At 41.4% G+C, this 144,179-nt stretch overlaps 4 protein-coding genes and 1 long non-coding RNA gene across 16 annotated transcripts in view; all 5 read right to left on the bottom strand.

The window, feature by feature from the left end:
* The window catches only part of myo5aa (myosin VAa), a 75,226-nt gene extending 47,012 nt beyond the window's left edge, over positions 1-28,214 (bottom strand). For 5 of the 9 annotated variants that reach the window (XM_037757625.1, XM_037757631.1, XM_037757639.1 and 2 more), the window contains exons 1-4: positions 27,879-28,213; positions 6,360-6,470; positions 2,833-3,004; positions 691-835 (exon numbers count right to left, since the gene is read on the bottom strand). In XM_037757625.1, coding sequence (XP_037613553.1) covers positions 691-835; positions 2,833-3,004; positions 6,360-6,470; positions 27,879-27,983 — 533 coding nt within the window. In that variant the 5' untranslated portion in view covers positions 27,984-28,213. Of the gene's footprint in view, positions 1-690; positions 836-2,832; positions 3,005-6,359; positions 6,471-27,878 lie in introns of all 9 variants that reach the window. The other 4 variants (XM_037757604.1, XM_037757619.1, XM_037757612.1 and 1 more) reach the window with 2 other exon arrangements.
* A 2,524-nt stretch (positions 28,215-30,738) lies between these two features.
* On the bottom strand, positions 30,739-36,719 carry arpp19a (cAMP-regulated phosphoprotein 19a). Its single transcript, XM_037757996.1, has 3 exons — positions 36,505-36,719; positions 33,744-33,866; positions 30,739-32,322 (listed from the first exon to the last, which is right to left on the bottom strand). The coding sequence occupies exons 1-3, from the start codon at positions 36,562-36,564 to the stop codon at positions 32,152-32,154; spliced, it is 354 nt and encodes a 117-aa protein (XP_037613924.1). The 5' UTR covers positions 36,565-36,719; the 3' UTR covers positions 30,739-32,151.
* A 3,375-nt stretch (positions 36,720-40,094) lies between these two features.
* On the bottom strand, positions 40,095-76,518 carry fam214a (family with sequence similarity 214 member A). The gene is made up of 12 exons (XM_037757696.1): positions 75,301-76,518; positions 51,963-52,147; positions 50,994-51,190; positions 50,616-50,741; positions 48,474-50,337; positions 46,812-46,937; positions 45,111-45,199; positions 42,985-43,075; positions 42,734-42,892; positions 42,502-42,570; positions 41,504-41,697; positions 40,095-41,399 (listed from the first exon to the last, which is right to left on the bottom strand). Exons 1-12 carry the CDS (start codon positions 75,329-75,331, stop codon positions 41,246-41,248), a joined length of 3,285 nt encoding a protein of 1,094 aa, XP_037613624.1. The 5' UTR covers positions 75,332-76,518; the 3' UTR covers positions 40,095-41,245.
* On the bottom strand, positions 68,317-70,755 carry LOC119481276. Its single transcript, XR_005205158.1, has 2 exons — positions 68,625-70,755; positions 68,317-68,433 (listed from the first exon to the last, which is right to left on the bottom strand). It is a non-coding gene; the product is annotated as an uncharacterized LOC119481276 (long non-coding RNA).
* An 8,099-nt stretch (positions 76,519-84,617) lies between the features above and the next one.
* Positions 84,618-96,923, bottom strand: onecut1 (one cut homeobox 1). Of its 4 annotated transcripts, none has more exons than XM_037757824.1 (3): positions 94,647-96,923; positions 89,848-89,913; positions 84,618-88,764 (listed from the first exon to the last, which is right to left on the bottom strand). In XM_037757824.1, the coding sequence occupies exons 1-3, from the start codon at positions 95,758-95,760 to the stop codon at positions 88,475-88,477; spliced, it is 1,470 nt and encodes a 489-aa protein (XP_037613752.1). In that variant the 5' UTR covers positions 95,761-96,923; the 3' UTR covers positions 84,618-88,474. The 4 variants fall into 4 exon arrangements, with proteins under 4 accessions (XP_037613752.1, XP_037613757.1, XP_037613776.1 ...); XM_037757829.1 differs by having other exon boundaries at positions 94,662-96,923; XM_037757848.1 differs by lacking the exon at positions 89,848-89,913 and having other exon boundaries at positions 94,662-96,921.
* Between the last annotated feature and the right edge of the window lie 47,256 nt (positions 96,924-144,179).

Here is a 144,179-nt window from a genome sequence, read left to right as displayed (position 1 = left end):
GTGGATTTCATACAGATTGTAAAATGTTACGGATAACTTTAAAAGCACTGAACGCCCTCGTCCTAAAACATATCATTGATTTACTGACTCATTATGTGCCTGTGCGTCTCCTTAGATCGGTGGATCGGGCTCTGCTGGTTGTTCCCAGGTTTCAGCTGGTAACAAAAGGTGACTGCACCTTTGCAGTTAAAGATCCCAGATTTGGAACAATCTGCCCACTGAGATTCGACAGGTCACTAACACTTAAGACTAGGATTATAATTAATTGTGCAGCCCTACACTGCATGTAAGGTCCTCACACGTGGAGTAGCACAACTGTATGCCAACTGTGCTACGTAATGCTGGACACACTGAGAGGGCTAGTGCTGACTACTGTCATCCTCAACTAAAACTGCCCTGCATTAGTGAAGGAAGGAGGGAGGGAGCTCTGAGTACTGATTCAACTTGGTGCTGTTAGTATACATGTGAATGTTAGTGTGTTGATGACATAAACTCCCAAAGGGAGGTCTCCAGGTTGGCTCCTGCAGAGAAAATCAGTATTAAAAGGGCAAGGAAGAGAGAGAGAGAGAGAGAGAGAGAGACTGTGAGACCACCATGAGCCTATTTCTGGCTCAGCTTTGACCTACAAACCCAGAAGAGAGAGGGAGGGCCGAGCAACACGGAGACTACTCAGGTAACACACACACAAACCTGGCCATCTGTTTGTAAGCCTCCTCTGCCACAGCGAAGATATGCGGGTCCATGTCTCCCATATTCTGACCGCTGTAGGCATTGATGATGTCTGACCCGTAGATTGGCAGCGACTCATACGGGTTGATGGCCACCAGAACGATTCCTACGACACAGAACACAGAGGAGAAGTGTGAGCTCACCTGCAGCTGAACTGGACCGCAGTAAACAGGTGACACATTGAGAGGCGTCTTTCCAAACAGTACATACTGTATATTGTTTATGATTCAAATTGAAGGTGTTGAAGCCCACGCTGTTCTGGAAGCGATATTTTCTCTTATTTTTGTTCAAATCCAGGATTTGTTCTTATTTTGTTAGTACCCATTGATCTCTGGTATTCACTAATGTTTGTTTTTGATTTTTGCTCTTCTCTTAGGTAAGAGAACATTTTACAGCTGGTCGAGAGCACTCTTAAGATAAGAAAAAAACATCTTGTTTTCACAGTCCACAGAGTGTTTGTCCAACGCAAGGAAACATAAGTTTTAAATTTAGAGAAGCTAAAATAAGGCATGAATATCATTAAATCTAATTTAGATTATTATATGTTTTAGAGTAATTATAATGATTGGATTATCAAATTTGTGGGATAAAGAAATACTCGTGGTCTATTGACTATAAAAACTAGTAACACCAGTACTCACGCTCTGGAAAATTGTATGTTTGATTGGTTTGAGTTTATTTAACAGTACCTCAATTTCACTACTACGGTCCTTGAATTTACCAATTTGGGATCAATAAAATCAATCAATCTATCTTTCTATTTCTTGGGCACGTGCCTGGTTATTTGCACACAGCACAACACATGCCCTTATATAGTGTTATCTGTTATGTGTTACCATTGATAATAATAAACAATCGGCCACCAGTCTTTAACTTATGATCAAATGAGATTCGTGATTCAGCACACCTGGGTAAGAGCAGATTTGGGTGGTTAAGACTGTTCGGTGCATCTGGACTTCTATTATTTTTTTTCTCTTAACAGAAAATTAAGAGAAAATATAAGAGACATTTAAGAGGATGTTGCTGCATGAAGCCCAATGTGTTACATTTTCCTAATTATATATTAGTAGCAAAAACAAATCTTTAAACTACAATGGCACTATGAGAGCGCAAACCTCCGCAAAGGTGCGTGACTTTAAAAACAGATCACAGCTCACAGCTGGCGGTACCGTAAGGTGGTCGGCTTATTATTTACACGGTGTGTTTCCGTGTAACGTATCGGCGGATGAATCCGGATCATGATCTGGTTCGCCACCAAAATCAAATGGATTGTTCATTGTGCTACACTCAACCCCTCCAAAAAATTTCATTCAAATCCATCGCGAACTTTTGGAGTAATCCTGTTCACAGACCAACAAACAAACCAACGCCGATGAAAACATAACCTCCTCCCGAGGCCTTCGGCCTTTGCGGCGGTAAATATAGCGCAAGTGGTGATTTGAGTGTTTCAAGAATGTGTAAGGGATAATGTACAGCGAGTCGATCATTGTTGTGAAAGAAACCCGACAGGGTGATGTTGCCCCCTGACACATAGCCCTGAAGGGGTTTCTTTCACAACAATGACCCCCTAGCTGTACATTATCCCGCTTATTACATGGCTACTTACTTAAGAAATCAATAATTTGACACAAAAACAGTCCTCCAGAGGACAGACCGTAGAACGCCGTGATTGACCAATCAGAATATTGTATTTAACAACGCTGTGTAATAAATATATTTATATATCAATACAATAGAGGTTATTTGAAGGTCACAGACATCAAGGCAGTGCTAAACCTATAAACTGTAAAAGCGTCTTCTTTGAAACATGATTCAGTTGATTAGCATGCCATAATAAGTGCAAAAAGATGAATGGGGTTTCTATTGTTTTCAGTGACTGAGCTATAAACACAATGGAAATCAATGACAATCTCATCTGTTTACTGTAGTGGAACATTTTAATTCTACAGATTGATTGTAAAATGTTTACATGTTGTTTGATCACACAGTTGTAGCAGACATGCACACCACATGGTCACCTCTTGACTCAGTGCTACATGACTATTTGTTTTTCTTTACATTACCATTCCTTCAATGTTTGAAAGCATGAATTGATTCACCTACCGCAGTAAGTGTAGATGAGCTTTGAGTCGATGAAGCGGACCTTAAGGTTGTGCAGCACGGCCGGCTCGTGGAGGTAGCTGAGTGCTGTGAGGTCATTCTCGCCCACCAGGATGTCGGGGTTTCGCAGGTAAGGCAGGTTCTTTGTCTTGGGGTCCAGTTTATGCTCAATGTTCTGAAGACGACCAGCAAAACAGGACAGTTATAACAGAGTGCCGTGTCGAGCAAAGCCCAGTACAACACTGGGAATTCATACATTTAAAACAAAAGATGGTGGATCAGTGCAAATCTGACTGTGACCTATGTTAAGATGCTATTATTCATTGTATATATTAAGAAAATACCCTTATCCATCCTCATCCTACTCGCGTAAAATGTAAAAACTTCAGTCCAAGGGCTGAGATTAAAACGTGTTTGAGGTGTCCAGGGGCCGTATTCATAAAGCTTCCTAGTACAAAGAGTTGATCTTTGTGACCAAATTCTAAGAAAAGAATTATGACGTTTTCTACGAATTATCCCCTTACAGTTAAGACTAGATCCTGGTAAAGATAAAAGTTATTCACAGAACATCTTAGCCCTTAAGAGAGCCCCTAAGGTGAAAAACTGTTTGGAGTTTTAAAATGCTTAAGAGTTTCTTAAGAAGATGGGAAAGTGGCAGAAAGACAAAAGGGTAGAGAGATATTATCCAAACGCTGAATGATTAATGAAAAGATGAAATACTAAAATTACCAGCATGGTGAATAAATGTAAGCAATTAATTACATTTTTACATGCACTATAAATTGTTCTATTCTAAAATAATGTATTTGAATATCTCTGCATACTGGGGTCCATAAACAGTCTTGAATTGCATAAATTGGGTATCACTTTAAAGCTGAGACTCTTGTGGATCCAATGAGCCCAACTGTATTCATGTGTGATGATGTTAGTCCCCATCGGAGCCATTTCATTGTAGTGAGACCATTTTTTAAAATTTGACCTCACTGTATAAAATGACCGTCTTGGAATTACATAAATTGGGTATCACTGCAAAGCTGAGACTGGATCCAATGAGTTAGTCCTCATAGTAGCCATTTCATATAGCGAGAAAATGACCTGAGGTGACCTCTAGGATAATCACAGCCTCATGAACTTTTACAACCACAAACTAGAGACCTAGAACATTCAGAGGATGGATGGCTTTCATAGCTAGATTAACAATAAGGGGGTTTCTGAGCAGTTTCCAGAACAGAAGCGCTCGCCATCCAATCACCAAAGAATGCAATTCTTGCAGAAATCTCCAAATGTCAAAAGTTTTTGATAACAAATCACAGCATGGCTTTTGCTATGGTGTTCCTCAAGGTCTTGGTGTCTTAATGTGGTATTTTGAAGGGATTATTGATCATTTTTATTCATTCTCGAATGGTAAGAAATGGTTACATTTCTCACCAAATCTGTGTAACAAATGATATCAACCCAAACATTGAGACATAATTGAGCATGGGAATGGTCATCATATACTTTGATCATAATGTTCCTTTTGATAGCCCTTATACACTTTCAACATTTATTTTAATTAGTTATTTTTTATTTCTGATTTATTACTAGAACAACTTGACACACAGTGCTGAGCTGCATCTCAAATTAATCTTCAGGTTCCCAACTTTCAGATGATGTACACCACTTCTATGTGACATCTACTGTTGACCTGCTATCTCCCCCTAAAGACCCCCTGTACCCCCCTAAAAAAGACAAACACAGGTCTATGTGAGTCCACTCCCACTAACAGTATTCATACAGTATTTCATGCACATGTTCTCAAAAATGTCATGAGACCGTCTACTGATTTGGCACAGCTCTGGAGCAAAACCGCCGATCGTCCAAAGCTGTATTGTATTAATCTTGTTTTCAGTTTGGTTCCCCCTCTCTCTGCGTGGAACCATTTTACATCTTTTTATATCCATATTAAATGGATCTCTTTCTTTTCCGATTCTTGTTTTATAAGTATGGTTGATTCTGTAACAGGAAGTCTTTTAGCCAACAACATCAGGAATTAATTAGATCATCAGATTGCTTGACTAATTGAGAGTGTTATTTTCATCATCTTCAACAGCAGCTATCTACCTAAACACAGAGAGCACTCAGAGAGAGCCTAAGGGGCCGTTCACAGGCAGCGTTTTTTGCACCCTCAAATCCATTGTTGTCAATGTAGAAGTGCAGAAGGCACGCTCAAACGCGAGAGGTAAGCCGCTGCGGCGCGCAAGTGTTCCCAAGCGCCTATTTTTTCAGGGCGCAATAGCTGCACACCAAAATAAAAAACAGTTTGGAACGCAGCAAAACGCATCGCATGTCATGTAACGAGGAACAATCAATCACTGCTGGCAGATATCTCGTCTTTCTTCCGTAAATATCAGTCTACGGTAAATATATGGAGGAGAAGTTAATCATTTTAGTGCAGAGCTACAGAGCTTTCTGTACCACGGACTATTTTTCTAGCTTTTTACCCTTCCCGTCTGAGGACGTCACAACATCCAGTTGAAAGGTCAGCCAAATTGACACAGAGAAAATGAGCAGTAAAGCTACTGTGAGGGATTTACGGTGATGGAAATTCATTTATCTTTGTTTTGACTTTGTTTAGTTTAGTCAGTGAGGCTTTTACCGCTAAATTACCGCAACTTCATCGTAATCACAGCGCACAGGTTTTGGTTGCTTAGTAACGCGACAGTAGCACAACCTCCGAAGCACCTTGGATAAAAGGATGAAAGCGGCATGGCTGGCGTTTTCCGTGCGTTTTTTTAGACGCTGTTATTTTATTAATTTAAATTATTTAGAAGTTTAATCTGCACATGGATCAGCAGCAAAATCCCTAACGACAGACATGGTGGCAGTAAAACGTGAATGCCTTCAAAGACATTATTTTTTGCGCTTAGCTTGAGCTATGTTGAAAACTGTTGCTGCTGTGGGCCAACTGAGAAATGTTATGTGATATTAAGCTACACAAATATCCTTGACTACTTTAAATTCCCTGATCTCCATTTGGCCTGGATTGGCACCAAAAATCTGTCACTTTTTCCTTGGCTCATGTCCTAATGTTCCACCCAATGTCACTGAAAAGTGTTTGACAAGCTGTGGAGACATTAAACAGTCTGCACCAGAAACATACAGTAACCAAGTTGATGGTGCTATCATCTATATATATATATATATGATTATATGATTAAATCATAAAGAGCAATATGGCAAATGGTCTTGCCAGTAACGGGCTTTCATTAACAGGAGTGTGCTGGAAGCTGTTTGTATTATTAAATGTACTGCTATACATTTAAAATGCTCCTTGGGGCATCATTTGCAAGCAGGTCTCATTTGTGGAAATTGCTAATGCTAAAACCAATAACCACTAATGAGACCGAGCACTTTGAAGTGTCTGTGAGGAAGAGAGAGAGACAGAGAGAGAGAGACAGAGAGGATGCAACAAAAAGAGCTGAGAGGAGAAAAAACGTGAAGAGGGAGAGACTGATTCCTCCCCACGCTACCCCTCCATTCATCCTCACCGCTCCATCCTCCAACGTGAGCTGCAGGGAGACGTCGCCATTTTTGTAGTCCTTGGTCAGCTCAGCAGACTTCCACACCTCCTCTGCATCGGGGATCCACACCCGAGCACACTGGGAGACAGGGGAAGAAAGAAAAGTTAGATAAAGACGTGTCATAGCATTTGAGGAATACAAATTAGGCCAAGAGCCAGGGTTGCAGACTGAAGACTTTGATGTCTTCATTAAATTTTGCCGCAGTATGATACAAAAGCGTTATCATATCTTTCAAAACCACCACATTTTTTAACTTAATTGACAAAATCGGAGGCGTCCCTGCATAGGGGTGTGGAAAATATCGTAAACATGAGTATATATTATGTTTTGTGATACTCTATTGATTCTCCAAAACACTGTTGACGATTTTTAATTGACCTCTAAAAATCTGATGGCCCACCGTCGGGACCGGCCGCTACTCGATATTTCGGAGGTTGAAGCGGGCTCAGTTTTAAAGCTTTATGATAATCACATGCAGTTTTGGGCAAAAACCAGACAGTTTTTTTGCAAGACTTGAAGTCTCACACTTGTCTTGGACTCGTGACTTGTTGCACTTGGACTTGTCTTGGTCTCGGCTATTGAGAACTGGTCAAGTTGTTCCCGGCTGCTGATTTGGGATCAGTTGTACAGAAAGTTGCCTGACTCTACCGACAAAGTGTTTCCCCTGTATGCATTCAACAGCAGCGCAGCGCCGCTGCTAAATGATTAGTGCCGCTGCTAAAAATATCCCCAAACGCAATTTGGGCCGCCCCTGGCAAAAAAGAAAAAGTAGTAGTTCAATGAGTGTGACGTGTGCAAGGAGAGGAAGAGGGAGTGAGACGGAGCCTAGATGAGAGATGTGACCAGATTATCATATATTATAAAAATGCAGCGCAGTGACGATACAGACGTTTCATACACCAGACGTACTGTATATAACACGGACCTGCTGATGCTCATTCAACCCACACTGGACCCGCTGATGTATGAGTCAGCCTCTGTTTGTCACTGTTAGTAGAGACTTCAGTCTGCAGTGGAGCTACTTCACTGAAAAACCTGAGAATTGAACACTTACATTCATGATCAAAGAATGCTTTTGTGTACACTTTTGTCCTCTCTCTCTCTCCTCACTGTTGTTGTACGTGATAGAGTCTGCATCATAAGGATTAATGGACTAATGCATATGATAATAAATAGATAAAAAACAATCGTCTTTCCCACTACAAATAGCCTACTTGTGTACTACACATATAGCCTGTATCCCAGGAAGAAATGGGAAAACACTGTAGTTTTAAGAGTTCAAACTTTATCAATTGACGGTTGTTGTAGGAGGTGCTGGTGCACACCAACGTCCATGCTATTTACATAAAGAATAATCTCAATAATTAAATTGAAAATGAATATTTAATGAAAATGAAAATGTCCCTGCTTGTGGACATATATATATATGTTGGGGTTGGTCCCATGGTAGAAACATCAGTAGCAAATATCGGATCATATTCAAGGTTTATTAATGAATCTTACGTTAGACTGTAATGGTCCTTAAACCTAAACTCTATGCATTGATTAGTTTGATGTTAGAAAATAGATCAATATTGTTTATAGATAAATTATTTCTGCCCATCCTAACTCCTTAATCACTACTGTATATTAGCATTGGAAAGACACTATTGGCTATTATGGTCTTGAACAGGACACAATTTGCTCTGGACTTGGTCTTGACTCTGACTCGACTGGACTTGGACTTGACTTGACTTAAAGTGGCAGTAGGCAGTATATTTTTTGGCATCATTAAGCAAAAATCCCATAATAGCCTTTCAGCATATTGTAATTCAAGTGTTCTGAGAGATAACTAGACTACTGCACCTCCTCATGGCTCTGTTTTCAGGCTTTAGAAAACCTAGCACGTGACGGGAGACTTTGACCAATCACAGGTCATTTCAGAGAGAGAGAGAGCGTTTCTATTGGCTGTGCTCCGGTCATGTGATCGGAACTTGGCGTTCCTTCACCAGATTTCACAATGGCGGCGGCGTCACAAACTTTCTCATTTTACAGCTAAACCGTGCACTACAAGATGATTCTGAAAACATTTGAGGCGAGAAATAGGCATTACAGTAACATAATATTGATTCATATTTGATCAGCGCTGCCTAGTTTGACCGTAGTCATAGTCATAGACGGCAGCTGAACAGCGGACCTCAGATCAGCTCTTACTGCTTGTTTTACTCCGGTATGTGAAATATTGCAGATGCCGTTGGGAGCACTGGAGGACACTGGAGTTTACTTGTACTTCCTTTCTAATAACCGTTAAACAGTGTGACCTCAGAGAAAACACAGATCTCTATGTTTTCACAGTCATAAGCTCATAGGTCGTAATGGTCAGTAAAGTTGTGGGAACAAACTGTTGAACAAATGGAGGTGGATAACCACTGAGGAATGCAGTTGTGGACTATTGTGTGGTCATACTGTAATTAAAAATTCACACACACACACACACACACACACACAGAGCACAGTTCACTATAAAACCGTTTCAGACTTACAGACTTGTGACTGGGGGCAATCAGCTGATCACAGACATGTGGAAAAACAGTGATGAACACTGGCAGTCACATGGCTGAGGAATCCAGCTCACAAAGGTACCCGCATACACACACACACACACGCACGCGCACAACCCTTACTTAATGGTGTAGGAGTTTGCTGGATGACTGTGCATTGATTGGAGAATTAAGAGAACCACTCTGTGACCTTAAAATCCCAGACAGATGAGGCCTGCATGTGCATGAATGTGTGTGTGTGTGTGTGCAGGCTGCTGGAGTGAAGTCATTCGTCAGTGGTCAAACAGCACAGAGGTTGTTATTCTTACGGTAAATCTGATATTACATAAGGGAGAAAGATGAGAGGAAATTAAGTTAAGAGGTTCAACATAACAGATTCTGGTGGGGTTTGTATTCCAGTAGCGAACGCTTTATACACTTAACCTGACATTTATGAGTTTAGTGTTACGCACGATCCGTCACCACTTGTAAATGAATCAATGACTTAAGAGTGAAAATGTAAATAAATAAATGAAAAAAACTAAATGAGAGCAGATTAAATATACTCCTAATGGTTTTGTCTTTGTTAAAGCATTAGTCAGGACAGAGTAGAAAGACTATCCACTAATCGCTGCGGGATTTAGACACCTTTAAAACCTTTAAGTGTTATAATCTCAACACGAAGGAGGATTTTCACTTTGCTGAGACTCATTCATTTCAAATACTAGTGAATTATGTTCACACACACACACACACACACACACACACACACAGTGAACTATTAATACAGGAGTATCTGAATAACACTTTCGATTTTGGGAGACTCTTATTGGAAGTCCAACATCGATTTCATGGCCTTCTTTAGGCTTCGTTACATGAACTGCTGACGGCAGTTTCAAAGAGAAAGACCTCATTGTAGAAAGCATGACGGAGAGAACGTGGTTATTCAGACTGCTGTTTCACTACCGATCATCTGAATCATGACATCATGGTCACACAAACCCTCGCCCTCCCTCTCTCCCCCTGTCTGTCTCTTCATATTAAGAAGAGTGGCGTGGTGAGATGGCAGCTACAGCCTCTCGAAGGAGTTTAATGAAAATAAGTATTTAGGGCGCTTTCACAAGGCAACATTTAGTCCCTTTTAATCAAACTCTGGTGCGGCCCAACCTCCGGTGTGGTTTGTTTGGGCGGTTGTGAACACAGTAATCGTACTCTGGTGCGGACCAAAACAACCAAGTGAACAAAAAAGCAGGCTGTGCCGGCGCTTGTTGAGATGGACACAGGTAAACAACAGGTAAACATGAGTGGGAGAAGACTGACCCACTGAGTTCAACATACCCAGGGTATCTTCTCGAGAACATACAGAATATGTTAAATGAAGTCCACAAAAATAGTGACGTTTATAAAGTTATTTGAGATAAACTGGAGGAGAAGGGATTTGTGCGCACAGTAGATCAGTGCCGAGTCAAAGCGAAAACACTTAGACAGCAATATATCAAACTCTGTGATTCCCTGCATGGAGGTGGCAGCTCTCGAGACGAAAAAGATGAATTCGCTCCTTCGTACACGCCCTTCCTTTGGTCCGCTTTAATTTGTGTAATGTGAAACCGAACCAGACTAAATAGAAAACGGACTACCCAAAGGGACTATGACTTGTGAAAGTGCCCTGAGTCGTGTTTTTCCACCACCACCACCAAGCCCCCAAGGTTGTCACAATTTGTTTTCCCCCTTTCTCTAATCCTTTTCCCTCTCCACCGCTGCAGGAAGATCAGACTGTGGATTACAGATCAGTGTGATTACAGCAGGTAGGGTGCTGTGTGGCTTAGGTTTGCCTTTGAATGACAGTTACAAAAGAATCAATGCAAGTCAGAGGTCAAAGTTACTAAAAACAACCCAACCAAAATCTGAAAACTGAAAAATAAATGAGGTTATAGGGAACTTCACGGGGAATAAGTGAATGATAAACAACATGCGACCATTTAAAGTGGGGAAGTGGCAATATGGCTGCAAGACGTGTGTGTGTGTGTGTGTGTTGTAATGCTGATGGTGTGAGAAATCAGACATTCTACATTTAAACTACAATTACCGGCTCACGGTTGCATGCCTCCGTCAACCCATCAAGTTGCAGTTTACATCCATGTCTGCCCAAAATGTCATCTCTACATCATTTTATCCTATTAGACATTTCTGTGGAATTGTCATAATTAGCATATGAATTCTTGAGTTATGGCCAAAAACACGTTTTGTGAGGTCACACTGACCTTTATAATCAGTTTATCCTTGAGTCCAGGTGGAGGTTTGTGCCAAATTTAAAGAAAGTCCCTCCAGGCGTTCCTGAGATATCGCGTTCACAAGAATGAGATGGACGGCCGGCGCAGAGTGACACACTAATGGTGACACTGTTTCTAAATCACCTTTTAACAATTCTTTGGCCTTTCTGTACTCCAATTTCTTAATTAATTATCAGCTGGCACATTAGTGATATGAATATATCTACGATAAACTAATACCAGCTGATGAAACGGACGGTACTGGCTTATTTATCTATCGGGCTCTACTGTGTGCATGTGGTTTTCAGAGAGATAAGAGAGAACTGTGTTGCTTGTGAGCTGTATATGCGCAGCCAAAGAAAGAAAAGAGAAATATGAAGTGAGACAGACAGAGATACAGAGTATGTCTAAATGTGTGTCTGCTGAATCAAACAGCAGCTAAAAAGGGAAGACTAACAACCAGCATGACCAAACCACACGTCACAACCTCACCTCTGTTCGACACAAACTCTCACAACTAACATACCCGTGAGGTGAAATATCCCTCCTAGTTAGAGACATCTTCTTTTCACACTTACGATGGATTAAATGACAACGACTGAATCAATCAACATTTAAATTCAAGACAATTTCTGTAATAAGCAGTTTCATTTGCCAATAAACAACCTGTGCAGTAATGCCGACTGTCTCATAAACACTGAACAGTTTATTTATATACCTTCTAGGTTCTGATATGTTGTTGGTACAACATCTGCCTGCCAAAACTGACAGCTGCTGTCATATTCATCTATAAAAGGAGCCAATTATGGTCACGTGTTCATCAAAATAATTTCCCAATGCACGTCTTTGTTTTCTTGAAACAAAGAATGAAAGAAAATTAACAAATTGCACATTTTGATACTGTTTCATTTTATTTTTTGTGGCTGTTCAAACCACCTCCAGGCCACGGTTAGTTTAGTCACTACAAACAGCCCTGCTGTGCAGCCAAACATTGTTCAGACCAGCAGATTGTTATTTCATAATGGTAGTGGGGTTCCCAAAGTTTCTAAAGATATGAAACTAAATTTTAGGAAAATGTACCTTAAAGCTGCTTAACCCTCTGAGACCCGCGTTCCCGACAGACGTCACTGTCTTTTGGAGGCTGTGGGAAGTTCAGTTTTAGAGCTAGAGTGAAGATCCAGATATCATATGAAACTACGATACCTGAGGAATCCATTGGTACCAGTCATGTCAGCTTGATAATATAATAGCTTGTCGGGAAGGAGGCCAAATAACGCTCCAAAGTAGGGCTTCATTTTGGCAAGGAAAAACTGGCATGGCCATTTTCAAAAGGGTCCCTTGACCTCTGACCTCAAGATATGTGAATGATGGGTTCTATATGTACCACGAGTCTCCCCTTTACAGACATGCACACTTAATATGATAATGATAATCACATGCAGTTTTGGGCAAAAACCATGCAGTTGCTTGCATGCAGTATAAATGTGTTATTTTCGCCGACACTAAAATGATGTGATGTGTGATGAATACTTCTGCATACTGGGGTCCCTAAACAGTTTTCGAATTACATAAATTGGGTTTCACTGCAAAGCTGAGACTGGATCCAATGAGTTAGTCCTCATAGTAGCCATTTCATATAGCGAGAAAATGACCTGTGGTGACCTCTAGGATAATCACAGCCTCATGAAACTTTACAGCCACAAACTAGAGACGTAGAGCATTCAGAGGATGGATGGCTTTCCTAGGTAGACTGACAATAAGGGGGTTTCTGAGCAGTTTCCAGCACAGAAGTGCTCACCATCCAATCGCCGAAAAATGCAATTCTTGCTGAAATCTCCAAATGTCAAAAGTTTTTGATACTAAATCACAGCATGGCTTTTTCTATGGTGTTCCTCAAGGTCTTGGTGTCTTAATGTGGTATTTTGGAGGGATTTTTTATCAATTTAAGAGTGGTAAAAAATTGTTAAATTTAGCACCAAATCTGTGTAACAAATGATATCAATCCTAACCCTAACCCTACTGCTGACCTGCTATCTCCCCTAAAGACTCCCTGTACCCCTCTAAAAAAGACAAAAAATGTGGGTCTCAGAGGGTTAAAGTGGAAACAAAGTGGATAAAACTGTCTTAAATTTACAATTATAGGACATATAGACATAACCTCTATGCCTGCCTCTCTCTATCACTCCTCCCATTCCACCATTTCGTTAGTGGTTTCACCTTTTTGGTCCCCACAGGAGACCGTCCCAGCTGCCAGCCTCCTAGCAACGGCAAGAGAGAGGAAGACAGACATAGAGAGATATAGAGAGAGAGAGAGGGAGGAGAGGAGGAGAGGAGGAGGGGGATAGATGCTAAAAATAGCAACAGCGAGTTTTGAGCAGCATCACACCTCACAGAGACATCACTGCGCTGCTGAGCACACTTCCTGATCCTCATAATCAACCGCACACGCCTGTTTCACACGTCAGTAGGTGTCAAACACGATTATCCTGAATTAGTTAACGTTGCCAGTCTGCACATTTATTTTCTTTCTCTTCCTCTTGGACCAAAACACAATCTTGTGGACGGGACAAAAAGACAGACAGACAGGCAATATAATACAGCTGCAGAGGCTATGAATCATATTTATAGACCAACAATGTCTCCTGGGTTTAGAAAACAGAGGAGAGATGAAGGATGAGACTCAACCACTCAACCACACACACACACACAGACAGATATTTGTTTCAAGGACATAATGCAACACAATGAAACACAAGCTGGAAGAGAGGAACGTCTGAAAGCTGGAGGAGAAAAATGTGATGAGTCAGAGAGTAGCATCTCCGTCTGCCTCACAGAGGGATGGATGATGGTCGGGCTGGTGAGTTATGGGCGGCAGGCGGAGAGGAGAGAGGGTGACGAAAAAGGATCAAAGACGTCAGAGCATCTGTGATGTCAGAAATCACATGACTAAAGTGTCTCTGCATTGAGCTTGCCCAACATATGCCGCATGCATGAGTGTACAGTGTACACACACTGTCTATGAACTCGAGCTGCTAAATTGCTTTTTGTAAATCTGAAATTTCCTGTTTCCTTTAGCTCAGGGCAACGGGTGTGAGGGTCACATGCTCTCTATATGTGATGAACATGTGTTGCTTTTAAATAGAAGGGTTCAGAAGAAGATGCATACAAACAATGCAGCACCTTGTTCTGCCATCTGCATCCAATCAGTAGCAGATGCTCTCATTTGAAATGAATGGTGATATATTCAATGTATTCAGTGTGATCCCGCCCCGAGCATACGTTTAATTGCTTTTTTTTTAACTCCAGGAAAAGGCAGTGAAGATCCAGACAAGTGACGTCTGATTTGGTTGTTATGCTGAATTAAAGACTTCTATGGTTGAGGGATTCACAAGAGACAGATTAAAGACAAAGAAATTGTCAAAATGTAAGCATCAGTGGCAGAGATATCCTGACTAGGCCTGTCATGATAACTACATTTGTTGGACGATATATCGTCTCATAAATAATTGGGATAAACAAAATTATTGTCATTTTAAGACCATTTTTATGCCACTGATATAATAATATAATTAGGGCTGTTCCAATAACCGCAATATTGCAATACAATGCTATTGACAAGCCAACCGCAGGATATGGCAACTAACTGCCACAACCGCTATGTTCACGTTTTTTCTTTTTAATTCTTTGCAATGGGAGCACCTCGTATTGACACTATGCTACAAACGGCAGCAGCGTGGCGAGGCGCTCAGCGTCTATTCTGCGCTGTGCTTGATGTTTTTTCTGGTTGCAGAGAGTAGAAAAATGTTCAACTTTGGATAAAACGCTGTGCTCATCACTGTCACTTTTTACCCAGCCGGGGTCAAATAAGACAAAGACCAACCGTCACATGTCCAGTGGAGGAGAAATTAACACACATTTTTACATTCTGGGGATATTCAGTATCATAGCAACCAGACGCAACGAAAAAAAAAAAAAAACGCTGCACCTCGTTGCCCTTCTGTAAAGCTTATTTATATAGCAACAATAAAGCTTATTTATATAGCGCTAATATCAGGATAAATAAAGCAATTTGCAAAAAAAAAAGAACTGCAGGGGAAATACCTTCATTGTGACAGCCTCAATATAATAGCATAATAATGCAAGTACACCCTTTCAAAGAGCGACTTTTAAGTCTTAAAAATATTCAGAGAGTGGAATTGGAATCAAAAAACATATTCTAAATAAATAAAAAAATACAAATAAAACCACAAAACCAAAACAATAAATAAAATGGACTCTCGGGCTCTATTAACAAAAATGAGCAATGCCCAAGTCTTATAATGGTGACCCTGCTGTTTATTCTGGCATCATGTTGACTAAAATGTTGGTGACATTGTTATGTAAACAAACATGCATGTAAACACAACAGGCAATATCGAGGTCAGCAAAAATGATCGAGGTCATCTCCATATATCGTACGATAAATTGATAAATCTTAATATGGGTCAAGCTACAAAAACACTGGATCCGGCATTTCCCACGATGCAACTTGATAAGTCTTTTGTAAGAGCTCAAATTTAGTGTGAAACAGTGATACGATGGTATAATATTCTCTGTCAAAAAGCAGAATAATAGAACAAATACTTGATACCACTCGAATTACAACAATGCTATCAGATATCAGTGTAGTATTCAAGTCATAGGGGATTCCCACAGACAGCTGGTGTGCTATTCACTAATTCAATACAATAAACATGCATCATATGCCAGAAGGAATAACAGGAAATGGCAGATAACCCGGGCCGATCCACCTACAGTAGATTACATGGCTTGAAATCATTAAAGAGATTCATGAGATGGAAAGACGTTCCTACTAAGATTAAGAGATGATTTATGCATTGCAAGATGGACAAAATGGATAATGTATTTGTTGGAATAAGGAACATGCATGGTTTTTTTTATACCTTCCTTTTACTGTCTGCTTTGACAATCATGGAAAATCATATGCAAAGTGCAGTAAAGACCCCCTGTTGTTGCTGTTCTGTAAAAAGAGATCTAATAAAATCTAATGGTAAAAAAAAAATGAAAAACACATGCATCCGATGGATCATACTGGTGCTGATCTACTGATCTAGCAACACCAGTGCTCTACGTACTGTGTTTTCTGACACATCAAGTATTTAATGAAACAATTTCTTTTATTTCAAATGATTAACTTCTACACTTTCCCTCGCTGTGGCTGCCAGAAGGTCAGTTCACAGCAGGGAAAAGGCTGCTCTTTAAGGTACAAAGCTGGGCTGATGCTAATCCTGGTTTAACTGAGACAAAGGATCAGGACCTGATTAGGCTAATTCAACACTAACAACGTTAATCTTATTTCAGTCAACTACACCGAGATTTCATTACATTCACATATGGCTACAGGTTGCCACTGTACTGCTAACACGATGACAAAAGCTTCTACCTGTCTTAATTCTTGTCCTGAGCCACTGATAGAAACATAATTATGGGATGTGTTCACATTAATAAAGACACGAGATTAAACCCATTCCATACAAAACTGTGTGCCACAACATTGTAATCTCTTATTATGAAGAAAGGTGACCAGGAAGGCTGTTTTCAATGTTTAAAATAGTAAATTTCTGCAGATGCTGTGAAAGTCTTATTCATTTCAGCTGTAAATCTAACCCCCCTTTACTCTTGATTCTACTGCAACACCACTGCCAGAGGAAAACTGAGGTCTGGAGGTCGCAGAGATCGGGGCATTGGGAGAGTGTGTGTATACAGTATATGTGCAAGTGTGTGTGTTGGTGGTGTAGGGCTGTAACCAAGGGGCGGGCGGGCGGGGCATCCATGACAAGTGTTCACAAATCTGCACAAAGTCAACAGCAGATTAGAGGAGGACTTCACCTTGCTAATACTGAGCTCTGAGCTCTCACTCTGGGATTGGAGTCACCCTGGCCTGCGTTGACTCCTCTGAACCCTCCGACGGCTTTCTCCTGCTCACACTCACACTGCCAGGCCCTAAATGAACACCTATCAGACGATATATTTGCTTCCTTTGAGTCTATGCGGAGGTAGAAGGAAGTTACCGCTTTTATTGTTGTTGTCTGAGTAACGTGATGGCCGGCCGTGGCGAGCAGAAACCAGCAGATACGACAGAGCAGAAAACGGTGGAGGATCCGCGTGGATACGACCCGCACACCCTCACATTTTAAACCCAACGTGGTAAACACTACAGATACAGTAAAGTATGGAAACACTTTGGGATTCACACATTGCCAGGAAAAGCAGATCTAGGCATCACGGCTAAAGCTGCATGCTAACTCTGTCATGGACAGGAAATGTTATGGTATTGTGGTACCGTGCGATCTAGCCAGCCGCAACTCGCATCTCCGTGGTCAAATCAGTCGATGCTACAACTGTCGAGCACCCATATACTGACATTTATGTTATATGCATTCAAACGGCCCCGTTAGAGCCGGCCATGGATGTATAAAGAGAACGGAGCTGATGGGAGAGCCTGCGATGGACTTGGCGAAGTTAGCGGAAGTATACATGTGACTACGTTCGGTTTTCAAAATAAGGTGTTAACAAAGGGAACTGTATATACAAAATACATATATGCAAATAAAATTGATTGGATTATATTCACCAGAAGTATAAAACATTACATGTCCCTTATAAATTAAAAATAAAATACTAAATAATGCCTGACAATGACTGATATATTTGACTTCAGGACATCTCTGACTACATACATGCTGAATATCAAACATTCTTACTGTCAATTTAGATATTTTCCAAAATAAAAGTCCCTAGAAGTGTATGATTCAACTTTTTCCCAAGGTCTAGTGTTAAAAAAGTTAGCAAAAATTGCAATAAATCGTAATATCAAATCACAATACTTGTAGAATCGCAATACATATCGAATCGGAACCCAAGTATCGTGTCAGTATCAAATCGGGAGATAGGCGTATCGTCCCAGCCCTATCATCCACATAGCTTTTCCTCAAATAAAATGACACTCCTCTGCTCTGTTGTGAACTGGTCTTAGTGAAATAATTCTTTTAACTTTATAGAAGACTGAGAGGAATTAAGTGAAGGACGCATAATCATAAGAGTGAATCAAGTGGAAATAAATTAATAAACCTGAAAACCTTTTACAACACGGTCTGGCAGAGACTGTTTCCTAGACAGCTGCAGTGGTATGTAAAAGGGGTGTTTTGCTCACATATTCTCAGTAAAGCCGTCAATGGAGTCCCAGACTGCTGCAGAGGCCTCGTCACATGATGCCACTCATGTGAGGATCTGCTGTTTTTCTGCTCAGCTGGGCAGACGCAGCATGAAGTAAAGATACAGAGACCTCAGTGCTGCTGGAGAGTTTGGTTGGAAACAAACTATGCTAGTTTCTCTACACCCGATGGTTTTCCCTTTCTAGGATCAACTAGCCTGCCAATGTCCAGAGATTGCCAAAGATCAGGGTCTCTTACTAAGACGCTGTGACGATGCTCAGCCTCTAATCTCATTAGTTTAGTCAGAGCTGACTCCTGGAGTAGAGCAGTTCACTTCTGTGCGTTATGTCAGGGTAGGAGAATCAGTGCACAGCTGCACTATTGTCTTATGTTTACACCAGATAACGGGCCTGAATAGTCAATCGATTGGCCGTTCGCTAAGCCCCGCCCCCCGCTGCTACTCCATCAAGCCGTCAGAGTTACCAGAGTACTCACACTGTCATTAAATACACTCCCTGTATAAATCTTATCTATTTTTTGGAAAAAAAGAAAAAATGATTTCAGAGTGAAGCAGGCAGAAGGGTCTACAATTTGAGTCTGATTATATATCCAGGATGTCATACAGCAAAAACAGATTCAAAAGATAAAGATAGAAGCTAAAGCCTACAGATCACAGTGTAAAAGACAGAAGACAATGAAAATTAGGAACAACACTGTTCCAGTAAAGCTGGGTAGGTCTTTATTCATCGTTACAGAAATTAAAAAGTAAATTCAGTATACCTTCAGTAGCTTGGTTTGCAGAGTGCTTACCCTAGTTAATGATGTGCTAACGCACCCTGCTAATGTTAACTCACAGGTTTTTACGTAGAAACGTAACGCTTTAGAAATGTATCTCTCCTTCTAACCTCTCCGGCTAACGAGTATCGCTATTACACAACATTTAACCATGACGAGCTCGAAATCGACAAAACCAGCCTGAAAATGATAATGATAATCTGAAACGATTGCATGAGAGTCTACATGGAGCAGAGCCGTATAGTTGTCGTACCTTGGTCGAGGCTGGCCGATGCTACGCTATGATTGGCCAGTCTGCGTTCGAGGGGCGGGACTTTGCGAAGGGAATTAGGAAAAGATATACAAACATTAAAATGAAGAATAAGCCATGCTAAGGTAAACAGCGCTTCGGAGAAACGTTTTTCTTGGTTCTCTACAAATGCCCTCCCCTTGCTGCTACGTACAACATGCTAGAGAAAACAGGTAACATGTGGGGAAATGATTTATAAGGCTATAACAGGACACTAACATGCTGCTCGTTTATCATTCAATAGGAGAACATATTGCTTCCCCATCTAGTCAACTGAGTTGTGTGCTGGACTGTAAACCGAGATATGCAGCCATGTATTTACAAAATCTGGGACAAACTACATCCAGTGTTTTTGATAGGAAACAAAGATTTTACTGCTATTCAGATACCAAAACACCGCTCAGGCTAAAATCAGATTTGTTGCTTCTCTATTATGAGTTATTACCGCCCTGCTGATTTCATTGACATAACTTTTTTTTACTACAGAAGAAGGGTGTGTCAGGACCGGGGCTCCGTGTTGCACATTAAAGAGGCCAAATTTACCAAATTCAAGACCAGAACTTACAGATATCAGATATCACTTATCAAAGAACCTAAAAGCCAAAAAGACAAAGTAGGTTCTCCTTCAACAGCTTCATTTGATTCCAAGTCAATCTTCTTAAACAATTTCACAAGATACATCTACTTACTCAATGAATGGAGAGATGGGATGAAAATTGAAAGCTTAAAAGAAGCATGAACTTACTTCTACAAACATATACTCCAACTCCCGGTTCATCTTGTCTATTTATCAAGTCTCTAGCTCATGCTGCGAGTCTGCTGGTTTTCTGGATGCCTCCAGCCGTTCATACCACAAGACCAGACGCTAGCTGATCGAGCACTGAGCTCCAGAGCTCACTGGTGGATGAAACCTTCCCAGTGTGTCTGCAGACACAAGCAACGTTCACCGTAGTCCCTTGCAATTGTGACAAATGATTGGTTATCCCTGATGTCTGTAGAACATCCTGGTTTCCTTTCTCGATCACGAGTTGGGAGGCAGACAAAACTCTCAGTGAGTAAACAGGACTTTACCACAAACATGGCTCCAAACAACAACTGTCTGAGTCTTGTTCCTATACGCTGGATTGAAAATATCCTCTTATTTTACAGGAGGTGAAGCACATTAATTCAATTAAACAACATTAATCCAAATTGTAGTTACTAAACCTATATGTGTCTGTGTTGTCTAACAATAACGCATTTCATTTATTTTACGATACCAGTCTGAAATTGATGTTGAAATAAGCTGCTAAAGGTTTGTTCCCCAAATCGTTACAAGAACTAATTGCCGCACCGTCACACTGAACAGTCAGAATCACTATTTTAGCGATAAACATGCAGCTCTCCTCTGTGAATCTGCCCTTGGCGTGTTTGTCTGTGTTGGACAGCACCGCGCCGACTACATGCCAGAGCATATACAACATGACTAGCGCAATTACTTTAACCAGGTTATCTCAGTAATCTAATGCACATGCTCTCAAATAGAGCTGGGGAGAGAAAAATAAACCACATTAGATCATGTAAAATTTCGCCACCTGATGCAGTTCAGGCAAGATATGGCACATAAAAGTGTAACTGACCTCTTCCATGACATATTTAGAACTACTATGCTATAATATGAAATGTATACAGATATATGAACATCTGTACCAAATTTCATGGCACTCCATCCAAAGGTTGTGAGAAACCACAAATGTGAACTGCATGGTGGCGCTAGAAGAAAGGTTAATAAAACACAAAAGTAGGATTCATCCTCTGGGCATCATGGATATCTGTACCCAGTTTCATGGCAAACCATCCAATAGTTGTTGAGATATTTCAGTCTGGACCAGGGCTGGGCAATATTTTTTCTTGGGGGGGGCCACATGAGAAACACAGATTGTTGCCAGGGGGCCAAACAAATCCTAGTCTTTGAATACAGCGACATGTTTGTTGCAAACTACGCACACAGCTTTACCGCCAACCTCCGTGAAGAAATACTTAGCAGTCCGTGACTTATTATAGACGCGCCACCTTAGTAGGTGACGTTACTTCAAACATCACTCACGTCAATTTACGTCAATGTCAAGTGTGACAGGAAGAAGCACACTCACGATACAAGAGCATTTCAGAATAAAAGCTATTTTCTTTACTGTTTTTTTTTTAGCTTCGTAAGTAGAATTGTGTGTTTTGTCTGAGACATCCCGGGCCAGGCAGAATCATCACGAGGGCCGGTTCCGGCCCGCGGGCCATTTAATGCCCAGGTCTGGTCTGGACCAAAGTGGTGGACAGACCGACCAATCAACTGACATGACATGGAGCCACGCTGCTATCAAACATTAGGGATAGGGATATAAATTTACACTAAAGCACAGAAAAACACTGTTGCCCTGCTCTCTATGGGCTCAAACAATCAAGCATGCTGTGCTTTTAGAAACACCCTAATAAGTGATGTAACAGCAGATTTTTTTTTCCTCTCCATCAGCTGCTCATGACAACACTCGCTCCCTCACATCACTGAGTACCGTGTGGCCCATATGTGCAACATGCTGCAAAGTTTCAACCACAGAAATACAATTAGGAGTAGAAGGGACATTCCCATTCAAATGTTTATGTGTACCGTTGCTTTGGTGCTGCTCTGATTACTAAAAAATTATCCGAACAGCGGGTTGTTGACCAGCGGCAGCACCAGATCTAACTTGACTTGACTCAAATGACCACTTGAGGCTGGCCCCCATGTAAAAATGCCCAATTTTACAGCAGAAATCAACATGTTTACAGCCTGCTACAAAAAACGCTTTTGGTTTTGATAACTAATTTCCCCGTTCATGACAACTGTACGGGGGTGAATCTTTATAATCTCACCTGTTTAACTTATATTGAGGCTTAAAGTTAGGCATAATCAGACCGTTGCCACTTTGAGTGACAGGTGGGTGCCATAACAGGTCGCTAGCTGCTAGCTGTCTGCTCTGCTGCGTCACCTGGACAGCCTCAGCTCCACCATCGATCCACCGCTTTGACCATTTTTGGATTAGCTTGAGTTAGGCTGTGTCGTCACTGCCAAGATGGCGGCGGCTCTGAGCTTCACAATGGCTCTTCAGAAACCTATGGAGCACCAACAATGTGATGCACTTTTCTTGTGATTCAGAGGTAGCAGAGGTCTATCTTTCCTTTGCTGCCAGAATTTCAAGTGTGGAACAGCTTACTGGCAGTTTAGCCTTTTGCCAGTTTGACAAATGAATAATGGCGCATGTGTACCGGTAGCATGTGTGTGTGTACGTGAATTGAAGAGGCAAAGACTAACTATGCAGTTTGTCACATGCTGTTTCATCACAGAGGTCTGTAGAGTGATGTGATCCTGAAAGCACCACACAGTGCAATGAATATACAGTACATACAGTGTATGAATGATTCCTGCTTTATGAAAAACTGTATATTATATTGTTTTCCTGATCTGTTAACCCAACAATCTTAATGTAATGAAGGTAATTCTTTTGCAATATAATCACTTCATTTAAAAGTGCCTGTATTGTAATACAGAATGATTACAGTAATGTACTTAACCTATAATTCCCACCCCTCCTCTCTCCATTGTCTCCTCAAGTAGCAGTACAGTAATAAAACAGCTTTTTCTGGCACTCTCTTTTAAATAACAGATCCAAATGCCTCAGTGCTCCATACAGTAAGTAGACTACCTCTTCTTGTGTTTCCTTGTCCTGATCCTTCCTTACCGTGCCTGATCAGTGGGCAACAAAAGAAAAACCATGATCTTGAACATGAAAACCCAGAAATGAGTTAGCATTTTAGCACTTTTGGTTCCCTCATCTGGAAGTCAATGAGCTTTTTGAATGGGTTTTTGGTTATATGCCTGAAATAAGGTCTATGGTTAACACAAGCTGAAGAGATTTTAACATTTTGTTCTACGATATAAAATACGTCAGTAAATATCCCACTCATGAATTTTGAAGCCCTTATGTATCCTAAAAAAGGCAGTTGCTAACAAGTGGCTAAATGAGACTACTAAACACCATCACGCCGACTCGTTCACCTTTACAGCCTCGTTGTGTATACTCGCGTTTATGCTACCGTTGTTTAGTTCATTTATAGACTAACGTTTAGCTTTTTACTTCTGGTGATTGCATTTACACTTGAAAAATCATAAAAGTGGTATTCAATTATGAAGATTATCTTGCTGAACAAAACATGCAAGTATCATAAACGTGTGTTTGCCACAGAGTTTATTTTCTGCAATAATCTAAAACCCAATGGAACAATCCCATTGGCTTTTTGTCGAGGGAACCAAGGCGATGCTAACTTCCTGGTTGGCCTACAAAAATACGTCATTCCTGAAGCACACTATGAGACTCATATAAATATACATACCGATCAGCCATAACATTAAGACCCCTGAGGTGAAGTGAATAACATTGATTATCTTGTTACAATCGCACCTGGCAGTGGATGGGATATATTAGGCAGCAAGTGAACATTTTGAACTTTATGTTGGAAGCAGAAAAAATGGGCAAGCGTTAAGGATGTGAGCGACTTTGACAAGGGACAAATTGTGATGGCTAGACGACTGGGTCAGAGCATCTCCAAAACTGCAGCTCTTGTGGGAGCCAATCCCAGCTAACATTGGACAGGTCGCCAGACTATCACAGGGCTGACACATAGAGACAGACAACCATTCAGGCTCACGTTCACACCTACGGTCAATTTAGAGTCAAGCCGAGTCTAGTAATTCTAAAAATAAAGTATCTGCATTTGTCGGGGTACAGCAAAACACTCCTTCTAATGCAGTATGTATTTTTGAAACCTTGGGCTGTGCATTGAATAGCCTTTCCATCTGTGAGTCATCTAATGGAGCACTGCCTCACTTTCATTTCCATGACAATATCCTCCTTCTCTTCCATCTCTGCTTTTTACACAGCACTGTTTCATTCACATTCATTATTTGATCCTGATTCGTTGCTGATGGAACAGACTGAATCAATCTAATTAAACAATGCAGATTTTTTTTATTGGCGATTAATGATTACAACTGTAGCTTCGTCCTTCTCCTCCAATCTACAAAATCTGCCCTCACCTCTGACTCACCTCTCTTTATACTGGCGGTCGGGTCAGACGGGAGCCAAACATAGATTGGAGCAGAATCTGATGCTATCTGTGTATTTATTTGTGTGTGTGTGTGTGTGTGTGTGTATGTGCGTGTGTGTGTGTGTGTGTGTGTGCGTGTATGTGTGTGTGGACACTTTGTGTGTGTGTGTGGGTGTGTCTGTGTCTGTGCGTGTGTGTTTGTGTATGTTAACCAAGCAGCTCAGACCCGCTCAATAAGCTTCTATAAGGCTGACTCATACGCACAAAGGGCAGAGTGTTTTCCACCCCTGTGTTGGAAAAGTAAATCACAGAGGGTTCGGACTTCTGAAACAGACGGGACCATTCAAAGCAGAAACTAACTTTGTGTTTCTCAGCCACACGGACATGTACATCCAAATTTGACCCTATTCCTTTACAATTAAAACCATTTAACACCCAACCAGATTATTATGGAATAACGCCAAATCCTGCTGGCAGAGGAAACTAATTGCCAAAATCTACTTGCATTTCATTGATGACTGGTTGTAATTTCTCACCTAAGTGCTATTTAGCCAAACCCAACCCATGAGAGTGAAAGCACAGAGTAGGCAGCAACCTTTAAATGTTTTGAATTTATAATGCAGACATCATACTGTATGTCAGACCGTCATTTTCTATGTGGTTTTCATTCATTTAAAGCCACCATGACCATTAGAAAGACACATTTTCTGTAGCAAAACTCTAACTTGTTTGCTGGGAGGATATCCTGAAAATTGAAAGGCATTTTGAAGGACACTGAATGACGTGTGACTAGGACATTTAATATAGAAAAAAAGCACGACCAACCTGCTAGCCTTGCACACAGCTATAAACAAACTTATTTTACCTATGCATGAACAGGTTGTACCCTAACCTAAAAAATTAGACCTTCCGCAACTTTCTGGGTTTCCTCTGTCAGTCTGAGGTCTGCTTTTAATGTGAAGATTGCGGGCCGTTTTTTCCGGGAAAATCCAACGGATGTGACGTCATGTATGCTCACGAGTGCCTTTCCTCTCTTCAGCTCTGCCACAGGGATAACAGTATGCAACCATAGCTAACGTTTGGTTAGAAATGGAGTCCGCTGCGGCAATAAACAACCAGCCCTCACCACAACTCAGACTCCAACACAAACTCCACAGAAGCAAAAGCGGACCCCAAGCTGGCAAAATTCCTATTGGACAGGTAAGCTAACATTACTGCCAAGCATGTGAAATATATAATGATATTGTGTTTTTAGCTGTCAGTCACGTTCAGTCTTGTGTGTGTCGCCTCACTGTTTTTGACCGATGCTCGTCTACATAGCACGAGCAACAGGACGCTGACTGTCGTTGACTTAAACCTGCAGTAGGCAATGTTTTTGGCGTCATTGGGCAAAAATTCCATAATAACCTTTCAGCATATTGTAATTCAAGTGTTCTGAGAGATAGCTGGACTACTGCACCTCATTATGGGCTCTGTTTTCAGGCTTTAAACAATCTAGCCCCTGACGGGAGACTTTGGCCAATCACAGGTCATTTCAGAGAGAGAGAGCATTCCTATTGGCTGTGCTCTGGCTGGTGGGCGATGCTTGGTATTTCTTCAACTGATCTCAACGTGGCTGCCGGGTCACAAACTTTCTCATTTTACAGCTAAACAGTACACTACAAGGCTCCAGCTCGGCTCTGATTGGTTGTTTTCCTCTGTTCTGTGAAATCTTACAGATTTCATCAGGAGCACCGGAGGACACTGGAGGACACAGAGACACATCATTTCGTCTCATGCACTACTGTCAGGATATAGTGACCGTTTTATAAAAATAACTTTTTTTAAAATCATATTTGCTCCAATCTCGCCTACCGCTGCTTTAATAGTTCGGTCTATAACATGTCAGAAAATATTGTTTTAAAAAAAAAAAAAAGCCAACAGTCCAAAACTGAAAAATACTGAATTTACTAATTAAGATGATTAAGAAAATCAGCAAATATTCACATTTAAGAAGCTGGAGCCGACTGGAAACAGTGAAGTATTGCTTTGCTTTGAAAAATGACGGTCAATTTTATGTCAATCAATTAATAGATTAATCGAACAGTTTCAGCACTAAATGAAACAAGATGCCTTTTTGTTTGCATCTCTCCTTAACGATCAGAGGTCAGTATCAGCCACAGAACAGCACCCCAAGGAGCCAACAGCAGGGAGATCATTTGCTGACACAAGAGTTCAAATCTGTGTCATCTGGTCCAAAGACTCCGTCCACTTTGTCTATAAGCTCCTCTAATATGCACTTAAGACAACAGAGGCGGGAAAACACTTCCATCAGCATGAAAGTAGAGCGGTGCAAATTACAAATACACTGCAGTGCTGCTGTTTAGTACAGATATAAAAAAGAATTTCAACAACAATCGTCATCACAAAACACTGTCACGTTTCCTCCTCACCACCACCTTCATCTTCTTATTCTTATTATTCAAGCTGAACACACCAGCTGTTATAGTGGTGGGGGGGGATGGGTGACTCATCTCCTTCTCCCTCACACACACACACACACACACACTTTATTGTACTGGTTTTCCAATCACAGAAAATACAGCAGCAGCACTTATGACCTTGTGAGTCCTCCTCCAGCAGCAGCAGCAGTAGTGTCATATTCTCTCCAGTGAGCATCCTGGGGCTGTATATAGTGAGGCTTTCAGGGCCTCTACTAGTCTCAACATCCGGGGATGCTAAAGGATGCTACACTGTCCGGATGCGGCGCTCATCGCAGCATCTTTAGTGGTACCCAAACCTGCAAGGACTCAGCTCACACCATCATGAGAACTGGGTCATAATAAACCTGAGACATAATAATAATAAAACAGCTAATATAAATGTGAATGCACAGGGTTGAACTAGTAAATATTATGGTTGAAAAACAATAAAAAAAAAACACCAGATCTGCCTCCATCATGGCTGGCACCGCCTTTGCATCATCCCATATAGCCTCCAGTGGGGGGATGATGTACAATATATATATAAAGGCCCCAGGAGGAGGAGGGTAAATATATAGTTTAGGTGATAAATGACACTAAAACATACATTAATAAAGCTGATTTTGCAGGATGCATGAAAAAGGACGACTGCATCTGTCTTTTTTTGTCAGCTGCACCCATTTCACTGACTAATACCTAGCTAATGTTATATTTAAAAGGTGCTGTCAGAGCAGCATGTTCTCTCTGTGGTTTAAAACATCCTGTTCAGCAGACATGCTCTCATGCAACTATATATACATATAGAAATGCACTTGTTTTTACCTTTGTATACAGCTCCGACGCTGCCATGGCGGTGTCTCTGTCCTCTCTCACGCTATGTCCTTTCGCTCCAGTCTGGGCTAAACCTCCGGCAGCATGAAGACTCATCGTTGTGTTTGTGTCTCATGTAGCGGAGGAGGAGGAGGAGGAGGAGGAAATCCTTTTGTTGTTGCTGCAGAGAGGAGCTCAACTCAAGGGTAAGATGTGTCTCTTATCGCCATGATAACCTGGAGGAGCATTGAGGCTGCTGAGGTTTCTGTAGCTCACTTTGCATTCTGGGTACAATGGATGAAATGATTCAGCCAAACAGTAGTGCTGCTGCTGCTGCTGCTGCTGCTGCTGCCGCGTGGAGCACTGCGCCTCCAGCTGGTCACCAGGTGAAAATACACCAACAAAAAATATTACTGCTTTATTTTTGTTCTTACGCCAAACAATGTAGTTCCTGAAAAAAAAAAAAATCATTTTTAATTTTTTTTAAGGGCTCCCAGAATCATCTTTACTAATCAATTTATATTTTTTCTAGGGGCAATATTTCAGTTTTAATAATAATAATAATAATAATAATTGTTATTGTTATTATTATTATTATTATAATAATAATTATTGTTTTTATTATTGTAATTATTATTATTATTATTATAATAATAATAATAATAATAATAATAATAATAATGAATGAATGACTTTATTTCGAACATAAAAAATAAATAAAAACAAATACAAAATAATAACAAACAAAACAAGAGTAATAGTGTTCCGAAAAGGAGTAGGTAGAAGTAAACCTTATATTTCCCTACCCCTTTCTCACTTCTCCTCTAATAACTCATATAAGATAAGATAAGATAAGATATTCCTTTATTAGTCCCACAGTGGGGGAATTTGCAGTGTACAGCAGCAAAGGGGATAGTGCAAAAAACAAGATGCATCAGCTAACACAGTAAAAAAAAGAGCTAAACAAAGTGAAACAAAATATGAACCATTTAAATAGAAGGAAGTATAAAAATAGGAGCAGTATATACAGTATTGGCAATAAACATATCATAGAATGATAATATAATATAATATATAAACTATCCCTATTTTTATGTTTTTTCCATTTTATTTTACATGTATGTACAATATGTGCACATGCTGGGATATCAGTATATAAGGAATTTACTTAAATTAAGTGTACTTAATTTATTATATTTGTAATTTGAAAAACTTTAAGCAAAAAAAGGAAAGCAATAATCAATGCATGACTCACAAAAAAAGTGGTATTTCTTGTGGCATGTAACAACTGAATGGGTAAAATTCAGGAACACCTTTCATACTGCTCCCTCTGATGGTCACGAGTTGAAAATACACCAACAAAAAACACGAGTTCTTTTATTCTTACGCCAAACAGGGTAGTTCCTAAAAAAAACAAAAAAATAAATACATTTCATTTTACTTTAGCAACATGGCTTCAATATGAATCGAATTATTTAATTGTAAATATACTGTGTTTTATCTGGCTGTCTTTCATGACTACAAACTCCACCCTCTCGTAAATAAATAAAATGATCGAACTGTAATTTGTGAGGGCCCTCAGCTGTGGACCCCCAGAATCATCTTTATCAATCAATTTCTATTTATTCTAGGGACATAATAATAATAATAATAATAATAATAAATCATTCATTCATTCATTAATATATGTACATGCTGGAATATCAGTATATAAGGAATTGATGTACTTAATGTATTATATATGTATGATGTGTCACTGATCCATTCTGTTAGAAGAGAAAGAAACATTAAACCAAAAAATAAGAATATAGAAAAAAGCATTCCCTTTAATTCAGCAAAGTTTTTGCAATAATAAATAAATAACTAAAAAAGAAGCAAAAGAAGCAATAATCAGTCCATGAATCACCAAAATGTTATTTCTTGTGGCAAGGTAACAACTGAATGGGTAAAATGCAGGAACACCTTGCAGTATAATGCAACAACAATGTGCTTGTAAAAGGATGCTTATGATCAAATTATAATCAATTATTATCAAAAGAGATTCAACAGTAATTTCCGACATTTTATTTTGTTGGTGCAACTATCGGGGTTTAGTTATAAAGGGAAAATATAAAACCTAAAGTTTAAACTCCTTTAGTCTTGTGTCATTGACTGTGGTGCTGGATCGCCTCTGACTGGAGTTCAGATGATTTTTGTGCCCCCTTTTGTTGACATCTATATTACTGATGGCCACAAAACTGCCTAATTTACCACATAATGAAACAAAAAATGAAAGTCTGACAAACTGTAAGGGAAAGTTTGTCCTAAAGCCAGTTTTCAAAACATGAGAAAAAAAGACAAAGATGAAGACAAACAGGCAGTTTTCTTCATCAAAGTAAATTTTGGACGTTAATATGATAAAACTGTTTTGTGGCCAAATGTGTGCATTGATTAAATAATTGAGAGCACCTTAATAGGGCTACAACAATTACAATTATTTTCATTGTTGATTAATCTGTTAATTATTTGCTTGATTAATCGATTAGTTGTTTGGTTTATAAAATGTCAGAAAATGTTGAAAAATGTTGATCAGTGTTTCCCAAAGCCCAAGATGACGTCCTCAAATGTCGTGTTTTGTCCACAACTCAAAGATATTCAGTTTACTGTCTTAGAGGAGTAAAGAAACCAGAAAATATTCACATTTAAGAAGCTGAAATCCGAATTTTTACATAGTTGTTTCTTAAAAAATGACTCAACCCGATTAATCGATTATCAAAATAGTTGGCGATTAATCTAATAGTTGACAACTAATTGATTAGTCATTGCAGCTCTACACCTTAAACATAAAATACGTCCTAAACATCAAAAAGTCCACATAACACACACACGGCAATTAAACATTTGTGCAAAACTATTTTATTTACAAAACAAAATGGCACAAAATGACAGCAGGGCAGCCATATACATGCACAGCTCAGACGGATGTTGTGCTAGCTTCGATTTACTGCGTCGCAGGTAAACTTCATCCAGTCAATAAAGACCCTGGAAAAGCACTATACAGGGCCAGGGACATTTTTAAGATAAAAACTACTTCAACTTATGAGTATAGAAGGGTTTTTCTCAAGTCTGAACACAATTCATGACATCATTTGTTCCCATTGCCAAGAGCTGCTCCCAGTACATGTTTTCCCATAAATTGAGTCTACTCACACAGCATACAGGACACAAAGACTGATCCCTACTGACAGAAATTTAGCTTTTAGGTCCCATGTACTCCTGTACCTCGTCTTCTAGCATGGTGATGTTCCATTCATGACAACTTGTAGCCAGGAATATTGACCTAAGGAGAAGACTGTCATCATCTGACTGAGATGGATGGCACACCACTAATACAGTGCAAACTTTCAATAACATAGCAGTTCAAACTGAAGCAACATCTCCTCCTCTTTCACTCCTCAAAGTTGTCTTGAATGCATTATCTACATGCCACCCAGTGCTGATACGCCGCACCTGAGCTTCCTGTGTAAATGTCTGTGTTCAGCGCACCTTGATGAATTAAAATAAAGCTCAGTGAGGTTTGCCTTTGGGAGCCCTGCGTCACACATGCAGTTCCATACCACACTCTGGCCTTCACTGTTTAGTACAGCTTCCTCCCATGATTCACAATCAAAAGTGTTAACAAAACTGAGCTTGGCCTCTGCTCTGGATTACTATATTCAGTAAATCGAAAGCATATTGACAGCATGATTTAGAATAAGGACATACAGTGAATGATACAAATCTGATGTAAAATGTTTCTAAAAGGCTGACATCTGCCCCTGTGCCACACAAAAGGAAATATATTTATATGTATATACACACACACACTTCCAAGCTAAGTGATCCTGATGTTCACACTAAAGCCCTCTAACCATACAAGACTCAGATTCAGTCAGTAAACACCGTGGTATCAGTCATTCTGAGGCGTTATAACCCGCTCATCACACTCACACTTGGACTTCCCGTCATTCAGTGTATCTTACATTAATGTAAAGAGAAAATAAAAAGTACCGAGGGAAAAACAACAAGGATAGGAGGCAGTAGAGGCAGGGCCAGATGGGGTGGAAACAGAAATAAACAGGATTTGAAGGTATCGACTAGCCAGTTCTCCGGGTGCTAGGTGTGGGTTCCTGTTGGGTGGGGAGAAGGCAGAGGAAGGGGAGAGATACTGTGAGGGGTGGGAGAGGAAATGTTACAGCTCTGAGACTTGAGCGGAGAAGGTTAGGGCTGGGAGGTTACTGCAGGGGCTGTCGAGGCTGTGTGTGCATCAGCCTGCCAGTTTACTGGCCACCAGGGAAGGTTTCCTCTGGGGCAGGTCCTGGGGGGTTGGGATGTGGTCCCCTGTGATCTCGGTCTTCTCTGGCGCAGCTGTCGGCAACTGCTTGTTCTTTATCTTGGCTTTAGCCATGTTGTAGTCGCCAGAGTCAAAGTACTTTTGCTGTGGAGAGACACAAGATTCAAATTTTAAAGTGTGATCTATGAAGAATGAACTGTTACATTGCATTGTATCAGTATGCAACATATACAGGTTTGCTGATTTTGATAGAATAAAAGTACTTATCTTAACTCCGTGTTTAAAGACTTACTCGCTTATTTTAAGTAGATGGTAAAGAGAGCAAATGCCACGAATTGTGATCTTTTTTAAGGGTACCTTGTGAAGTTTTTGACCACTGGTAGCGCTATGGAACAGCGTTATTATGAGTGGGTCCTCGTTTTGTCTGTATCGTACACGCACACGCATAAGCATGTTGGCGACGGGATGCATCATTTTCCCATTTTGTTCTGTGTTATTCTGCTGATTAACGGTTGGTGGAGGTAACTCACCAACAAATGTAGAAATGCACCAACAAAGACAGTGAAGAAGAAGACTGCTAGTCAGTAAACATGGATAACAACACTTTGCAAATGTTTTACAAGGGAGGCAATAGGGGTGTCACGATTTTGACCATCGAAATCAAAAGCAGTATCGACAATTCTCCCAGTATGTTTGCTGGTATTATTACTTGATAAATGAATTGTTGTTTGTCACAACGGTGCACTAATGTCCATGTTTAACCAACCATCATCAACCAGAATCACAATATTATATGTAAGGGATAATGTAAAGCAAGCCGGTCATTGTTTTGAAATAAACCCTGACAGGGCGATGCAACATGATTTATTTCACAAAAATGACCCGCTAGCTGTACATTATCCCGCTTATTACACAGCTACTTACTTAAGAAATCAATAATTTGATACAAAAATGGTCCGCCAGAGTCCGACATCAGAACTGCATCCATAGCAACGGTCTGTTATACATAGCAACGGTCTGCTATGAAGAAATAACAGACCGTAGTGTGCAGTGATTGACCAATCGGAATCAAGTATTCAACAAAGCCGTGTAATAACTCATGGTAAAATATATGGAGACACTGTTACTATACACCAATCTATATGAGTCGCATAGCTAGCAGAAACTAACACAGTCTAGGTAAACATCCCTGCAATAAATCCTACCTTCATGAAAGCTTTAATGTTCAGGCTTTGTTGAAACTGTTAAGAGGTGTTGATTCAATTTTATAGTCATTGTGGAGACTGCAGTTTGTGGTGTTTTTCTATTTTGTATTGTGTTACACTGAAGGGTATTTCATAAATTTGTATTGTTCTCATTGATGTAATTAGTATGCTGTAGAAAACTCCAGCAAGTGAACCTTGATTTAATATTAACTAGTCGAACAGCATTAGTTTAGGTACCATATAAACTAGCAACTGACTGAGTGCAAGTGCAACATTACTAACACAAATTAGCAGTGGTTGTAGAGACTATACCTGAGGGAACTCTGAATGTTCTGCAGACAAACACAAGAGATAACTCACCCCCTTCTGGAGGCGTTTGCGAAGCAGGTCAGAGCCCCCGGGTTTATTTGCTAGATTTGGGTATCTGGACTTCAGTTTAGCCTCCTCTGACTTCTCAGGACTGATCACCTTGTCCTGAACATCCTGAAAAAAAGCAGAAGCATTAGGCATCGAAATAATGGGGAAACATGTTGCTCAAAACCCACAGCAAGCACAACAACAGATTATACAATCAGCAGGTGCCTCCAGGCTCCAACTGAAATATTTGTCAGCTGATGGCATTGCGATATAGAGATAATCTGGCTCCATGTTAGACCTTTTGACTACTAACGTATACAAACGTTTACTAAAACATTTCTGGATAAGACCTATGGTTAACTGCCTATTTCTAACAAAGCCGGTTACGAGAAGCACAGAAGCAGTTAAATATTCACCTAATGTTAGCCTACCAAATAAACAAGATAAAAGGAAATACTGGCAAGCAGGGTCAGAAATTAACCTTTTTCCTCACCTGCCACTGTGGCAGGTCACTAAACATTTCTACCGGCCACTCATTTTTTTTGTCTGCCACTTCTGAAATATAAGTAGAAAGCTTTAAAATTGTAAACACTGAGTCAGTGGTACCAGACAGTAGAATTATTGAATATATCATGTAACCTTAATGCATGACTATATTTGGTAACACTTCATTTTACAGGTCTGCAAATTTCATGGTAATTAGGTGATAATTAGCAAGTAACCTATTTGACATTTCTTTGGTATTAGTGCCAAATTACCCAAATATTTACTTCCAAAACCAAAACTAATAGAAGGCACTTCTATTCAGCACAAATCTCACCATTGTGTGACTTATTGTCTACACAAATGTTTAAAGACATTTCAAAGAAGTTATTTGCTAATTATCATCTATTTACCAGCAGACATGGAAATAATGCATATCAATTCACTTTGTATTCTTTTCCTGGAAATGTATTAAATAAATGACAAGCTATTGGGAAATAGCGGAATATAATTATTAAATCATGTTTATAGTTAAGTTATTTTCAATACATTTTGAGGTAGACATAATTAGAAAATAAAAACAAGCTAAAAACAAAAGCTAGGATAGAAGCTAAAATATAGTATAACACACAAGAGTAAAAGCTCTAGTGCAGTATAAGATCATTATCTGGTTTAATAAAAGGCAACAGCAAACAGGAAAGTTTTAAGCTTTGATTTAAAAGAACTAGAGTTGGAGTTGGTCCTGCAGGTTTCTGGGAGCTTGTTCCAAATATTTGGTGCATAAAAACTGAATGCTGCTTCTGCATGTTTAGTTCTGACTCTGGGGACACTAAGCAGATGACCTGAGAGGTCTGGATGGTTCATAACATAACAGAAGACCAGAAATGTATTTTGGCCCCTAAACCATTTAGTGCTTTATAAACCAGCAGGATTATTTTTAAATCAATTCTCTGAGAGAGACAGGGAGCCAGTGTAGAGACCTCAGATAGATAGATAGATAGATAGATAGTAACTTTATTGATCCCGAGGGAAATTCAAGTTTCCAGCATCACAGTTCCATAGTGCAAAACATGTTAGTATAAAGGCTGTAAAGAAGTTAGTAGTGCAAAGTACAAAGAATAAAACAAATATACCAGATATAAAAATACAAGGAGATGAAGAAAACTGTTAAAACTGAATATATTGCAGGATAACAGCTGTGATACAGGACTATTAAAAAAAGTGAATATAGTGCAGAAGAGACTGTTAAAAGTGAGTATAGTACATTATTATTATCTAGTGTCTTATTTATCCCAAAGATTGTGGGGGAATTTGACTAAAGGATGTTGTGTGCTACTGTCGATGTCCTGGTTTCCTTTTCAAATAAACTTTTTTAAAAGGAATTTCCCTAAATTGAGAAATGTCATAAGTGATCTGGCTATAATCAGATATTCTTACCTGTATTTCATGGTCACAGGTCTTCAAAAATGTGTGACATTACCTCCTTTTCAGTCTCTCAAAAGTTATTATAATAATAATAATACATTAATTTATATAGATAGATAGATTCAAGTTTCCAGCATCACAGTTCCATAGTGCAAAACATAGTAAAAAGGCAGTAAAAAAGTTAGTAGTGCAAAGTACAACAAAATATACCAGATATAAAAATACAAGGAGATGAAGAAAACTGTTAAAACTGAATATAGTGCAGAATAACAGCTGTGATACAGGACTATTAAAAAATGAAAATAGTGCAGAAGAGACTGTTAAAAGTGAATATAGTGCAGAAGAGACTGTTAAAAGTGAATATAGTGCAGAAGAGACTGTTAAAACTGAATATAGTGCAGCAGGGTAACTCCAGTAGCTCAGTCTGAAGTGCACTGTGTGCATTATTATCTGTCCTGCAGACTGTCCTCCCTAGAGAGGTGATCCACTTTCTAAAGTGTTATAGAAGATAACGTGACTGTAACTAGGCTTGGAGCCAGAGAGCTAACTCACATGAGCAGCTGAGAGATAACTGTCTCACAGTGTGTCTGAATGTCATGACAGTTAGCTTGGCGAGTTAGCATTAAGCTAGCTCTGACATCCAACCATCCGAAACATCCATCCGCTCTGTTAGCGACAGAAACGGTAACGCGATGTCGTTATGATAGTTTGACACGTGACATAAGGGCTTAGCAGCTGTCTTCGGTTAATATGTCAACAATAAGACGAATAGAAGCTAACGGTAAGCTATAACCGTTAGCTACAGCTAACAAAGCTAACAGCTAGCTGAGGCTGCTAACACAGTCACCATAGTTACCTTGCTGTCGTCTACTGGTGTCTCCTCCGCAGTCTGTGTTTCCTCGTTATCCCCCGACATGTCTGTGTTGTGGTGATCTCAGAGATTGAGAGATTGCTCACTAGTTGAACCCACAGATCCCCTCTAACCTGCTCTATAACCCTGCTCTCTCTGCTCTATAACCCTGCTCTCTCTGCTCTCTCTGCTCTGACTCTACGGACCCATACGAGTTACTGATGTGTTGCTAAGAACGAGCCGGTTCAAAGAGCCGGCTCTTTTAAGTGAACGATAAGAGCCGGCTCCCGTCCGAGAGCCGTTTTTTTCTTTTTTTTTTTCTTTCTTCCTTTAAAGGGACTGTTTGTAAGATTCATAAATGCGTGTTAACAGCGACACCTGTGGCCGTTAAGTCAACGAAAGTCAGCGTCAGGCTCGCGCTTGTGCTCGCTCTAATGAACGAGCATCGCTCAAAACAGTGAGGCGACACACGTCAGCTAAAACCACAATATCCTTCTATATTTCACCTGCTTGGCAGTAATGTTAGCTGACCAGACGAAGGTCTCTCCATGAGTCAATGCTGGCTTTTCCTGCTCAGCCTCAGAGGCTGAGCAGGAAAAGCGGGTCGGTGCCGGGGCTGAGCAGGAAGAGAAACGTTGCCGTCTCCGACCGGTTGCCGCTGATAACGTTTCTCGCTGCGGAGCCCCGTCACTTCACAAGACACGGAAAACCTCTGTTAGTCTGGAGGAGCTGCAGCATTTATTTCTGCACAAACGTCCACTGTACATTCACTAGATATTCTCAGAGCTAAACTAACTCTTCTGTGGGTAGTGAGCGCGTGTTCACGTCTAGAGGTGGAGCGAGACAGCGAGAACGCGCGCTGTCTGAGTGAAGGCAGGCAGGCAGGCAGTGGAGGAGAGGCTCTCACATATGCGAGCGCGCATGTGTCCCGTCCTGGTACATTTATACGCTTAAAAAGTTACAAACAGTCCCTTTAATGGTACGTGTCCACAGGCTCCGTGCTTTCCACGCTCCCCATTCATTGTCTATGTAAGCAGCCGCGCAATGCATTCTGGTAGCATGGCGTCGCGATTCGAGAAACGGACCGTCACGACGCCCGCTCCTCATTTGCATAAAGTTGAGGGCTAGTCTACTTTATGCAAATTACGGGGCGTCCGACGCGCCTCGCCGCCTCTCGAAACTCCTGAGAAATCTTTTAAAATAAACGTCATCGATCCAAAATAAAGACAGATTTAGCAAACTGCGTGGCTTATTTCTCGCCTTAAATGTTTTCAGAAACACATTTCGGTGAACTATTTTCGTGAAATAAGAGAAGAAAGTTTCCAAACGAGCCTCCATACTGGTTCCAGTTTGAAAGCTGGGAGCAGTAGTCCACGGATGGAAAGCGTTCGTCCAATCAGGTGGGGACAGCCTTGTGTCTAGTGACATGCCCACCAGGAGTGCGGTGCGCGAATAGCAGACAAGATGAGTGACAGTTGGAAACGAAGCAGCATGTCAAAGTATGGTATTCTGGAAATTATAAGGTTTCGTATAATTAAATTTAATAGTTTAAGTGATATATATGCACAATCATAGGTCAAAACAGCGCTAAATTTTTGCTGAATTATAAAAGGCAGAAGTGGTAAAACGAAGAACCGTTTCGGGGCCGAAAGAGCCGGCTCTTCTTGATGAGCTGAGTCAAATGATCTGGCTCACTAAAAAGAGACGGAATTCCCATTACTAATTCGAGTCCTGCAGAGCGCGCACTCCCGCACAAAAATATACTACGTCATATGCGGGAGACACCATGCGCGTCCACGTGTTAGTGCACTCTCCTGCCGTGCACCCGCACATCGTGCTGGGGTCGGATTTACATTGATTGCGTAACATGCTGATCAGCTGTTAGAGCCATGTGCTGCTGTTGTAACACACAAATCCAGATTTCAGTCAAATAATCCTCAAATCTGGAGGAGGATGACTGATGTTGCACACACTGATGAACACAGTGTAGTTCACGTTGTGTGTTGCGTGTTAGCGGCTTCTAAAAACCCATCTCTATAGGCAAGCCTTTCTATAGGCCTCATCCACATGTGTGTTTATCTGTTTTTGTTTGACCTGTTTCTCATTGTTTCTGTGTTTCATATTGTAATTTTTCCTTGTTTTCATCATTGTATGATGTTTCATTTGTGTGTGAAGCACTTTGTAACGGTGCGTTTTAAAAGGTGCTATATAAATAAAACTTACTTACATTAGAGACTGAAATATGCCTGTTGCTCTGCTCACATCAGGGCAGGCTTTATAGCTCTTCTCTAACCACTAACTGTCGAGATTTTATGGCCCTCTGACCCTAAATTTGTGATTTTATATTTTATCATGTCTATCCCTGTTCTCTTCCCCAGTTCCTGTTTTTTTTTTATTTCCTAAGCCTAACTTTAGCCACTTTGACTAAAACCTTTTTGTTTCCTAATACTAATATTTGGCTTTTTTTTTTAGGCCCAGCCCTGTTCCCTAGCCCTTATCCTGACCAGTCACTTTTTGTGTCGTAATCCTAACTGTACCCTTTTTTTAGGTTTAGGGCGCCCACTGGCATTTATTTTATTTTATTTTATTGAGAGGTGCTCAGAAGGTTGCACCCCTAGGCGACCGCCTATATGGCCTATGCCTTAAGCCGGCCCTGGCTCACATTGTGCTAAATAACATAGCATACATTAAAACAAACACTTCCGGGTCATAAACACACCTACAGCCTGACTTTGTCACCATGCAAAAAAATAAATAAATGATGCATTGAACAAATGTGCAGGTGCATTTAAGGGTCCAGTGGCCGCCATATTAAATGACTACCACCTACTGTATTCGCAGCTTTGTGTGCCAAACTGACAGCAGCAGTACTCTCCTACTACTGTCAGCTGTTGATGGCTGTTTATAATCTCATGAGTGTGAAGTAGTGCTGGCATCAAGCTGCACCACCTGTGCTACACAGACTATTCATACCACTGAATATTAATAAAGTACTTTTAGGGGTGCAGTTGTCTAATAAGAGAATTTTCCCCCACATTTAGGTTTAATATTTTGGACAAACATGGTATTTATTGGTTTTCTTCTTTTGATCTTAAAATGTGTCAACTAAAAGCATGTGAAATTGTAAAAATACTGTATTTATACTCTAAAAATATTCTTATGTATCCATATGTTTACCAACATAACTCCCAAATGCCATGATAAATATGTTCAGTGTGGTGTAAGATGGGTTGCCTCAGTGTTTTTCCACTTATTGTGTTAATTATGGTAATAAAACCTAGACAGTGTTTTAACTTTTGCTTTTTAATTGAAATATCACCTGTAGATAATGAACCATTCTGGTCCTTCTCCAAAATCAACCCTGTTACCTATTTCGGTCCCTTATCACAATCTTCTTTGAGTTGATATGTTTTTATAATTAATTCCAATAACCCAAAGCTTTGCATCAGCCCTGTTGTATTTTTCATAATTTGCAGTTTATGACCAAATTTAAAGGAGCAGCAGAAATCAAATGTGTTTTATTCTTTTCATCCCAGCGTGTGACAGTATGGAGATGTGGTGGTAGGAAACACAAATAACAACACAAAGAGACAAAGCAGCTTTCAAGATTGCTTTAGAAGATATATAGATATATTTTTTTTCAGATTTGAATATTAATGTCAAAAATACATACTATGATATACAGTTTGCACTACATCATCTTAGCATGACAGACGTCACAAGTAGTAACTGAAATATTAATTTAAATATTAAATAAAATGATGGTAAGTAAACTGAAAGTGAATGTGTAAACACTAAACTAAGATTACTCTTTCTATTGCAACACTTCCAATAAAGTGGTTCTGTAACAGTACAAAAGTATTAGAATATTACTATTTTCTGTTTCATTTCCAGTTATAATGAGAAAAAAAAAATCCACAGTGCACTTTTGATGTTCTGCTGTGATGCTTTCAGTTGAAAGCTTGATTGCTTGTTCAACTTCTTTAGTGGTCCATGGTGTGTGTTTTTGTTTTTTTTTGGGGACGAGGGGATGGCGTTGCACCACAGTTCGCCACCCGCTTCCTCTTCCGTACGTGCTCCCTCTGCTCCAAGCTCATGAATCACAGGGTCAAAGCTGAGTTCACTTTCGGTTCAATCAATCTTATCTTCAAGGATTTAAAACAAAATATTTTACCAATAAAAGGGGCCTAGTATTGCGTTTATAACTAAATTAATTCCAATTGAACACGTATTCATCGTGTCGAGTACAGGTCCGATTAAGGTTTTGATTTGAGCAAACAGAGTGAAGTCGCCTAAACTCTGCTGAAATAATTTAAGGGGTCTAACTGCTTCTGTATACGATCACTGGTGTCTACTCTCCTGCCAGACGCTGGAGGGGATACAAACAACAGCAGGAAAAACAATGACCTATCATATCCGGTAAGGCCTTCGTAACCAGGAGAACACGATCTGAGACACACTATAACCGTAACCTTTGACCCAACCCTTTTGATCCAAGGTTGTGCACTTAACAAAGAACATCATTTCTGACGAGTCTCCCAGGCTCTTAGCCCCCCCTTTGTCAGTTCTGGTTGACAGAAGGGATGAAACATGCCAGGTGAGTCTTGTTGACTGCTGTCCTTAAATTGCTTCCTCTTTTAGAGCTGTTTATCCAGCCGTGGGCTGCGTGAGAGTCTATAGCTGGCATCAAGGTGTGATTGAAGCTTCGGTAGTCACCTGCCGGGTGGAGGAGGGAGGGAGTCCGGCCTCAGCAGCGTGGAGAGAACGCTGGGTCCATAGGGGAATCTATGGAGGACTGGAGCTCGTAGGCAGCTCCGCTGTCCACCTCCATGGACTTCCTGGAAAACAGCAGACGGATGTCCCTATGGAGGTAGATCTTCCCAGACTTAGAACTCTGGAACCTGGTCGGGATTGGAGAGGACGGGAGACGAAGGACAGAGAGGATGAATAAGGGAAGAGAAACATCCCCTCTACTGGATATATTCCAAATGACAAGCCGACTTACCTCAGATGAACGAGGTAGCGCAAGGTGCGTGTCTGGCCGTGGGGCTTCCTGCTGGTCTGATTGTTTGTGTCACGGCGGACGGGAACAGAGAAGGTCCTCTGGCGCAGGAAGGTCTGGTGTCCAGCTGGCATGGCTCGTAGGTCGTACATCACAACAAACATCTTCACCACTGTCTTGTTGGGATTGAATAAGGTCTGAAAGGTATAACCAGATAGCATGGCAGGATTTAGACTTCAGGTTTCAAACTTTTTGTGACCCGAGTTCATCGACTCCATGCTGTGAAAGATACATAAAGTAAGGAAGGAGGTTAAATAATGCTCCAAAGTTACGCTAAATTTTGGCGAGGAAAAACTGGCATGGCCATTTTCAAAGGGGTCCCTTGACCCCTGACCTCAAGATATGTGAATGAAAATGGGTTCTATGGGTACCCACGAGTCTCCTCTTTACAGACATGCCCACTTTATGATAATCACATGCAGTTTGGGGCAAGTCATAGTCAAGTCAGCACACTGACACACTGACAGCTGTTGTTGCCTGTTGGGTTTGAGTTTGCCATGTTATGATTTGAGCATATTTTTTACGCTAAATGCAGTACCTGTGAGGGTTTCTGGATAACATTTGTCATTGTTTTGTTAATTGTTTTCCAGTAATAAATACATATAATTACAAGAGTATTAAATACTTGACAAATCTCACTTTAAGGTACATTGTGAACAGAAAAAAACCCGATTAATTTGCGATTAACTATGGACAATCATGCAATTAATCGCAATTAAATATTTGAATCAATTGACAGCCCTAATAAGCAACATTAAATGAATAAAAATATGCCCTTGTTACATGATTCATTTTCCTCTATAACCACTAGGGGTCCCCTTTCCCTTTGTTACTTGGTGTAATTTGCTCTTTGTTCTCAGCCATGTGTGCACCATGATGCAGATATATAAATATAAATAAATATTCTTAGAACATTTCATTTGCGGGACAAAAACACTCACCACTTGAATGGTTCCTGATGGAGGTACGCGGTAGCCCCTTTTCCCCAGGGACTCCAGGTTTATCACACCCTGTAAAAAACACATGACAACCGCTGTGTCACTAATACACACCAGAGCTCACACACACACACACAGTATAAGGACAGTTGCAGATACAGCTTTTCAGCTCAAGGCTCAGTCAGACAGGCTGAAAACAGTATTATTGATTGACTAAAAAAAAACATCATCTCACCATATATGGTGAGGGAGCGTTGTCGTCGGATACACTGTAGAATGACACCTCCACAGGTAAGGTCAGGTGACTGGGGCAGAAGGACCCGCTGGCTCCAACCTCTGCTGTGAAACCCTCCACTAACCCTAAAGGCTCCAGGCGGTAGTTCAGCACACACTCCTAGGGGAAAGTTCAGTATTTGATTGACATTTAATACTTTGTTTGATTTGATAACTGTAATTGAATTACTGAGTGTGTTTGTGTGTTTATACCTCAAAGTTTCCCAGCAGACTGAGACTGGCAGGTGGAGCGCTGGCACTGAACAGCTGCTCATCGGTGTACCCCTCTACCTTTGGACACACCCTGAAGGGTTAAAACACACACACTCTTGATCAACTTGTTTTCATGGTGAGATGTATGAAATAGCATCTTAAGTAGGTTTACGTGACAAGCATTCCTGTGTCTGAATAGACCTGTGTCCAGGGTGAGAATTTCATTTGTGCGTAAACAAAAGTAACATCAGCCATGACCTCAAAATGTTTGTTACTCTGACATCTTAATTTCCTGAAGGAACCGGCAGGCATTGGAAACACAAATCTTTAGTCACATATTTCTTAATCAAGCAAATTTCCTAGAATAAAAAAAAGAAGAAAATAATAAATGGAAGCATGACAACGGCTTTTACCAGCCGCAGCCAGTGGCTAAAATGAACTTTACACCCTAAAGCCAATCTCTCTAAAAACATCTGCTTTTATCAATAGCAGCACTGAGCTACCACCCACATTTGCTGTGTGTAGGCAGTGCCATGAAGCTCTGTGTATATGAAGCCAACTCACTTCTGTCTGCCATTTTGAGAAGAATGTGTGTGATTCTAGATGCAGCCACAGTACAGCAGAGCTTCAGCAGGTGGCAGCGTGTCAGCAGAACGGGGGGCTGACCTAACTTTAGCACTCAGAACAACGCTCTTTTTGTCTGATCTCTCAACACAGACAATACTTCTAAAAACCTGTTGCTGATTCAAGGCTATGTCAGCGTGTTGGGGTTTAAATATGGTAGCTGTAGCAAACCTCCTCTCTAATATAGATCTCTTATACACTAGTCCTGTGACTTTGGATAGCTTGATTAATACTGGTGGTAAAAAAACAACAACAATAATAACAGTGCTTGAAGTGGAAAAAAACAAGTGCCAGTACTCCCCTTATTCACATGTTGGCGCGTGTATCGGCCGGTATCTTATTCCTAGTTATTCATTATTTCTTTAAACATGTTATACTGTGTCCGTCATAATCAGCTGTGGTTTTATTGCTATTATTACACTTGGGCTATGCATCTTCTATAGTAGGCCTATAATACTCATTATTGAAACATTATAGGGTTAAGGTGGTGTGTTTAGTGTTAATAGTTAAAGTGCTGTCCTGTGTTATTTGTAGCCTATAGTAGGGCATCATTCAGGTTTTAGGTGTAGTGTCCCAGTCAGGATGCTCAGGATGGATCAGCAGGATAAAGACACACATTCTGAATTTCAGTAGTGAATAAAAGATACTAGGAGATATTGGGTTTGGGGTCCTCCCACAAGAAAATTGACTTAAAACGATGCAATTTTACATCATTTTGGAGCACTATTATTACTAGTTAAATGATTATTTTATTATCTACACATATTATAGCCTTCGTCTGAACATTGAATTCTTCTGGAAATGTTTGACCTAAAATAGCAGATTCAGAAAACGTTTAAATAATGTTTCATTAATTATATTTGTTCACAAATAAAAAAAAAGATATGACTAACAGTGTACTAGTTGTTTTACAAAAAGGACGTGAACATTGTATTGATAAATTATAGCACCCCTCGTTCTCACCCCCCTCCCCCGAGCTCGTCCAGATGCTCCCTACATAGTTTTTATGTTCATATGGCTTATGAGGCGCGGCGCAAATACGCTGGCGATGCGCCGTTATGGATCGCCATTATAATGAATCTCCCAGAGAACCTGATATAGAGAGGGCAGAAAAGAGCACCGGCAGTTTGTGAGAAGTGTCACGGTATGCCAAGGAATAAAAATGAAGAAATGCTGGTACTGCGTACCGGGGAGTACCGGCCCACTTCGAGCACTGAATAATAATAATAATAATAATAATTCAAAACCAGTTTGCCTCGCTGGCACTTACACATAGTAACAGCTGAAATGTTGCATAGTGAGAAAAACAAGTTTTTAAAATGATGACGCAAAGTATGAGTAACTTGATCCAGATGGTACTATAATAAACAGATGATGTGGGAGTTGATTGTCCTTTAACTGTTACTAAGACTCCATTAAACCTGTGAAAGAATCCAAACTGACAAACTGAGTTGGAGTCCGGTAACTATAGTAACAAAGACCCCAAGTGAGAAAATGTGTACCTTTTCCCAGAGGCCCAAGGCAAACCCTTACAGCCAGCCAGAGAGGTGTCTAGATCAAAGTAGCCTGTTTGATTTTTCCTCTGAGGAACCTGCGGCAGACACACAAGACACGATTAACACAGAGACACTGTCATGGTATCCCATGTTAGAGCTTGGACAACAAGATATCTTATACAGTGGAAACCGCTTACAGAAATCACATTTGACCGGGTCAAATAGATCACTATAAGTGGATGATTATTATAACCGAATTTTTGCTGTTGTGCATCATTTCTAATGCAGATTACCATCTAATTGACATTTGTATATTTAGTGCATGAATACAAAGTAATGAAACAGGCTGTCTCACTATTTACTGGCTCGCTGCCAATTCTTCTGCCTTTTCCCTCACCGAGGGTGAGGCATTGACGTTTTTTGGCCGGCTCTGCGGCGCGAGCGTGCATGCAGAACGGCGCCCCTTTACCGGGGCTCCTCGTTCTCTCACTCAGTAGCGGCACGGAGGGAGACGGGCGCCAGCCTGCATGTGCTGCCAGTGCTGCATTGCCGAGGAGCTGGTCGGCGGAATTTCACTTTGGGGGCATTACGTCATGAGGCATTATCAACCCACAGGTGCGTTCCCCTGTGCGCATTTGTTTTACATTCAGAGAAAATTACTTCCCTTTTCCCGTCATGATATCAATGCGCACTCAGCATCAGCCTCAGGTATCCAGCCGGAGAGCGAGGCAAAGTATCAAGGGAGTAACGTAAAAAAACTTAACAAAAATTCAATTAACGTTAGTCTAACGTAGTTTTAATATGTTTTTCCAGATGTTTTCATGTATGAAAAGTCCCAAAATAGACACTGTACGCAGACTACTTGATTACTATAAGCAAATTATTTAAACAGCATTTGTATAGGAATGATTCTGTCCCAAGCTTTTTGATCCATATAAACGGCTGATCACTGTAACTGCGATCACTACAGGCGCTTTCCACTGTATATTGAAAATGTAGGGCACACAATTATACAACAGGTTTTGTCTATTGTAAAAGATTCAAAAGGCATCATAAAGATAAACTGATTTCAAAATGTTAAAGTATGACTACATTTTGTGCAATGTTCGTAATGATGTGTGTGTGTGTGTGTGTGTGTGAAAATAATTCAGCTGTTGTGAGACTGAGAGCATCTGTGTGTACATTTTAGTGGTTACATTTGAGAGCGATCAGATCAGAAGACAGGAAACTGTGATGATCTAGAAGTGTGGTAATCTGACTCGGTGAAACGACTCACTGTGTGGTCGATGTGGCACAGATGAGTCACGTGCCTCACGTGCCTCACCTGCCTATATGTGTGTGTGTGTGTGTGTGTGTGTGTGTGTGTGTGTGTGTTTTAGTGTGTACATTAACCTTGGCTAACAAGTCAGTGGCCCAACAGCAGCAGCAATAAAAACAGCTGCCAGATATTTCAAAGTCTCTTTACGACAAACATTCACAGGCTCTCTTTCTTACGTTGGTGAAAGCACTGTGAGTAATGCTTCAGATGGCGTGAAATAAAGGGTAGTGAGTGTGGTGTTATGGCAAACACAACCACATGGACAGTGACGACGACTGAGTCAGTAAGTGTTTGTGACTGTGAGAAAGTGTCCTCTTAACAAATGCACAAAGCAGAAACTGACAATGACTGTGAGTTTCACTGTGAAGACGGGTGCGTGTGTTTCTTACAGGGCTGGAGAGCAGAGGCAGGCCAGTACACGGGTGGAAGGCCTTGGTCGCTGTGGCGTCTAATGAGTGGCGATTCTGTTTCTTCCAGCTGTTGCAAGGGCGCAGCGGGGAGGGGCTTTGAGCTCGCTGGAGCGCAGAAATGGAGAGACAGTTAAGAGAGTTTGCAAGTAAACTGAAATAATCTGTATTTATTAAATCATGTTCTCATATATCATATGCTGTCTAGATTACCATACCAGTCCCATCTGGTCACAACAAAACACTCATTAAAACTGAGCAGTGTGTATAAATGAGGAGGTTCTGTCCAGTTTGACATGTTCAATTTGAAAAATGTGATGCCTGTATCGACCTATAATTTCTGAAATGAAGTGTGTAGATAATTCATTTATACCCTAGTTGGTAACACTTTATAATAACCATCATTTATAAATGGTAAATTGATAGTTAATTCAACTTAGTTAATAGTTATTTAACTAACATAATTTATGTTATTTTAACATTTTATTGTTGCATACATAACATTTTATATACAATATAAGTATTTGTTAAAGGTTAATAATTGGTTTTTAAACCATATATAAACATTATTTGGATGGCTATTATAAAGTTTCAACTGATGATTATAATACCTGGTTAATAAGTACCTTGTAGGGCATCTATAAACATTTAGATAGATAGTTAATACTTGGTCAATGGTTAATAATTGATTTCTGGTCCATCTATCTATGTGATGTTTAAAGATGTTTTACAAACTATTTCTTAAAGGTTTACAAATAATTTGGTAAATCACTAACCAACACCTAATATAGTATATGAAATGCTATAATGTGTGCAGCACTGAACTGTTAATAGTGTACTAATGTAATCAGAATGTAATTATCGTCTTTTATCAGCTATAATACAATATATCGTTTTTAATTATTTCATATTACAGAAACTAATGATAAAAATAATATTTATTATAGCATTACTAATAATTAGTAAACATTATTAATTATCATTTCATTGTTTGTTAACATTAAAATAACCATCAACTAAGTTTAATTAACTATCAATTTACCATTTACAAATGATGGTTATTATAAGTGTTGCCATATAATTTCATTTAGGTTTCTTTTTTTAAATTTTAGAATATAACTTAAATGGATAGTTAAACATTTTTGGAAATAAGCTGATTCGCTTTTTTTTGCTGAGAGTTAGGAGATTGATATCACGATAAATATGAGCTAAGCACAAACACTGGAAACTCAACAAATCACTGCTCCCGGACAAAAAATAGTCGTGCACATAACCCTCGTAAAACCACAACTTTAGTTTTTCTAAAGATTAAACAAACAAAGTATTACTTATTAATTTGTGACCTTTAAAGGTGGGGAGGATTAGGAGGATTTCGTTACTTTTGGGCAGAACTAGGAAGCCCTGTTTCCAGTCTTTGTGCTAAGCTAAGCTAACTGGCTGCTGGATGTAGCTTCATATTTACCGTACAGATATGAAAGTGGTATCGATCTCCTCTTCTAACTCAGAAGAAAAGCGAATAAGCCTATTTGCCAAAATGTTGAACAAACCAAGCTTCCTTTAAACAATGGCATAATTGCACATTAGTAAATGGGATTACACTTAAAAGTATATAGACGAACAATGCCCGTTAAAAGAGTCCCTTACCAGGACAGTAGAAGGGGGTGTCATGTCTGGACTGGAGGCGATGGAGCATCCCGACATCGAGGGGGCCTGGTTCTCATCCTGCAGGGCAGAGGCCTGGGCTGGCGCACAGAACTGCATCTGGGACTGAAGCTGAGGCTGAGGCTTGCTGTGGTTGTGGCTTATCTTACAGTTCATGGCTGGACTGGCATCACTGCAAGTCCAACTAAAGATCTGAGCATTCCTTGGGCTGTTCTCGAGGACAGGGGAGGCAGGGGGGGTCTCATGGCTGCTGGGTGTCCTGACTCTGAGCTTTTCCTGCGGGGGAGTTCGTAAACGCTGGCCAGCCTGGGCGTGCGACTGGCCTTTGAATGAGGGTTCTTCAAGTGTAAAGTGAGCACCATTTTGGGCCCGGGGAGAATGGCATTCGGCCCCCGGGTCGACCCGGGGCTTGTCTGTGCAAACGGGCGCGTGTGTGGCAGCGGTGCAACTGCTGCCTCTGTGAGGTTCATGGCTGGGTATGTGGCCGTTGGCGTAGCCGTTGGTGGCAGTGTGTGAGGCTTGTGGGATGTGTGAGGTGTGTGAGTATGTGCGGACCGTGTGTGTGACTGTTGTCGTGTGCGTGTGGTGCAGATGGCTGCCGCTCCTGCTGTGCCTTGGGGACAGCGAGGGGACAGACAGTCTCTCCTGGATGAGTCTAGTTATGTCTTGTACTGCCTGGGCGATCAGGGAGCTGTCTCTCTCCCCATCTTTCTCCTTCTCTTTCTCTCTCTCCCTCGGTCCATTCCTCTCCTCCTCTCGGTCTCTCGTCTCAGTCATTCTCAGCTTCCTGCATGCTGCAGGTTTAGGGGAGGAGCCCTCCCGTTTGCTGTAAGAAGTGTCAGTCATGGGTGTGTTGAAGGGGCTGGGCCACACGCGTCCCACACACTCATAGGGCGGTACCTCAGGCTCTTTGGTCTTACTGGCAGTTATGTCGTCATGGTTACTGCCCCACATGGCTTTGGGAGGGTTGTCAGAAGCAAAAAGGCCGGGAGGGAGTGGCGGTGCTGTGGGGTCGCAGAAGTTGAGCCTCTGTGCAATGCGGGCAATAACTTCCTGTCTCTCGTGCAGCAGGGATCCAATCAGGGGGTTTGTCTCGGTTGCGGACCTTGGGGAGGGGCACCGGGGCGGCTCGGCCAAGGAGAAATTCTTAAAAGTCCTCAGTGGCTCAGGGATGGGCTGCTTTGACTTATCGCTGCTGTTGGTGCCAGACCCATAGTCCTCTACTTGTGTGGGGTCAGATGAACCATTGAGAGCCGAGTACAGCCACTTCCCCGCTTTACTTGTGGGAAGTGGAGAGGGGGAGTGGGAGCGGGAGGGCGTAGGGGAGTGAGAGGGCCTGTGGAACAACGGGGAGCCCTGACGTTGGGGGATGTTGACCTGCGGAAGCTCTCCATTCTGATATGTGTGGTCCTCGCCAGGCTCCTGGCTCTTCTTGCTGTATGGAGGGAGGACAGCAGTGTGGGGAAGGCTATTGATGGGGATGTTGTTGATGGGGAGATTAGGAATGGGTAATCCATTGAGGAGAAGGCCAGACATGGAGTTGGAGCTCTTGCTGTACATGGTAGAGTTGTGAAGCAGGTTGTCTTTGCTGGGGTCTTGGCTCTTTTTGTGGGTGGGCAGGCCACCATGGCTGTTGAGGTTTGGGTTGAGGCTGGGGGTCTTGCTGTAAAGAGGAGGCAGGCCGGTGTGGATGCTGCAGGCCAGGGTGGGGTAGGTGGGTTGACGGGGGAGTGACTGGACACGGACCTGCAGTGCAACACTCTGGGATACATTGGGGACGGGGAAAATGTGTTCCGAAGGCGGCTGGGAGAACTTCCACACCAACTCCTCATCAGCAGCGCTGATCCTGTTTGACAGAGACAGTGAGAGAGAGATTCAATTGACACCCCATTGTTAACTCTTAAAATATTCAGGACTTGTCAGAGCTTCCAGAGATTCAGTTTTACTTCCTCTGATTCAATTTTCAAAACAGCACAGCACACAAGGTTTACATCTATATATAAACCTGAAAAGAGCACAACTTTAGATCAAGTTTCCTGCAGCGTTAATAATCTGGTCGAACAGCCGCAGTGAAAAGCCTTCAGCCCACCAGAGTCAAAGTCTTCAGCGAGTGTTATGTCTGACCTGTACAGGATGTTTCTCGGGACGATGCCATGGGAGGCGCTGAGCCAGGCGCTGAGCTGGGAGAAGAAGACGTAGGAGCGAACAGCCAACAGCAGGGTCTTCTCCTCAATGAAACGATCGCCGCTTCTATTAAAAACACAGTTAAAAAGAGGTGGAAATGTGCCAGTATGTCAGGTTAATGAGAAAACAGATCAAGGATGTGTGCGTTCCCTGTTCCTACACGTCAGTGGGAAAGTGGGCCAATTTGTAAGGCTAATTAACCATCTGACTGCCAAGCCAATTATCTGTATTTTTTCTCTTTTTTATTATTATTTGATTTTTTTTTTTTTTATTATATTTTCATTTTTGTGTGTGCTTGAGTGTGTGTATGTGACTTACTGTCTTGGAACTGGTTGCAGGGTCCATCTCTCCAGCAACAAAGCATCTTGTTTGATGACCGGGTCGCTGATGGGGTCACTCGGGGGGCACTCGTCACCATAGCAACAGTCTGGCAGGAGCATGACCTCGATCATGATGGGGATGCTGTTCCTCCAAAGCAGGATCACCTCCGAACGGGTTCGCCTCGCCTGCCGACACTGGACACACGCACACACGCAGACAAAGGTGGAGGGTTAGTGCTCATTACTGAATGTCAACACCAGGACCTTGAACTTCAGGGGCAAAGCAGATGGGACCCACAAAGAGCCTCACTTAGAGCTGAATGTCTATATACACTGAGTTGCCAGTGTACCTTATTAAAACTAATGCAGTCTAATACAAACGCCCTGTTAAAAATCCTACCATTTATGAAGTATACAATGTCCAGTTGTTGTTAAAACTGTTTTACAGAGGTGTTGATTTGAATGGTCATTTTAGAGGCTTTCATTGCTTTGTGTTGTTAATTGATTTCCAATAATAAATATATACATACATTTGCATAAAGCATATATATTATATGCCCACTCCCATGTTGATAAGAGTATTTAATAATTGACAAATCTCCCTTTAAGGCTCATTTTGAACAGATAAAAAATGTGTGATTAATTTGCGATTAATCGCGATCAACTATGGACAATCATGCGATTAATTGCGATTAAATACTTTAATCGATTAACAGTCCTATCACTAATATCTCAAAAACAATGAACAATAGGTCAAATGTGCATCCCATTTCACAAGTGGGCCTAAAAAAAAACATGCTCATGACTTGAATGACGCAAATGAAGCAACAAGAACAACAACAACCTCTATTGTAGGAAATTGTGAAAAGACTGCCTTCTGTTCACACTTTAGGTGTACATAGATGTGTGTGTGTGTGTGTGTGTGTGTGTGTGTGTGTGTGTGTGTGTGTGTGTGTGTGTGTGCTACCTGGGGCAGTTTGTCGCTGCATTCGTGCTTGTGAAGAGGCGGCATGGCCGACTGGGCTGGTGGACAGTGCAGCCCCTCGGTCCTGCCTTTCACAGAGTATTCCGGTGTCCTTCCCTCTGTGATGAGCAAGGTCAGGAACACCAGGAACTCCTCCGCATCATACTCGAAGAACTCCTCCGTTGCATCTAGGCAAGGCAGAGAAACAGAGGGTCAGCATATCTTTTCAAATCACTTCACATCTAAAACAAGGAGCCAATCGGAGGTAAACTACTAATTTGCCTTTGCTGTGACAGATGCTGGGGGGCAATAAAAAATGCAATCAGAAAGCCATCTGTGTTGACATGATAAGCACACGAGTGCCTGAATGGTTTTCACCTAAGTAGATATGGCTATTTAACTTTGGCCTGAAAGACTTGTTTAGAGAATGGGTGTGGGGGAAGGCGGCGGGTGGATGACACAACTTTTCCAGTTTGGCCACTTCAGAGGAATATATTTAGACCTCCTGTGTCAGCTGAGCAGAGGGGTGAAGCCTCACACTATCTGCTCTCTCTCTCTAATACAGTGCACACACATGCATGTACAATACTGACAGTGACGTCATTGACTAAACAATTGCAAACAAAAACTCAACCAGAACATTAGGCTATTAAAGAACAGAGGAGTCATGCTGCACCACCCCATGCTCCACCAATTTTGCCGGGGTGGGGTTGGGCGGGACTGCCACGGTGACCAGGACCTGGCAGGACAGAGAGCTGAGTCAGCCATTTCACCATTCAAGAACAGACTATTCCCCTCTAAATCAACAGCAAGACTCAAATTATGTGGAAGCAGAAAGACGACTAACAAGAAATACTCAGCTGGCTGTCCCATTCAAATTACAGCTCATGCTGAGCCACGCCGCTGTGCACTATTATTCACAACAACCAATTTAATAGTGTTTTTTTACAAGGGGCAAGACGGGGGCTGTTGTATATTAAGCCACCAGTCAAATACTACTAAACTCTAGCTGCTGTGGCTCGTTTGTTCGTCTCCTGCCACAACAAAATAAACAAACTCCTGCTCCGTTTATGTTGTAATTGAAGCTTAAGATCCAAAGCAGGGGTATTTTTAGCAGAAGGTTGAAGAGCCCGTCTTAGCGCTCTATCTCCTGTGCTCCTCCAGAGAAAACTCCTAGAATCCCGCAGGAGGTCAGCTGATACACAGCAGCACTGAGAATCACAGCTTTCTTTCTTTGCAGCACACAAGCAAAAATAAAACACTGACGTAAAGAAGCTACCTGCCCTACAATCTCAAGGCCTCCTTCTGCCTTCATTTGGATCAAACAAATATTAGGTCACAATTACGTTTTGATCATGTTGAGGATGTCAGGTCCTCGTAAAGCTACAAATACAAACACACACCCTGTCCTCCTCCCACCAGAGCCAGGCTGGCTAGAACAGATTCCCTCTCAGCTGGCTCTGCAGAAGTGTGAGCTACGAGCTGCTGCTGCATGTGTGTGTGTGTGTACATATCGCAGTCAGCCAGCCAGTCACGCACATTCCTCTCAGGGAACTCCTCCTACATGCCTTTGAGCTGCTTCTGCTGCTGCTGCACGTGGAGAGAGGCGCAGTCCAACACAAAACATGAGGGAGGGAGGGGAGCTGAGGAGAGGGTAGGGAGGTAGAGGGAGAGGGGGTCTGCTAGCCAGCTGTAGGCTGAATAAGCGCAGGGTGAAAGAGATGGAGGCTACATTCAGGGACAATCTCCTTTTCTTTACGGGCTGGAATCGGAAAGGCTTGAACAAAAGGGAGCAGGAGACCAACCGTGGAGGGGGGAAAAGGGAGCAAGAGGGAGTAATATAAGACAAAGGTCAAGACTCAAGGTCACAGAGTCCATCACCTTTGCATGATGGTTGGCTTGAATGAACTGGATATACAGCAGTGGGCGGTATAGAGAGGCTAAGTCACGCCCCTTCCGGTGGACCCCACGGGACCTCATTCCAGAAAAAATATGAACGGTAGTCAACGGAGAGAGATCAATATTTTTTTGATCCTGTTTGAATTGAGCCATGAATCACACATATGATGTTTGTCAATTCAAAACATAATTTTGCAAACCAAGAAAGTCGCAGTTTGTCGTAGTATCATTTAGTTTTGTTTGAAACCGCTCAGTGAACTAGCTAATATAGCTATAACCAGGCACAGATGAAACGTTATCTTACCGGATGTGTTTTATCCAGCAACTCCTGGTCTTTTTATCACCCGGGAAAAGACAGAACGAGTGAGACCCGTTGCTGGTGTGAGTACATCCCAGTAAGAAACAGGCATCGTAGCTTCAGAGAGAGACGTCACTTACATGACTGGATTGGATGTGTAGTCTTTCTAATTACGTATTTTCACAGTCTGATACTTCAACAGTTTTACAACAAACGCAAATGGCGCAATTCAAATGGGATCAAAACAAATATTTATCTCTCTCCGTTGACTACCGTTCATATTTTTTCCAAAATAAGGTCCCATGGTGTCCACCGGAAGTGGGGTTACTTAGGCTCTCTATAAGGTATATGTATAAGGCTCCAGTTCCTGGTCCTATCAGGGGATTTGGGCTCAATGAAGGAGGTGAGGAGCAAAAGAGAAAAGGAAGCATGGATGGGTGAAGGGAGGGATGCAAAAGAGTGATCATGGGAGCAGCGGAAAACAACCTCTGAGAAGTGGTGTCCTACATATAACCCCCCACCCTTGAACGTATACACACAGAGACCCAATTATGTGTGCATAGTGGGTGTCGGATTGCTGCTTTCTAGGAAAGGCAAACCCAGGAATACCCTCCTAAAGCACACATGAAGACACAGCAACAAACCCACCATCACCAAACACGTGAACCCACTGAAAACATACAGACACAAGCACACACACACACATATGCAATGCAGGACAAAGGACTAGTGAAGGAGGCTTTGGTTAAGGGGCCCAGCCCATAGATGAGAGCTGTCATTCTTTAGGGCGTCGTGACTGAAAAGAACATTCCTATGAAGCCTACACACACACACACACACACACACACTAACACACACACACACTAACACAAAGAAACACAGCCTTAAGCTGGGAGGTGATCAGGATGCAGGACAACACATGAAAGGCAGGGAAGTAGAAGTAGACCTTTCCATAGACATGAAGAGAGAGAGCTGTGTTCAACGTAGAAGCACATTATGTCCTTTTTCAACAACTTGAAATAATCAATCTGATTGTAATATTTAAGAAAAGATGAGTTTCAGCTTGATGCAGGGATCTTTAGAGTCAAACCAATGGTGCAAGTAGTTAATATCATTTGGCAATTTATTTATGTAACAATCTGGGTTGCTTACCAATCATTAAGCCTCACAAGCGGGGCTCAATGTTCAATCCTGCCTTTTGCTCCCCCTCCTCCTCCTCTCTTTCCCACTGGACCGTGCCCAATTCATTCCTGCCTCTCAAATCGCTTTAAAATGCGAAATCTGTCTCTCATTAATTAATTTTTGTGCTGTTTGAATTAATGTGTGTCTGTTGAGATGTGTTTTCTTTCTTTCTCCAATTTGTTTTTGAGCTTTCTATGTCTGCACTGCACTGTGTGTACATGATGTCAATTTAGTGTCTATTTTTTCAAACCTGTGTGTAAAGTCTAGTTATGTTATGTTAGGTGCTGTACCGAGGCTCCGGAGCGTGTGTCGATTAATCCAGGAAGTTTTCTGTGAAACGCGTATCGAGGCTTGTATCGTCTTAGAAGAAAATAACGTAATTGAAGACGCCCAAAGCCGAAACATAGTTGAGAAATTATTGTTCCTGCATTAAAACAAATTAAGTCTCCCGTCTATCATTTTCCTATAGTTACACAAGCACTTTCACTACCCTCTGCGTGGTTAAACCGCTGCCTCACATCTGTGAAATATCTGCCTGTTTTGATCAATAGGTGGTTTTGTGCGCACATGAAGCCTCGAGAGATGAACCCTCTTGCAAACCAATTTGCTGGAGAACTTCAATGCTTAATGAAGCTTCATCTCGCCATCACTAGTAAATGGGAAAGAGTTTAATCATATACTTATAGGGACTTTTACTTTGAAAAATATCTAAATTAATACATTAAAATGTTTGATTTTCAGCATGTATGCAGTCAAAGATGTCCTGAAGACAAATATATTAGTCATTATCAGGCATTATTTATTACATTTTATACACAGAACCTCCGCTGTTTTGTACATGCTCTTTGCGGCCAGCTGCAGTTTGTTTTGGTTGACAGATACGCAACGGATATGACGTCACATTATTCTTACTACAACAATAAAAGCGGTAACTTCCTTCTACCTCGGCATAGACTCAAATGAAGCAAATATATTGACTCTGGCATTAAAAAAATCTCAAAATCGTAAAAAACGATTTGAGATACATAGGGGAATCGTTTTTTTCCCCCACCCCTAGTCCCCATGCATTCAGAGAGTTAAAAAAGTACCATAGCAAATACTAGCAATGCTTGAGAAATAATGCAAACAGAAAAAAAACATTTCAATCAGGAAAACATAATCAGGTTTAGGTCCGTTGTTTAAATAAGAGGCTTTGTGGCTACATCCCGCACTTTACTGACCCAAACCCACGCACATAACACACAATGCAACACCGATCTGTCTCTTCTCCGTGTGCGTGTGACCTCTACTCCATCTCCCGATAATGTGTGATGTGAATTATGTAACAGGTCGGATTTAGATTCAGGCATCTTATTATTAGACCTGTGACTGCCTGCCACCAAGTGCAGCTGGAGTCCCGCCTACAGACGGGCTGGTTGGGCCTGTATACCCACACACACACACACACAAACACACACACACCTCGGGCCAATAGATCAGTATAGAGTCATGTGGGATGAAAAAAGGCCTACAGGACAAGAGTGGAACGGTCAGCCTTGGTAGCAAACACAGTGTTCAGAGTAAACACGCCACACTGACACACACTTAGGAGTGATTCATCATTACCTAAGGCCTGTCAGAGAGGCAAATGAACAAGTCAAACATGTCCGTGCCTGGTCGAAATGGTTAAGACAGTGATTGTGATTCTGAAGCTTGTAATTTGAATACATGGTGCTGGATTCAAATGTTTTACATTTTGTACGCAGTCTGTTTTAACAGAGAGACAGATGGGAAGACGGACAGAAGGAGAGAGAGAGGGACACATTCATATAAGCCGACCCATTAATCTGTGCTCTGCGGCCACACAATCGCTGCATGGTTGGCCCTCTTTCTATAGGAAAAGCTGCTCTGCTCTCTGCACACACACACACTCAAACATTCACATATACTCACAGCTAATTTGAATGCTGTGTAAGTACCCATAAGGCAAAAACCACTCCCATCCTGCTCTGTTCAGCCGGTGTGGCTCATTATCATTTGTTTGTGACCATGTTTCATTCAAATGAGGCAGTGAGAGCACAGCTAGAGTCTTAGTAGTCTTTACTCATTAGTGTGTTGGTGGACTGGAGACAAAAGCCAGTGGCAGATGAGAAAAAAGGAGTCACAGATCAAGGTCTCAGCGGGAACAAAACACTGATGAGCTCACCTACGGCTGGGCGACTGGTTATCAAAGACTGAGAAATACACACACAGACAATATGAGGTAATATACTGCAGGGCAGCAGCCAGGGAGAGACGAGACATGCTTCAGAGGTAGAGAGAGACAGAAGGTCTACACAGATATTGGATAAGACAGATGAGTAGTCTAAAGGGCAGATAGGAAACACACACTGTTAGTTGAAAAAGGCAGACAGGACGTCATATTAACGATGTTTCCAGTCTGTCACGTGAATTTCATGCAAACGTTTGATACCTTGCAGAAAAAAAAGTGAATTAGGTTGCATTTGCATCAGCAAAACTAATCTTTCTGAATGTCAAAATACATCCGCAAGAAAAATAGTTTGCTAAAAAAACTACAAGTTGTTTCTGTTCTTTTGGGACAGTTCTTAAAGATGAAAACATAAAAATGTAACTTGGCAATACCAAGACCATACATCACCCCGTCTGGCAGATTGTGGAGGACAAATGTATTAATTACAGAAAGTCTAAAGCCAACTTTGAACTGTTGTACTACGAAACTGAACAAATCGTGACTTGGCTGTGGGGGTTTTCTTATTCAACATTTTGTTTTAAAAAAAACCCTGCTCAAAGCAGACTGGAAAACACCAAGACAGACCAAGAGACAGAAGGATGAATAAGCTGAGTTTATAGGGACAGATCATCAACCAGAGGGTGTTCAAATTCCACTGAACTGTTGTATAAAATATCCAAGCCTTAAATCTACTGTCGAGCAAGACACTAAAGCCCCGGACTGCTCCAATGGAGTTCAATTTCTCAAGATGAATAAATAATAAAACTAGAGAGAGAACAAAAGGTCTGTATAACTGGACCGATTCCTTAATGAAAAACAACGCAGCAAGGACACCAGGGGATTTTTAAGATATGAGGCTTAAAATTCTATTTTGGTCTCCGAGTTTAAAATCGTTTGAGGTCTTAAGTTGATATGATTTAAGACATTTGAATTTTTTTGGGGGGACCTGCAGACTCTAGATAACCAGCCTGCCTGGAGGCTGTGTGTTAAAGGCAGCTTCAGCGCAGCAGTGGCAGCAGTCTGCAGAGCTCGCTGAGGTGTGTCGGCTTAACACACAATGATATATCTGGCTCCTTCTGAATGGAACCAAACAGTGAAGATTCAACCTTCCCGACTGCAAATTCCTCATTCTGATCAGGTACAGCAGCACCGGATGTCCTCGATGGGAAACGACTCGGAGCGAAAGCTTTTTTTCTGCACTCGCACATCATCGTAAAATTGTGATGTTGTAATGACCTGACCTTGAATCATGCGTGGCGATGCATATGTAAATGAGCCTAAGTACATTTATGGTACAACAGAGGTGTGTGACATTGGAACTGCGATTTTAATTCATACCTCTATGCCAGTGATTCTGAAAGTGAGGTCCGGGGACCCCCAGGGGTCCGTATCATTGTGCCGCATCATTAAAATAAAACAATTTAGCTTTGGGCCAATAGAAACTCTGATATGATTGTGACACATCACGTCAATCTGTTATGAATCAGTCACTTCACTCAGGGCGCAACATACCGTTCCTGCTGCTGCTTAGCTTAGCTTATTAGCCAGCAAGCTAGCTGGCGAGCATGGAAAAATATTTGAGTCAGTTCACATCGTCAAGTGACGCTAAACCCAGACTAGCAAAATTGAGAAAATATGACAACAGTTATATCAAGCGACAGCGATGGGAGACCAAAATGTGTCATGTGTGTTCAGGTGCTAGCGAACGAAGCCATGAAGCCAGCCAAGCTAAAGCAACATCTGATTACAAAGCACCCGGAATATCAGTGCAAAACAAAGTGGTGTTAATATGATTCAAATAGAAATGTGTTTCTGTTTATCACTATGAAACTGGACTGGAGTATTTAGGTTGAAAGGTTTTAGAATACAAATAGTTCCAATGGCATCTAAGAGTACAAAAAGTAAGTATTATGCTTAATTGGTGTTACGATTATGAGGGGGTGTTTGGAAAATGTTATCCCATGGCCCCAAAAGGCTTGAGAACCCCTGCTCTATGCAACATCCTTCAACGATTCTGCCATATTTGCATTAGCAGGAATCTCTATTTTCTATTCCCAAGTTGTTCCACAAATGACAAGATTGTGTTCTTCTCTTGAACTGTGCATAAGTAGAGGGAGCAGAAACGGAAACAAATCTAAATTTAAACACCAGTTCTACTTATTATTCTGTTGTGTGGGACTTTGTTGGATGAAAAGAGTCAAACACACTAATGTTCATACTGGTTTGCCATAATTGGAGCACCAGCAAAAGTAACCACAAAATACCAAATGGGGAAGCTGATGCACTGCATAAGGCTGCATAACAGTGTGCCATCATACTTATCGAAATTATCCAGGGCTCACGAAGATTACAGAGGCAGTGTTTTTATTTTCAAACCCTAAGAATAGTGAGACAAAATCAAACACTCAATTTTGAGTGAGAAATTTGAGATTTCATCAAGAATTGTGCAGCCCTAACACACGCACGTTTTCGTACATACACACCGCTGCACTTCTATAATGAATACACAGAGGCAGAATGGGAGATTACACTGACAGTTCTTCCATACCAAATCTCTTTACTGCAGCCCCCGGTAAGATAAATATAGACACAACTTGGTAGCTCTAATTTTCTGTCTCTCTCTCTCTCTCTGATTTCAAAGGGAAGGTTCTTACAATCACTTATTTGATGACTTTGTGATGGTTCTGCCAGCAGCGGCCATGTTCAAAAAAAGGCTAATGTGGTGAATGCCTGAAGTCATACACTTTGGAACGATAAAAATAATTGCAAGACTGTGAGAAAAGTTCCAACAGCCACACGTAACCTGCTTAAATGCTGACACATATGCCAAACTGTGTCTCTTTGATTTCTACGTATGGTACTATAGTTAGTAGGCTAAGCTAACCCGCTTCCCATAGCACAGCACAAATAGCTCATGGATTATTTGAAAATCAAAAAGGAGCTCCCCTAAAATCCACCTGGCTGTGCTTTTGAAGTCTGCCTGATGTCCAGTCCACCATGTAGCTATCCCAAGACTATGAAAGCACATAGCCAGCTTCAAAGTATTCAAATGCACTGGTAGCAAAAGCAGGTGGCAGATTTGAAGTGTCAGCAGCTCTGGCCACTGCTTTTCACCACCATGGGAATTGTTTGCAATGCCGTCTTTTCTGTTTCAGGGCCAGTTCTGCAGTCTGACTATATTTGGAGACCAGCTGGTCTGCATCTCTTTTTTTCCTATACATCTGAAGTATTACAACTGCGTGCTTATATTTTTCTTTAAGTATGTGTTCCTAATCAACTCTCCATTTCTATGAGCACTTCACAACAAGAGTGTGGTTCCAAACATGCTGCATGTCCTGAAATATGCAAGACAATAAAACGTACAGGCCTAAAGAGAGCGAGCGGTCTCACCCTCAGTATGTACTGTATGTATCCTTTCACAACGCATATGAACAATGTGTGCACAATCTGGTATATGTAGAGCAGCAAATCCTATAATGTTCTGAGTATTCATTGACATAAGTTCATCTGCTTTTCAGGGAATGTTGTGCTTACGTAACACTTGGTATTTTGCTAGTTAGCATAACATTTTGTACTTGAGTCATAGCACCCTGAACTGACATCATGTCATGTGGTACATACAGATGCCCACAATACATGAGTGTTTTGAGTGCAAGCAAAGTGTTTTTGCTTTTCGGATTTCATGCTAAAATCTAGTGCACGATCTTCTAGACTGACATGGTGTTTACAACTCAAGTGCAAATTGTGATAGTTCTAAGGTAAGCTGACCACAGCTATTGTCTAGTCTTTTCATGTTCCTCATAGTGGTGTTAAAAGGCAGAGGAAATAAATCAGTCACCATTTTTGGCAGCAGACCAAGGAGGGAGAGGTCTTGCGGTGTCTATTTTTGTAGTCGGCTGTCTGGCAACGGTGTTGTCATGACTTCAAGCATATTGTGTCTTCAACTTCCCATGTCGACAACATGTAGACAGGCCAGCAATGCCCACAGGTTTGGACAACTGAATACATGTTAATTAGGTACAGGCTAGCAGATATATTTTAAGTGGGCAGATGGTCACCAGCTAAAATAAGAAGCCTGATATTATATTTGATCTCAACACCTGAGTTATTTTCAGCAACTATAGACATATTAGGCCATTTCAAAATAAAAAAAATTGAAACTAAGTACGTCTGAGGAAAAACACATTAACCCCCACAAGCTACTGAAAAAGCATGAGAGTTATAGTATACTATCAATATGGCAAAGATTCTGACATAATATTTAGCAAACATGCTGACTACACTGGTAAATCCAAACAAAACATTAGGGGTTGGGAATCGCCAAAGACTCACGATACGATATTATCACGATATTTAAGTCACGATACAATCTTATTTAGCAATATGCTGAATATTACGATAAGATATATTGTGTTATATTGTGATTTACTACCTTTTTTCAGGTGCAAATTATGCAGTTTGTTAACATCTGTTTTGTCTAATAAGATACAGTTCATCTCAGGGTTTTCATTCACGGATCTTGAGGTCAAAGGTCAAGGGACCCCTTTGGAAAATGGCCATGCTAGTTTTTCCTCACCAAAATATTGCGTAACTTTGGAGCATTATTTAACGTTCTTCCCGGCAAGCTAACATGACATGGTTGGTACCACGATTCCTTAGATTTATGATACCAGTATCTTCACTCTAGCTTTAAAACGGAGCCTGTACAACCTCTGAAAGACAGAATATCCGAATAAGCTTGGCCGTCAGATTGTTAAGAGGTTAATAGTTATTAATAGTTAGATAATTAAAGATCGATACTTGACGTCCGTGTAACCATATATTATTGCCACGCAAAATATTGTGATACTATGCTGTATTGATTTTTCCCCCCATCCCTACAAAAAACATCCACTTATTCAACGCACCTATGTGGGTTTTAAATGTTTCAATCTTAATAAATTTCCAGTGAAAGCAGAAACCGCAGTAGGATTTAAGACACAATTAAGTGAGCCCTGTGGCAAAGCACAGCAGCATCACTTGTCCTTTTTAAGTCCCGATATAAAAAGGAGGTGTTGCAGTAAATGAAAGGGGATACGTGGCCTCGGTCATTTCTCTCCCGACTCACTGACCTGGGACTACCGGAGAACAGTGATCAACGATCACAACTGTTGGCCGGGGAAGAAAGGGGGGGGAGAAAAAAGTGTTACTAAGGCAACGGAGACATTGTGTTAAACATTCCCGTCACGGTAATTGAAGAGTGTCTGTCTATAGGAATGAGCTGCACCAATATGCGTCTTTGTATGTGACAGTGAGCTGCAGCTTGACGAGAAAGAGTTTGAAGACAATTAATGCTCCTGTTGTGCTCTGCGAGTGTGACGTGCACTCGGTATACACAGCATAGGACTGTTTTGTGTTAGTCTATTGTACTCTGACTGTCCTTGCATTGTACAATGATACTGCCTGTTGTTTGTCTGTTTATGTGGTCATACTCGCTCTGTGGGTATGTTGAGCTCCATCTGTGTAGGTGTGTAATGTTATTGGAAGTGTGTCTTGAATGTTTTGCGTCACTCTTTTGTTCTCCCTCTCTGTGGCAAAGCAGCGCAGGTTTGCTGCTAAATTACAAGTGTAATAACAGCGTCAGCTGTGTTTCCATTGCGTTTTTTACCAGGTCACTGCCAGCTCACCTTTCCTGTTTTTGTCTGCCTTGTGTTACAACATTAAAAAACAATGGAAGTGATGGCGAAGTCTGCCAAGAAACTGGTGTGTTTTTGCCAGATTTTAAAGAATGGTACGGGTCACTGGTAAAGAATGATTAATATTCAGTTTGAGCTGCTGAAATTTAACATTTGTTTTAAATTACTGCTAAAAAACCCTGTGAATTCTACTTTTAAGTCGACTATCAGCACGTCTCATCGGTAAACGTAGGCCTTTATCTGTCAACACAGAAAGTTTTGTTATGGTCCAATATGATTTAACCTAAGGCGCTGCCTTACTCCAAACTTTTCCAGCTTCCTGCCGCTTAATTAACTCAAACGTTTCTTCAAATCTATGGACTTTGGATCTATGATGTGTGTGTGTGTGTCCCTCTCTCTGCAACACAAAAGGGGCAGATTCACAGCAGACGTAGCAACAAGCCCTGATTGGCTGAGAGGCCTTAGTACAGCTGAGGAGAACCCTTCCTCTGTTTTGTGAACTCAGCTGCTATTATTCTCCCACTGCCAACAAACAAAACACACACACACTCGACCCAGACTGACACACCACCTTGCCCTCTCTCTCACACCCATCATTGTCAGCTGTGAAGAAAGGCTGTTGTTTAGAAGCTGAGCAACTTGCATACTAGTGAAGTCACATGGTAAACAAGCTCTGGGACTCTGGAAAAAACTTTTCATCGTGAGGCAGCACTTAACAGACAAAACTCATCTCAGCTGATGTGGAAAAAATGTAATTTTAAGGCTCGGTCTGACCTAGGACCTGACTTAAGAGAGTAGCTATGTGCTATGTCTATCAATTAGTACTTCTTACGCTTTGACATGTCCTTGTCTCCTTTTTCCATATAATTTTCTGGTAAGTAAAAAGACAAATTCCTGTTATTGTTTTGTACTTGGCTTTCGAGCAAAAACATCTGATGTTTTTTCTAATATAGTTGTATGTAGCATTAGTAGATCATCTATTTTAAATCCACACATACTGCAATAAACTTTTGTTGAGTTCATGCACAGAAATCCCCCTTAAATCATGTGTGCTGTTCAGCTTTCGAACAGTATTAGGTCAGTTCTGTATGATGAAAGCACCAGCAACAATGGCAGCCTATCACCACGGTTAGGTAACCATGGTTGAAGGAGTGCCAGGAGTTCATTGCAGCCACACACAATGCCAGCTGATATCAGTGAGAAGCACACCGGTAATATCAGCTGCTATAGCATTTAAATCAGATGAAAACTTGCATACTCTCTGCCAGCTACTGACCACAACGATGTAAATTAAAATCCCAGACCTGCTGAGACATCCTAGGTAAGGAATGAAATACAGTGTGCTTTCCAGCCAGAAACTGAAGTCCTTGAGTAAGGTACTTAAAGCCCCCATTATTCAAATGAGTTGCTTGGTCGCTGAAAGAGGAAGACTGGTTGCTCTGCTTCAAGGTGTAAATGCATTAGGCTGAGAAAATGTCAAGCGGAGTGAAGCTGAAAAAAATGATATGTGCTGTAAACTTTGAAAAAAAAGAAAAAGACCCATGAATACTCAATGAGGTAGGCATACTTGTGGCTAAAGGGAGCTACAGTGTAAACCATGTGTGACATTGTTCATATCAATTCATCACACCTCTCGCTGCTAATTTGCCTCTCATCTTTCCTGAAATGCCAGAAAGATTCCCTTCAGACGCAGTGACCTAAGGTTTGTTGTGCCCTTTTTGACCTTACTTACTCGCACATGCTGTAGCTAGGCCCCCTAAGCCCCTGTTATTCAGGCAAGAGTGCAAACTCATTGTCTAACACCTGTTATGTAACGTGGAGTGGAGTGAGTACAGCAGCACTGGTCAAGGTGGGCAAAGTGGGAATTACTAAGCCCCAGTAGAGCCAGTCTGTAGAACCAAGTCCTGCTATATCAAGCCATAACAATGTACACTATTAGGTACAAACATTCACATTTTCATTTGATAGAAATGACACATAAAGCAGAGAATGCACATCACAATATTATTTATAAAGTTATTTATAATATTGGCAAGAAGGCGAAAACAATATCAAGTAGAGCTGCAATGATTAATCGATTAGTTGTCAACTATGAAACTATTAAACGCCAATTATTTTGATAATTGGTTTGTATCTTTTTTTAAGACAAAAGAGTAAAAATTCTCTGATTCCAGTTTCTTAAATGTGCATCATTTTCGTAAACTGAATGTCTTTGAGTTGTGGACGAAAGAAGACATTTGAGGACGTCATCATGGGCTTTGGGAAACACTGATCAACATTTTTCACCATTTTATGTCATTTTATAGACCAAATAACTAATCGATTAATTGCGAAAATAATCAACAGATTAATTGGCAGTGAAAATAATCGTTAGGTGCAGCCCTAATATCAAGATTTCTTTATGAAAATGAAAATGTTAAAGATGATAATTTCATCCTTCAAAATAATGTTCTGAAATGTACTACTCATATTTACTCTGTAGGCCACTTAATTCAACTGTGTGCATAGACGGGGTCCCCTTGGCCAATTCCTATCTCCTTAAATGGCAACATCTGACACTAAATCTTTACCATAGCAGTTTAGGTTTCAGCAAGCTGACTGCTGGCATCTCCGCGACACTAGGGCAGTAGGACAAACCAGCTTCTCCCTGTAACCAAAAGCGGCCCTGTACAACATGAATGCACAGGCATTTGACCTCTCCTGTGCTGCCGATGCCAATTTCTAGAAAGGGGAGTACGAATTGAGCAACCCGAGCGGTGTAGCTCCAAGGGCCACATGAAAAGTGTGTCAGTTGTGGCCCAGGCAGATCGAGGTGGTTGGTGACTGGAATTAACCGCTTGGGACAAAGAAGCACAAGGCCAAAGTCTGGACGTGGCTAGGAAAAAAAAACCTCACCTTATTCTTCTACTGAATGATTAATCTGTGCCAAAAGGCCACCAAACAGCTCTTGTTCACCTTCTCTCCTTTTGAATGCTTCTCACGTTTCATTAGTGTATTGTACCCCATGTATTTATCATTCAGAACCTTCTTTGTCAGGACTTGTTCACTCAAAGTTACAACTCATTGACCCCTAAATTTAACAGCATTCATCAACAACATGTTTCCACATCAAAAACAAAAACCTAACCACTGAAAATCAGCTGAGAAAAAAGGGTTAAAAAGAATATTATTAACCCAGTTTAACAGGACAGAGTGACTGTCAGCTGGTTTGTTGTGAGGATGAAGCAATACTGAGGATGATAAGGGGAATCGCCTCACTCAGTAATGAGGCCGGTTGTTGGCCTGAAAGCGATGAGATGAGACAATGGAGAAAAGGAAAGGGGATAGTTGTGATGAGTCTCAAATTAACTTAACCTCCCACTCTTGTTAATAAACTATGTGCTTAACGCCTCCACAATGAGCCCCTGAGGTGCTCTCCGTAAACAGAGGCTGGGAGTTTGTGTATGAGTAACCATGATTCTATTACTTTAAAGGAATAATTCATATTAGAGATAGATTATCGCTCCATGGACATTAATTAGTTGACATTTTCCTTTGACCTCTAGATATGTGAATGAAAATGGGCAGATTCATGCAGTTTGGGGCAAGTCATAGTCAAGTCAGCACACTGACACAGTCAGCTGTTGTTTTCTGTTGGGCTTGAGTTTGCCACATTATGATTTGAGCATAGTTTTTATGCTAAATGCAGTACCTGTGATAGTTTCTGGACAATATTTGTCATTGTTTTGTGTAGTTAATTGATTTCTAATAATAAATATATACATACATTTGCATAAAGCAATCATATTTGTCCACTCCCATGTTGATAAGAGTATTAAATACTTGACAAATCCCCCTTTGAGGTATATTTTGAACAAATAAATGTTTGATTAATTTGCAATTAATCACAATTAACTATGGACAACCACGGGATTAATCACGATTAAATACTTTAATCGCTTGACAGCCCTAATTATGATCTTTTAGTGCTAGACCACAAGGGCACATTGTCAGCATGGAAACACATAACGCGATGAGGTTTGTGTTGTGTGTTGGCCTGGTGTGTGAACCTGATTTTAAGTGCTGGCTTGCATAAAGCTCTTTGCAACCAAAGACGTCTGGTGTCTGGTGACACACCTTAAAAGCTGAAAAGGAGTCGACCCTCTTCAGAGTCAATCTAGACTGTCTGTCACTATCAACATTAACCAGCTGTAGGAAATCAGTGACTGACAAGGCACTAGTTTCTTTATTTCCTCATTAATTTAAAAGGAATTTTGTTGCCGTTGTGCTCCATGAACGCTACTGAGAGCTAATGTTTTAATGTCTTCGTCCAACAATCGATATAAGTATACTAATAAATCTGTCAGGCCCTACCATCACCTATTTCATTCTTGTGTTTTAGACAGTAAGTCAACTGAGCTCTATTTCTGTCAATATGTTTTTTGTCAAGATATTATCAGCAGCAGATAGAGGTGCTGGAGGTGTTGAGTGCTGAGGTGTTACAGTAGCTGAAGTCTATGCGACGTGACTCAGAGAACAGGAGAGGAAAAAGAGAGGAGGGGAAAGGAGGATAGGATGAGTAAAAGAAGACCAGTGGAGCGAGGAGCAGGGAAGGTGATTCTATAGAAATAGGAGTAGAATGGACATTCCCATTCAAATCAACGTAGTAAAATAGTCAGAGAGTGGTGGCCATTTTTATGTGTACCGTTGCCATTGCGACTGTTGTAGCGGGCTAACTTCTGTATTTACTAAACCCTGACTTACGACAAGTTGCGGACTCACTGAGGTGAGGTTTTGCAGTAACAACTAAAATGAGCAGTGGAGTAGTAATGTTACGAAGCATAAAAAGCTAGCTAGCTAACTAGCGGAAAGCTGGTTAGTTAGCTAGCTTGCTAAGGGGCCGTACACATACCGCGTATTTTGTGTGCTCAAATCCATTGTTGTCAATGTAGACACGCGGCAGGCACCCTCAAACGCAAGAGCGACGGCTGCGCCCCGAGATAAAAATAGTTCAACTTTCAGAACGCTGCAGCGCGCACTTAATATCATGTGACGAGAAACAACCAATCACAGCCGGCAGTTATCTATTCTTACTTTCGTAAATATCAGTCTACGGTAAATATATGGAGGAGAAGTTAATAATTTTAGTGCAGGGCTACCCAGAGCCTTATGATCTGTCCCACAGACTATTTTACTTGCGTCACCCTTTCCCTCCGAGGACGTCGCAACATCTGATTGAAAGCGTGAGCCAAATTGACACAGACAAATCGAGGGTAAAGCTACTGTGAGGGATTTGTGGTGCTGGAAATGCATTTATCTTTATTTTCACTTTGTATAGGTTAGTGAGTGAGGCTTCCTGCTAAATTACTGCAACTTCATCATCGTCGTCATCATCGCAGCACGCAGGTTTTGGTTGCTTAGTAAGCACATTGGATTCCACGCATTTTTAGACGTGGCATGTGTACGGCCCATAATTTCGCCATGCTTTAAAGCTATATTGGTTTCAGAAAGTGAGCCGAACAGCTGGCTGGTGGACAGCGGCAGTGCTGGGTCTACGGCCCCTCCGTTTCACTCCCCACCGCTCCAGAGAAGCTACCTAGCTAACTAGCCAGCCATCAGTCTCTAGGAGCTGCGTCCGCTTTCTTCCCGGCGAGCTGCGACCACACTGTCTGACATGTGTTGTCACCATAACAACTATCAACATTTTCTTTTGTACTACTCAAATGACCACGGAAAACAGTTCAATATCCATTCTACTCCTGTTTTATTTCTATGGTTGATTCACTACAAGGTCGGAGAGAAAATAAATTGCCGGTACAAGGTCTCCCCTCCTTACAAATCGTGCAGAATAACAATAATCACACATCCCCCGACATACTCCTGTGTACATACTGCTGAAAGTAACAAGAAGCTGTCATTTTGGTTTCTCAGTTATAAAAATATCAGGCATGGTGGAAGGGAGCATGACAAAGACATACTCCAAACCTTCGTGCCAGGCATGAGTGTGTTTTTTTAGGATGTGGTTTCTGAGCAAGGCGAGCTCATCCACAGAATTTGCACTAATCTACTTATGGTATGTTAAATCAGGGATTAATACTAGAGTAAAAGGAAGGATGCACTATGGAGGACACAAGGAAATAATAGCCCATGGAGATGAAATCCCTATACTACAAGTTAGTACTTATAGCTTACACCCAAAGAAGAAGAAGAGGCACGAATGCATATCCGCAGACAAACAAAATATGCCAAAGACAGACAGAAATGAAGAATATACAGAGAGAGACATAGACATCGTCCCCACCACAACACCACCCCTACCAGGAGAGAACCAACAGGTCCAGATGGCTCTTCCTGTTCCTGCAGAGCTGGCTGCTGGTTGGCTACGAGGAGCCACGGGGGCGGGAGGATGTGACGAACGCACCAGCGATGACATCACTTGCTCAGTGGCACCCTGGCAGCATGAAATGCGACCCATGCTGCTACTTTCAGCTTTAGCCAGTCCAAGTCTGGATGGTGTATTTTAGTGTGTCCGTACAGCTTGTTAACACTGAGCCTCAATGCAGAGTAGCTGCACTAAATATGTACACCTGTGTTTATGTCAGTGTGCGTGTGGATACAGCTCACTGTGTGACTTTAAGTATTAAGCCCGTAGAGGGTTACAGTGCACTTGTGTGCTAAATGTTCCAGCATTATGTAAGAGCATTGCTGGACTGGGAGCACTGGGCGTCCAATCACACATAACGGCTAGGCAAGGCTGGGCTACTTACAGTCAAACCTGTCACAACAGCATTGATTTAGGCTGATTACTCCGGGTGCCAGGATAGTAATTCACAGCTGAATGCCTACCCAGTATTGGTATTCATTGCAAAAGGCAGCTCTGAATCTCGGCGTACAATGGGGAGTCCAATATCCATGTTCAGAGCAGCTGGGTCAGCAAATGACCGTGGTGTTGTATTGAAAAAGCAATATGGAGAAACACTTATGTTGACTTAAACTAGTTGATGAAATGAATATGTAATGTAAGATTGTGTATGCCTAAATAGGAATATCTTTAGGGGAGGAAAAAAAAAATCTGACCTTTTAAATACATCAAATACAAAGTTATGGTTTATCTGTTTCTGTCATCTTATGTTTAATTTTCTAATTGTCATACATGTAATAAGTAATGACAAATGACAGGATGTGTTTTGATCAAGAAAGGGGGAAAAAATATATACCGATACAGACGAACTCCAACTGTGTCAAGAGGAGTAAAACAGAGGAAAGCACTTGTTCTGGCTGCCTCCTCCTGCTACGGGGTAAATCACTGCAGAGGAGGAGGCAAAGACAACACCGGAGTAGACAGGTGCTGCATGGGACAACTGTGTAATTCTCTCTGGATTATCTGGGTCTCTTGTCAGTGAGAGTGTATATACTCTGATTCGCTGGCATGTGGCTGGGAAAGGTTTCGAAAGGGTCGGAACATTCCCAGGAAATTTTCAAGGGAATTTAAGCTTGGGAATTTTGGAATTTTTGCACAACTTCAATTTAAAAAGCGTACTTTTCCATGAATTTATTTTGGGGGGAGGGGATACACAGAAAAAAAAAAAAAAATAGGTCTTATGGTATGTTTTGGTTAAAAGTATGCCCATTTAATTGAATTGTAACCATGCACTGCATTCAGCAGCACACTTTCCAATCGCATGTGCAGCCCACACTACTGCCAACACTACTGCACTGTATGAGCCAAGAGACTACATGCTTTCATGTTTTGATTAGGCTATATTACTGGAGTGAATATATTTTTAAAATTGTATATTTCAGTTAACCAGCAGATTATAAATTAATGGATCAGATCTGCTTATGATATGGTAAATGGTTTGTTTCGATCTGCATATGTCATGGTAAATACAGCCTTAGATAACCCCTATATTTCCTATATTTTTATTCCAGTTAATTCCAATAAATTCCTGTTAAATCCCATGGAAAGTGAATATTCCCAGTGTTTTGCAAGCCTAGGCTGGGACATCTCAGGACAGCTGTAATCTGGCTGAGTGCACAGCAGAAGGCAGGCCGTGGAGTACGTTGGGCGAGGGGGGGTTAGGGGGGCGGACTTGTATTCAACTCCTCCTTAAAGGACTAATGACTTTAAACAGGAAGCACCACCATACAAAAACACAAATACAGAGAGCAGGAACACAGCGCTGAGGCTTGCCAGCTGACTGAGTCTCTCCAATATGACTAGCTCTGAGGTCATCTCTCTGTATACTGTTTAATGTGTGTGTGGAACAGAGAGAGGAGGAGAGCTGTGGTTGAGGGCATAAAGGAGGAAGCACCCAGTCACGATTCTTAGCTCTTTGCTCATACATTGCACCGTATTACCTCACATCACCATCATTCAAAGTCTTTTTTATTTGTAATGTCTCTTCAGTGATTTGGTTGTGAAGGAGACCACAGTTGAGTATAAACAGCCTATTTTTATGGTGTAGATTCCAGTGTGGTATCTGAACCAAACTTTGCTCTTCTACATGTGGAGATGGAAACACACTAAAACAAAATTACGTCTTTAAGGACACAAATAAAACACAGCGTTACCACACTTCAGCCAAAACAGTTTGAAACCCGATATGACGAGCTATGTTTTCCCTGACTGGTGTAACAGGTCCAGGGTTTTCCATAGCTGCTCTTTATGGGACCTGTAAAAGCTGTCAGCGGAGCCACATGGTTCAACGGTAGGTACGGTGCTTATTAGGGCCAATAGCGATCGGTTTGGGTACTCTCTGCTTACACTCACTCTCTCCTCACACCCGCACACACTCACGCACACACGCCATCCTGACTCACAGCTCAACTCACAGAAAAACAAGGGGGTCAGATGACTCTGGTTAGGCCCCTGAGCAGAACACAAGTGTTCCTTTTATACCTTTACAACAAAAAGCGCGGCTCACAAAGAGATGCTGCATGAACATGGAGAAAACTGCTCATCTGAAGTCTTTGTTTTCATCAGGAGCTGAGATCTTACAAGACCTAGACTGATACTGCTTTGTTCTTTGGATACTAATTCTGATTCAGGGTTCCCATCTGATACCAGTGCTTCTTTTTGTTTTCCAATTTGGAATGTTCTTCCATGTCTAAGATAATATAAGGCTGTAACTAGACAGCACTACTTGAGTGTATCTGGGGACATTCACAAACATTATTACACATCGGACTCAAACAACTGCATCGAATATCGAAGACAATGGGGTCGCTTTATCTATGTTTATATACATTACATACTGGAGTTTTAATTCCTGTTTAAGTTTTGACCAATATGTTGCTGCATTAAAAAGGTTTACACCTGAATTGTAATTCCTGTTATTAATGTTGAAGATTTTTCACACAGAAGGCTCTTCCCCTTTTTACATCCTCATCTCATCTGATCATTCCAGTACACGGATATTTTCACAGTGACATTGCCATCTGGAATGAAGCTAAGTGGTGAAGGAGACTGGTGTGAAAATTGTCGGCAAACGTCGCTTTATTTCATGCACGTACCATAACAACGGCTTGTATATCCGCAGTCCTCGATCTTCCGGTTTCCCTTTTTGAATGATGAATACAGACTACCGCGATCTGCTGGTGTGGAGAGTTATTTCATCTCACGCAGGCGCAGAACGTCCGTGCTAACTGGCCGTCGGCTGTAGTCTTTGTGTCGTGTTCGAGTGCAACTGGTTGGCCAAAACAAAGGCAACGTGAGGCGACACACCAGGCGGCCTTCATCGCCGCTACTTCTCTGATGTCGGGTTGGTGTGTCTGGGGCTTTACACATAAAAGAATGATCCTAGTCACTTCCATCGTTAGCTTATTAATTAAACACTGGTATCGGATTGGTACTCGGTATCGGGACTGAAAAAGTCAGATCGGTGCATCCCTATCTAGAAGCTTTATAAAATTGTGCTACAGCAGTGACTAAGAAACTTAATTTGGGGTGGTCACATCAGCCTGATATGACATCTGTTTATTAAGGTCAACATCAGCACAAATTCAATATTGAGCATCAGCAGATCCCATAGTCCCTTTCTCAAGGTGCTAAAGGTGGAGCAAGATCCAAGTTATGCCAGGAGGGTACAGCCTGAATCTATCACCTCATCACCCATTCAAAGCCTTGGCTTGACTTTCACACCCACCTGATCAGGAGGTCACAGCTCATGATGCAGGAGTTTTAGTGTTAGAAACACATGTCTGGACATGTTAGAAACACATGTCTGGACATGTTCAGCTCTCCCCTTCCAACTTAATATAGCTAGGCTCTCCTAGGGAACCCTCAATCCAGCATCATCTGCGCTAAGCTTGACTTTGCTGTGGTCCAGGCTGCTAAGTAAACAGCCTCTCTCACCACTGCTGCAGTCCCTTTCTCTGAGAGGCAAAAGAAGAACGGCGTGTGGGCTATAAGCAGCCTGGTATCTCCGCCACAGGAACGGTACAGCATGTGCAAAATAACAATAGCCCCATCGTGTCTGCCAGTCAAACTGGGTGGGAGCTACTGATGTGGAGCAGCTTCTACAGTCGCAGCAAGCTTTCATAATTAGAACATGACAGTGAGTGAGCCAACCTGACATGGTGACAACCCATGAAGGGTGAAGAACAGGCTCGCTGTAGTACTGTGCCTCAGGCATACAGCTTGCAGACAGTCTTATGTGCTGATATAAAGCAGAGTATTTGGTTGTAAAATCATCTCAATAACCAACCAATACTACAACATAAAACCAAAGTGCTCCTGTTCACAGTTGACCCAGCATGCCGTGCTGCATTATTAGGCTATAATTACACTGTACACAGTCAGTGTGCCCTTTACGCAGGCCAGCCACATCACACAGATGTCTGGGTCAGTGCTTCTATATAAAGGCCTAGGTTCCTACAGTCAAGACGAGGCGAGGCTAGGGTTAAAAGTCTAGGCCCATATAGGGCGCATGTTTACTGTGTGTTGTGGAGTCCCATTACCAGCATATTGTGCTCCAAGGAAGATCCCACTCAGGCCAGTCAGCAGCCCGACTGCAGTTTCATAACCTATGCAGAAACACAGACTATCCCTGATTGACTGCAGCTAATCTCGTCATGACTGAGGACAGCGGTCCTTCACCGCTTCCAAGTATGGTGCTATTGTGTTGTTGACAACAGATCAAGTCAGCTGTCACCCTGGATAACAAATAGCCATGTAAAAAATCAATGATTTAGCTCATATAATGAAGGGGGCTTACACAACACCTTTATGTGAATCGTGTCAGGGACACAGATTAAAAGGCACCAAGCCTGAAATAACCCTTTTTTTTTTACAAATTAGTGCAATGACAAAAAAATTGCATAATCACGTTGAAACAAACAAGGGTGTCCCCTCTGTCCCTGTTTTACCTTCGCTGCTTCCAGGTATGGTGCTATTGTGTTGTTGACAACAGATCAAGTCAGCTGTCACCCTGGATCACAAATAGCCATGTAAAAAATCAATGATTTAGCTCATACAATGAAGGGGGCTTACACAACACCTTTATGTGAATCGTGTCAGATTAAAAGGCACCGAGTCTGAAATAACCCTTTTTTTTTTTACAAATTAGAGCAATGATAAAAAATTTGCGTAATCACGTTGAAACAAACAAGGGTGTCCCCCTCTGTCCCTGTTTTACCTCTTGCTGCAGACAGCGACATGTAAACAGGTTGCAGAGCATAAGGCAGGAGCCTGATTTCCACAACAGAGGTGGGTTGTCAGGAACATTTTTTTTGCAGCAGGAAGACTGTCAAAACGAGAGCTGCTGTGGAAAAAAAAGGGGAACAGCATTTTTTGGCATGAGGATCTTGCAGGTTATATAGCTATAATGTTGATGCGGATGAAATGAGGAGGAGGGAGAGGAAGAAACATTCCCAAAACTAGAGCAGTGAATGTGTGTACATGTCCTCATTGACTCGGGTCAGGCTTTGTTAATTCACATAACCAGGATGACCAGCTGTTACATAACTCCCCTGGCCTGATTCTTCTCTCTCAGGGGGAATGGGTACAGTCCAGTCCACTAAAACTGCAAAATTAAGGAAATGCACAATGTGTGTTTTTGTTAGTGCTCCACATACCTCGCTCCGACTTCATGTTGTCCAGTGTCATCAGGTTGCCTTCAGGGGTCTCTTGCAGCAGGGTCTTCTTTTCTATCACACACACAGCCTCCTGTGACTGCTGTATTAGTAAAGCAATAATAATATCAGCTTTGGTAGCCTTGTTGTGTTGGTGCCAGCCAGCTGCCCCCCTTATCCAACAACAAAGCGTTGCTTTGTTAGCATGCTACTGTACGCTTCCATCTAGTCGCACTGTGTTGTCCACACAAAGACACAGCTGAGAAGAGCCACAGTTAGCGTTACAGGAGATGTCAACGTGCTAGTAACTAGTTTATTTAACTAGCAAGCTGGCTACTCGTCTCAAATGCCACCACCTGAACCATAGTTACGTCGCGGTGCATGTCGGTGTCCTCTTCTCTCTCCTGTAACATTGGCTCCCTCGCAACGGTTGCTAACTCAGCAGCTAGGTAGCAAACTTAACCGTCACTTAACCGTCACTCAACCGTCACTGTTTGGTTATTTAATGGTGACGACGACCTCCCCAAAACATCCCCAACCCCCAATATATATATACTTAGCGCAGGTAGCCACAGCTCAAACGGATATGGTCCACTTTCTACCCATCCATATCCATCCATTTAACGTTAGAAAAACACGCCACCTGTGCTGACTTTCCTTAGCGACCTTTCCAACTTTTTTCAAACCCGACAACAAATAGCCAGACTTAACGGTTAACGTCCGCGTCGTCGTAGCAACGGGGGCAACGGTTGACTCAATGTTCTCAACGGCCCGTTTTGACTGCTTGAAACTAGAAGACTAGGTCGAGATGAAAGGGAACAGTGAATCCTCTCCTTTTAGTCGTGATGCTTACAGTCTGCTGCCTCCCCTCCTCCTCCTCCTCCTCAGCTCACTTCCCTCCCCTCCACGGCTGCTTGTCAAAACAGATCAGTGCAGCTCTCCAGTCACGTGTCCCAACAACAGCCCCAGTCGTCACTTCCCTCTCTCTCTCTCTATCTGTGTGTGTGTGTGTGTCACCACCATAGATGTATTAACCACCACACAGCCTTGCATGAACTCTCGCAGCCATAGCAACCGCAAAAAAGTTAGAAGGTTCGAACGGGACAAACACAAGAGATGATGGAACACTCTGTCTGGACGCTGATTGGTCAGTGGGATTCGTTGGAGCGTTCACGTGCACACATGAGGGTTCGATTTTTGTGAACATTCTGTTCTGTCTTTGCTGGGCGCTGTATGTATGGAGCCAAACATCCTGTGTGTGTTTAAAGGTAATGCTGTTGTTGTTGTAGTTCAAAGTCTTGACTGACTAATAAGAGAGACAATAAAGCCAAGAGAAGTTCCTGGCAAATGTATTATTAGATATTAACTTTTGATTCTTTCTGACTTCTAAAATTAAGGGATGTTTTTGCTTGTGTTTATCATGGGGATAAATGCCCTATATGTGTCCTTTGTTATGTTGTTAAACAATAAAGAGCTACATTTTGTAATTTTCAATAATAATAATAATAATAATAATAAATAATAATACATTTTATTTGTCTAACACCTTTCCAAACATAGTTACAAAGTGCTTTACATAAGTTAAAATAGTGCAAACATCAAGATAAAAACAGAATAAAAACATAGGCTAAAATAAAATGTAAAATATAAGACTTGTGTACAAAAAGTCAACGATAATGCAATATAAATAAGGGATTGCCATAAAAAGGCCTTCCTGTAAAGGTAGGTTTTGAGGCGTGATTTAAAAGAAGAAACAGAGTTTACTAAACTGAGTTCCTCCGGAAGGGAGTCATATTACAGTTTCTCTCATTCGCTTTGGCTAAATTCTCGAATTCTCAATTTTTTTTTTTTTAAAACAATAAGTTTCAAATCTCTGAAAGGGAATGTGTTGTTCACAACAGATTAGAATTTCTCATTCATTCAAGCAAATTGCAGGTGTTTTGGCACATGCGTGCAAAAGAGTCAGTACAACTGTCTATAATTTTCACAATAAACACCTGCACATGTCTTGCTGCTCAAAACTGATGAGTTGACTCAGTGAAATTGTCGTTGTGTTCAGTTCAGTTCAGTTCAGTTCAGACAACTTTATTTATCCCCAAGGGGGCAATTCATTTGTAGCATTCCCAGTCCATGCATCCATACATACATACTGTACATACAACAGACAACCAATAATAAGTTAAGTCAAAGGAAACATATTAAAGACATGGGGCAGTTGGAGGGACAAGTTACAATAAGAACCATATAAATACATAGGATTATAGCAATAAAAGCCCCCCAAAAAAGAAACAATAAATAAGAACAACATATCTTAAAATGTCACAACTTCTACACATTCTTTCATCGTTTGAGCCATCACAGGCAAAATTATCCATTTAATTATAGAAATCTGTCAGACACACATGATTATTCCATAAATATCTATGAGTAGCAGGTACAATTTGTTGTTCTTGAACTGAACTACCGCAAGTTTTTTAATTGTTGCAGGGATGTTGTTGTTTTTTGGCGTGGATGTCATTATGTGGCAAATCTTCTGTTCACTGTATTTGACTTTACATGAAAGATCAAAGGTGAATTTTCTGTTTACAGTACATGTAACACTTTGCTACACAAATAAATGTGTTGTATACATACAAATGTGCATATCCTTTTTCTGTGCAGCTACTACAGCATTGACTTTTCCCAGTAAACTTTGACCTGTTGTTGAAATGGGAATCGAACCAGCTCAGTGTGATACACAACAACCTTCAGGTAGACAAAACTGACATTCTGGTATAGTACAGTAAACAATCAGTGTCAATAAAAAAGTAGAATAAAACTGAGATTAGTATATAAGAAATCTTTCCAGGGTTGTCTGCTGTGGTGAAAAAAATGTCTTTTGACGTTTTTGAAACATTTTGAGTAAAGTGAGACAAAACATCTTTTCATTTTGATGGCATTGGTCAATTTACTGACACAATAACTCGATTTTGTAGCATGAATGAAGTGTTTTGGTTTAGCTACTACCTTTTGCAGACATACAATAGGGTTGTGATGTCCAATGAAACAGTTGTAACAGTTGCACTTACAGTTTAGAGAAAGTTAAGACTGTTTCGAAAAAATGAGCCAAAGCGAATGAGGAAAAACTATACACAGAAAAAGCTATGGGTTGATAGATAGATAGATAGATAGATAGATAGATAGATAAATAGATTGCCTGTATTGATCCCCAGAGGGAAATTGCAGTGTTACAGCAGCAATTTACATAGATCACAAAAAAAAACGTGCATCACTCATACAAAAAGAAACAAGTACGAAAAACACTGTATTTACAAATCTCTATCTAATTGTACATACCAACTACTACTTCAAACTAGATAAAATAATTAAAAAAATACAATAAAATAGAATTAAAGATATATCTCTAGTAAAACATGAGTTGTGCAATTGAAGTAAAATGTGCCTTGTAAGTTACAACCAAAAGTTACAAATGGTCCATTGTCATTTTGGTACAGATAAAAAAAGAACAGAGGGAGAGCTCTTTGTTTTTATCTTTTCTCTGCTAAAACCTCTTGGAACAAAGGCAAAGGCCAAAGTGAGGACAGGAGAATCTGTTTCACAAATCTGTTTGGCAGCTGCAGTTGCACTTTGTGTGTTTTTCTACTAGTATTATTATACTATCTTGGATAGACTACTAGGAAAAAAAAGGTCACAGGCGTCAACATTTAAAGATAATAATAAGTAGTGGCTTCCAGAATATATGCTGTGAGTCTATTGGGTTATAAATTGATTGAGTTGTCCTTTGTTTCTGACCCTAGAGACAAGTGACCCAGAGAATGCATAAGGTCACAGAGTCCACAATAACACTGCAAACATCTACCAGTTGATGATGGGCATATTTCTGGCAAGGGGAGCAAAGTTTACGAAGTTAGTCTACTGTCACTCATTCACACCAAAATTAGGTTTAAGTGGAAAAACCACCTGTTGTGATGAGTCAAACGAAGCCTTATCTGCTAGTCTGTGATTCTGCGCATGACAAAACCAACTCCCATAAGAAACCAGGTGGTGTTCTATCACAGTTTTATCTTAGAAACAGCTGGGTAAGGGCTAATCGGGTGGTTGTTGGTGGCGGCCAAGGGTTAAAGATACTGTGACAGAGCCTTTGTTCAGTTGTTGTCAAAGGGCTCAAAACTTTCTGAATGGTTAACAACAATACTGACAGTAGACCAACATGACATGCCAGTAATAAGCCTATATAGCTACACTGTTAAAGGGGAATTCTATGATACAACTTCTTTCACATATACTTTTATATAAAATTGTGTTGAGAGATATTGTGCAGTGAATGCAGACCTCTGTGGTTGAAATGCCTCACAAACCGAGACAGAATTTGTCATCGCTGACTTTCAATCCAATTTTAAAAATGACACGCTTGGCGTGTAGCCGCTTTATGAAGATCAGCCACTTTGAGTTTGCACTTGCGCCGAAACTGTAATTTGGTTCCGTTTAATTGTAGTTCTGCAACTAGCCAGTCACAGCCCAACCTATAAACAAAGAGGTGTGTTATTTTTAAAAGTGTGTGAAGGGAAAGCTGACGCTGTGGTTTGCATGAGCTGCAAAGGCCTGCAACACAGTTATGGGTTTTATGATGTCATCTAGAGATAAATCCGGAAGCTAACAGTAGCAACTCTTAGAAAGCTGTGACAACACCCTGGCTGATTTTAAAGAGATATGAGGACATTTAATTCACCACTGGAAGATCTGTGTTCATGTAAAGCTCATTTGGATTTAATATCTGCATCCATAGTGCACATTGTTCAGTGTAATTGGAATATCATTACAAGTATTGATGCTCTGATTTGTTAGTGTGAATGTTGGTATAAATGCAAACAAAGAAGTTCTTGTGTTTGAAAAAAAATAATCCATGTCATAGCTCCATCTAGTGGCAGCTTACAAGTAATGCAGCAAATAAAAATAAATATACTACTTGTATTAGTTAGAATATCTGTCTACCTAAAGTAGATAGATGGGGTAAAAATGAGAAATGAGAAGAGGAAAAGAAGAGGGCAGAGGAAGGGCAACTCCAACAACTCCAGGGACTGAAAGACAAATGTTGTATGAATAAGAGTGCACCTGAGGTGAAAGAGCGCAGACATGTTGCCAGGTGCTGGGACTCCCTCGGGTCACCGCCTTGTGACTCCTCAATCTTAATTGAAGGCAAGAACACTCATAAATAAGAGAACGTCCTTCATCCACGTGTCACACTGCAGTGCCTTCATTCAGTACACTTTGACCTACTTAAAGAGCTGTAAAGCCTCTATACACACTCAACCGTATACACACATACACGTATGCTCACAAATACACACAGAGTAGTTTATTGATTTGTAGCAGGTAACAAAAGTAAGGTGGATGACTGACATGATTTTATATCACGGTCTTGTAAAGTCAGAATCATATTTTTCTTCAGACAATATTCACCAGGCTCCTCAAACACAGTTTAGCTGACATATCTTACCTTGTTCATCTGATATCATTGCATCCTAAATGAAAAGTATTTCCAAGCATCGGTCTTGTTTGGCTTCTTTGACAAGTTCAACAAAGTTCTGGTCCAACCATCGGCCCACATAGCGGCCAGATCTGCAGTCCAGGGACTCGGTTTGATGGGGATCAATGATTTACCACTGACTCAGTGTTTAACTAACTCAGTGACTTGGCACTTGACCATCAATCATTTCAATTCAACTTCCTATGTTTGGAAATGTTGCCTGATGTCAAACAGTTTCACTAATATATTTGTGCTCCCCCTATTTACATGCAAATTGAATCGGTGTAATCAGAGTACAACATATCACATTTCGGTGATGGATTACTAAAACATGGATTTGTGGGGTTTAGCACCACAAACAGAAGAAACACATTGAAAAATCAATTTACTTTATATTTATTGTTGTGTTGCTGAGTTCAATCAATGAGATGATTTATGGATGGAAGTGTGGATGTCTCCGCTCGGCTTGATTCATTCATTCATTCATTCAACTGAATGGGAAATATATTCAAGCTAAAATGTTGATTCAGATGGCTTTGCTGATGTCATGACGTATTTAAAGGGCAACGCCACCTTATTTTTCTACCATTCTGAATGGCTTCTGTCTATAGAGTGCTCCAGGGATGACGTACTGTATTTCTGGAGACCAATCAGGAAGTTAGCATCACCTTGGGTTCCCTCGACAAAAAGCCATTAGGATTTCTCCATTGCGTTTTGGATTATTGCAGAAAATAAGCTATGTGGCGAACACACGCTGAGTTAAAGGGGAACTACGCCCATTTTCAAAGTTCATACATGTTATTCCTATGGTCTAAGACAGTCCAAAAAGTATCAGTAAACATGAACAACTCTCTCCCAAATCCAAAAACTAGAGTGCAATAAGTCAAACTTGTGATGTCATTGGGTATGAAGTGTGGAGCTGCTCCAAAGACAATGAATTGGGAGAGATGTTATAGATGACACTGAGAGCACCCAGGAGAATGTTCTGAGTGTATGGGAACATTTTCTGTTTCACAACTGACAACATTACAGTAGAATAAAGCTCATTTGGGTAAAAAAGAAAACAAAATTCATTCTGTGGTACCATAAAATCAGTCTCCCATTCATTGTATATACGCTGTATGACATCACAAGTTTGAGACTTACTTTTCTGGTTTCTGGGTTTGAGAGAGAGCAGCTCATGTTCATAAATATTGACTGAACTTTCCTAGGCCATGGCATAACATATTGTAATTCTTAATTTAGGTAGTGTTCCCCTTTTACAGCTCTGTAAAAACCTATTTTTGCAGGTTGAGTCATATTTTGAATAAATAAGCCTTTGTTGTGGGACTGTGGTCCATTGCAAAAATATAAACCTACCATTTGAATACAATTAACCCCTCTCCACATTTTATTTTACCTTTACAAGATACTGTGTTTTTTTTAAAATTATGGATTGGTTTAGGCAGCTAAATATAATGTATGTATAGAAGTAAAGCCATGTGACGAGAATACATTGAATCAAGATTTTTTTAAGGAACACAAGTGCGTTATATTTTGCCCCCCGGTGCAAATGAACCTTCTAACCCCGACAGCATGTAAGACCTAAACTATCCACTGATCTTCTGAAGCTACTTGTCATGCAGGTTCAACTCCAGGACCGACTCATATGCCTGCTTGTCTTGTCCTCTACTTCCTTATCTGATTTGATGTTTTATTGATTCAATTTGTCTGTCTGAGCAAAAAAAAAAGACAAAACACAACAAAAATTAAATAATAAGAACAAGAGCCAGGATTCCGAAGCTGGAAATACCAACAGTTTATTTTTTCTACTTTTTTGTGACTACAGAAATGTTGAAACATTTTGAACACTGAAAAAAGCTGGATGACATCATCACTTGCTTCTCAATTTTCTTTCTTTTCTTTTTTTTTCATTTGCTTAGCAATCACAACAGATGATATTGCACGGCACTGAGAAAGCAGTAGCAAAGCCTGGGAAACAGCAATGACAAATCAAGTCATGAGACATGGAGTTATACATCTGAGAGTAACACTGACAGTGTTGCCTCTCTGGCACACACACACACGCTCACACACACCCAGGCACTCACACACGCACACACACACACACACACATACCGAAAACTGAAGAAGCATTGTGAGTTGAGAAGGAGGTCAAAAGAAAGAGATCAAGGTTGACAAGAGCACAAGGCTGACGAGAGCAATGAGATTTTATTTTGAAATGCGAGTGCAAGATGAACTACTACTGAAATCTACTCCTAAATGTCTATGACAACAAATATGCTTGTTTATCAAAACCCTTCAAGCATCTTTGTGTATGAATAGCTGGAGGACACCCCTCTGCGGGTGAGAAACTAGTTCCCCAGCGTAAGAGATCCAGATGATTGTCTTAGGCGCCGCAGTATTGTTATGAGACTTGTAGCCAAGCTACCCATCATATGGGAACTCCTTATGGACAAAATAAATAAAACGGGGGGAAAAAATAGATCCACGCTGCATCATCCATTCCCTCTTCAACACAGGCCTTTGTAACTGTTATGTAAGCACCTGTGCTGAAAAGCATCCACATTCTCCAAGTGACATAATGACTGCATAGCATGCTGTGATACTGTGCTGTCTGCATGACAGAGAGGAAGCAGCACTAACAGTAAGGCCTCTGACAACCCAGCTGATTAGATTTGGTATCAGGCCATTAAATAGAGAGGCAAAGTCCCGCCCCTTCCGGTGGACCACCATTAGACCTTATTTCTGAAAAAATATGAACGGTAGTCAACGGAGAGAGAGAAATATTTTTTGATACCGTTTGAATCGTGCCATGAATCACACATATGATGTTTTTTTAATTTAAAACATGATTTTGCAAGTCAAGAAAGTCTCAGTTTGTTGTAAAACTGTTGAAGTTAAATAATAAGAAAGACTACACATCCAAAAGTCACATAAGTGAGGTCTCTCTCTCTGAAGCTACGATGCCTGTGTGTTTCGTACTTGGATGTACTCACACCAGTAACAGGTGTCCCTCCTTCTTTCTTTTCCTGGTAAATAAAAAGACCAGGAGTCGCTCGATAAAACACATCAGGTCAGATAACGTTTCATTTGTGCGATGTAGTTCACTGAGCGGTTTCACACAAAACTAAATGATACTGTGACAAACTGAGACTTTCTTGACTTGCAAAGTTATGTTTAAATGTACAAACATCATATGTGGGATTCATGGAGCAATTCAAACGGGATCAATAAATTATTTGTCTCTCGCCGTTGACTACCATACATATTTTTTCCGAAATAAGGTCCCATGGTGGTCCACCGGAAGGGGAGGGACTTCGCCTCTATAGGCGTCATAAGAACCATAGATTTGAGTCATTAGGGACCTACTACACCCAATAGTAGGTTTTATCATCCATTCGCATGGTAGATCACCAAAAGAAGGTATAAAAGAACACAACACTGACCTCTAGTGACAACGTAGCAGGGGCAGTAGGCCCCTATGACCCACATCTATGGTGCTTATGGCGACCGATAACGCCTATTTAATGGCCTGACAACAGTCAAATTGGGTGCACAACCAGAGGGAGTCAAACTTACTGTTGGATATATGCAGCAATCAGCCACACACATGCAAACACACCATACAGATTTTAACACACAGTAAAGAAAAACACATGCAAATGAGCACACACACATAAAACTGGCACACCTCAGCAGTTCTTGACAATTGAGTTGCACACACACACTCATCCACAGACGGGAAAAAGAAATGAGCAGGTGATCGTCCCCATACACACTCACACACTGATTCCTTGGTTAAGGTTTTATTAGACTTTGCTCATGGTCATTACACGAGTACGTACCAAAAGAACAGATACTAGATGGAGCGAGGCGGCAGTGCCACGGCAATAAAAACAGACCCAGCTCCGCGACACAGCCCCTGGCAGACCGGCTGCCCAGCCTACGCTCCACCTCACTCCGTGCATGAGACAGCAAAGTGAGCGGGACTTGCAGCCCTCGTTTCAGATGCTTCAGATTGTACATTGAACAGGAGATCTCCCACATGGTAGAGTAAGCTTGTCTACACGGCCCTACGCCTTCTACATTCTATACCCGTGCGAATGGCAAATCAAAACTCAACAAGTCTACCTCACAAATGCCAGTGCTTTTCAACATTATACATATTTTTTTTCCAATTTTTTGGTTTGTTTTAAAAATCTTTGGATGTGCAGTAATACCCATAAAATAACCGTTTTGTTTTGAAAAAGTCAAAAGAATAGAAAAAACACACACACGTACACACTGCTTTTTGCCAGCTGTTCAACAAAGTAGCTCCTGTATAACTTTGTCTGCGTTGGCAAAATCAACTGTCTGGGTTTCTGGCAGTGTTTAAAACACACATTGAAATGCCGGCTAGGATTTAGCTGAAGAAGAAGAATACAAACTACTCCTTTTTTTATATCTAAGCGTGGGAAATAAGGCTGTAACATAAAACTGTCTTTTTTGTTTGTTTTTTTCCAAAAAACCTACTATATACAAATCTAGAGTTTCTACAAATGCATAAATTAAAGCAGTGGTTAACCATTACAAAAATGCAATTAAATTAAAATCACAACACAGAAGTAGAGAAAAAGGGAAAATATGAACACAATATCACAGCAGTTGGTTTTACCCTGTAAAAAGCAATAGTCTACCATCATAATATTGGCATAACCCAATGTCTGATAAAAAATATGCTTCTCCCTCCATCCCTTAAGTTTCATACATCAACCCTGAAACTTGTCCTCCGTGACTTGAAAACAGAGCACTTCTGCCAAAAAAAACAGCTTCAAAATAGATAATCATACAGCTTTTTTGAAGTAACAATAACAGTTACCACACGAGTGGAGTTCTGCCTTACTCACAGATAGACGTCTCAATGCAGAACTCAAAGGAATTATTACTATGAGGTATTCAGAGACATTGGTAAAGACATGCACGGCCAGAGTGCTGAACCTTCCCACACACAGCAGAGAGACGAGGAAGGTCGGGGAGGAAGGAGGGATGGAGGGGTAGAAGAAGGAGGGCAGAGGAGAGGAGAAACAAAGACCTTTGGTTTAATCTGTAGAAGTGGAAATTCCTTTGGTATGTTTTCATTGCATGGTTGCGCTGGCGAAAGCACCACGGTGTGATTTAAAACAACAAAAAAAAAAAAACCTTTTCCTTGTTTCTTCAGTAGTGGCCCTTCTACAGGCTGAGGTATTCACATAGTCAAAGGTGAGAGGTCAACAGCGGTTTAACACTTTGGTTCAAGCAAGGCACTCGTCCTGGGAGTTTTTAGAAAGATTGCAACACGTCTGCTTCTACTTTCAGGAACATGTCTGCCTATAGCTGAGTCAACAATTCTGCCCATGGCTATGTCAGCTTGTCTGTCTATTGTCATGTAAAGACGTCTGGTGGATCAATATTATCAACCTATAGATACACACTAAGAGGCAGGGCCGGGTAGAAATTAAGCTGCGACAAAAAAGACACTCCAGCGGGGTCAAATTTACATTTTGAAATGAATCAGACTAAATGTATTATATATAAACACAATGTCAGCTTTTACATTTTTGTGATAGGAAAATGAATACTTTGGTACTGAGCACAAAGAAAGACCGATCACATTGCTACCGAGTTTGCCGTACCCCCGCAGGCACCTGCACTGCCGCTTGTGTGTATCTACGGCTGGATCAGCATATCTGCCTATAGCTACATCAGCATGACTATCTATGGAGCTGTAATCAGAGCACAGATGAAGCAAGAGCACGCATAGCAGGGGTGCATGGGTTGAATGCAGGTGGGAGGGAGGGGGAGAAAGGGGAGAAGAAAGGAAGTGAGAGAGAGGAGACGAGGGGTGGGGGGGAGGGGAGGAGACATACAACATCTTTAAAACACCACTCGTAGAGGCCGTGCAATGAGAAAAAATCTTTGGTTATCTTTGGTATCATCAAAGTGATAGAAATCACGTATGGAACTTGAGTGAGGTAGCATCTTTGGTTCACACTATAAAACATCAGCAGGTCTTGACACGTTTTCCTTTTTTTTTGGTTTTTCCTTTCGGAGGTGAAGAAGAAGCCTTCTTCCTCCTCCTCGCCTCTCCTTCGGCGCTTGTTTGTGATGAATGTAGAGCTGCTAACCCTGGCCACGAGGAGGATGACGGCAAGGGGGCCAGCTCAATATATTTAATGATACGCCGCCCTGGGCCAGCCCTGTGTAGTGCTTTCCTCCTAGTGCTGAAATGCATAGCTTTGCCAGGGGAGTGGAGGCAGATTGGGAGGGGTGGGTGGTGTGTGTGTGTGGGGGGGGGTGCTTTCGTATTCAGGTGACGAGGTGACATTGTGCCTGAAAGTGATTTGATCATTGATATCATCCCCTCCGCCCAACATCTTTGATGAGGAGATAAAATCAAATACGTATGAAGCACTGGGGGCTGAATGCCTATTATTAGAGTGGTGACACAGTTTGTCCTAAAAAAACAACATCTGTCTCCCTCACCGTGTCACACATAAAGCACGAGAGCCAGCAGCTTTTGTTTTCATCTTTTGCAGCGAAAACACACCGCTGAATGGATTAGTCTTTGGTTGCATTTGCAGGATCATTCTCTAGAGTGTTAACGAAGATATAACTGGAATATTTAGTTTGATTCAAGAAGGCATCTATAAGGCAAATGTCAATAGATGATTTTCAGGGTTGTGTCACATAATATTTCCATTTGCAGGGAAGGTATGACTCAAAATGTTGTATGGACCATAAGCAGGGACATTCTTTGTGGTGCCTAACTAACAGCCAGTCTCAGGAGGGTTAAAGGGAGGAAATGAGGTAAAATACTTTTAAGATTATCAGCTACAAAATATACTCTTTGGTCAAATTACTTCATAGCAGGTTCTGAAGTGGCTTCAGGGTGTTGAAGGCTTTGGTTTCTCTTGTTTAAATTATTCAACGCTTCAGCATGTTGGAAGAAAGCACTACCTTGTGGGTTGAGGTTGGGGTTTTTTGGGGATTTTGGGTTAGCAGTCTACGCATGGGCATCTCCCCGTCTGTCTGGAATGCTTGATAGAAAGACAGACAGCTGGACAGATAGACAGACAGTCCACCGTTGATCCAAACAAGGTTGCACAACAATCCAGTCGCTCCTGTAGGATTTTTTTGTCTTTAACGTTGATTGGCCAATCCCACCGGAGCTCCACATTCTGGCTGTTTTTCAAGGGTGTGGACAGCTGCAGATCAGACTGCCAACAGGCTGATTAAACCTCCATTTAGGGACCCATCATTAAAACCAACCAATCAGATTAAAGATAAGGATGGTGAATGATAGATTGATACTGGGTGGGGAGGCGTTGGGGGAGGTGTAGTAAAGCTAGAGACCAGTGAGTGTGTGTGAAGGGGGGGTAAAACTATAGTCTTTTTGCAGTATGTTACACGTAAATGTGTTGCTGAAAAAAACATTTCAAAGCAGGTCAAACAAGAAGTCTTTGGTTTGTTTTTTCATCTTTGGATACTATAAATATCAATATAGTACAGGTTTAAGGGCAAAACGTTGCTTCAAGGTCTTTTTTTAAGTTTCTCTTTGTTTCTCTTAAGTTTTAAAGCTTTTCCACCGAGGTTGAGTCAGTCCATGAGTTTGGTCGGATCACTCCGTCTTCAGGCTTTGGTGCAGGCGTTGGGGCCAGAGTTGCCCGGGTGGCCGGAGCCGTCGTCCACCCACTTATCCAGGCTCCGGCGGCGTGCGTTCATAAAGAAGTTGCTGACTGTGGCCAGCTCCAGGCCCAGCTGCTGGGCGATGGTGATCTGCAGCTCTTTGGATGGACGCTTGTTCTCCTTGAAGATGGCGTGGAGCGTCCGCCGCTGCACATCTGTGAACACCAGCCGGGGCTTCTTGGACACGCTCCCCCGCTCGCTCCGGCCGTGGTCCTGTTCCTTACGCTTACATGCTGTGGAGGATGAGACAGACAGAGAGAGAGAGTGGGTTTGTGAGAGAGGGCTGATACTGCATGACAATCTTCTCTCCATCACATCTCTACTTTGAAAAAGTCCTGAATAAATCCATGGACTGACCCATGAACTATTTCAGTGGGTCTCCCCCATACCATCTTAACGTAGAGGTCTGTTTTCATTCTAACAGGGACACACTGATATGATTATTTAAAGCCAATATCAGATGTTTTCCAATCCATTCAGACCGAAACTAACTCTAATATAACAGGTTAAGGTTTTCATAGATGCTTATATCAAAATTAATTTTTACATTTGAGACCTCAACATTTAAATTACATTGCTAACATGACAAGTGTATTAAGTAACGTTATTCTACAAGCAAAGACCACAAAAATGGTAATTCCACAATCAGGGCAGGCTTAAGGCATTGGCCATATAGGTGGTCACCTATTGGGCGTCACTTTCAGGGGGGATGCTGGTCGCCCTCTAAAAGAAAAATAAATAAATCAATAAATACTAAAATAGAAAATAATAAAAGGCCAGTCAACGCCTTTCCTCATTTCCTGCATTGAGGTAACAAATGAACAAATATATAAATAAATAAATAAATACAATTTTCACCCCTGTAACTCCCTTTCTCACACTTTTTCATCTGCCTGGCCCCACTTATTTGTTAATAAAAGTGTAAATTGTAGTGAAACTGACAAAACACTTTTTAAGCTACAATATCAGTGACAAATTGTGTATTTATATTATAATAAATACAGTTATTTATGACATTTTGTCTTAAAACCATTGTAATGTCTGATGTGGGGGGTGGATTTTCCCCCAAAAGGACTACAGCCAGCCCTGTGCACAATCCAACATATCAGCAGTAAAAGTGATGTTTGACTGATGCTAATTTTGCATCTGTAAATGATAACATCAAGAACCAAATGGGAAACAATCATTTAAAGCATCTCTACAATCAAAACAAAGGTTGCAACAGCTGATTTAAATGACATGAATGATCATTCTCTCTGGTTTAATTAGTAAAACCAGCTGCTGCAGTTTGAGTTAGATAAAAACAAGAATCCTACCTATAAACACTGGATTGATGCACATTTCGGGTTCACAGTATGTAGCCTGCTTTGTTGTTGTATAGCCTAGTGGTGAAAAGGAAACTGAATATAAGTGTTACCAAAGTCATATTTATCATTGACTCAAAAGTGATGACAAAATGTTGATGAGACTTTTTCCTGTCCTCTTTAAGACTGCATGTGTCAGATGTGACTTTGTACAGAATCATGCAGCAGTCTGCAGGTTGGAAGCAGTGGTCATGGGTAATAATTGCAGAACTAAACTCTTCCGCATTTTGTCGGGGAACCCCATGTTGGTTCAGGGTTCAGAGCAGGAGCTGGTTGTGAAGGTGAGCAGACAGCCAGACAGCCAGAGAGCCAGAGAGGCTGTCAGCCTGTCTGGGAACAATGAGAGCTGTCCGCGGTGCTGAAAACAAACAGCGCGCTGCAGTATAGCCTCGAACAGCATGTGGAGAAATGAACCACAGATCATCTAATACTGGAAAAGAAGAACTTGGGAATCCGTTTGACAGCAAATCCAACCTCCCTTCAACTGATCTCGTTGCTATTTCATTTCTTTCTTTCTTTTTTTTCTTTTTTCTTTAAGCCCTAATACAGCCATCCAACCTGAGGCTGATCGGTGAGTATAGAGACCAGGAGGGGGCAGGAGTGGGCTGCTGGAGCAAAAAGGCCCAACATGGACTCACTCACTGCATGAACGGCACATTTTAAACACAAAGCAATTCTTGCAACCAGGTTAATTTTGCAAAATGCTAATGCACAAAGTGAATTAAACATTTTATTATTATAAAAAAAAAATCAAAACACAGCAATGCACAACGGAAACCAATTAAAAAAAAAACTATGAAATACAGAATTTTGAACAAAATATGGAGAAAAATTGCCAAAATAATAATTTTAACGAAAAACATTTGTAGTGCATTTAAAGTGTTTTATCACTTCGAGTTACTAATATTTGTTTTAGTTTTGATAGCTTACTATCTGTCATTGCCTTTTAAATTCACACCCTAAAGTAGCAGTATGCTTCATGAGAAAAAGAGATTATATTACAAATAAGCACATTTATTAAATCAGTCTAGTTGAAGCTGATTCTCTAACCTCTTTTTAAAACACTCTCTCAGGTGTGTGTGTGTGTGGTAAAGTACAGTGCAGCGACCTGCCCTCATGACCATAAACTGGAGTGTAATTGTGGGTTTGAACAGCCCGGTGTCTCCAGTGCTGGTAAATATTAACAGAGAGCCGAAGCTCCTCGTGTTAGGGCTGCTATAAATCAGCAGCAGTGAAGGCCACTCAGACAGCAGGAGCCACCACACAGTCTCAGTCAGCCCGGCCCCTGGACCTGGCCCCAGAACAGGCACAGGAGGCCCGGCCTGAGAGGCAGCTTTCCCAGGACCAGGAGGGACATAACAGAGGCCTCGTTATCACCACTAATCACACACACTCATACAAACACACACACACACACACACACACAAACACACACACACACACACACACACACACACACACACACACACACACACACACACTGCTGCTGCTCCTGCTCCAGGCTAATCATTACAAACACACAGATAACTCCACACACTCAAACAGACTGCTGCACACACTGGGCCCACAGACCGAGAACAACAAACAGACCTCTGTGCTGCAAATGCTGCAAATATTCAACCCTCTAACTAGTGAGAATGTGGAAGGCCTCTTCTAAATTTAGTGTAAGCAGGTACATACAATTTATAAAGCAGCATTGAACATTGTCTCTGGAATTACAGCTGATTTACTGAGTTTTAAATGGATCTCTCATTTCTGATTTCATTCATTCTCCTCTGTGCCAAAACCTATTTCCAAAACATTTCCCATCCTATTCGATTCTGTTCTCTATTTTATTCTATTCAAGCACATTCAGATGGGTAATTGAATACGTGGGAAAAGGGAGAAAAGGCCCGAGATTAATTTCAGAAGCCTAAAATCAATAAGTATATCACATCTACTTCAGATCACAGATCTAGCTGCACCTCAGGAACGACCGGATCAATAAAACGGCGCACAGCCTTATTCTCTCCAAATTAATTTAGTTTTTTAACTGTAAAAGAAATTCTCCTTTCACAGCATGTTTTTGGTGGCATTTTCCAACAAAAAAAGATATAATTTTATAATTAAGGATTTTTGCTCATGAGAAGCTTTGTCATTTTTTATTTCGTATTTATTTTTTTCTCATAAAAAGTTGAGATAAAACGAGACATGCTTTAAGGAAAGATGAATAGGAAACATTAATGAAGCAGACATGTATTTTCCCAGTATACAGCCAGTAGGAATTCCTCTTCCTTTAAAAAAGAAAAAAAAAAAAATCATCATCAATACTAATCAATAAGCTACTGATCTGATTATTGTTTCAATTATAAGCTGATCACACTAATAATCAATGATGATCAATGAAAATAAGATTTGTTTTTAAACATTTGTGATGCAATTTATCATCTCCAACCTACACACACACACACACACACACACACACACACAGAGAGCAGCAGCAGCAGATGGGAAAACTGAAAAGTAATCAATTGCGATTACACTCACGTGCACGCGCGCGAGCATTGCACGTAAACACACACACACAAACGTACCCAAAAATCACGCACTTTCCATGTGGCCTCACTTTTCAAAAAGCCAAAAAGCCCGTGTGTAGCTCATTGATTAGGCCTATACAACGTTAAAAAAAAAAAAAATCCATTGGATGTTTGTGAACGCGCATGCACGTGCGATTTGGGCCTCGATGCGCGCCCTAATTGACTCGTGCGTACCTCAGGGACAAATGAATCCAGAGGCCTATCGGTTAATTAAAGAAACCTCAGTCAGGTCAGGGCTAGTTTACGACCAAAACAATAAACACATGCTTCTACTTTATTCTATTATCATATAATTATAACAAAGTGACTTCACTGACTGAATAATGCACGACTTTTCAGTTTAAATTTAGTTTATCAACAGCATGTGCAGGCACACTTTTCTCTCTCTGTCTCTGTCTCTGTCTCTGTTTACTCCAAGGGCAACACCAAAAAAGGCTGATCAGTTGCATCTCCACCAAAATAAACACATTCCTAACGATTTCTGGGCCAAGGATCAGTTTACGCACACACAGTCCAGCGGTCGATATTTTGAGGTAAAATGACATGAGCACTTGTTTCACACAAACCCCAAAATCAGTGTAGAGACAGAAAAGGGATGCGTATTGATATCAGGACACTCAGGGTTTTTGGTGGTGCTAGAGCATCAGCTTTGGTGAGGCACTTTAGCAGCTTTAACACTGTTATAATGTTGGATCTGACCATCCAACAGACCTCCTCTTTAATTTGGAGGCCTCATCTAAAGAATCCAGGGTCACCAAACCCCATAAGGCATGACCTAGTTCCTTCTTGTATCTAAAACTATTTGACTTCCAGCGTCTTTCATATCATCAAGTGGAGACATCATGTTATTTTACTAGAGAACTATCAGCCCAGAGGGCTGAATGCTACCTGTGATTTTACATTACTCTTAAGATTCCTGTAGAATAGTTTTTCTCTCTCTGTTATAATAAAAAACTACAAGTTTTTATTCCCCAGCCCACTTGACCCCTTGTTCAAGAGGTCAAAGGTAGTATTCAGGTTTAATGCTCCTCTGCTTTCTCTCAGCAACACATTCAGAAGATGAAAAAAAAGGGATGTCTTTACCGAGGCTTCGCTCACCTGCGCCTAAGGCATGACCCAGTTCCTTCATGCATCTAAAACTATTTGACTTCCAGCATCTTTCATAACATTAATGGAGACAAGTGGAGACATCATGTTATTTTACCGGAGAACTATCAGCCCAGAGGGGATTTGTCCTGAATGCTACCTTAATGTGATTACTCTTAGATTCCTGTAAAATGTTTAGTTTTTCTCTCTCTGTTATAATAAAAACTAGAAGTTTTTAATCCCCAGCCCACTTGACCCATTGCTCAAGAGGTCAAAGGTATAGCATTCAGGGTTTAATGCTCCTCTGCTTTCTTACATCTGAGGACAACATCACAACCACATACAGTAGGGTGAACTGTCTCTGTGATGTTCGGAAACAATTATAGAATCAATGTGAACTGTAGTTTTGGATGAAAAGGAAAATGTTTTTTTTAATGCCAGAAATTGTTGTCTTTGTGTGACAACATGTAATTCTCTTAGATTCCTGTAAAATAGTTTTTCTCTCTCTGTTATAATAAAAACTACAAGTTAGTTTAGTCCTCCAGCCCACTTGACCCATTGCTCAAGAGGTCAAAGGTAGCATTAATGGAGACAAGTGGAAACATCATGTTATTTTACTGGAGAACTATCAGCCCAGAGGGGATTTGTCCTGAATGCTACCTTAATGTGATTCTCTTAGATTACTGTAAAATAGGTTTTCTCTCTCTGTTATAATAAAAAACTACAAGTTTTTAGTCCCCAGCCTACTTGACCCATTGCTCAAGAGGTCAAAGGTAGCATTAATGGAGACAAGTGGAGACATCATGTTATTTTACTAGAGAACTTGACTTCCAGCATCTCATGTTATTTTACCGAAGAACTATCAGCCTTGAGGGGATTCGTTCTGAATGCTACCTTAGATCTTAGATTCCTGTAAAATGTTTAGTTTTTCTCTCTCTGTTATAATAAAAACTACAAGTTTTTAGTCCCCAGCCCACTTGACCTATTGCTCAAGAGGTCAAAGGTAGCATTCAGGTCTAATGCTCCTCTGCTTTTCTCTCAGCAAAAACATTCAGAAGATGAAAAACAAAAAGAGGAGGTTGTCTTTACCGAGGCTTCGCTCACCTGCGAGCCTGAGCGCGCTCATGCGTTGGAACTCAGGCTCCTGCAGCCACTTCCACATGCGCCTGAAGGTTTCTCTGCCGGACTTGAGCTTGGACCAGGGTTTGGGGTTCCTTAGCAGGTCGGACAGGGTCCCCTGGGACCTGCACAGCACCCGCTGGGCAAAGATGGCCTGAGGGATGCTGTAGCGCTTCAGCTCCGTGGTGATCCTCTGCGCCACCTCTTTGGTATTCACCTCCTCCATCTGACCACCACCATTAACACCTCCACCTCCTGCACCTCCACCTTGCTGCCCGGGTCCAGAAGCCTGCTCCCGGCTGTTCCCCCCATGCAGCCCCTGGACGTGCCCCTGGTGTGCGTGCAGGTGGTGGTGATGATGATGATGGAGGCCGTTGATTTGCACCATGCCTGCAGAGGAGCTCATGTGCTGCTGCTCCGTCGTGTGTCTGCCCAGCATGGCCGGATGATGCGCCTCAAACCCGCTGGGTGTGAGCATCTTCTCACCGGGCATGGCTGCACCGGGATGCGCGTAAGGAGGAGGGATGCTGCCGGCCTGGGTGGTGTGGATGCTGGCCAGACCTGAACCAGACAGCGGGGACAGACTCTGGCCCATGCAGGGATCTTTATGATGATGATATGATGGATACAGACTGTTCATAGGAGCCAGACTCCGGTCCTCACGCATCAACGTGAAGCTGCCAGTGACATTCCCAGGGATCCTCTGGTGATGGTGAGGATGATGGTGGTGAGGATGGTGGTGGTGATGGAACTTGTCGGATACAGTGGAGATGGGAGGTAAAGGCTGCAGAGGGGTAAGGGTGGTGTAAGTGCTGCTGGAGCTCATGCCAGGGGGGGCTTCACACATGCTGATGGCTGCTGGATGCAGACTGTGTCCGTGGTGTCCAGGGTGGTAGTCTCCTCCTCCGGTGTCCAGCAGGGTGGCCATGCCCATGGAGCGGTGGCTGCTGCTGAGCCCCCGGGCGCTCGAACGACCGTGGCCGCTCAGCAGCTCTCCGTGACCGGCCACGGACACCACGGACTCATGGCTCACTAATCCTCCGTGCAGGTCGCCAATATTCTCCATCGACAGTTGTGCGTTCATGATCCTGCATGTGGACAAACCATGTATGTGATCTTAGCTGATGTCCAAGAAGATCCTCACTGTCCAGTTAAAACTTCTTTTGTTGCTTTTTTCTTCTTCTTCTTGCAGATATTGCCTCCTTATATTCGATATCTTTGCAGTGTAGAAACTCCTTTTTTTTTTTTTCCAGAATCCCCTGTCTTTTTTTTTCTTGTGTTATTTTTGTTGTTGTTTTTTTTTTTTTATTCTCTTTATAATAATTCAAGCCCCCCCACCGCCAACCAGCTGTCCTCGCGCTCCGGTCGGGTGCCGCGCCATCTCTCTAGTTGTGTGTCTCCAGCTCCTTTTCCACCGCAGCACAGAGACAGATCACCGTCCACACACATGCGCACTGGGAGCACACATCTCCTCCAATACTCTCTCTCTCTCTCTCTCTCTTTCTCTCTCTCAAACACACACACACACACACACACACACACACACACACACCGCCCCATTGCTCTGACGTCAGCTACCTTATTAAGGAAGGGAGGTATCAAACCACCTGCTAAAAGCTATATTCTCCACCATGATAACACCACTCTTTATAGTGAAATGTTTAAAAAAAATGCAAAATAGACGGATCTCTTAATAAAACCTTCACAGAATCGACATCATGGAAATGTATAGCACCTATAATGTCCAGATTGCCCATTTCTTATTTAGAAAATGTTGTCATTCATTATAGGGCTATATAATGAGGCTTTATCTTCAGTCCTCCTTAAATTATTAAGTGCAAATGAAATAAACTTCCGGGTTCATTTGGAGTTGATTTTTAACTAGTGAGGTCTGGGATTCAAAAACCAACCAAAAAAACTCCAAATGAAAAACAATCAATTCTTCTAAAAAAAACAAAAACAGAAAAAAGAAGCTTCAGAAAATTACAACAAAAGCATAATGATTTAATTAGCAGCTATAAAGTTATATTAATGTGCACCACATAAAGATCCATTTTTTTCATTATCAGGCTGCACCTCCCCACCCCCCCACACAAATGCCAAATATGTGGCGGTTTAACCAAACGAAGAAGACTGCAGTACCTTCTCTTTTGATAGAAAAAGATGAGCAGATGTGTCTATTGTTCAACCATTAGGCTTAACGAACCAAGCCCAGCAGTATATATGTGTGTGTGTGTATGGATGTTGCGCACACGCTTGTGTCCTATTTGGAGACCCTTAAGTTTGAGAAAAAACTTGCCTATACACATGGACGTTACAAATCAGAATCAGAATTAGAATCAGAATCAGAATCAGAATCAGAATGGTGTTTATTGCCAGGTGTAAGAGGTATACACTAAGAATTTGCTTTGGTTTTGTTGGTGCAAGTTAAACAGTATGATATCAAAAGAATAGATAAAAACGTTAGAATAAAATAAGAATAAAAAAAATTGAATTTCTACCAATATACAATATACAAAATAAGCTTTATACAAAAATAAACATGATATAAACAGATAGTGCAAACATGTTATTCATTTAAATAAGATAAATCATTTTTTTTTTACAGGAAACTTCCAAATAATACAAATTCACACCCACACTGTAAACAATTGCTGTTAATTTACAGCAGGATTTCAACAGTATTAACCTGTTAATGCTAAAAACAGTGCTTTACTGTTAATACAAAAGAAAACCTGTTAAATTACGCTAATAGGCAGTTTTTTAACTGAACTATAATGCATTCTTAAAAAACAGGACTTTACTGCTGATCAACTGTCTAAAGTATCATCAGTAACAGTTTCATGCAGTATTTTTTTTAAATTCTGGGACCTGATCTGCACATGTGAGGCTTGTACATTGTACATGATTGTACAATCAGTGAATTAGCTTTATTGTTCTTCACTCACATGTTGTTCTGGTTTGCATTCTGTGCTTGTAGCCAGCTATAGACAGACATTTTGGGAAAAGTGTCAACAAGTCTATTATAGCCTTTTTCCTAACAAGTGCCTTTAATTGTATTTAGTGTGACTATTCCTATGTCTGTAACCTGCTAAGTCTATTCATCTAGGCAAAAGATTATGTTTATTAAAATGTATGTAAAAAATAAATAGTGCATTAAAACAAATCAGTAAGATAATGTAAAAGAAAGGTGAAAAACAGCTATATAATGTATCTTTAAACAGTAAATGAACTGTAAAATACTGTGAAATTAATAAAAAAACTGTATTTTTCATAAACAGTACAAAGCTGTAAATTTCAGCGACTGTATAATAATGTTAATTTTACAGTAACATAAGGGCAACCCTGCTGCCATCAGTTCTTTACTGTTATTTTACTGGGAAATTCTTAACAGTGCAGCTTTCTCTATAAAATCCAAGGTCGTGGAGGAAAATGACATGCTGACACATAACATGAGTGGTGTCCCAGTGTTGTTGTTGTTGTTGCATTATGTGTCAAACTCCCCCCAAAACCTGCAGCCCGGATGAAAACCTACAGCCCCTTTGCTTCCATGTCAGAGGCCGTTTATCCTGATAGAGCGGTCGGTCGTTCAGTGCGTCCTCAGCCGGCCGAGGTGACAGCTTGCAGCGGTCAGTGTCCTGCTGGACCCCCCGCTGAATGAGGGGACATGTCAAAGGTGACGCTTCAAGACTCCCAAAGCCAACATCTGCGGGGGGACAGATTAACCTTTCAGACTTTTCCCTGTCCCTGGACCTGCTATGGGTGGGGGGCCCCTTGCATCTGTCAGGGTCCACCACCACAATAGAGCCACGACGCTCGGTTGAACGAGTTAAATAAAAGAGAAGAAGGAAAAAAAAAAGTAGAGAAGAAGTTAAACTGTCTCTGATGTGAAGTCAATGTCAACGGCGTGTGTGTGACGTGTGTCGAGACAAAAGGGACACTAATTCCTCGAAGTGTGGCTGTCCAACCGTGTATAGTCCTGTGGACATAATAGAGGAGGCAAATAGGGCTGACAAGACAAGAGGGAAACAAACACACTGGGAATATTACGCTCATTTTAAAGGTCCCATATTATGCTCATTTTCAGGTTCATACTTGTATTTTGTGAATGTATTAGAACATGTTTACATGCTGTAATGTTCAATTTTTTTTTTTATATTCCTCAAACTGTCTGCCTGAATATACCTGTATTTCCCCTCTGTCTGAAACGCTCCGTTTTAGTGCATTTCAACGGAATTGCGTTGCTAGGCAACAGTTTGGGTCCATGTTTACTTCCTGTCAGCTGATGTTATTTACATACACTGCAACCAGGGAAATAAATTGGGACACATTTAGAATGTTTACGTTTAAAACCGTGTAATGACCTACATATATATTGTATATTTGTGACATCACAAATGGACAGAAATCCTTTTGAAACGCTTGTTTCAAACACACAATTTCTGAATACGGGCTGTGTGTATTTCTCCGTATATTGAGCGTTTTGATAGTTTAACAGTTTTCATAAAGCACTTAAACCTGCTTTATAATATAAAAGACATGAAAATCTCACTTTTTACAATATGGGACCTTTAAATCATGCTCCATATTATGGGTACACTTTAAATTTGTTTTTAATCTTAATCTACATATTACATACAGTTTTACCTTATATTCTATAAAATTAAATAACTTTTATTTTCTGATGATATAACTTTTATTTTTCCAATTGAAGGCCACTTAATTCTTATTATAAGAGACGCAGCGACAAGATGTAGAAAGACAAGAGGAATATGAAGGCTGAGGACACTATATAGCTGCTGAACCATAATCATGGTCACCTGCACTTTACGATCCATTTATTTGTCTACATCTTGATTTGAATGTTTTTATGTTTTGCTTTTAATGTTTGCTTTTACTGCTAAGAGCTTCTAAACTGTTTTATTTTCGTTGTTTTCAATGACAATGGCAATAAAGTCTATTCTATTCTATGTAAAGGCCAAGGTTTGGCCTTACATGGCAGCAAACCTCATCTACACATTCTCATACGGATCGATAAGCTCCTGCCATGTCTGCACGACCTGAGCTGTGTGTGTTTATGTGTGTTGGCTCTCTCTCTCTCTCTATATATATATATGGACATTGTGCCGAGATATAAGGCCTGGCATTTGACATTTGCTTTGCAGAGAATATAAGGGACACGGTTTTCTGAGCACCTCTGAAAAGAGGATACATTTCAAGATTCAATGCAATTAGTACAAAAGGATAAAAGCAGAGGCCAACAAGTATAATGCCCCCACAGATCCATACACGTGTTATTATGTTGAACAAATAATTATGAAAATTATATACAAATACATGTATTTTAATGTTAATCTGAAGAGAAATAAAAACCTGATATTTAGCAAATCGGACAGCACAAAAACAGCAAATTCCAGTATAGAATATGCATTTTCTTCAAAATAAATAATAAATGATGGGACCTGTTGACTTTTTTTGTATTAAATGAAAGATAAATGTGCCCCTGATATAAAATTGACCATTGCTTGAAGTGAATATTTAGTAAAAATTGATAAATACAGCCCATGGACATGACATGTACCCCTAATTATAGAATCACTCACATGCGAGGATGTGGATATATATATATGTATAGTTTGGAGAAAAAAAAATAAGTTCTTTCGTTTTTACGCAAAAGAAAAGTCTGTGCCAAAGGGGCACCTGAAGGCACCTGAAGGCACCTGAATGCATCGTTCCCATTATACTTACAGGTCTCTCACTAATTATTAATCCCACAGCAGCATATCCGAGCAGAAACAATATAATGCCTTGCAGAGAGGAGGAGGACCGTGGATCAATATTTCTGCAGCTCTGCAAAGTGACACAGCGTTGCAAGCGTTATAGATGTTCAAAATGACAATTACAGCTTGCTTATAGGAATAAGCCACTGCTAAATGGCATCTGGTGAAGCTGAACTTTTATAAATGAGGCTATACGTTTTTGCCTATAATATAATATGGTTTTATTTATGCTAGATGAATGAAACCAGATGATATATAAGGGTGCATGCATGAGGAAACTGAATTAGCCTTTTGAAAAAATACATCACATTTGCTCTTGTTTTTATCATTTTCAACCCTTAAAAAATAATTTATTGGTTTCACCTTTTAAGTCTCCATAAATATTGTTGCTTTGCAAAAATCTAGTTCATGATTTTTACCCTCAAATCCTCCCAAATTATCAAGAATGTTAGTGGAAGAAATAAAACATTTGAGGTGGTATGCCTCTGCGCTCTTTTCTAAAACTGTGCATTGCAGTGTTTGTGGCTGCATGGCCTTTACAGCATATTTGAAGTATATAGGCCTTGGAAACACATCACACCGTGCACAATCAATACTGAATAAAATTATAATTCCTGGAGGAACTCAGGCTAAGGCCTTTGATTTGTAACAATAAACAAACCTAAAAATATATACGCTTTTTTATACATACTTTCTCTGCGTCTATGTAGGCCCATGTGTTATAAATATATTTAAGCAAGCCGATACATTTATTTAAATCAGCAACTGAGTTATATCTTAAAGGAAATACATTACTTGTAAAAAATAAATTAGTATTGAAGCTTTGCAGATGCAGTTGTTTTAATGTGTTTTTCTTTATTCTGAGACTGAAACAGTAAAAAAAAAATAAGCAACATGAATGTGAAAAAAAAATAAAAAAATAATCACCACCTCTCTGACAAGCAGTTATCAGGCGACAAGCCAAGATTACATTAAGAGCTAAAGAGAGATCATCTTCTCTTTAAGCTGCTATACCGGTTGAAATCCCGTATTAGAGCATTTAAGACGAACATGGTTTAAGTTTTCTGAGTAAAAAACATGGAACCAAACAGGAACAAATAAACCTCACAGCTATATTAATAAAAAACACTTCAATTTTCTCCTCCTTGATTACGGAATTTTTTTTTTTTAATGAGTTTCCCTATAATTAATATAAATGCCATCATGGTTGAGCAACAGCAGCAGATGCCGGACCTGCTGCCTTGCTCAGAGGTAAAATCAACTGCCTCTTCCTTCGTGTTATTCCGCGTCACTTGCTCTGATTCGTGCACTCATGTGAGATTAACAAGGCATCACTTTACATTAAGGTGTCCATATGCCGCCCAATTACTCGCTGTAACTTTGGTGAGATTCCAATTATGACAACAAAACCATGTTAACGATATAGACAAACCAGCCAAACCATCAGCCAAACCATCAGCCAAACCATCAGCCAAACCATCAGCCAAACCAGCCAAACCATCAGCACCAACATGCTCCAAATGTGCACTTCAAATCCAAATGACTTCTCACTTAAACAGACTGACTGACTGTTTCTTTATATGAGCAGCAATAATCAGTTTGGAGAAATTGAAAAACCAAAATGCTGGTGAGATTTCTAGAAATCTAGTTGCTATATATGCTTTTTTTTTTATTTTTATAGTTTTAGCTAAATAAAGGATCATACTTTTAGATGTCTAACTTCAATGTCTAACTTGTGAATTTACATGGACAACTGGGCTGGCTAAAATCACTACTGTGGTAATATCCGAAAGCACAATTTCCACACTAGATATATCATGTATTTCTTTTAATACAAACTGCAAATCACCATATTACTCTGTATGAATATTTACAAATTTAGACAGGACAAACCTCTTGAATTTTGGCTTGATAATTATTAGTTTTTTTATTATTATTATTATTATTAGTGGTATTTTTGTGTCAAATAAGATTTGTCATCCGATAACAACGCGAGGGTGGGGCTGGTTTCTAATAAGAGACTTGACAGCATGTTTTTGCAGTGAATCGTTGTCTTTGCGTCTAAATTATAGATCTCTCAAGAGAAACTTTACTGTTTCAGATAAATGCATTTACAATGCTATTATTTTTTTATTTTATAAAACAGCTAAATCTGAGGCTATACTGTAAGTGCATATTTGGACGCACATACACAGCTATAATTCATCATCATTCAGTATTATCAGCAATAGTTGTGTTGTTTTTTGCTCATGTCTTAAAGGTATAAAGGTAAATAAACTATAAGCCTGCATTTAAGAAATACCACAACTTGACTCTATTCAGAGAGCTGCATTATACACACACAATCAGTCAGTAATTATTTTATAACATTGCCTCTGGGCAATATTATAAAAGGCTTACACTGCATTATTATAACAGCCTTTTAATGAAGCCTGCATCTTTAATTAAGAAATCTCTCCTCCAGACAGCCTGTTTGGCCATGAACTACTGCAGCATGCAGATATTACAGGATGAAATGTGTCGCAGCAGCTGTGAGTGAGTGAGTGTGTGCAGGTTCATCAGCGTGCAGAGAGAAACTGTGCGTCAGACTTTAGACGGCACTTCTTTTGTCCACGTCTCCTCTCAACAGGGTGCAAAAAATGTCTGCATTTAAAAACTCCTCTTCTTCTTCTGCAGCACACAAACACACACACACACGCACACACACACACACATGCACAGACACTGTAGTCCCTGACTTTACCGCATCATGTCACGCATCTGTGCAGCCTCCCATGCACCATATACAGCTGCGCACAGATGTTGAACATCAATGTACATAAACTCTTTAACTCCCAACATACGCGTTGTATAAAAAGGCAGAGGATGCGCTCTCATCCTCCTCCTCCAGTGTGTGTTTTCTCCCATCCCCACCCATCTCCTTCATCCTCCAGCTTCCAGCTTCTCCTCCACAGCTGTCTCCAAATCCTGCCCGAGGTAAACATCCTTTCCAGCCGCAGCAGCATGCGCTTCTCTTCTCTCTCTCTCTCCACGATTCCAATCTCAAATTATCCATCCCGCAATGAAAAAGAAAGCCTCTCTTTTCCTTGCTCCGGTGCTTCTTCTTCTCCGTGCTTTTCTCGATGCAGGCGCATTTGAATAGCTGGCCGGTCGGTGTTGTTATGGATCCGTGCGCACTGAAAGAGAATCAGTATGCAAATTGTTTCAGTATCAATCGAAAGGTTCGATCCGCCTGAGCGTCAGCCCCTTTGGCACGAGAGGCTCCTTTTGCTGCATAAATGTGTATAATGACCTCCATATATTAACACACACACACACAGGGAGAGACAAGAGGAAACACTGGACTGTTATTAAAATATCCTTTTTATAAAAATGTAAATTTAGGGACGCAGGGTGGATGTAGATGGCTGAGAGCTGTAAGACTTAAACACATTTTTATTAGTGAAATAAACCCACAATCATAGGGGAAATCATATGAGCAGCACTAAATTATGTATATGAGGACTTTAAGAACTTTAAACATGCACAATCTGCAACCATCTTGGACTCTAACCACTGACACACTTTACACTTACTTTACACTATACCTCCTACATACCACTTTATAGACTGCACATATGTACAGATTACATTTATTTATTGCACATACTACATTTGTTTATTGACGGACTGCACACACTATGTTCACCCATTCACTCTGTATCTTTTCTATCTCTATTATTGTTTTTATAATTTTTGAATACCTTTATACCTCTCCTGTGTTTCACTCTGTTTGCTGATGTTGCTGCTTTGACACCTGAATTTCCTTCCGGGGATTAATAAAGGTTTATCTTATCTTATCTTATCTTATCTTATCTTTTATGATACAATTAATATTTAATCTGTGATTGATTTAATTTGTCTGGAATGGAGGTTATCTATGCCCGCAGTGTGAAAGTATAATCACCCCTGGATTTTGCTCAAAACTGAAGACCAAAATCATATTTTAACATTACTCATTTCGCAGACGCATAAACAAGAGTCACCCCTTGAAATGAGTCTCTGAGTGCCGAGTAATGTGATAACCGATGTTTCATGACTTCATATGATTTGATTGCTGTCACATTTTCAAGCCTGGTTCTGTTTGTTTCTCAAAATCCTAACTGAAGCACACCACATGTAGCCAACCGAGGTGTGTTAATAGTGCTGGCAAACACACTGCAGAAGAGAAGCACCTGGTTGAGGATGGATCGAGAGGGGAAATGAACAAGAGTAAAGGTAAAATAAGTGATGGGGTGAAATTACAGGGGAGGAGTGCAGCAGGAGGGAAAAAAAGAAGAGAAATGGCAAAACACACAGAAAGTGGAGCACAGGTGAAGACAGGAGTGGATCTGAGAGTTTAGGCAATCAAGAGCAGGACAGGGAAGATGAAGGAAAAAGAGAGGAAGGGCAACAAGAGGTGAGAGGAAAGGCTGCAGCGAGGGGGCAAGACAAGTTTATATAGCACATGTCAGCAACGAGGCCATTCAAAGTGCTTTCCATAAAAAAAACATCAAAAGCATTGAGACAAAGTGCAAAAGAAACACACCCCAAAGGGACGGTCAAATACAGTTAAAAGACAGTCATTAAAGAAACAAGAGAATAGAATAATAATACAGGATTATCATTGATAATGATTGAATAAAAGGCGGAGGCAAACACAAAAGTCCTCAGCCTTGATTTAAAAGAGCTGAGAGCTGAAGCGGAGGAGGAGAGTGTGGTCAGGAGGAGATAAAACATCGAGTCCGTTATCCATCTGTTCCAGGGTTAGAGTTTGACCAGCTGAGAGGGTCAGGGGTGAAAGGTCAGTGACCCGTTGGCCCCTGGGCTCCTTGGTCAGTGTGCTAGCAGGTACACACTGGAGACAGGGTTATAAGGTAAATAAAAAAAGGTGGATGCTTTCCTTCTGAGGTCCTTGGTTTGCACAGATAGACTATACAGCTCATGCTGGTTTTTATGTAGGCGTTATTCAATATATGTAATATTGTTGACAAACAACAATAACACAAGGTTAATGTAGTGGCTGTTCTGGAGCTTTTGATCATCTCACATGACCTTCATTAGCAGTTGTCATGTAATTGTAGATTTCCATTTTGAGCACTTTAAGGACTCCTCGTCCATATTAGCTTTTATATGTACAGTATGTATATCAGATGATGATATCAGAAGGTAGGATTTTGTGCATTTTATGAACGTTTATTTTAGTGATTTAAAATGCATTTTATTATCTTTTTGGTTATAACAAATTACTTTATTGTGTATCTACTTATATGTAGGCTATGTACCAACATTAACCTCTACTACCTGGTCAGTCAGGTTCATAATGAAACATTAGCTGGTTCCATTCACACATTGTTATGCGCATTTTGAAGAAGGCCTATCGCATTAGAGAGGCTGTATGGAAAATTCAACAACACGTCTCCAATTTACGCTCGCTTGAGATATTTTTTTGCCTTTGTCGGAAAAGAGAAGCGCTAATTGGATTACGGAAACACCTTTGCTGAATAATTTATGACGTCACAAACATTTAAATCACATTTAACTCATATGACTGATCAGCTGGTTCCACTTGTCGGTGTCATCTCGGATATTCTCCATAACGCTGAATGTTTGTCTTCGTCTCCGGACAACAAGAAACACGACCGATACTAGCTGACATGAAAGAACAATTAAAATTTGCCCAATTCAAACAAATTCATGAAGATTTCTCCATTTTCTCTCGAACATGAGTTTTGTATCTGGTTTGAAACCTCTACTTCTTCTTCTATTCTATTTATTGGCAGATTGCAGCCATGCGTAGCTTACAGCGCCACCTTCTGACCAAACTGAGCTATAGCAGAGTTTATTCACTCCAACCAGTTGATAGAAATGCACCTAATTCGCATTTCTTTCTTTTGCCACATTTGAAAAAGTTTGCTTATAATTTGCTTGACAATTGAATGGAAACTAATAAGGTGCGACGCTCTCCTAGCTGTTTACATGTCTAGCTGCTAGAACTAGATAAAATGAGTCTTAAACTGTATTTCGGGTAGCACCACTGGAATTGTTTTCCAGGGCCGGCTTAAGGCATAGACCATATAGGCAGTGTTTAGCAATGTTACCTCACAGCTAGAGGGTCACAGGTTAGAATCTGCCCTTCTGTGTGGAGTTTGCATGTTCCCCCTGTGTTAGTGTGGGTTTTCTCCGGGTTCTCCGGCTTCCTCCCACAGTCCAAAGACATGCAGGTTAGGTTAATTGCTGACTCCTGTCTACGGTGTACTCCGCCTTCGCCCAATGTCAGCTGGGATCGTCTCCAGCCCCCCCGCGACCCTGAATAGGATAAGCGGTAACGTAGAATGGATGAATGAACACACATTTCACCGCTGTAACTCTCGTTGTAGTAAAATTGACTAAACCAATTGGGATCAATTGACCAATTGATTATTACTGTATAATAAATACAGTTATTTATGAAAATAAAAATCTTGAAGTTGGGCCTACCACCACCATTGTGATAGCTCTTGGGGTATGGGGTATGACACATGCGCAGTGTAACTGAAGCTGCGGTCGTGTGTTGCGATTGGCTCAATTTCGGCGAGAGCAGGCCAGATTTTTACTGCGCATGTGTTATACCCCCAAAGATATGACGCGTTGATGACGTGTGACCCAGCCTCCTTTCTATAGGCTTTGGTCCGTACAAAGATGCCGGAAGTAGAGGGGTAGGAAGTGGGCGATGGGCCATCGGCCCTCCCAATTTACAACCATGGCCCGATTTGGCGTCATGGCTGGTGTGATTCCATTGAAAGGTCTCTGGGTTATAGTGGTTTTTAATTATAAAGTTTACATAATGAAGATACATGTAGTTACATTTTATCAAAGCTAATTCTAAGATGAATACAGGATGATTGATGACTGATTTTAAACACGTAGCCTACAGTAGTATACTGTCGCATGAAGCTGAAATGCTCACAAGAGGAACATCCCTGTTTAAACTTTAATAATGCTTTGAACAGGAGTGTCCCTCTTGATCAGTTAAGACCCTCTCAGCCACTTACACTATAGGAAGTGCCATATTTAATAACTGGCTTCCATCTGTTAAAAGTGATGTGTGCGCTGGGCACAGCGTGTGCAGATTTAACAAGGCGCTCAGCGGTTGGGTCAAGGATTGCTGTCCGTTACTTGTGCCTGAAAATCTATATCTGGGAAAGGGGAAGGATTATATATTTTATGTCAACAAGAGACTGTCCTTTCCTTTGTGTGTGTGTGTGTATGGCTGTGAGCGGCTTACCATTGTGCACAATAGGTCTCTGCTGGCATGTGTGTGTGTGAAACTACGAGTGTTATAGTGTGTTTCTATAGTATGTGTGTGAGAAGGAAGAAACTTCATTGATGAGGTGTAGTGTGCTATAAGGTGTGGGGTGTCTCTAAACCCTTATATACACAGGTGAATGTCTCCATGCCTACTGCTGTACTCTCATATACAACTCTATACATTCACAGCTGAAAATGTACTTTAATAACCAATGTTAATGTCAAGATTTCAACACACATTTTTTAAATAATGGTCCATAGTGGAGGTGGTTTGAGGACAGCAAGGCAATTCTTTCAGTTGGAAGACAGTGGAATATTATTATTCTGTTTGTGCAAAAGCCTATAATAAACAACAATGAGGTTTCAGTTAATAACCCTGATAAAAAAGTGAAATTACAACATTTTTCAGCATGAAATTGGAGTCCAGGATTACACTGATGGCGGCAATATCTCTTATTTATTGATTTCCACTTCTCCAAATGTCCAATTTGTCATCTAGCGTTGCCTATTGGTCTCCGTGGCTGCTATTTTATTAGTGTTGACCCTAAATATGCCTGTGTGTCACCACCTTAACATGCACTTTATGAAGAAATATTGGATATTTCAGGTCTTTATCATTCAAATGAATCATTCAAATGTATATTTTTATTTAGGGGAAATGAAGTGAACCGATTTTCTGTTCAATTACCTGCAGGGGTGTACGTGTGTGCTGATGAGAACAAGTGGTCCCGAGTCCGTCAGTGCAGGTGAGTCAAAATGTAGAAATAGACGATCAGTGTGTTTAGTTTCGTGCATTTATCTTGTGCAAAGTATAACCATCTTTAATCATTCATGACATGGTGAGTACAGTACACACAGGTGTGTTTCAGTGTGTGTGTTTGGGGGTTGAGTGTGTATGTTGGGGGGGTGGGCAGGTGGAGGGATTAGTAGGGAAAGTGGCTGGGGTAAGGACAATGATAGCTGCATCTAAAAGAGGATTACACGGGTTCCCCCTGTCATCATGTACCTGCCATTATGGGATTACGGACGCCACTTCCACCTTCTCATACCTCCGCACTCACACCGGCTCAAAGCCTCGACGAGGGAGGGGACGAGGGTGGTCCTGTTTAGGTCAACAGGTAGAGTGCAGCAGCACTGAGGCTGCCTGTTGGAGTTAGACTGGAACCCACAGTGAACATCTTATAGGCGTAGTCATGGATGCAACACCCACTCAGCACAATTTAAACCCACCGTATGCACACAAACACACACATAAGTGCCTTATAAACTGCATTCACAGATACACACATGAACACAAAACCGATAAGTTCAATTACAAGCCGGCTGCTATACACAACTGTTCGCACTCTGTAGATACAGACACACAAACAGACACACATTGTATGAGAGAGAGAAAAAAAAAATGAATGGAGCTATGATTGCCCCCGCACACACATTCACACACCCTCTCAGTAACAGTGAATACTGATTTGGCACAGTCTCTCATGATATCTATTGTTCATTAGTCATTGTTATCCAGCTTTGATGTAGCTGTAATGGGCTTTAGATGTGTAGACCGGCTCCATAAAGACCCCTGTTTAGTAACGGCCACAGTTTAAATGCTCTTAATGTGCTGCCGAGGTGTGGGGAGGGGCCAGGAGCTGTAAATCACAGAGAAACAGGGGCCGAGGGGGCGATATTGGAGGTGAAGAAAGGAGCGATTGGAGAGGAGAAGGGAGACGAAAGGAGAGGGGGGAGGAAGAAGAGGAGGAGGAGGAGGTTCAGGGACGAGGGAATGGAATCTGTGTGTGTGCATTCTGACGAGGCAGAGAGCCTCCCTCCGAAACTGCAGGCGTGTTTACACAGCACAGGTTCACACAGTCGCTCATACAAGTGCACACACACACACACACACACACACACACACACACACATACACACACACACACACACACATAGCTGAGCCCTCCCTCTAGTTAAGGTGCTCCTGTGTCATGTGCATGCTTACATAGAGTTTAGCATTGAGCTCGGCGACAAGGGATTAAACTAACGTAACCGTGTGTGTGTGTGTGTGATGTGTGTGTGTGTGATGTGCCTTGTTCCCAGCAGGGACAGAGCAAACAGACAGAGGCAGCTATCAGCCTCTCCATTGTATTCATCTGATCACTAATCTTCAATGGTTAAATCATTATCCATCCACCACCTCAGCAAAGGGCCAGGCAAACACTACTGGGCTGTCACCGAGCAGCACCGGTCCTTAATATGTTACTGACAAGCACACACAGGCTCGTACACTACGTGCATATAGAGCGCTACAGGAATGAGTCCTAAAGTCGGAAATGAGTTAGTGTCTTAGCACTTCCGGATTCCTTGGTTTGGAAGTCAATGGGTTTTTTTAATGTTTTTTTTAGTTAGATGCCTGAAATAAAGTCTGTGGTTAACGCAAGCTGGAGAGATTTTAACGTTTTGTTGTATGACATAAAATACATTAATTAAAAACCCATTCATGAATTTTATGTCTTAAAAAAGGCGGTTGCTATCAAGTGGATAAATGAGAACGTCTCACATCGCCTTTATTACATGGCCTGGTGTGAATTCGGCGTTAGAGGACAAAAAAGCCTGCGGCAAAAACTGCCATAAAATGATATATATGAAATATAATTTTCCACTTTCATTGACTTAAATTCAGTCATGATCATGTGTACCAAATAGTCACTCATTTTCAGAATGTCAACCCTTTAAATGCCAGTTTGTTTACATAATGCTGTTGTTGTTTGTTGTATTTTATGAAAAAAAAACTTAAACTAAATAATATAAAACAAATTTAATTATTTTCTGTATACTAAATGCTAGGGAACAGTCATGGGATATGTCAATGATGTGTCTCGAGATAACTTCTGTTATGATTTGATGCTATATAAAAATAAATTGAATTTAATTGAAGTTACAGCCTCGTTGTGTATAAATACTCACACTCATGCGACCGTGGTGTAGTTCGTTAGCTTTTTACTTCTGGAGATTGCATTCATGCTTCAAAAATCATAAAAGTGGAGTTCATTTGTGAAGATTATCTTGCTGAATAAAACTTGTAAGTATAATAAACGTTTGTTTGCCACAGAATTTATTCCCTACAATAATCCAAAATCCAACGGAAAAATCCCGGGCGAACCAGAGAACCAGGGCGATGCTTACTTCCTGGTTTGGCCTAAAAAAATACATCATCCCTGAAGCACTCTATACACAACTCCATACATTGTCTTATGCATACAAAGGCAAAAATAAGCAAATACAAGCATACATTGTATACATGTACATGTATGACATACACGCACAAAGAGCAAGAGCTGTTGCCATCTCCGGGTCTGAGGGGCCTCCATCACTCCCAGCAGGATACTCGGGCAAATCTAATTGCAGGTAAATGTACAGTGCTGCTCTCTGTGGCTCCTGTGTGGAGAAGATGGGAGGAGAGGCCCAGCGACATGGTTAGTATTGGTCGGGATGACTGATCGGCCCTGCCCTAACTACATTAGACTGTGGAGAAGTGGCTGGCTCCCTTTCCCTCCCCCCATACACACCACTGCTGCCGCTGCTCCGCTCCCTCCCATCCACTCCAAGATGGCAAAGGTAGTCGGCGGGGCTTTGGCGGGGCTACTACGTTGGGCGTGACCCGTCCCCGCCGCGGATCCCTGCGTATCAACCTCCAATAGAGAAGCCCACGGTTGATTGGAGCGTATTAGCAGGCCGTTGGGCTGGATGTAGTCCAGGCCTAGTGGAGGGCTCTGCCATCTAAGATCTGATCAGAGGTTATTAGCAGTAAAGAGCCACTGTGGATGAGGGGAGAAGAGACATCATTTACAGGGTCAGAGCCTGGCCGCACAGAGCCGGCTGGGCAGCACACACACACAGAAGAAACACACACGGCTACAAGCACACACACTGGACAGTAAAGGGCGGCTCATTACTCAGTGAGAGCTCAGGTTTCCAGCGTAGACCTCTCCATTAGACCCCCAGTTAGGGAGAAATGAATGGCTGTAGCTTCTCTGCACTCATAAACCATCCAACCATCCGCAGCAGGAGAAAATGAGATACAAGTAAAAGGAGGGAGGGGATCTTAGAGGTAGTGTGTGTGTGTGTGTGTGTGTGTGCGCAAGAGAGAGCTGAGGGGTCCTCGGGGTCTTTGAGATGGAAATGTCCAGCTGGCTGGCCGTCTGCTGCCTGACCCCTGAGCTTCAAGGTCAAAAGCCAGGGCCCCCAACCAACCGGCCACTGACCAAAGCGCACACATACAGTGAATACACACACACACACACACACACACAAACACATGTTCATACTCCGCTTGGGTGTTTATGTGTGTGCTTTCAGAGAGAGGGAGAGGGAGCGTGCACTCTACTGCGTGCGTGTAATTGATCATTTAATCTGGCTGACATCATAATCCCCGACGCGTGTTTAACTAACTGGCTGGCCGGCGGAGGAGCAGAAGGGCTGAGTAATTATCTCATTTGGATACATTAATAACGAAGCATCACTCACCGTTACCTCGGCTCCAACCGGTCCTGAATCAATCACAGTGTATACGCGGCGAAGTGTGTGAGAGAGAGCGAAAGAGAGATGCATTCATTCTTGTGTGTTAACATGCATGTTTGAGGAAGCTGCGTCGACGCGTTGCACCTCGAAGCAGAGCGTCGGCCATCACACAGCCCAACCTGCAGCAGGAGCGAGCTAAAATGGAGACCGGTGCATGTGTGTGTCGGTTTCTGTGCATCTGCAGTGTCACATCGGTGTATGGATTTGTAGGAAAGCTCAACGAATGAACCACAAATCAACAATATTGGAGGAGAAACAATGAAAGAATTTAATCGAAAGACGAGAATATGAGAAGGATATGCGGTGCGCGTCGTTGTTTTGTTTCAAACTGAAGTGCACATTCAAAGCCAATTGCTCAGAGGACGGAGATCCACACAAACAGCAATCAAATTAAATGGCAGTTGAAACAAAGAGAAGCGCATGTGTCCTTGTGTTTGTGTGTGTGTGTGTGCATGCGCGCGTCAGGGTCTTAGGAAAATTATTGCTATTGATTTAAGGCGGAGAAACGTGGAAATGTTACCAGATGGGACATTTAGCTGTGAGTGGCTTGGGATGAGACGAGTCATCCTCGAAAGGCCAGGGCAGAGAGAGAGATGCAGCGAATGCACATCAAAACACCAAACGCTGTCCAGACCTTCCTTCCCTCAGGACGAATCCACAATCCACCGTCAGACTCTGAGGTATATTAATTCATGTGCATGGAGATTTTCGCTCGTGTGCTGGATTCGAGATGTCGGAATTTGCTGAAACGTAAATGGATTTTCTGTTTAAATTAATAGTTTTCATATGTCAATTTTGTGGCACGTGTATAAAATACACATGTACAGCAACTGTAGTGCATCTGATGCTCAGACAGTCAGTCGGTCTAAGTAAATAAAGTCTGCAGAAATCGGACATTTTTCTCAAAAGCCAGAAAATGACCAAACTAAAGTGGTTGCCCTTCTTGAACCCTTCGGATAACAGTCATGCTCCGGGTCTTTTCTGAAAGGTAACATTTTGGAATTTACTACCAAAAAGTCAGACTTAGTCTAAGTAATACAGAACCAAATTTACAGAGGAACTTGGTAGAAATGTAAGGTTTTCTCTTGCCTATTTTTGATTTTCTTTCAATGTTCTGTTTTGTATGCACTCCTGTTACAAAATAAGTAATTACAATGACATTGAAAGGGTTCACACAGATAGAAATGTGAGGCTTTGTGCCATCATGCCATGCCAATTAAGCTTACAGTACAAACCCCCATGGGCAACTGATGTAGAACGAATGAATGCAAATTTGCAATCAAGTTTGTCAGATAGAAATTTTGACCTACTACATGCAAACATACTTATTACCGTAAATTGGACAATTTCGGACAAAGTTTAGTTTCATTGTATGAAGTGTGCAAATCACAAATCCCTTTAGACGAAGAAAGTTTGCAAAGCATTTCAGTCGCACGCTGCCAGTTGTTTAAACTCACTCCTTACAGCAGCTCCCACCGGCGAGAGTGATCATCACTGAGCTGGAGTAACAGCCCAAAGGCTTTGCTCCAGAGGCAGTCTGATGGCGGAGGCTCCTTCTAACCAATGAGCCGACAGCTTCTGTAACGTCTGCAGGGTGAGTTATGCTTTTAGAGCAGATTGTCCCTTTAACCGGTCGTTCTCAGTGACCACTGACCGCTGTCCGTCTGCTCTGGTTCAGGTTAGGAGCCTCTCAGTAGAGCTGTTCAGATTACACCAACAGCTCAATAGAGACAAACTCAGCATGCTGCTGCACACACACACACACACACACATGCACACGCACGCACGCACACACACACACACACACACACACACACACACACACATACACAGTTAACTGTATATGAAGACACACATGCCTGCACATAGACATTAATTTAATTTGAGCGCACCTAAACACATCTGGAAACACACACACACACACACACACACACACACACACACACACACATGCACACACAAAGAAAGGCTGGCAGTCTGGTGTTCTTCAAGTTAATTTGACACAGAATCGATTTGATCCCTCGTCATCTCAATAATGATAGAAAAGATGCTAAATGCAATAGAATCTCTGAAATCTAATATTTTGGGGTCAAATCGTTTAATGAAGAGCAATCTGACTCTGGACTTTCACTGTTCGTACTGCACGCTATCTATTAGGATGTTTTTTCCAGATGCTTTGTTAGATTACGGGAAGCTTGAAACGATACTGCGAAATTGTCTGAAGGAGCTGTAACCAAACTGTTCTCGATAATACAATTACACGTTAAGCGCATAGCTGATTGAGCTTGGAGTGATTTAGAGGTACAATCTGTTGTCTGAACAAAAGGCAGAAGAAAAATGAAAACCAGCTATCACTCTCAAATTGATTGACATAAAAAAAAACAAAAGCACCGGATTACTTAATTTAATTAAGGTTTGCTGATGCTGTCGAAGGTTTGTTTACATCAGTTATGTTCCTAAATACAGCAAGAAAATAGGCCTACATTTTCAGTTAGAATAAAATAGAAAATAGTTTATTGTCTGCTTTTTGCGTACAAAAGGCAGACATTTGTCTTTGGTTTGCATGTGCAAAAACTACTATTAAAACAGTACATTAAAACAACACATCACATCCAGACAGGACACATTAAAAAAACACATTCACATAAAAAACACCAATAGAAGCTACATTAAAAAGGATCACCAGGTACCAGGACTGAATTAAGGTTATATAAATAGAAATAAAGTGCTGTGTGGCTGTCCTCACATATTAAGATACTTTATGGCAACAGGAACAAACAATTTTTCAAACAGTTTTTCTTTGCACAAGGGACTCTCTGTACCTTTGCCCTAAGGACAGTAGCTGGACGTGGTGATTTAAGGGATGGCGGTGGTCATCCAAGATTTTGCTATATGGTGATAGGACAGTGGGGTCTGTTTGTGGCCTGTAATTGTACTGCCCAGTTTGACTACTTTGGAGAGCTTTGTCTTGTTTTGACATTTAGATGCTCAAACCAGGACACAATGTTAAAAGTGAGTATACTTTCAATTAGGGATTGGTATGCTCTGTTTAAAGTGCATTGGCTGACCTCAAAACTCAGTAAATTTGCTGTGCTTTTTTTGTAAATGCATTCAGTTATGACCAGATTTACACGTTTTTTTTAAATTTATGTCAAACTCTTTTATTATTTATGTGATTAGACGCTGCATTAGAAGGATAGATTTATGGTTTAAAGTGTGGGAGGACAAATTTAAAAAACTTAGTAATAAAAGTGTAGGACACTTTCTACAGCCATACTCATACTGATGATAACTTTAAAGGTGCAGTGTGTATGGTTTGGCGACATCTAGTGGTGAGGTTGCAGATTGCAACCAACTTAAACTTCTTCTGTGTGCCAAGCGTGTGGGAGAACTACGGCGGCCAACGCGGAAATGTGAAAACGTGAATGGCTCAATCTAGAGCCAGTGTTTGGTTTGTTCGTTCTGGACTACTGTAGAAACATGGCGGCCGGCTCCGTGACGAGGACCCTCTCTGTATGTATTCTGTATAAGCAGCTCATTCTAAGCTAACGAAAACAAGACAATTCTTATTTTCAGGCTATACACTAAAGAAAACATGCATAGTTCACTCTAATTGTTACATACTGTTCCTTTAATGTGTGCTGAATGATTCCAAATTAGCCAACACTTCTCTTCTGCTACATAAGATTTTTATATATTGCAGAATACTAGTTACATGTATGTGTTTTATTTGTGACACACAGTAAGAAATACCCCTCGGCTGACATCTATTCCTGCAGAGGCTGATAATAGCTGTGATTGTGTGTCTGAGCTGCAGCTTAGTGAAAAGGGACCTTTGAGTTGTTTATTTTCACAATCACGTGCAACAATCATACTTTAACCTTATATGTGAGTGCTTTGTGGTTCCTTACATGGGTGTGCGCGTGTGATTCTGTAAGTGTGTGTGTGTGTGTGTGATTACCCATGCTGTTATCAGCGGCAAGCCGCCATTCACTCCGGCTGAAATGAAAGGTTTTCCTCTGTCACAAAGCAGTTTCTTTGTTTCCATGGTGCTATGATTCTGTCAAAATCCCAGAGAAAACAGAGGGGGGAGAAGAAAAAAATCAATGTCCCCCATCACCAACAGCAGTCTCAGCCTAGCGGGCTGCCGCCATGCAAGTACACACGCCGACACATGCATACACATGCAGACAGCGAGAGACACAAACACAGGAAAAAAAGTTGCCCTTGCGACTTAAATCTGTTTATTTGATTTTTTCATTGAAGGAAGTGGACAACAGTATATCTTGGATATTTTTGATAATAGCAGGAGAATGCTTGAAAAATAGAAGTTTTCTATCTCTTTCTAACGCTCGTATAAACCAGTAGATTCAGAACATATCGATATTATTTACAGTAGCTGGCTGCATTGAGTGAGGAGAACTGGGAGTCATGGGTCACATGTCTCTTAGCAAGTCTTTGTCATCGGAGGATGTGTCTGTTGGAAACAGCATTTTCTGAAAGAAATCCAGAGTTACATGGTAAGAATGACATTGTCGTTCGATGGTACTTGTGATGCTGTGATCAAAATGCATTATATATGTCTGTTTTGAGCATAGGAAGTGACAAAAGATATATGAACGTGGAACTGAAACTAATGTGTTCCAAGTTTTAATAAGCCTCTGGGATACGTTAAAAGCTGTGGAGAAAGTTTTTAGTGTGAAGCACCATGCAGAAAATACACGGAACATGAATTCACAGGGCGGAGAGAGGAGACTTTCAGAGGCTTTTCAGATTATTTTGAAGGGATTCTTCCTTTTGATACCAAACAGAGATAAACACTAAAATGCTGGAGGGAATCTGCCCCACACTATCACACTAAATTTGAACAGGAGGTGATTTCTTTTTCACATGTCAGCTGCTACAAAAATGCAAGCTTCTACCGTATGCCGATGATTCTGCATTACTGGCATCTGTGGAAGATATAAGATCACCCTTCGTAAGGAATCAGGACAACAGAGTGGCTCATAGATAATAAGCTAAAACTGAGTCGATCATGTTTGGAAGTAAGAGGAATTTGTCAAAGGTTAACATCTGTTACAGACATCTGTCACATATTAAGGGGTAATAGTGAATCCGTTGTTGCTAGAATATTATTGAAATGTGTGTTCAGACAGAAAACTAAGCAAATTTTTTCCTTGCAGCATTGGTTTACTGCCGGGCCGTTTGTGTTTGTTTGCCTAAAAAGCAAATATACTAACTGTATATTAGCTGTAAGCAACAGACACACCAACCATGTCTGCAGGTTGTGTTCAACTCCTCTGACTAACTTGCACTTATAAAGCAGGTTTATAAGTTGCAGTATTTACTGTAAAGGCCAATTCATACTTTCCGCATGTCTGCGAGGGTTCACTTTTGTCTACGAGACGTAAATGTCGTCATCCGCCCAAGCTCAGACTGCGCACGATCCAGTTTCGTTCCACACTCCAGTCCAGTTGGTGGTGGTACGCACAAGCTCCCAGGAAGAGCGCCGGGCATTGAAGCAAATTTTCATAGTGGCCAAATGGTGGAATTACAACTTCTGTGTCCGTCACATGATGCCTTTGGGTCCAAAAATACTTTTTCCCATAGACTTACATTGGGAAAGAGACGTCTTTAACTCAGCGGATAATTTGTTTTGACTTCCCAGTATGAACACTTGAATTTAAATCATTAGGTCCTAAAAGTTGTCAAATGCACTAATAGCCGAATCCAGAGTTATTTTCCTTCCTCCGTTCATGTGAATGAGACCCAGACCGAAGCTGGACCGAGAGCTGGGAGGCGGAGTTAAAGGAAACGCTACGGCGCCTGCTCTATGGGCCCAATGGATGCGGAAGATCAGCGGATGATCCGGGTATCACTCGGCAGTCGAGCCATTTTGGCTTCATGCGCCATAGGAATGAACGGGAGCCCGCCTACAATGCTGTATCCAGTTCTCTTTATACATCCATACGTGTGCATCTCTACCTGGTTCGCCATGAAGAAGAAGAAGATAACAAAGTGGATGCTTGTCTTGAAGAAAGGTTGCGCGGATCCGTCGTTACCCAAGTTTATATCTTTAAAGGAATACAAAGACAGTCAAATGGTGTTGAACTCCTGTCAAACAACACTGTGGTGCATTGACTTGATTGTGGATCGGTAAATCTGCATGCGTGGAACGCCAGACCGATGCAGAACCTCAATTATATTATGAATGAAACAGTGAGCGCACGACCGGAACGCGGAAAGTACGTCCGAGGCTAAACACACACACACTTGCAGGGGCGGTGTGAGGACTTGCCAGGGACCAGGAACACAATTTGAGATTACTGACCTTACTTGAGGACACAACTGAAAAAGATTATTCTTTATTCTTTGGAGTCTTTAGGGGCCCAAAAATGTTTCTCCCCTCTTGAAGACTGCCCAAAAGAAAGGACCATGTGAAGTGTGTGTGTGTGTGTCTCGTCTACCACATGACAGCTAATGTGAGGCCATTAGTGTGTGTGTTTGTTTGTGTGTCCCTCTTAGAACCCCCTTCATGCTTTTAAGACGCTCTTCAAGATTCTTCAAGGCTGCAGATACACACAATGGACAGTCTGGAGCATGGGCAGCGTGTGTGTGTGTCTGTGTCTGTGTGTGTGCTCGAGTGTGTGTATGTGACTATTTACTGTATTTGTATGTGTGTTTATGAAAGACCACTTGCTGGTCTTCAAGGAAGCTCTCCGAAGCTGGAGACAGGCAGCCAGGACATCAAACCCGGTCATTAAAGAGGCTTTCACAGAAATAAAGAGGCAGGTGATGAAGATGATGATGATGAGGAGTAATTAGGAGGAGATGAGAGGAAATGGATTCACTGCTTTTATCTCTTTGGCCCTTAAAGGCTAAAGTAATGTCGTAAGAGTTTGGAGCAAGCAAATAAGAGAAAAAAGGTAAAGATGGAAAAAACAATAACAGAGAAAATACAACATAGACAGACAGATTGATAGACAGATAGATAGATAGTTAGATAGATAGATAGATAGATAGATACTGCACAGACACTCAACGCTGTCCAAGTACAGGATGTGATACCAGTCAGATCTTTCCGTTCCTCCTATATTACATCACAGCTATAAATCTTGATTTCTCTCATTGATCACAAACAGGTTCTGCAAATACAATTTCAAATTTAAAAGCTAATGCACAAAAAAGCATAAAAAAATCAATTTTTATTCCACTAAAGCGGGCCCATATTGCGAGAAAGTAGACAAAAATCAAAGCCGATATATACATTTTCCCGTGAAATCATTCCTTTCTGGCTCGGCGTAACGAAGTTCGGGAGAACATAAAGCGCATAGTTTTTTTGGAGGAACAGCAATGAGACGCAGTAGAAGTTTAGACCATTAGATTTATTACCCAGGGGCCACGAGGAAAAAACGCATGATGGGAAAAGTGAGGCATCCCATCTAAAAGAGATTAGAGACGCGTGAGCACTCCTCGGTGGGTGAGGTCATGCCCAAAAAACATCACAGACACCAAACTACACATAATAGCCCCCAAAAACCCCAGCACACACACACACACACACACACACGCACACACACACACACGCACGCACACACACACACACACACACACACGCACACACACACACACACACACACACACACACACACACACACACACACACACACACACACACACACGCACGCACACACGCACACACACACACTTTCTGTGCTCTTGTTCAGATCCACACTGACTTAACAGTGACTTTCTTTCAGTGTGGGTTGAAAATAAAACGCTAACATGATCGATCTATTTTATTCAACTATCTACAGTATGTGCAAGGGAGAAAGACAAAGAATTGTATTAAATAATAAATTAATTAAACTTATGACAATAAAGGAGTTTCTACAGGACTGTGTTTTACAATAAACACAGTAATAATAGTACTACTGATATTAGTGACAATTCAAAATCTAGTTACACAGAGGATATACAATCAAACATAAAACAATTACACCACATTTATGTTAACTTTAATTCATTTAATTTTTTTTCACAACATGAATGAGTGAAAGTGTTAAAGGTGCAGTGTGAGGATTTGGTGGCATTTAGCAGTGTGGTTGCAGATTGCAACCAACTGAGTACCCTTTCGCTCACTTCTCCCTTTCTAAGACTGTGGTAATGTGAGCTACAGAGTGCAAAACCATGGTAACGCCGTTCACCACGCTCAGAGGCCATCGGTACCATAATAATAACACTACTTTCGGAGCTACAGAAGTCAGACGGCGGTTGGCGGTACCACGGTTTTGTACTCATTGGCTCATTTTACGGCAGTTTCACAAGCGTGTCGGAGAACTACGGTGACCTTCAGGTAACGTAAAAACGTGAAAGGCTCTCACTAGAGCCAGTGTCGGTGTCTTTTGTCGGACACCCTGTTTCTATTTATTCTGTTGTTTGCTGTGAAAGCGTCGCAAGGGACTAGAAAGGGCTGATTGGGGAAGTTGAAATGAGGAGGTATCTATACGATACCTCCTCATTTCACTACAAAAACCTAAATAAACTGGAGATCGCCTGCAAGTTTCATACTGCTGTTGGCTATATTGTAAGTAATTTCCAGTAAATATCACAATACATAAAATGTGTTTTCTGTTAAAAAAAAAATAGCCGGCAGATAGCAAGTACTACTCACCCATCTTATACTGGTCACATCTCCAGTGTGATCTCGAGCGCACAGCTGATAGATATACGCGGTTTGTTTACATGACGTGAAAGTGCATGTTTAACAGTGTGTGGACAGAGAGTGTCTGACATTATTAGGCTATGAGTAAATGGAAAGACCACAAATCCATCATATGTTGCTGCTTTCTCTTCTGTCAATAAGAAGACACAACAAGGTCAATATTATTCATCATTTCTAGGGGGTTTGGTGAGCCCCCTGAATCAACGCAAACTGTGCCGGTGATGAAGCGCTATCAAAAACAAAACGATTCTTAGTTTCAGGCGATTTTATACTAATGAAAACAGTTATGAATATTATATTCCCCTGAAATGCTGCACACTGGCCCTTTAAAGCTGTCGGATCTGATCCTCCACACTTTGTAAACTCTCATATTCCCTTTGTATTCGCTAATATATCCCCGTCCTCCTTTCATCCTTCAAAGCTCTACCGAGGAAGATGTTCTTGATCTCTACTCGCTTAAATAAAGCTGGAAAGACACATTACAGAAACCTGCATTAAAAACATGTAGATTTGAAGGTCTGCAGCGTGTCGCAGAGTATGAAAGACACTTCAAACGCATCATTATGTGGACTTTTATTCCCGCAGAGCAGAGGAGAGGAGCGGCGCTGTAGTGAGCTCTCACACAGAGTTGTTTTTTGGGTGCGCTTTATGTCTTTGAGTGTGTGACCATTGTAAGTTTATTACAGTTTGTTTATTTCCAAAGCTCTGCTGATGGAGCTTACAGTCAATAATATCAATTTGCATTGTGCGAGGTGCTTTGGCTCAGGTGGCGGACGAAGGCCTCGAGTGTGCACTTGTGCGTGCATGAAGGAGAAAGAGTGATGAAGCATTGGAAAAAGTGAGTGATGAAGGGTTAATGAGAGGGAGAGGAGGAGAGGGGGGCATTTTGGGGTTGGGTCAGTGCAGATTGGGGGTGAATGGAGGGGAGGGGGTCAGTGGTCAGTAGAGAGAGAGAGAGAGAGAGAGAGAGAGGGCAAATGAAGAGAGAGGGCCGATAAATGTGAAGTAGAACAGTGAAAGACGGAGAAAAGGAGGAAGGATAATGAGGAAAAGAGAGAAGATGGAGGAAAAAGAGAGAGAAGACAGGCGGGAAGAGAGGGAGAAGGAGAGAGCGAGTCAGCATATTGATCGATCAGACCTGTCGGCAGCCAGACAGCCGGGGAGACGTCTGTCCTTGTGCTGCCACTCTCTGGCCTGCAGACACCTAAACCCTCCCGCTCCTACCGGGGTGGTGGCGTCAGACGGGGGGACGGTGCATGTGTGCGTGTTGCTCACATGTACATGTTTCTATTTGATATTTAGTGTGTATCCAATCCACAGTGTGTGTAGGTAGCCCTGCCCCTGCAGTCTGCCTGTCGGTGCCCTGTGTGTCTTCCAGGGCCTCAGGTGTGGAGTGTCTTCTCCTCTGTGGAATTAACTAGGATCCAGTCAGGAAACTAATCTCACGCTCCCTGTCGCACACGCAGACGCATCTCAGGAGTATGGATTTTATCAATACAAAGAGCGCCGTGCACCGAGGCAATGCCAGGCGCTGTAGTCGTTTCTGGAAGAGCTACTGTCAACCATCAACTACCGCCCCTCCTCCTCCTCCTCCTCCTCAACCCTCAACATCCCCCATATGGGATTTGGTCCTCATATAGAATTCCTGTCCTGGACAAGTAACATCATTTCCAGTGAATCTGGAGCAAGAGCGAGCAGCGACAACTCTGGCAGCTGTAGAGCAGAGGTGGAAAAAGTATTCAGAAAAATTGCAATACCTCGATGTTATAATACTCAAATCCAAGTAAAAGTCCTATGATCAATATTTAATTTAAAGCTGCAATGGGTAGAATTGGAGCAAATATAATTAAAAAAAGTTGTTTTTATAAAACGGTCACTACAGTAGTCTATGAGACAGGTAATCTGAAAAAAAATCATGTGCCTCTGGTTCCTCCGGTGCTCCTAATGGCATCTGCAAGATTTCACAGACCGGAGGAAAATAACCAATCAGAGCCGAGCTGTAGCCCTGCCGTCTCTGAGCAGCTGTCAATCACTCACAAACTCTGATCAAACGGTCAAACTAGGCAGCGCTGATCAAATATGAATCACTATTCTGTTACTGTAATGCTTATTTCTCACCTCAAATGTTTTCAGAAACATCTTGTAGTGTACTGTTTAGCTGTAAAATGAGAAAGTTTGTGACCTTGCAGCCATGTTGAGATCAGTTGAGGAAATACCAAGCACCGCCCACCAGCCGGAGCAAACCTTCTTGCTTTACAGCTAAACAGTACACTACAAGATGTTTCTGAAAACATTTGAGGCAAGAAATAGGCATTACAGTAACAGAATAATGATTCATATTTGATCAGCGCTGCCTAGTTTGACCGTTTGATCGGCGTTTGAGAGTGATTGACAGCTGCCTCTGTTGAATGAGCAGCCAATAGGAACGCTCTCTCTCTGAAATGACCTGTGATTGACCAAAGTCTCCCGTCATGGGTTAGATTTTTAAAGCTTGAAAACAGAGCCATGAGGAGGTGCAGATGTTTAGTTATCTCTCAGAACACTTGAATTACAATATGCTGAAAGGTTATTATGGTATTTTTTGCCCAATGATGCCAAAAACATTCTGCCTACTGCAGGTTTAAATTAAAAATGTATGAAAGTATTATCTGCAAATGTACTAAAAGCACCAAATGTAAAAGCACTAACATGCATCAATGTAAAAACATTAACTGTAAAGTATCTCTATTCGACAAAAAATGATCGACGTAAATACAAAAACTACAATATTTTTTTTTAAGAGTCGGTTCTCCCAAAAAACATAAAAAAACGGACTTCTCGTGATATCTACTAGCCATTCAGATACTTTTGGTTTTGTTTGTATACAACATGCTATCAACAAATGTCACTGGGACTATTTCTTCAATAGAAAGTAGTTCTAATGAAAACTATTGACCATGAGGTTTGAAGGTAATCCAGAGTAACAGGGAGATTGTTGTTGGCATATTGTTGTTGAATATTTTCAATGTCATATTTTGTTGCTGGCAAAGGAAATTCAATTGTATTGAGGTGAAGGCAGAAAACCTGGGTGCACAAAAGCAAAACTGTATGACTTGAGAGGTAAGTGAGAAAAATATGTTTTTTTTTTCTTATTTTTGTTGTTGTATATAGTAAATGTGCTTTGTTAATGTACCATGCCTGATCTGTGTGTGTATATGTCATTCCTATGTGTGGGATCTGCTAAACAACGTCCAAATATTCGACACTTCAGCGGGCATTACAGGGTGAATTTGACAGATTGAGGGTCCCGTTCTCTGTCAGCCTCTTCCCTTTCTCTCTGTCATTCGGTCCGTCCATCCATTACAGCTGATCCTATTGTTCTGCGGGTTGACCCGAGAGGTCAGATAATCAGATGCTCTCCTCTGTGACCTGCGCTAACCTGCAGTTCAGGGGACAGTGTGGTATAAGACCGTGCCTGTCTTCAGCCTGAGAGAAAAGCTCATATCTAATACCAGGATGAGAGATTGTTTAATGTCCAGTATTGCAGTTTCACCAACACGTTGTGTTTCATCCCAGAAAAGCTGTAACTTCAATTATCAAAGATGCAGTAAGACAATGCTAGTATGTCTGTGATTGTAAAAAATAAACACATATTGCACAGATATGGAACAAACAAACCTGACTCTGGGAATAAGAGGAATTTAAAAACTCCACCTGGCAACGTCAATATCACTTCGACGGATGCAACTGTCTTTAATTTAAGGGATAATTGGATGTTTTGAATGAAGCCGAATACCTGCAGCAATCCATAAAGCGGATATTTAGCCAAGCTGGAGTGTTAATATAGATTTTCTGAAACAACTGAATTAAACGTTAACGACTCCTCATCACGGTTTAAACATTACACTAAACACGTCTTGGTATTAACGCTCATCTGTAACAGCATCACAGTGAAAACGCAACAGACACGATGGGCTTACAAAAGCAAAACAGAAGAAGAAGAAGAGAACCCCAGAAAATGGAGGCGAAAGACAGGCTCTAAGTGAGGGAAGAGAAAGAAGGAACGAGCATAGGAGAAGGTGAATCCGATTTCTCCCGGTAAATTGGACTCCCCTGCTTTCTCTAATTCATGTTTCAGAGCTGCTGCATCGATGGGGAGATGGAGAGGGTGAAGAGAGAGAAGAAAGGAGGGGAAAGGGAAGACAAATCCATGCAGGGGAGAGCAGAGGGAGAGAGGGAGACTGCGGCCGCTCTCCCACAGGCAGACAGCAATCAATAAATCAATAGGAAACTGTGGTTGGCTGGAGAACGGCTGGGGCTGGGGAGGATGGAGGATGGAAAAGAGAGAGACCTGAATCAAAGTAGCTCCAAGATGGATGGAGCGAGGAGAGGAAGGGAGAAGAGGAGGAGGAGGGAGGGTTCAATAGAGGTGGAGGCGTTGAGAAGGATGCAGGAAGGAAGAGGGGAGGAGTGCGTGGAGGAAAAAGGTGGTTTTTAGCGGGAGCTGTGAGGGGAAAATGGGTGGAGGTCCAGCAGGCTTTTTTGGGGTCCCCTCCCCGTCCTGCCTCCAGCACATCCTGCATCAGTGGTGCAGTGATAGGGCTTGGCACTGTGCGATGCCCCGCTGCGGTCTGCCCAATGAGCCCAGTGAAGCGCGGCTGTATCTGGGGCCGGGGGAAAGCCGTAGGCCCCCTCTGCCCGCTGGGTGCAGCCTGGTTGACTGGCTGGCTGCCTGGCTGCCTGCCTGCTGGCTGCCTGGCTGGCTGGACATCGATCTCAGTGGGTTGGAGAGTACAGCTGGACGCACACTGAGAGCTGGGGCTAAATCTGGCTCAGGCTCAATCAACGTTTGCACCTGTCTTTTCCAAAGGGAATTAAACGTAGTAGATAGAGAGAAAGAAAGAGTAATGGTGTGTGTGAGCATGTGTGTGTGTTTGTGTGTTTTATTGCTGAGGGTGTGTGTTAAGGTTAAGTTTTGAAGGTACAGTAGGAGTGGATGGTTTGTAAGGAACATGCTGGTTTTGCCATTAGTCAACGTGGTTTTACTGCAGCAGGTGAGGTTGTAGTTTGAGTGCTTGTGTGTGCTTGCGATAGACAAAGTGTGTGTGTGTGTGCAAGCCTTATCTGCGGTACACGTTGCTTTGAAGTGCAAATGACGAGATAGTTGCTGAGCTTCTCACAGATCTGGCAATTTGTACGAGTTAAACAGATAGATAGTGAGATCAAACAGTGTTTCTCTTGAATGTCTTTCCAACATTTCTTTATTACTTTAGGTTACTTACCAGCAGTGAATATGTGTGTGTTACTTTGGCAAAACAGCTGACCTGGCTCTGTTGGTATAGGTATAAAATCTGCCGACCAACACTTAGTAATAATAATCTTTATTGTCTACAAATGTGGACACTTGCCTTCTGCTTCACAGATTGGTTAAAAGACATCATAATAACACATACAATAAATAGCACAACATGCAGTAAATCACAGAAAATACAATAAACATACACACTACAGATAACAATAACGTACATGGTCCCAGTGTGAATGGTGTTTTTGAATTTAGTAAAGTTATTGCATTTGGTATGAAAGACTTTTTGTAAATCTTCTTGGTTGCTGCAGTGAGTCTATAACGTCTTTCCGAGGGCAGTTTAATAAATTCTTTAAAAAGAGGATTGAACGGGATCAGACACAATTTGTCAGGCTTTTTGTTTCACCTGCGTTTTATATATACATGTCAGTTGTTTTTGTTCTTCCCCAATAATGGAGACTGCTATTCGTACCCCATGTGAAACCAGAAGTTAACTTTAATTTATTTGTCATGCAACGTCCATAATTAAGTTACGCCACTTCCGAGTTATTTTAACTCAAACCACGACCTTTTCCTAAACCTAATGAAGTAGTTTTATTTTTAAAAGACTGGAGCTGAAATTGACACGTGCGTCCCGTGCTACTGAACATTCGTAGGAAAACGCAACAAAAATGAGGTGTAACCTTTCGTAAGAAATCATACGAATGTATGAGGATACGTTGTGTAGAAACACCAACCACCAACCAAACTCCTGAGTATTCTAAATGTCATGAATTTTCACATTTTATTTGTTCAGTTAACCCATTTGTGCCCAATGACTAGGATAAAAAAAAAAAGCCACAACATTTGTTTTGACTGGTCAAAAATCTTGAAAATTTGGTTTGGACATACTTTGGGCATTTATCTAACAGGACAACTTTGAAAGTATTTGTAAATTGTAATGTTTTTATATAGTATATGAGTATATTGCAGAAACAGTTGTCCCATGTGCCCAAAGACGAGATATAGAGTGATAAGAAAAAAATCGCTTTTCAGCCAAACGGGTTGACTGATTTTTAAAAATGTCTTAACATTACAGGTAAGCCAAGAGAACACTTCCTCCAAAGGAAATTAAAAATTTCAGTTGTGGGCACAAATGGGTTAATTGCTCATGTTGTTATATTTTCTGTAAATTTTGCCAGGTATATAATTCTGGTGGAGAATATTAAATCTGTACTTTATTCAGTTTTTGCTTGAAAACAAATAATAGAATAGAATAATGTCAGAATTAGACTTTAAAAACCCAATATGCGTAATATGTGTGTAATCTTAGAAATGTAAACTCCCCTTCATGTCGTTTAATCCCTTCCCCCAAAATCCTAGAAATATTAGCTTCGGCCGTGTTCGAGAGCGCCTCAATAATAGTTCCTGAAGGAGATTCGTTAATGATTTACTCTCCTGTTTTTCAAATCCATGGTCCAGGTTCAGTGTTTGTGACAGGAAAACCATAAAAACAATTGAAATCATTCAATAATCTTAATTCCTTATAACCATTCAGTATATTAATGACAAATCAATTTCCAGTTTCCTCCAAAGCATCATATTGGTAGAAACAACATGCATGTGTGAGAGGCGTGACAGCTGTGCACACCAACAGCGACTTCATTTGCACTCAGTGCATTTCCCTCCTTGTATTTAGAAACAGATAGACTGCACTTTAAGCACTAGAAAGTCGCAACGTAGACGATCTGATCTCTATTAGCTCGCTCTGGCAAACTCTCGAGATGTTTATAGCCATTGTCAATAGTCATTGTGCAATTAAGCTGTTTGCATTGATAGCCTATTAGATGGCTTTCTACAGAGTCTTTATCAACTGCAGGGCGGCCGTGCCGACTGTCAGAGACTTATTGCACATGTATAACTAATGACCGCTGTCTGGCAACTCGTTAACCGTCTGTAACAAATAACTAGTCCTCTCCACTGCTTCCTTTTCTTCCTTCTTTCATTTTTCTTCCCCCCTCTTGTCCTCCTGTCCACTATATTTTCTTAGCCTTTCCGTTCCCCTCGTCTCCTCAATTTATTTTCTCCCCTTGACCTTTCCTCTCTTACTCCGTCTCTTCCGATCCTCTCCTGTCTCTTCTTTCCTCCTCTTCGTTCTGCTGCTTTCCTCGCTCATGGCATCGCTTTTTTCTATCCTCTACCCTCCTCTCCTTCCCTCCTTTTCTCCTCTCTCCTCTCCTCTCTGGGGTCCCATCCTAGAGAGGCTGCTCCCATCCAGACACAGATGGCCCCCAGATCAGATTTATCAAGGCCAGTAGAGCCCTCTGCAAAAGGTCACTCTCTTAAAAGCTGACCGATCAATGGTCCAACTCCTAATACTAACAGCCGTGTGTTTTTCCTCCGTTCTCTTTTTGTGTGTGTGTGTGTGTGTGTGTGTGTTTGACCATGAGGGTGTGTATCTACATGTGTATCTGAGTAGGTGCGTATGCTTTTATCCATACATGTACCTGTGTGTGTGTGCAGCTCTGAGACAGAGACGAGAGCTCTGGGTGTTACTAATCGAAGGGCCGTCCCTCAGACGGTCCTCTAACGACCTCTCCCACCTCTAATAGTGCAACCTTATTGAGGCTCTACTAAATATTTCAGCAAGTCATTAGCTCATTACACGTCATTATCTACAGCGTGCTCAGCCCGCCAGGATTAGCTGCGAGACTTTTAGCAACTTCTCTGCGGGAAATCAATAATCGGCAGACACTTTCAATCACCGGGATCATCTGTGTGTGTGTGTGTGTGTGTGTGTGATCATCTGTGTTGATCAGAAATTCACACAATCACACATTTGTGTGCACACACACACATACACACACACCGGCAGAAATTGTTTTGATGATTGTTAAATTATTTATTTCTTGTTTTCTGTTTTTTTACATCGATAGGAAAGCAGAAGAACATTTGCTGCACAAAATTATATTCATTGGGACGGCCCTCCGCCCTATAGGGGGGAAGACGCCGACCAATGTCTCCAGTTTGAGTAAACATGCTTAAAAATACAAGATTATATTTATATTTCACGATATTCTTCTAACCCAGTGGTTCCCAAACTGGTGGGGGCGCAACACCTAAGGGGGAGTAATAAAACGGGGGCGCAGCGAGGCTAAATAATAATGATGCATGGTTCTGCACTGGCCTGCGGGGGGGCTTGAAAATATTTTAATATTTTTAAAAATATATTTAAGGGGGGCGCTGCAGAAATGGTTTAGGAACCACTGTTCTCACCTTTGTGTTTTGGAATGATTTATCTCTTTAAGCTTTTAATAATTACTACATTTTCGGTTGTTTTGGTCAAAACCCATAGACATAACTGTTGACTGACTGTTGATCGGTCGCAAGTAGACATCACTTCCTTAAAAAGTTAGTGAGCCAAAGCAGTTGTGAAACACTGACATAAACTTCCAGATACAGGATAATGAGTTTGAGTTGAGCTGAATTTCAGTGGTACTTTAACTGACAATTGCATTTAAAAATATCTGTAAAAAGATGTTTTAATATGAAAACAACACAATAGGATGTTTTTGGTGGTCAGAACATTTTCATTGTATGAGTGCACACGCCCACATTGGAGCTCACATACCGTCAACCTGTCACCTTAGTTGCTTTGGGAATTTGTGGTCAGTGAAATTCAAGCTTAAAGCCTCATGTTCTGTTTTCTAAAGGCTTTTGAGAGGTGGGATCCACATCTCCTGGAGCAGCCTTTAGTATTATAGTGCCACTATCTGATATGAGATGAGAGATGTAGAAGTTAGTCTACAGACTTTCAGAAATATGACACTATTACAAAGACTGTGCTGACTATTACAACTGTTTGATATGTTTTAAAGGAGAACTTCAGTGATTTACATTACTATCACTTATTACGCTTCCATAAAGTTGAGAGACTCACAAGAGACAGATAACAATCGAAGCAGCAGAGGCCGAGATATTCTGATTTTTAATCCCATTTTGGGTCAAGCAAATCAGCAGAAATAAAACACTAGGTCCTACATTTCCCATATTGGAACTGTCTTACTGTAACAAAGCTGGAGGTAACAGAGACTTAAATGCAGAGAAATACTCGGGACACAAGGTAAGTTCAAAAAACGGTCGGTCTTTACTCAGAAGCAGGCGGTCATTCACAGTTCAGACAACAAACAACACCAGGCAAGGAGCAGGCAGAGAGCCAAAAACCAGGAGACGAAGCAAAAGGTCCAAATACCAAAAAAACTGAACACTAGGAATGCAGGAAAGTGATGAACACACGGGGATGAACAAAGACAAACTGGCAGAGGAACAGGGAAAACCAGGGAGTATATAAAGGATGGGGCAGGTGAGTAATTGAGAGCAGGTGTGGAGAACCAGGGAGACGGGGGAAACACACGGGGGCAAGAACTGAAATGACAGGAGAGGTTAGCGTTTCAAAATAAAACAAGACAACAAAAATGTGCACCAAAATCAGGATGTTACGCTCTTTCATTAGACCCTCCATGCTGGATAAACACCACATCTTCCAAACTCCTGACCCCAAGTTCATAACATTATACTATTGTTTTTCTTTTTAACAAATTTGTAATTTACATGATGAATAAACTGAACCTCAAAACTGTGTCCCTTTAATTGCTTTTAATAGTTAGTTTCCCCTGGAAAGTAGTATTGACACTGAGGGGATTATCCTAGTGAAATATAGCAAATTAAAATGAACTGTTTTCTGAAATACAAGAGATATATGTGTAAGGGATAATGTACAGTGAACCGGCCATTGTTGTGAAATAAAACGCATCAAGTTGATGAGAGGTCTCGCATCGCCCGGAAGGGGTTCATTTCGCAACAATGACCGGCTCGCTGTACACGATCTCGCTTACTAGACGGCTGCTTACTTATGAAAACAATAAAACGAAACTGAAACGGTCCTCCAGAGACCAAGATCAGAACTGTTGTACATAGCAGCGGTCTGCTATAAAGAAATAACAGACCATAGAACGCCAATTGACCAATCAGAATCGAGTATTCAACAGGGCGTGTCGCCTTATGGCTCTCACTTTGAGCTTTGGCACCTGCAAGGCGGTTGTGATGTGATTTAAATAAATTGGAATTTCTGTATAAGAAATAGAGTTTATAATAGAGTTTTCCTTCTTGAGTTATATAATCTGAAAAATGGAAATTCACATTAGTGTTCACCATTCACTGTTTGCAGCGTGTGCGAGCTTACCAGCAGCCTTCCTTTTGGTTTTTAAGGGTCACGGGCCAAGGTTGAGTACCTCGGCTCTAGTGTCTAGAAGGGTCTGTGTGTTGAACCTGAGCGTGCCTGCTGCCTGGGAGGGGAGCCGAGAGCTGTTCAAGGCGACCATGAAACCTCTTTGACACACTTTAGGAGTCACTTAACAATGGGCAGGATGTGCGTGGTTAAGTGTGTGACTAATTTCTTTTAACACAGTGTGAGATTGAGAGACTGGAGGCCAGAGGGGGGCGGAGCTGCTACTTGTTAAGAAGGTCAGAGGTCGGCTCTTCTTGAATAGACCCCAGAAATCCCCAATCAATTACGCAAACACACACACACACAAACAGAAACACACGCCTGCATACGAATGCACACACAAGAATCAGAGGAGTCTATTATAAGCTAATACATTTTTTTGTTTGGAGCGTACGGCGCTGCATACCAAAGAGAAACGGATATAATTCTGTGGGGGCAGTGAATCGACAATCAGTCAACGACAAACGGGAAGCACGGCGTCTGTAAACAGGCTTAACAGTTACGACCTAAACGGCAGCTCTCTCTGCTCCGGCGTTCGCCTTAAACGACGTATCCGCGGGTCCATCTATCACTCTCTCCTCACCCGCTGCATGCGAGACAGAAGAAGGGGATGTTTGAATCAGCTAAAAGTTTAAAAGCTTTATTATAAAGAGGAAATACAATTGCTCTCTTTCCTCGTGCTCATCTGTCTTCCCTGTGCTGTTGTGCGCCGTCCATTTGGACAGCAGCGGCATTACTCAGCAAAACAGCAAAATCTCCTCATCGGAGAAATTAATAAGTGAGATATGATCTAATCTGAGTTGAGGTGGAGGAGCAGTCGAGGGGAACGCAATGAGTTTACAATACGTAATCAGATTTCAGCTACCTCACCAACAAAGTGTTTTCTTTGAGCGAGTGTATCTAATAAGAAGGAATTACTTTACTTTACCAAATGGCCTCAGCCTTTATATTATGCTTACATGCACAGATTTATTTTCAATGTAGGATGATGTTGAATGATGATCATCAAATGATGATCCATGTACATTTCAGTCATGTTTAAAGTTTAAATACAGGTCAGGTAACAGATTTACATCGTTGTTATATCAAAAGCATTTCCTGTAGTTAGGGCTGTTCTTGTCTAAAGACAGTTTTAGTGGACTACAATTTTGTTGATTAATCGATTAGCGGATTTAATCGACAGATGTTTAAAACGAGAGAAAAAGATTCTCAACTAAGAATCATGCAAAATAAACTACTTTAAATCAGAGATGCACTCCTAAGTTTCTTGAAAATAAGTCATTCAGCATGAAATAAATCATGAAAAATGACTAATTGAGTAAAGAAATCTTTATCCAACTAAGACCAAACAACCACTTCATCGACTAATCGACTAAGAGGGGGCAGCCATACCTGTGGTTAATAATAAACATGCTGTGGTTGTGTGGCTTCATGATTGCTGCAGATATGACTTAGAATCAAGCATTAGCTGAAATTGTACCTTTGATAATCAATATGACCTTTCGTACTTTGTCACAATGGGTTTAAAATGTGCTCATGATGATGATTTCACATCCCCCAATTCCAAACTTCAACCTAAATCACATCCAGCTAGCCTACATTTCACAATATCGGTTTACTTTTCGTTTGGTTTTCCGTCTTTCTCTTTTGTACACTCACTACAGTCTCTCTCTCTCTCTCTCTCTCTCTCTCTCTCCTCCCTCACACTCGTTGCAGTTGTACAGGCCCATCCCGGCATCCACGCCAACAATATTTCACATCCTGATTTATTTTGGTCCCGGAGTCATGCAACCCTAAATATTGTAACTGACCCTGGGCGTATTGATCCCCCTGTGTCGGCCAGCACTGCGACTTCCTGCCTTATAACGACCCTATGAAACCCTCCACGATCTATCATTATCAACATCATCATCATCATTTAGGAACAAAAAGACATGCAACATGCACCATCTTTATCTGACTTGTATGTGTGTGTTTATTCGCAGATGTGGGTACCCGTTATGTGTCGGTATTTTTCTGCATTTGTATACCTGCATCTAAGTCAGCTGCCTTTTTGTCTGTATGTTTATCTGCAGGTGTGTGTGTGTGTGTGTGTGTCGCTAATGATGCTATTTAGCCCGAGGAGAGAAGAAACCCCTGTCACCATTGTAATGAGGTGTATTTATATCAGTTACCTGACAGTAAACCACTCTGATCTCCTCTCCTCATGTCTCATTCCTACAAGACAGGTGTGCGACGGTGCTAGTTTGCATTTCTAAAAGTACATGGCTTTGTGTGTATAAGTGCATATAAATGGGTAAAGATACAAAAAAATGTACGAGATATCATGGACACAGTATGGTGTGTGTGTGTGTGTGTGTGTGAGAAGGAGGAGTGTGTTGAGGGTGGAAGAGACAAAGAGGGTAAATTGAAAGGAAATGATGAGCGATGAGTCTGTGTCGCACATTAGTGTTCTGCAGTTTTTTTTTTCACCATGATTGTCTGTTTCCTTGGACCTTACAGCATGTGTGTGTGTGAGTGTGTGTGTGTGTGTGAGCTTCGTGTAGCCGTAGGGTGCAGATTTGTATCCTTATCTGTACGTCCAGGAGTGTGACACGTCTAAAAGCGCCTTCAGAAATATCTACATCTTTTGACCAGAGGCCTTAAAAAGTGTGTGTGTGTGTGTGTCTTAGACCTACAGCCTTGGTTGGGGCAGTGCATGCGTGTATGTATGTGCGTATATGTGTGTTGGGATAGTGGGGGTGAGGGGTGAGGCCGTATCCATGGTAACATCCCACCGCCACCCCCACTGGGTCCTAAAAGACAAAGAATCACACACACACACACTCACACACACATGCACACAGAGCACTACAGGGCCAGCTGAGCCAGATCAATATTTCTCCCCATTTAAAGAACAGAATTCAGAGAATGGCTTTTCAGCGCCCAGACTGCAACCGTGCTTTAGACCTTGGGTTTTTTACACTAAACACCCAATCTGCAAAAGTGGCGAGGTTTTTTTTTGTACCGACCCGAAATAATTCCTGGCCTGAAATCTTTTTCCTTTCTTTCTCTTTTCGCTGTATTGATGGATCCGCTCAGCCCTGCGAGGACCTCTGTCATATCTTTGTCTAACTCCCCCCCCGTCTTCCTCTCTCTCTCTCTATTTTCCCCTCCTTTACTTCAACCCTCTCTCCCGACCCTGCTTCCACTGTGTGAGTGACAGGGTCAGATTGCATTCAGCATCCCCTCTCTTTGTCCCACCCTGTGGCTGACCACAGCTCAGGCCCCGGCAGCTCCCTCTTGGGTCCCCTGGGGCGTCCGAGCCCATCTCTCTCTGTGGCCAAAGGGCTGGACTGGCCTTGGCCTAGTGGCCCTGCTGGCTGCCTCGAGGCTGAGGGGAGGGGGGCTCAGGGTCCAGTGGGTAAGGGGGAGATAGGGGTTGGGTCCTTGACTGCTGTCAGCGGGTGAAATGGAGGAGGGCTCCCTCTAGCACTGCTGAGTTGTAACGACAGGGGAATAACCTAAAAAGAGCATATCCTCGTAGTGCACACAAAGAGAAGCAAACTGATTATTTCATATGCATAAGATTATATAACATGCAACATGCAAGCTGATTAAACCTGCAGTAGGCAGAATGTTTTTAACATCATTGGGCAAAAATTCCATAGTAACCTTTCAGCATATTGTAATTCAAGTGTTCTGAGAGAAAACTAGACTTCTGCACCTCCTCATGGCTCTGTTTTCAGGCTTTAAAACATTTAGTTTGTGACGGAAGACTTTGGCCAATCACAGGTCATTTCAGAGAAAGAGAGCGTTCCCATTGGCTGTGCTCCGGCTGGTGGGCGGTGCTTAGTATTTCCTCAACCGATCTCAACATGGCTGCCGGGTCACAAACTTTTTCACTTTACAGCTAAACAGTACACTACGGGATGTTTCTGAAAACATCTGAATTGAGAAATAGGCATTACAGTTACAGAATATTGATTCACGTTTGATCAGCGCTGCCTAGTTTGACCATTTGATCGTAGTTTGCCAGTGATTGACAGCTGCTCAGAGACGGCAAGGCTCCAGCTCGGCTCTGATTGGTTGTTTTCCTCCGGTCTGTGAAATCTTGCAGATGCCATTAGGAGAACCGGAGGACACAGAGGCACATGATGTTTTTCAGATTACCTGTCTCATGCACTAATGTCAGGATATAGTGTCCGTTTTATAAAAATAACATTTTTTAATCATATTTGCTCCGTTTCTACGCACTGCAGCTTTAATACAGGTGCATGAACATGCATGTAGGACATGCACACAAGCCCGCAGTCAAACTCTCAGACACAAACAAATACAGGCATAGAAAATCACCCAAGGCTGATTGGTGCATCCTGTTTGTGAAGCAGCCATGGGAGGTATCTCTCTGGTTCGATAGCTTGACAGCCCCAGTGTGTGTGTGTGTGTGTATGTGTGTGTGTGTGAGCGCCTGCATTTCATTAAACGCATCCCACGTAACGGTCTGTCACTCTCCTTCTCCAAATGGAATAATTCATTGTTCCCTGATTTTGTTTGTTTGGAGACTTCGTAAGTCTTCCGCCATCGCCGTCGAGACCGCGATCTGATTGAGGAAGCTGATAATTGATTTCATCAGGCAACAAGGCCGCGGGCCACTTGGAGCAGAGAGTGAGAGATTGGAGGGGGACTTTACCTGAGTGGGTCCATTTTCTACATAATCCTCCACAATCATCCTCCAGTCATCACCATGCTATACTGGAGAGCCCGTGTGACACATTGAAGATTACTGTGCGATGCTCTCATTAGATGTTAACACTCAGTGACCTGTCAAGTGCTCTTGAACAAAGCTCCAGCAGCCTGTGGCGGCACTAATGAGAGAACGGCGCATACGTGGAGTGAAGAGAAAGTCAATCCCTCACCGCGGTGAAACACACCTACACTTTTAAAAAAGAGGATGAGCCACTTTTAACATGTCAGTGCCGTTTGACACAACACACTTGAAGGAATAAAGACCTGGTAACAGCCTGACAACACATGTCAAAGCAGCACGTGTTGCTTTTCACACTATAATCACACACACGTTAAAATCACACGCCTCCTTTTACTCTGTGTGAAAGAACATACACATAATCTAATGAATGCAATTTTTAGAATTACTTAATGTCATCCAGCCTTCCATCCTTTTTTTACTTTTTATGTTTAAGGACGCTGCAGCATGCACTAAGCAAGGGGCGGTACTCCATGGACAGTTCGCCAGTCTATCAAACAAACAAGCACATTCACAGCTAGGGGTGATTTAGAGTTTGCAGTTTAATTTGATGGAATTTTCAACTCACTGCATGTGAGGAGGAAAGTGGAGCATCTTGAGGAAACCCACACAGACACAAAGATTCAATATTTAAAAAAATCCACCTTTTTAGTATCACCAGCCTGTTCCATTTACTATAATGTAAACCCATCCGCAGCAACAGTAAACGCTCCGAGAAAGTGTGCCGGGTGTGTGGTGACGTAGTTGAAAGAGTGAAAAGACACACACCGGACAGGGGGGAGTGGAGGTGGATGGGTCCAACAAACACAAAGCTTTCATCCAGGAGACCGCTGTTTGTGTCCCGTGTGTCACGTTACAATCAGATGTTCATTCGTGTCACAGCGTTCAGTGTCGTTTTCACTGCACAAACATAGTTTTATGCCCAACCATGTAGTTCTTTCCTAAACCTAACTATAGTGGCTTTGTTCCGAAAGGGACGCCAAGGGTAACTATAGTGGTTTTGATGCCGAAAATAAAGTGACACCAAGGGATGTGACAAAGCGGCGGTATGTGACAAGTTGGGATGAGAACGTGTTGGTATCACTCACCCTCTGTATGCTGGAGAGGTGCAGCTGAATGACGAAGTAGCAAAACACCCACAGAGATGGATAAAAACACATGAATCCACTTTTACACTGTCCATCCATATACTCGGTATAAGTTCTGTTTTTTTTCCGTGAAAACTTTTCACTGCTGGAATTCATAGACAAACTTTGTGAAGGTCACAAATACAAACTTATTTGGACACATTTTAAGCTGACAGGGATTCGGGGAGTGTTTGTTATTCAATGAAAGAAGAAGAAGAGTTTCACCTAAATATCACAATGTAACCATCACTGCTGCAGACTCCCCGCTGTTCTGTTTTCTGCATTGTTTTTGCTGTATTTAACAACAATCATCTTTTTTTAGTTCAAACTATTTTTGTTGAATTTGATTTAATGTGCTTTATTGTCACTGTGCAATACATTAATAGGGCATTTATTACTAAAGCCAAACAGTAAGTGATGACAGAGATACAAATGTAGCTGGCATTGTGACAATAATCAATCCACAAACTTAGGAGGACATGTCATCTCTAATAGTGTTCAATAGATACTTGTCAGCTGTCAGAGATTTTTCTTTACCATCAAGGTTACTATTATGGATGGGGATACTGACCTTATTAAAGGTGCTAAATGCGAGATTGGGAGCATTTCTATTTCCTCCGCATGGCACTCAACATTGCGACGGCTGAGCCGGCGGCTCCTAGCCAACGGTGCTAACAGCGCTAACAGAGGAAACAATGCCAACAGTGCTGACAGACCTAACAGTGTTAACCTGGGGGGTTAACATGCACTAAAAGCATGTGTGGCTGGCCCGACGATGTCAACAAAGCACAGAGAAACTTTGATTACAACACACACAGAGAGTGAGAGTGACTTCATTCTCTGCTCAGGTAGACATTACTCCTGTAAATCTTTACATAGCAAATAGTTGTTTGCTGCTATATTAATGCTCTGGATTTCATATAGAGAACCTTTAAGTGGATTTAATTCTCTGAAATTGGCCCAAAACAGACATTCCCATTCGGTTATTTTATCTATGAATTGGTTTTAGACTGAATTTTGACAAAATTGAATTATTATATCATAATATAGTCTACAGTATGTCATCATCATGATATAAAAGAGAGGTGACTGTGACACATCGTGGCTTGGACTGCATCCAAAGACATAAGGTCTAGACTGGTTATTCACTGGTTATTAGGCTTGATATTGTTTTATTTTATTCTTCATAACATTTTATGGTTTGATACAGCATCCTCCGTCCATGAGTAATGGATCAACAGTGCACAAATGTCACTGAGTGCATGCCTCCTTCATTTTGCCTGTGACCTGTTAGAGTGCCGCCGCGTCTCTCTGAGCTATTTGTGGCGGCGCGTCTTCCATCAGCAGCGTCCAAGGTTTTCTGCTGAAGGGACGAGGCAAGATATACAGACCGGGCAGACACGGCCGTATTTCAGATGGGAGAGGGAGACGTGTGCGCTCTCACACTCCAATACACACACATCACGCCACACACGGACATGTATATCAGCGCACACACACACACACACACACACACACAGACAGACAGACAGAGGAGGGAGGAGGCGGTGGTGGTGGTGAAGTGGCGTTGTAAGGGGACAGAGTGAGGTGGGGCCAGGGGTTGTGTGACAAGGGGACAGGGACACACTGTCTGTTGTGTGTGTGAGGGGTAGTGATGTTTCGGTGTGTGTGTGTGCGCGTGCAAGTGTGCTTGGCGGTGACACAGACACCTTGAGGTGTGGCAGACCGCCACCAGCTGCCTGTAAATAATGTGTGCTGGAAGAGGAAAGTCAAAACCTGGAGAAGACAGTCATATATGTTCACAGAGGCTTCACTTTTGCCAAATATTCTTGTGTTGCAGGCTTAACTCAAATGCTTATTATTCAATCTATTTACTTATAACAACCCATATGTGCATCCTGCATCCTTTTGTTTGAGTAACCTTTCTAGAAAATGATTCCACTTTTAAGTCCACATGATGCAACTGTCCATTAAAAAGTTCCCAGTTCACAGAAAATGTATAAAAAACAATCCATGAACTAGACTTTGAAGATGAGTTGGGTTGAAGAACACACACCCAGGGCATGGTATAAAAGAGCCCAGCGGCCTCCAGAAGTCTGAAACCTTGCAGTCTCTGTACATGAGTTTGGCTGAAGAAAGAAGAGCCTTAATGAGTGAGAGTGATGACAAAAACAGCCGATGGCCTCTCTGACGGCTCCGGAGTTGCTCTGTTGAGATGGAAGAAGCTGTAGCACTCTCCGCCCGTCTGGCCTTGAGGATGAAAGGGAAGGCACTCCTTAGTAGAAGTACCTGTAGCTGTAAGGACTGCCTGAGATTCTTCTGAACAAAGGATAATGATACGCTTTTCATGTTTAATAAATTGCAAAACATATGTTCAATACAGCTATTTTCTGAATATCACTTATCCAGAGAGCACATAGGATAATGAATGGAAATACATTTCAATACATTAAAGTCCTCATGTGTCTTTTCAGATAAGGTATGGAAACACACACACTTACTGATACCAAAGGACTTTTTCACAGCAGACATTTGGACTTGTCATATTAGGAAAAACACAGGTGTTACTAATAATATTAATATTGCGCACTTAAGTCGCACACACAGTGACTGAGACTTGACTTGGACTCGTGAGCATCTCTGCTTTTCAGTTCATGAAAGTATAATTTGTATACTTTAACTTATAGTACTTCGCCAATGATTTATGTATTACATAAAGAGACTTGCTTTTTTTTTGCTATTTGACTTGATGATTTGTGATGAGATTAAAAACTTTAATAAAACGCATTACTCTCGCATGCATCCACGGTGAACGGATAATCCAAAAAATTAGAAAAGTCTTGATGAATTGAAGTAAATTCATATCAAAGCATCCTACAAACTCTCACACACTTAAGCCCGACTACAAGCCAAGTATACCTTTCTAGGCCTATAAGGCAAGAATACTAAATTATACTTTTCTTAAGAAAATCTCGATCGAAGGATTAAGTACAAGTAGGCCTATAAGCCAAATATAGTTTTTTGTATACTTCGTCAGTATGAGCCACGTACAGTATACTTATGTATACTTTTGTTAAATATATCTCTGATAAGTACATACAAAGTAAACTGAAAGTATACTCTCTTATTTTAAGTTTAAAATAGCACACTTGAATAAACTTCTTTTTGGTAAGGGATGTCCAATTTCCAATGTAAATGAATGGCAAATATGTGACCTTTAGGAGACATAACTTCATTGAGCACGATGCACAGTATTATAATTAAATAGCATCCTCAATAGCCTACTGTAATTGTGCTCTAGTGCTGCCCAAAAACAGTCCAATATTTTACATTTAACTCGATGAGGAGATGAGATCTGATGTCTCATTGGTCAGCCAGTTTTGTAAAAAAAAAAGAAAACATGCAGTTTTTGAAATGTTAAATACCTGTAATTAAGAATTTCTCTGTGTAGATAAATGGCCCCTAAACCTGTTGGGATATTAAGGTCAGGGTATGCTTGAAACAAACTTTGTGCGATGAGTCATCTGACCATGTCTAAAGGCAGACGTGTTTATAGCTCTTCTCCAAATGGCCGCACTGGAAGGCCGGGCAAAAAGCCTAAGGTCATAAGAGTGGGGGGAGACGCCATGAATCATATAAATGGGGATAACGGTGCACACTTTCAGACAGTCTCTTCTAAAAGGTATCCAGGGTGTTGCACTCAGTTGCACAATAAAAAAGGGACAGCAGAATGAAAAGAGAGAGCCTATTTTAAAGGAGAAGCTTGAATCCCGCATACCTTCTCACCTCCCCACACCTGGAAAGAAGCAACCGAGCTTGTCAGATTACCAGTTCGGGAACAATCGTTGGACGCAGCCCTCCCTGATTCCAATGTCTAAACAGTGTGAGGGGAAAGGATTTTAAATGCAGTTTAAAGATCTGGCAAAGCACTTCATTTGCAGTATACTGATGCCTTTAGGGCTTTCTTAACAACTGTTTTTTTTAGTTTTCAAAGTTTTCAAAAAGCCGGAGGTAACAGAGTTACTAGAAAAGTAAAATCTGGTATTTTCTTTTAATGGTCTTACATTGAATATTGAGCAGTATGGAAAGACATAATCAAATCTAATACTCTGCCAGTTCTCAAAAATGTAGTTTGAAGCAATTAGTGGTTCAAAGGCCACTGAGGGTTGGGGAATATCAGCCCATTCTCATTCCCAGGGCGTCAAATACCGACGCTTTGTCACGGCCGTCGGCGTTTGATATCGACGCATAAGGCTCTCTTCAGTGCCATGCATGTGTTTACTGCGACCAAAAAGTGACGCCAAGCAATTAAAAAAAGCCCACTTCTCTGATATCAAGCTCACACTTTCTTCAGCTTTTCATTTTAAATAATTCCTACAATCTCACTGCGTTCCTGCTCCACGACAGACCCTAAAAATATAAAATAGATGTTTAGATTTGCGCAGTGTGTAGCGCTTTTTTTCACGTGTGACTTGTATGTGGCTCATTAGTGTAATACATCTGTCAGTGTTTTATTAAAAGCCCTCTTCACTGTGTCTCTACATATGAATATGAGTAATTTTACATGGCAAAGAGTAATGTGTGAGCAGAAATCAACGCTGTCATTTATGGGGCTCCGTCTTGTCCCGCAACAGGAAGCTGCGGCGGGAGCGGGCGCAGCAATCATACTTTATTGTTTTATGGTTCTCAAATAAAAAACATGAATCATCTGGCTTCCTAAAGTGCAATGTCTAATAATATCAGAGTGACTGTTTCTGCCTGCGTCTGCACTCTGAGGGGAATCACGGAGAGTGTGTGAAAAAGAGACACAGATAGATTGAATATGCGAGTGAAGGCAAAACCAGAATAAAAGAAGTATGAAAAATAAACTTGTAGCAGCCTGCTGGTGTGTGTATTTCTGCCAGTGTGTTTTGCTGCCCATCAGTAGATGACGGTTGATTAAAGTGCTTCTGTGTAAGTGTTGAGCAGAGAGGAGATCCAGGCAGCATCACACAAACTAGATTTACACACACAGATGAGAACGAGGTGTCATTCCCCTCAATATATCATACCTCTTGTTTCATTGTAAGTCACTCTAGGAAAGAGCATCAGCCGAATGCCTTAAATGCTGCCTGTATAATATACACAAATGTATACAATAAAAGGTCCAGAACAGCTAACCATGTGTTTTTCTTTTTGAAAACTAGACACTTTAGTGCATGAAAATCCAATTAGGGCGTCTGTTTCCTGAGACGGAGCGACCGCGGTGTCTGGCACCAACAATCACGCCACGTTAAAAGTTGTCTGGCTGAGACGTCTCTCTCACTTAAACGTTTATGGGCCGGCATTTATTTTTTTTTCATGGCTGCTTTGTTTGTTTGTTTGTATTCAAGGTTGAATGTCTGATGCAAGCTTGAACGCCTGAGTGCTTTTTGGTTGTTTGGAAACTTTCAAATTTTTACAGTTTTCAATAAGTCAATTGTATATTTACATGTATTTGTCAGGGTTGGACCCAAATGCAGGACAAACAGGTAGGTGAAAAGGTATAGATTTTATCAAAGAAGATTATGAATATGCTGGCTGGCGTTGGCAGGCTGGATGAGATGAATTGGCTGGCTGGCAAACAAGCAAAGAGACAAACTGGCAAGACCACTAGCAGGAGCTGGAAGCGTGCCACATAGACGAACCATGTATGGCAACGACCCGGCGGAGACTGGCCGTTGGAGCAGGTTTAAGAAGAGAAGAGGAGCTTGATTGGTGGGCAGGTGTGCTGATTGCTGGCAGTAGGGTTGATTGCAGATTATGTCCAGGTGTGTAGTGAGGAGAGAGAGGACAAGAGGTGGGAGGGAAACAAGCAAACAGACAGACAAAACCACAAAACAAACCGAGCACACAGCACTCGAGGGACCGTGCAGTATTTCTGTCTGTTTTCTTTGTGAACCACTTTCTAACAGTGTGTTTAGAATAGTGCTCCATAAATGATGGGACTGACTGTCACTAATGTTATCAGTACAGTTGTCATAAGTCAGTAAGAGAAAGGATTGTTGCTATCAAAAAATGCACAAAAAACACACATTGGCCATTTTGACATGTGCAGGAAAAGCACAGGTTTAATCATTTATCTTAGTGATGACTGTATTCTTTTTGGGTAGTTCAGTATGGGGTAGTCCTGGTATTGTGGATGTTCACTGTCCTGGCTTACTGATACACTTCAATGGGACTGAGCCATCAAAATGTATACCCTAGAAATTTTGTTTTTTTTATTTTGTTGCCTGTTCTGTTACATTAAATCCCATCTTAAAGGTTCTGTGTTTTTTGGCCCACAGAGCACATTAGTGCATTAGAGTCCTTCTCTGGCTGAGCTGGCTGACATCCTGCTAGCTCCCCGCACACACAAATAGTAAGAAAATAAATTGATATAATTAAAAATGAACAAACTAGATAACCATAGGTTCCTGTTGATTTTATAATGGACATCTTTTTCTGTGATATTTAAACAAACCATCCGTCAAGAGGGAAATAAAAGCCTCTTGTGTATGAGACGGTCTCTTGAGACAGTGGTTTCTGTGAGCGTGCCTGCCCGACTGGCTTGCTGACAATCTACGCAGGCACCAGCTCGCTGTCGCACCAGTTTGTGGAGCTTCTCAACTCCGAAAACATTGGAGCAAATATTCGATTGGCCATCAATTCAGTAAAACTGTCAATATTCGAAATCTACACA

The sequence above is a fragment of the Sebastes umbrosus genome, chromosome 2, assembly GCF_015220745.1.
Source record: "Sebastes umbrosus isolate fSebUmb1 chromosome 2, fSebUmb1.pri, whole genome shotgun sequence".
Lineage (NCBI taxonomy): Eukaryota > Metazoa > Chordata > Actinopteri > Perciformes > Sebastidae > Sebastes > Sebastes umbrosus.
The sequence above is the reverse complement of the archived record's forward strand: the minus strand, read 5'-3'. Positions and strand labels throughout refer to the sequence as shown.

What these genes read in the sequence shown, in the direction of transcription:
- arpp19a (XM_037757996.1), bottom strand. Translation starts at nt 36,564, where the DNA reads ATGTCGGGGGATAACGAGGAAACACAGACTGCGGAGGAGACACCAGTA. An exon ending in CACCAGTAGACGACAGCAAG is followed by an intron (nt 33,867 to 36,504) that starts GTAACTATGGTG and finishes GCTTTTTTTCAG; the next exon opens with GATGTTCAGGACAAGGTGAT. An exon ending in GCAAACGCCTCCAGAAGGGG is followed by an intron (nt 32,323 to 33,743) that starts GTGAGTTATCTC and finishes GTCTCTCCACAG; the next exon opens with CAAAAGTACTTTGACTCTGG.
- fam214a (XM_037757696.1), bottom strand. Translation starts at nt 75,331, where the DNA reads ATGACACTGGACAACATGAAGTCGGAGCGAG. An exon ending in CTGCAACCAGTTCCAAGACA is followed by an intron (nt 50,742 to 50,993) that starts GTAAGTCACATA and finishes TGTTTTTAATAG; the next exon opens with AAGCGGCGATCGTTTCATTG. An exon ending in CATCAGGAACCATTCAAGTG is followed by an intron (nt 41,698 to 42,501) that starts GTGAGTGTTTTT and finishes TATACCTTTCAG; the next exon opens with ACCTTATTCAATCCCAACAA.
- onecut1 (XM_037757824.1), bottom strand. Translation starts at nt 95,760, where the DNA reads ATGAACGCACAACTGTCGATGGAGAATATTGGCGACCTGCACGGAGGA. An exon ending in CGCAGGTGAGCGAAGCCTCG is followed by an intron (nt 89,914 to 94,646) that starts GTAAAGACAACC and finishes TTTCACCACTAG; the next exon opens with GCTATACAACAACAAAGCAG. An exon ending in CATCAATCCAGTGTTTATAG is followed by an intron (nt 88,765 to 89,847) that starts GTAGGATTCTTG and finishes CATCCTCCACAG; the next exon opens with CATGTAAGCGTAAGGAACAG.